This window comes from Amblyomma mixtum, chromosome 9, assembly GCF_055824585.1.
Source record: "Amblyomma mixtum isolate Tamu chromosome 9, ASM5582458v1, whole genome shotgun sequence".
Lineage (NCBI taxonomy): Eukaryota > Metazoa > Arthropoda > Arachnida > Ixodida > Ixodidae > Amblyomma > Amblyomma mixtum.
Genome location: NC_143020.1, coordinates 47,567,072 through 47,711,250, shown reverse-complemented (window position 1 = coordinate 47,711,250; position 144,179 = coordinate 47,567,072). Strand labels below are relative to the sequence as shown.

Here is a 144,179-nt window from a genome sequence, read left to right as displayed (position 1 = left end):
GGTGTTATGATTCTGTTTAGCTGTAGCTGCGACGCGATAGTGACGTCACACCTGAACTTACCCGACGAATAGGCGGTTCAAAACGTACACACATTGCTGCGGTATGATTGATGAGCAAGAGTTTTAGGCGATGGAAAGAAAAGCAAATCAACTGAAGCTCTTGATTCTGCATTCTGCACTTTGTGGAAATATGTAACATATACCGAAATGCTCACCAGAACACGACTTGTGCACTGTGCGGGCTTGTTTACACTGTTTTAAATGTTTACAGGCAAGTTTCACCCCGAGAAAGAATAGGGGGCAATTGATAAACAATGATTATTTGTAAGTTGCGTAACAAGGATGACAGATAATTTTTTCATAACATACACTTTAAGCTTTACCTGAGGTGTAATCCAGCTTAGTAGGTGCCCTCCCGATATACACCAAGTGGACATAAAGCTCCACACTCTGTGACTAAGTGTTATGAGATGCTGAATCGAGAATTAGTGCTTAGGTGAACTTGATTTTATTTTGCTGTTGTCGCTATCAGGTTACACTTGTTTTTTCTCGGTTCCGAACTGGAAAGAGCTACGTTTAGGTTGTTTTCTTTTTTTGTGGTTGTTGTGACGTTGCCGCGTAAGTAGGTTGTGTCAGTGGTGTTGCAGAGCTGTAACCTAGGGCTGTGGCGCTTTTGTCAACTTTGATTTACTGAAACACAGTTACAAAAAGTCAACTCAAGAAATTCACCTACCCACCAATAGCTATGAAAACTTGTTACCATTTCACCGGTACTACGTGAATTGTAGTTTAGGAGTCTGGGTCCTTCCTAGATATTAAGCAAAGCGCGGTTTTAATAAATAGGCACAATAGTTTAATTTTTACATTAATGCGAATAATTGTGTGTTGGACCCAAAACGTTCACCAACAGGAATGATTCAAACTTTCAAAGGGAATTACATACAAAGAGTAAATAATCAGTTGCTGCGTACATCTCATATGAATATGACCATGGCCTGGTGTCTGTCTCGTTCACTAGGGAATGCAAAAAAAGTGATCAAAATATTCCACTGTTAAGCACTCCGTTAAAATAGAAATTAGCAGTGTTTTAGAAAGAGTGCCAGCCCTGAAAGCTTCTTACGCTAACTGAATTTCAACTTACACTCCTGTTTTAGTTGACTGATTCCTATTAACTGAAATGCCTTCTTTAAAAAAAAATGTACGAGCCAAGAAAGGTTTAAAAAAATCGTTTTGTTCCTCCGAAAAGATCATTTGATAAAAAGCACGGGATCTGTAAACAACTTTTGAAGAGGGATATCCGCTGTATCTTGCTCCATTTTCGTACAACAAAATTCATCATCATCATCCGCATGACTATGCCCACTGCCCCGCAGAAACCTTTCCCACCCATATCTCTCCAATTAACGCTGTCCACCTCCAGCTGCTTCTAGCTTACCTCCTCGAACTTCCTAATATCATCCACGCACCTAATTTTTCTGCAATTGCCTTCTGTGATTGCCTCCTGCTAGTATGGAAAACTTGGCGAGTTGGTACAGGTGCATATTGGGTGCAACTGTGCAAAAAGGCTGTTTTTGGTCCGTTTGCAGTGTTCTAACGAATATGCTCGCCTCCTCTTGGTATCCAGCCTGTTACACTTAAAAGGACACTGAGGAGAAATTGAAGTTGGCTTGTATCGACAGAATACCAGCTTCTGATTACAAAAACGCCCTCATAGTGACAACAAAGCTCTTGTAATGTAGAAAAGAGCAATAACCAAAATACAGGTATCACCGCCACAGGCCAAACTCGCAAGTACAAGCGTGATTACGTCATAGGACAAAAGAGTGTTGCTAGAACCAATGGCTCTAGAAACACTGGGACACGAGGAGCCACGAATCACTGAGGCACAGCCAGTGCATGCGCAAATTTCCTTGACGTCGCCAGATGGCGCCACGTACCCAGCAGCTACGCGCCATTCAGCGCCTGCTGACCGGCGGTTGGCGGGCTCCCGGTATTCCACTAACGGTAACAAGGTACACGGTATGATAAAGGTGTCTATTTGCGAACGACTTCGAGAACGGGATCCATCGTGACGCTGGCAAAACGCCGGTGCAAACGTAAACGAAGCTACGGTAGCGACGGCCGCAATAGCAGATAGATGCCTTCGACGTGCGGCCGGCGGTAGCTTTCTTTTCGGCGGCTGCTAGGCCGCACTGCTGGCCGCCAGAAATCACGGAGTCTGCGGTACGTCATGTGCACGTCATGTTTCACGTCACTTAGTCCTGTGTCTTCATAAGAGAATGCCAAATTTGAATCAGAGCGTCGGGAAAAACTTTTTCAACTTGGAATCGAAATTTCTTGGAAATAAATTCATCTTTCGCTGCCGGCCAAGTGGCAACAAAGCCAAGAAAAGCCGAACTATCAGATTTTTCTTTTTAAAAATATATTAATAGACCTCTCCTCACTGTCCCTTTAACCACCATTCGTTATCTTGCCATCGCATTACATGCCCTGTGCATGAACATTTCCTTTTTTTATTTTCGACTAGGATATCATCAACTGCCTTTTGTTCCCTCACCCGCTCTGCTCTTTTCCTGTCGGTAAACGTTACACCTAGCAATGCGCTTTTTCAGTTGTTAGTGGAGTGTTGTGTTTGTCGCCATTTTCCTTTTCCCCCGTTTCTTTGCGCTCGCTTTCTCTGCACAACGTGATTATTTATGATTTGAACACACGCAGGGTCGTTAAACCTGGTAAATTATGCGAACAATGGCTCCTAGATAAAGAGAAAAATGCACGACAAAATAAAAGTTTTGGAATTTCTTGTGAGATTCTTGACATTCTTTGGTGATGCCACAACATCATAAGATCAAGCAATCCGCGTGCGCTTGTGCACAAGACTGTTGTAGTAACCAGTGAAACAAAGAAATAGAAAGCCAGATGCTGTCTCTGAGCACATGACAATAGCAGCTGCGGCTGTAAAACATCCCATCTGCCTAAGACAGCATGTGCACAAAAAAACTGGTGATCTATTATCCTCGACACTTGCAGAGTGCGGTCAAATGCTGAGAAGTATTGCAAAAATATATTTATTTTTTAACTGAGGTCATGTGAGTGAAAAGAGATGCTGTTCAATTGTATGCAGATCAACGACATTTCGCGGCAGTGAGTGAACTGTGCTCCCCCGCAAAATCCTCTTGGCGCGCTCGGGCACTGTATGCGTAAAAGAGCAATGAGGTGCAAAATGTTCGGTGCGCTTCGCAGCAAAGCACACGGGGCTATCTAGTGAAGAGTGGCAATTCGGGCTAGTCGACTTTTTAAGCAGGACTAAAGCAGCGCAAAGATACATTTACGGATGAAGCAAAACAGCGAAAGGATACGGACGCGCTGACTTAGCCCGTCAGCGCGTGGGTTTGTCTTTCTTCAGTCTTCCGTGTTCTTTGCGCTGTTTGCTTCTTCCAAACGTGGGTAACTCCATTGCTCCAGCAGACAACAATAAGCAAGCCATCCATATCCCCGTCCGCCTACCCAGCTTTGCTTCCATGCGTGGCAGCGGTGGAAGCGCTGATGCTGCGCAAACCACGAACACGCTGCGCTGTGCTTACACTAAAAGTGTTTAAACGTGTACGTAGTTAGGCTGCAGTCACGACGAATCAATCTGTGGGCTCGGATTTTGCGGTTGCCATTGGTCAATAAATGAGAAGGACCTTTAAGACGGGACAGTGAGGAGCAAGTTTATTCCTGCGTACTGTTACGCAATACTGAAGAAGAGCTCCTGTACGCTGTTGAATATTCGAGGTTCATGCATATACGTTCCCTAACTATAAGGATACACATCAGCCGAGACCCGATCCACTTTGCCGACAGAGGGTTGTTTGGACATGTTCCAAACAAGGGGGCATTTTGCACTTTGCTTCTTAAGCCACGCTATTATGTGTTCGCATCGATTCCCTACAGATCTCACTTAGTGTTAATGCAATCGCTGCCATAGCAAGCAGCTGGAGGGAAGAATGCTGAATTTAAAATAACAATTTGCCCTTTTTGAACTTTCATGCATTTGTTTAAGCATGCTCTTTTTCAAAAAAGGTGACATTAATTCGCTCATACTCGCTTCAAGATACAAGATAACGGAGGGCACATAGACTACATACATGCTGTGGATTCGAAAGCTGCACGCGTGGTGTTCGGCTGTCGCAATGGCATGTTACTCTAATGCACTATATCCAGAAAAGCTCATCTGTTCGTGCTGCCCGAATGGAACTTGATGAAGACGACTATACCCAAACCCAGCGCGAGAGACTGGCAGTTGCGAAACTCTGGCCGACCCCAACAACCTCGCCCCCCCCCCCCCCCCCAACCCCCCCTATGGGTATATGCCATTGCTTCAGAGGCCACAACTACCACGACTATAACAGTTTAGCTTGCGGTGTGTTGTGCTGCGGTTATCGCGTACCATTCTAACGCAGTGGCTAGCGAAATTGATGGATACGCGCCGCCCGAACAGAAGTTGATGAAGGCGACGATGCCCAAACACAGCGCGATAGACTAGCAGTTTAGCGTTGTGGTGCGATGGCGAAGTGCTGCATAGCCTCTTTTCTCGTGCTTGGTAGCTTAGCTGTGTCGTGTTATGCAGCGGGTTGATTTTCCACCGTTTTTTTTAAGTTTGTATATAGTTCATGAACAGCAAAATCGCATAAATGTAATCTGTTCGCGCCGGCTGGGTTCGAAGCCGCCTTTCAGAAAAATTTTATTTTGTTTCTTTCCTGATGATTTAGGCACTGCTGAGGATATGAGAAGGTAGTCTGTGTTTGCGGACCGTCTGGTGGGGACAACTATGAAAACGCCAAATTTTCCGCCTACGGACCCATGTATAATGCTTGGTCATTAATAAAAAAAATTGACGGTGATTACGCTTGTTCTTGATGCTATTACAGAAAACAAACAATTGTTGTGGTACTGGAACCGTAGGCGACCGGAACACACAGTACCGAACGTAGGCTGTCTGGGTATCAGCTTTGGCAGCGCGCACAGCATTCAGCGCCGATCCAGCGCGTTTTCAGCGCGGGATATTTTGGCGCCATCTCTGGTGAGCGACGCATACCTTACCGATGACGTTATGGGCGGGCAGACGAAGGCACGCTACTTATACTCTGGTGCCGCGGGTCGCCGTCACGCTACTGCCGTACCCTCCTTCACTGCTTTCCTCGTCGCGCTCTTTCACTATCGCTGTCTTTAAAACGCTCTGCGGTTAGTTACGTCGACAGTGAGGCACGCCGCTTCACCCAGGTACAGGCACTTGAGAGCTTCTCTCTAAAACAGACCCTTCAGAGAAAGATCAAGAAGCTTACATTCTTCCAAGGATGACTCTGCTCTCGCTGACTTTAACAACTTCGTGCAGAATAAGACCTTCATTTGATCGGCGGGCGCCGGGCAACGGAGCAATGGTCCGGTCGGGATTGAGCAAGCCCCGCTGCAAAAAAAAAAAAAAATAATAATTTCAGGGGAAATTTCTGCGGCACAGGAATGTCGTCTCTCTCAAAGCTGCGTTGTTCCATCAGCTAACAAAGTGTTGATTCATCACTACTTTCCAATGTGTACAGTCAGCATTCTAAAAAAAAACACATTTTGCAAAACTGGCAGCTTTTCCTAAATGCTTTCGAAGAATTAGTGGAAAGTATGACAGGTCTGTTACCGCTGACGTAGTTTTCATGTAATGAAAAGTGTCAAGTGCAATTATTCAAATTTGCCCACGAAATGTGAATACAGTTCATAAAAATAATAGTCAGCATGAATAGGTCATAGCAAAACCACTGATCTTAATGTTCGCGCTAACTCATATTTTGCTCACACATTCTTTTTAACAGCCTTTGATGTTATTTCTTTATCATTTTTTTGGAAGCATTACTCCACGGAGCAAATACTCACGACTTCCAAGCCATCCTGTAGTCTGCTAACAACCAAAGAAGACTGATGCTCTCTGTCCTGGTACAAGTTCTCTTCTAGTTCCCGTCCATATAGCTGTTAATGAAAATGCACACAAGATGTTTCAGTTACTGGTAATGAAGCAATATTTATGCTTGAGCTAAGTTACATGCTACAATTTGCACGAAAGTGCGCTAAAAGTATTAGGTGGCCACTAACATCTATGTCAGTAGAAAGTTGGCCGATATTCAGTGTTTTTGCATTTCCATCAAGTTCTCCAAAAGAAGGAAAATGCTCTTTCTTAGGAACGAATGTGTCAGAATAACATCAACAAGTGCCATTTGAATAGGACCTATAGGAAATCGGCAGGTATTCGGTCATTCTAACAATCACTTCATTATGAAGAAGAAAAACGAAATGCCTGTTTTCCGGTACAAATGTATACGTAGCATCCGGGCAGTGCTCGCTGAATAGCACCTACGGAAAATTCACGCGAATTTAAAAAAAAAATCGTTGTGTGTTTGTGGTGCCAGAGTGAGTCATTCGAATTGCGGCGAAAGTGATGAAGGATTTTAAGATAGTAAAAGCTAACAAAAATGCATCGTGCTTCTTATTCCTTAGCATATCTTAAATGGGATTCCTAATTGCGTAACACTTGAATCTAATTCCAAAAGGTCTTGACAAACAGTGTTACAGTGTATGCGTTCAGCAAAAAGTATATTATTGTCACACTGTGCTTACGGCTACGAGTCAGGCACAAGAACAGAAACTTTAGGAGACAATTACTTTGGGGTAAACATACGACAAATAAAAAAGGTAACACCACTGATCTCCAACAGGTGGCTGGATGCCGCATTCCCGCTTTCCGAGACGAGTGCGAGTAAAGCCACCGGAAGTTGGACGGCTTGTCCCGGAAGTCGGGTGTCTGCTGTGTATTTCAATCAAAAAGTCGTATCTTTCGCCCTTTAGTTCTCATTTTTTGCGCTGTTCTCGTGTAATGTCTGCTGTTATATGAAAGGAACAAGCAAGCTGAACGCGAGAAATGTGAGCATTTTGTGCAGAACCCTGCAATTTCAGAGAAACCAAAGAAAACAGGCATGCAGGTCTCACCCTGCCGCGGTAAAGGAGTACTTGCATTAAACACGATGTTCTTGTCTGGTTCTTGCCTTCCGAGCGCAGAGGAGAAGTAGTCAAATGACGACTAGGCTAGATAATCTTAAAACCGAATTTTCGTGCAGCAATGAAAAGGCACAGCGCGAGAGGAACGGCTGATAAGAAAGACGAATGCTGCAGTGCGCGTGAGAAGCGCTGTGCACCAAGCACCAAGCCCATTCAGGCTTAACTTGCTACAATACGAAACGGTACATGACACGCTCCATCGAAAAAGCAGTACCACACCTTTTGGAGGCGCTAATGCGAACCAACCGAACACCGTCGACACCTCACCAGATAACCGCCTAGCCGTCGCTCCGGTTTTGTCTAAACATAATTCGGTAAAATGGTCACTGCAAAGTCAGCTGCCTGGTCAAGGTTTCCATCTATTCTTTCTTCAAAAGCGTGAATGACACTAAAGAGCCATGTTGGCGACGGCAGCGATGGGACGACACAGAGCTGAGCAGACGAAGTTCCATACTTGCTGTGTGTAGCGACGTCCTATCGTCTGCTAGTGTCGCCTCATTGCGATGCAATGGGCCCTTATTATTGAAACGTCTGTCCCGAAGACTTCGCTGGTCTACTCGCTCAGCTGAAGGCGCAACAGGTAGGCATTGTCATAGAAAAAGACGAGAACGGCGAAAAGACAAAATGCCAAGTGGGAAAACAAAACTGGAACTGAAAAACCGTGCTGAGGTCCGATTTCGTGCACTGCCAAAGGCTGACTTCCGGGACAAGGCCACTCACTTCCGGTGGCTTCACTTTCGGACGCTCAATGCGCCATCCAGCCCCCTAGTGGAGATCAGTGGGTAACACTGATATGTGCTCTGCTCACAGAGCAGTCGCGCACAGCAGAGGGTCACAGGGAGAGGTCGAGATCAGGAGGGCTGCAATACATTGCCGCTCTGAAATTAGGAAAGGATGCCGAAAAATCAGGAGAGCGAGGGTGATTTCGCAAGAACAACCTTCAGTGATGCGAATAACTGGGGTGAAACTGCCGCCGCAAACGAAAGCTATGTGGCTGAAAAACCCATTAGTTTCAAGCTGATCGGTGTTCACAAAAAAATACTGGCATTTAAGGGCATTGAGAAGCACTGGAAACGTTCCTCTTGTCCAAGTTTTTTCATCAATACCTTGGTTAATTGCTATTAAAAACAATCAACACGGCCACTGCTGAGTAGACACCAAACGCTGTATTGTTTTCTTCCCTGAGCAGAAGGCGCGTTTACCGCATAGCAGTTCCTGGCAACATAAGTGCAATGTTTCTCGAAGCTACTCAACTGATTTCGGCATTTTTAAAAGTGCAGTCACTGGGTGGCGCTGCGCTCGGTGCAAACGCTAGTAGTATCATCTGTTCAAAAAGTTTACTATTAAACTTTGACGCTGCTCGGCTCACAGCGCAGCGCAACTGACATTTTTTTTCTTCAATGCCTGGTCGTTTACCATTCGCGCAAGGGAGCCAAAGACACTGCAAAGCCAGGAAGGAAGGCAACAGTTGTTCCATTAGAAATGGAGCAAGCATCATGCACATTTGGAAAAATCCAACGCGAAAGAAGAACGGGAAGGAAGCATGGTAAAATGGACGAGCTGTACATTTCCGATCAATAAAATCTGTTGTGATACAACGCTTGCCCGTGTTCCTTTGCTTCCGTCCCATTCTTTCGCGCTGGTTTCTTTCCAAAAATTCATCCTGTCTAACTTGCCCAGTTCGGTATCCTTGAGCAAGCATCATCTGTTACTGTCCTAGACTGTGCTCCTGTGATCCGACAAAATGGTTTGCGCGTGTAACAACAATTGGCAAAGAATTTGTGTGAAAACTCTTATTCGAGTTCTTTTCAATACACTGCACAGAAGCTTGTCAGGTATAGTGAATTAATAAGTTGGTTGGTTTATGGGGTTTAACGTCCCAAAGCAACTAAGGCTATGAGAGACGCCTTAATAAGTAGAAATAATAAGAAGAAATAAGAAGAAATTAATAAATAGAAATAAATATTGAAGAACGCGTTCTGGACTTCTTGAAGGATGCTGAAGTAAGCGAAGCCTTACAACTGCTGACTGAGAGTTGATGCCTGTTGACGTGACGACGAAGTCCTGTGCAAGTATGGACGCTTTTTCTAGACTTAGCGTTAGCCCTTTGTGAATATGCAAGAGTAAAGTTCCATCGTCAGCTGTGCCTTCCAGAATCTTCGGGTACACCAGAAAACCTGCATGAGAAATGCATGACGGATGCTTTTAACATGCAGTGTGAGAAAACGGTGCTGCGGAAGAATGGTGGAGTCAGTAAGTAATATTTTCAGCGCTTAAAGGTCGCGAATTGTTATTGGCAATTGCTTTACACATTCAACTCCTTAATATAAACGGTATTATGCCATTTCTGTTAAAAAATAATACTAGTACACAGCATTGTCTTTTAAAAAATAGCCCTAGCATATTCAAGAATAGTGCTCCCTAGTATGGTGTCCCACTGCTACAGCCTGTGTCCAATATCTTGCCTGTGTCCAATAAAGTGGAGAGGGTTCTGCCAAATACAGGTGTCACCGTGAAAGGAAGTTTACGTATCCAGTGAGCGCTGAAGAATGGAAGCAGTTAAATTAATTCGTTTAATACTTTACCATTATTACTCTCAAATCGGATAAATCTGTGTCCGCCCGTTCATGCGCCTCAAGCCTAGATTGGCAGGTATAAATGTGAAAAGAAGAAAATCCTAATCTCCTCTTTCAAAGGAGGGGAGAGAGAGGAAATGTGGCAGCGAGAAGAAGAGAGGGTGGGAGGCGAAGATTGCCAGGTGACAAAATGGGGATAGCAAAATTCTCCTCTCAATGGCATAGTGTATTTGGGAGAGGTACGAAGAAGAGACGGTTCGATGCGGCGGGCGGCGATGAGCACAAAAGGGATACTGCGAGTCACACTGTAATGGTTGGATTAAATAAGAATAGTGGAGTGGGGGTAAAGCCTCTCGCATGGTTATTGACAGATTCGGTTATTGACATTGGCAGCGGTTGCTTCGTCCCAGGGAACACTAATGCTCCCGCTTACTCGCCTGCTTTCAATGCATTCATCGTTTATAACTGTATTTCGCTCCCCTGCTGTCAACGTTTGAAATAGAATGAAGCTTCATGCAAAAAACATAAAAATATGACCGCTGCCTGTCACTTTGAAAAAGAAAACGTGCATTTGAAAAAAAGTACAAAATTAAAGAATATTTTGTCAGTGTTTTCTTGCGCTTTCTTTAACTGGGCTGGGTGTCCAATAGCGCGCGATGACACCGGCCACTTTAATTACGTGTTCCAGTTTCGATAACAGAAAATTGAAACGAGCCTCTACGAAAGCAGTGATGATGATGATGTCCTCAGGCAGTGCCTCGACGAATGTGCCGCCACTTTTCCTTCTCTTCCCACAGCCCGCTGTCGTCCGGAGAGCTGCAAATTATTGGCGGTCATGTGCATCGTTGTAGCTAAGGCTGCGTTTCGTGTCCCATGTTGCGTGAACGATGCAGTGAGGGACCAGGCGGCCGGTGACGCACTAGAGAGAGCCGGAGAGCCCTGAATTCGAGACTGTACAGATTTATTATACATATTTGCAGTTCTCAAAGAAGCCTCATTGTTGTAGCCATGTGGCTGGTTTTAAACCCTCCTATTTGCTTATCTACCCAACTAGGTAATCTCGGAACTGGTTGAGTGTGGAACCGGATCCATCGAGCAGGCTTGGGTGGCCGCCCACCATGCAGCATGCCCCCCGCAGTGGTTCCGTGATGATGACGATAAAGTTGTCACCATGACACCTAATTTAGAAACGTTTAATAAGAGTTTTCGCAGCCCTCCCTAAAACTTAAAGAGCACTGTCTTGTGCGTGATCAGCCTCTACCATTTGTACATTTGCTGTTTGCACTGACTTGTAAGTACTGCGACGCAATATTAAAAAATCCAGAATTTTTTCGTTCCTCTTATTACACCTGATGCTTTGGAGCTGCTGACACAGGTGTGGCCAATACCAGTTTTTTAAAGAAAAACACAAGAAGAGACTTAATGTTCTGCAGCATCTTCTGCAGTTCTGCAGTTTCTAAGAGCGTGTGCTTATTCATGGCAATGATATTCTCTCTTCATGCTTCGTGTTAAGGGCACAAAACTGCGGTGAACTGCTTTGCGATCTGCCTGGTAGGTTTTTCACGGCTTGTGCTCGTTTGAGTATCGGAGTACATATGCTTCATGCATTGTAGCTTTGAATGCTCTTTATAAATAGCGGTTAGGAGAATAAATGTTATAACATTCTCTTGTTGGGGTCCCATGTGAGGAGCAGTGAATATGCATTTTATGGGAGTACCATTCTGTACAGCTCATAGTGAATCAACGCTGATATGTGGCAGAAGGGATACCCTACAAAAGTAAATCTCGGTTCTAGGTAGTGAGTGCGGTGGAATAGTTCTCCAGATGATAATGGTCTTTATACAATGTTTTAGAAAACCGTTTGGAATTGGTCATGTGCATTTACCGACACGATGAACCTGAGAGGCGTAGGTTCGATCCTGGCCGCGGGGGTTGCATTTTGATGGAAGCGAACGCGAAAAGCAAGATGGCAGTGCACGTTAAAGAACCCCAAATGGTTGGATTATCCCCAGCCCTGCACTATAGCGTCCCTTACAGCCTGAGTCGTCTTGGGCGTTAAACCTCAGAAAACTAAATCAAAACGATGCAAAATACCTTTCTAATACAGGGTAACAAAATATGCCTTGGACTGTAAAGCACTTTTGCAGAGGTGGTGATATTTTTAGTTATCCTTGTATTAATTTCTTACTTTGCGCTCTACAGGTAAACAGTTCCTTATGTTTGACAGCAGGCCGCCAGAACGCATCTGAGGAAGCCTATACTGGATCGTTGTTTTCGACTTTTAATTATGTAGCGTGGTGCATTTCTTATCGTGCATGTAACGCATATGCGCAGCAGGTAGAGCTCGGAAATCAAATAATTCGCAAGCATATTCATCGCCACGTAATTTATAAAAGTTGCCTGGTGACCTTTTTCAACCCTTGTAGACTGTTTATAGAGCAGAAGATTTAGTAGAGCGAGGTCTATAGAGGGTCGATAGACAAAGATCTATTCAATTACTGGGTCAAAAGTCCATGTAAAGGCCATAGACTCTTTATAGACAAAGGTCTATAAAATTACCACGTCATAAATCTATGTAATGTCTACATAGAATCTATAGACCTGTGTCTACTGGACCAGTAGGCTTTGATTTTTAGGCTGTCTATAGACAGAAATCTGCAGGATCTACATGCCCATAAATCTAAAGACTGTGTGTAGACTGCGCATATATTTGTGTCTATTAGACTTTCAACAGACTTTTGTTTATAGACTGTGTATACACAAAAGTGTACGAAAAGTTTCTGGTTACACATCTATAGGTCATCTATAGATTAATCCATAGGATTTTGTATAGAAAGCTTATGGAATGAATTCAGAAGCCCATGGACAGTGCTTAGAAAGTCTAAAGGATATTTTTAAGAGAAAAATCATGAAATAAGTTTCTACGAAAAATCTGTGAGCAGAACATTTAGACGGTTAGTTTAGGCTCACTTATTGAAAAGCGTAAAGTCGGATCACGTTAGATTGAGGTCGTCTATAGAACTTCCTTCATGAGGCTAAAAGAACTCAATTTTAAGTTAATTTTTGAGATCCAAGTGAATATTTTTATACAAATATAAGCTATGCAATCAGAGACAATTCCCGAACGTAGTCTTGGTCAATAGTCTTAAGGCCAAAGGCTTTACGCTTCAGCCCCATAATAGAGCAATTACGGCACAATTAAAGACCGAAGGACCTTGAAATGAAAGCAAAAGGTTTCTTCTGGCAGCAGAGAAGCTTCCAGCTCGACTTGTGCTTGGAATTATCCGCTACACCGAGGATTCTAGGAACATTAATTTCGCTTCAGGTGAACGCTGTGGCCCTAGGACTTTTGACCAAGACTGTACTTCATAATAATCTGCCGATTTAAAATGTTGCTTCGTTGCTCACAGTGACGAAGGCACTGTCACACGCCGTACATGCCTGACGCATAGCACGAACAGAGTTTAGTCCACATGATGAACCGTGAAACCTTTTCGGAGAAGGCTGACGACACACTCCAGCTGATAAGATCTGAGCGCCATACAACAATATGTTGCTACGATCTCCTATCGACAATAGGCATTTCATGTAGCTGGAAATCTGGCCTTCCTTGCACGAAAGATCTCATATTTTGTATATTATATTTGCAGAAAGGTGAAATGTCACGCACAATGTCAAACGCGCGTTTACAGTAGGACAGATGGCGCCTCCTAGTGCAAAGACGATGAGGAAAGACTTTCAACTCTGCTTCTTGCAAGCGTTAGCCATAATGCTACACGGCCATCAGCTATGTTTACGGAAACAGGCCTTTCCGGAAAACATTGAATTGTACATTTCTCTATGTATTAGACATCAGATATTTGTTTGCTATTCAGTTGCACGTTATGTGCCTCACGTCCATTTTTATTACTTCATACTTTCGATTAAAGAACGCCGTAATTATATGTTCGTTTTTCTGATTCGCACCATACGGCACTGAGGTGAATGATACAAGTAGCAGATTGTGTTAGGATATCGTGAAAAATATATTTTGCGGAAAACTTTCTATTTGTGGAGTAAGTAGTCACAAGCTTGTTTGAGAAAATAAAAAAATTTACACTAATCAGCTATTCGAAAGACTAAACGATACGTGACCAACGAGTGTTGCGACGATCAAAGAAAAGTATTTGTATATAGTAAAGCGTGATATTGTGTCACACTCTCAACCCGATACTGTTTACGGCTTGAGTCCATGCAAGCGGGTGGCGGCACCCAGTCCGACAGTCACATGTGGGCCGTACACCAGCGCCACTCTTCCGATTCTATCCCCCAGGTTCAGTGTGATACGCCGTGCCACATCTCCACTCTCAGCCATTCATCGCCTCTCACCCTCTCTACATTTCCCCCGTCCTCTCATTCTCCTCTGAGAGTACCAAAGAGATTTCATGTCTCCCCAATTTGCCGCCTGCCAACCGAGGCTTCAGACGGACGGATCGACGTACAGACTTTTGCAACAGCGGGGGTACTGATGCTAAAGAATTGAAATCAGCACAAGAAGACCTTTTCAATGATGTATTTTTCAATACAACTCTACCATCAGTCAAAGAGCGAAAACGCGGCCAGAAGCAGCGAGGTTCAAGTGTAGGCCGGGCAGGAGGCCTCAGTCCGCTTACTGTAAACCGCCATGAAGAGACACGCGAGGCTCTTCGCCGGATCGCGTGCGTCTGCGATTTGTTGCAACGGACGTGGACTAGATCAATAGGATCAATAAAACGGAGAGTTGAGCTAGTTGGTACATCTTTCTTGAAAAAAAAAACAGCGCTAAGACGAAGGACAACGAAAAAGAGTACAACAGGACCGGCGCTGAGCGGGGTTAACAAAAGGAATAGGGCTCAATGTACAAGAAATAAACTTCAATAAAACGGAGAGCTGTGCTCGTTGGTACATGTTTCTTGTAAAAAAACAGCGCTAAGACGAAGGACAATGAAAAAGAGTACAACAGGACAGCGGCGGTCCTGTTGTACTCTTTTTCGTTGTCCTTCGTCTTACGCTGTTTTTTTCCAAGGATCAATAGGATCGGCGAGTACGAAACAAACTTCATGAAGTTATCTAGGGGATTCCGCAGACTGTAGAAGAAACTAGTGATAGTACTCACAGACGCATACATTGGTGATAGCGAGGCATATGCGCGGCCTTCAGTGCGTTGTGTGACGTTGAGAAGCGTAGACGTAATGTCTCAGTGATCCTCAAAACCATGCGTGAAGCCGATTCACTCTAAAGCATTTCTGGTTTGGTTTATCGGGGTTTGATCTCCCAATGCGACTCAGGCTAAGAGCGTGGATAAGGGCTCCGAAAATTTCGACCACCCGGGGTTCTTTAACGTGCACTGACATCGCACTGCACACGGGACTCCAAAATTTCGCCTCCATCAAAATTCGACCGCTGCGCCCACGATTGAACTCGCGTCTTTCGCCTAAGCAGCCGAGCGCCGTAACCGCTCAGGCACCGCGGCTACTAAAGCATTTATTTCGGCATTACATGTGAGTTATAAATTGATATCGCATTGCTCACTAAACGGCACGTCATGCTGTCGACTACAGGGTGTTATTTGCACCCTAGGTTGACTCTGCTGTGGTCGTTGCAAATTACACTTTCGCGAATTGTTTCCTATGGGTTCTAAGCGGGAAAAGATCAGGGTACGTTCCGCCTTACTCCAGTCTATTGTCTATAGCTGTCAGCAGAGAAAGCAAGCATAATCTCGTAGAACACACATAATCTGTTTGAATTGTCACATACGCGTGCATTTCGTTTATGCAGATTTTGCTGCATGTCGTATCAATATACTAGAGCTTCGCCTTAGATAAAGTGGACTCGAATTAAAGGCGCTGAAATCCGACCTACCGCGTCAGCTGCTCACGGACTGGATGCACGGTGACTGACACTGATTAAGATTTTTTTTTTAGCGCTGTAAATGAGATGTGATGCGCCATGCGGTGGCACTTCTTGGAGGAATGACAAAATACGGGAAGGCTAAATTACGGTAAACCTACAGCGAAATCACTACCAGCAACTAAACTCAAGGAGGTCAATTTGATTACATTTTACTTCAAAGGGGAACAAACAAAAACCTTTCGAACTTTAAAATTAACTTAATTTGCTTCATTGCCTTCACGACATATGATATAGCATTCTTCAGTCGCGGGCGTTGAGCGGAAAGCAATTGAACACTTTTTTAATGTCGTTCGAGGAACCGATAGAGATTTGCATCCAAATCGAGTGAAGTCAGATTGGACTTTGCCTCTTTATTTTAAGGTCTCCAAACCTAGCGGTTGTTGACAGCAACAACACGTGCTTGCCGATGGCGCCGGCATGATCACGAATATGGTAGTCAGGTTAACCGGTCGATTGTGACGTCAGAGTGCACTGCGGCGCTTGCGCTCAGCGAGTACGAATCTTCTGGCACAAACAGAAGTTACATTTGTAATTATTTGTCAGGAATAGCGTGACTAATTTAAAATTTATTAAATACTTGTTAACACTGCACGGTGATATTTCCAGCTGATTTTGGCAATCACTAGGTCCGAGGCCTGCTGTTTCAAGCAAAAATAAAGCTAATCTCTTTGCCTGCACCCCCCTTAAAACGTAGGTTCCGCTGCCAGGACTGTCCTTGGTAGGCGTTCGGGTGGAGTGCAAGACACAACAAATAAACGCTGTTGACGACGAGAGAAGCACACCTCATTCATAGGTTTGTTCTGCATCATGAATTGCCCCTTTAAATCCTTCTTTCACAGCATAGTCCAAAGCCCGCTTGTGCGAAGATAGTTAGAAACTCTATTTCTCAGCCTAGCTAAGGCGCAAGCTAAATGTGACAATCTAAGGCTTTTCATTGCAACCTTCCCTGAATTACTTCCGGTGTGGCCCTCCAAGAGACAGGGGACGGAGCCTCCATTGCCTGATGTACCTCATAGCATCAGGAGTTGGTGTTCATAAAAATTGGTGTATTGGGATTCATAAAAATTTCACGGCCTCCCTGGTAGACCTGAATCTCAACACGGCCTCTCCTACCTAATGGTGGTGATCCTCCTGCTGCTTGAGCAGCATCCCCAATTTTACATTCTGCATATTTACTGCCCACCGAAACTACCTAACATATCATTTGCTGACAACTGGCTGGCCCACACCGCAGGGGCTGGTACACCGCAGCCGTCGTCCAGCAAGGCAAACTTATTCAGGGCTACAAGCATTACTTACGTGGAGGAAATCGCCAACGCGTTGGCTGCCACGGATACAAAATCTCTAGACATCAATACCGACTATCGGAGCGCCTGCCGGAACTTTGGAGAAAACCGCATCCCATACAGGGCCTTCAAATTCTAAAAACTTGTGAGTATCAGTGTCTTCCAACCCGCTGCACAATTGTATGAGCCCCAGCGCATGTAGGCATTGAGGGAAATGCAGCAGCTGATTATGCCACCCGCGCACTCGCTCACCGGGCGTCGCCTCACCTACCAGCAGCGTAGGACTAGGAACTCACACCTGCTATTACTTTCCGTAACATTTCCCTCCTCGACCAAATTTTGCACAGCCACTACCCCACCCCTTGTGAATGCCTCACAAGGCATTCACATTCAATAGAGAGAAGCGCTGGCTTCTGCGTCTACTATACACCAGTGTGGTATTGCGCCCAGCAGTATTTAACATTTCAATACCCCATTCTCAGGGGATTGCCCATATTGTCGGAAGGTGTTTGCGGACACCTATCACATGGTGCCGGCTTGCCCCTCAAATCCTTCCTTTCCACCCCACTACTCCTTACCCTAGAGGACTGGGAGGCTGCCCTGCTGGGTTGCTCCAGCCTCCAGGCCGAACGAGCCCGGGCCACTGCGGAAGCCATGTCCAACCCTCCCCATGAAATTTAAGGGCCAGACCCTTATGGTCTCTCCCCAAGCACTCAATCTACATTGTTTACAAAAACTTTACCACCACCACCACCTAGTTCGCAGTTTGGAGCTCGGTGCTAGATGTGGTCTAGAGTCCGGTCTATACCCTCCACGCGTTGAATGTGAGCTAAGACATGCAACTGGATGAATTTTCCGGTGGACAACGGAATCGCGCCGTCAGAAAAAAAAGAACGCTAACTAGAAGCAACCTTCTAGTTGAGTCAGTACTGTGAATAAGTCTAGAGTGGGAACTAGACTTCTCATCTAATGGCGGTGTATAGAGACTCCCCAGGGCGGGCCGAGTACAAAGAACGTGCTTGCAAGTGCTGCAGCTACCAGCCACAATCCCAACAAACGACACCGTTCCACAGTTGTGTAAGCATTACCAACAAATGCAGGCATTATCCCGGGAGTGTCCGACATTAATTTCCGCCATACTGGGTGGAGGATTAGATATTTATTCAGCTGTCAAGTACCGTAAGACTACACCACCGAGCTAGGCCTAACCCCTCTGCACCGCGACCGCAGCGCCACCGGCCAACCATCCGTACTCCTGAAAGGCCTAGGCCTGTTACCCAGTGCAATGCACAAGCGATTATTGAACCGGACAGGCAGTAGTCCAACTCGGACCATATACCACCGCAAACTGACGAAGATGTATGTCAAGACTGATTCTCATTCCTACCGGAGGGCGAAAGATTATGACCCTAGCTCGTAATTATTTAAGAAAGATGGTGGAGGTGGTGCGTGAAGAATAAGTGCACCAAGCTCGCCCAATACACAGAGCGTCATGGAAAGCATTCACTCCCCGCCTTTCGCCCCTCCCTGGGAGTACTGCAAGATTATCATTTGACCGAGAGACTGCCTGCAACTAGACCAGGTTCTGCCCTCGACATGGCAGCAACCATCCAGCCAGCCGTCGAGCACCTCTTACACAAGGCTACCATCGTATCCAAGACTAAATAAAACATATAAATTATCTGCACTTACGATGGAACGCATGCTGCAGCGCGCTGCTGCGTGCAAAACTATCACCAACAAAGGTGAAATAAAAATTGGGAGCAGACGTGCGACAGCATGTGTTTATTCTTCGCCTCTTGTTTCCGGAATATGCATGTGCACGGAACGGTGTTCCTCGCTCTTTATAATCCCGCCCTTTCGTTACACTCCGCGGGAGCGGCCGCGACGCTCTCCTCCCATTGGTCAAAGCTTGCGCGCGTTCTCCTCTGAACATTCACGAGCTTCCTCCCATTGTCCACCGCTTGCGCGAAGCTCCTCTGAACTAACCCAAGCTTACCCGTGTACTCCTAGGTTCCACGCTAGACAAGATTCTTGCTCGTGGTTGGTACGTCTGGAGTACTACTTTCGCGCTGAAAGGCCTCCTACGCCGCAAACCCCGGATTTCTCCTGCAAGGGGTCGTAACTGGCCTCCACCACACCGTCACCAACAGAGCTCATGGAGAACATCTGGACCAACGGGCCAGCCCTTTTTCAAACCCGCATGCTCGGCAAGTGAAGCGCCACTCTACTGCAGTTTGATAAATACGGCCCCCATTTTGTGCGTACTGCCCTCGCGTCCCTCGTGGCCCCCGTTAACACGTGTACACCACCTGCCTGTACCAGGCCATGAAGCCGACGTTTGGTTGTGACCACTCTTCAGTAGATGTACAGACTGCGCCCTCCACAACCCCTCTGCCAACCACCCATGTGAGCCAGCATGCCAGCAATGCGGAGCGGATAACGACTGACCCGAGTTGTCCAATGCAACGAAACGAACATTACAACAGAAGCTGCACTCTGTTATCACCGTAAGAGCAAACCCCACCCCCGGGGCCAAGCGACTCATAAGTCAACACCTCTAACCCCCATGACCCCGCTTCTGCCACTACTGAAGACTTGAGACCGCAGCCATATCCTCTCCAATTGCTCCCAGTGCCACACAACCAAGGACAGCAAACGCCAGTTTGAAAACAGCAGGAGGCCCCTGACTTCCCATCTGCATCTGCGTACTACTTATGTTAGCCAGACGAGAAGTATTCCAACAGCCCAGCCCTCCCCTCTTTTCCCCCTATTGTGAAACTGATTTCACACCGCACTAGAAAAACTCATCATCATGAAATCTCATGTTCGAAATGAGAAGCAACAAGACCCGACCAAAGACAGAAATTTTGCGGAAAACTTGATGCCCAGTTTGGAGAATCAAGAAAATCGATCCTGAACGAAGTAACATAACTAGTTGGACAATACATTAGCGCAGGACAGCAGATAGTCAAAGAAAAAGAACAGCAGGAACTCCAACAGCACAGGCAGGAAATGCAACTATATTTAGTTCGCAGCTTGTGGTAGCAAACTCTATGTGTCGTTCATTCTCATGACGAGAAGAAAAATATTGTGCTTACTCCTAAAACGGTTGCAATTTTTCGCTCGTTGCAGTGAAAGGAATTCCACTGAGGTGCGTGTAAAGAATACTTTCTTTTACGAGTGCGCCAGATACTAGCGCATCGAAATTCATCAGTTCCGAAAAAATCGTGTGTTGTGAAGTTACGATTATCTTGGACTGTTACGCACTTTACTAACGCGTACTCCACTCCAGCGTTATTTCTAAATTTCCGTGCTCTGGGAGACTTTTTTCATGTGATTTTCTTTGATGCTTTCATTCCTCGGGAATGTCAGTAGAGCTGATCGCTGCCGTTCCAGTTCTACCCGATGTGTTTACTCTAGTCATTGGAAGTCTCCTGCTTGTCTATGTGCTCAGTGACAATCTGTGGTGTAACAACTTTATCCACGCCTTCCTACAAGAAATACAAATCCCAACCGTGGAGTTGTAACGCGGCCTAATGGCCGCTGTCGTCACCGAAGAAGGTTATAGCTTCTTTCAGACACTAAAAATTTGCCCCTGCCATCATCCTGAGAGGCAAAAAGCCGCACTTAGAGAAAGGAGGAATTGCACAGTTCACAGACAAATACTAAGCGAAAAAAAATGCCAATCAATTGTATTATCTCACATATGTGAATGCGAAAGGGCACCAGCTACACTCATGTACACGAACTAAAAGCAGAACCGAACGTCGCTTAGGGTACATAGGGACACATATGTTCCAAGCCACTTTTTCTGCTACTAAAGTCTGATTAGCACTGGAGCAAACACCGCTTTCTTTTTCTGGTAAAGAAAAATTGTTATGAATCTATTTCTGCAGCCGTGTATCTAATCACACAGAACAGATATAACAAAACACACTTACATTATTCGGCGAAAGCCTCTGCTCTAGGGGAAAAAAACTGGCTCCTTTTAAGGGGGCCGGCGCCAGTTCTACCGACCGAGACCTAATATTTCGTGCAGTCAGCATAGAAGAGTCAAATGCGCAAGCTTTATACTCATGCACGCGGTAGTCCTTCAGTTGCACCATTTTGAAATCCGGGAACGTATGCGTCCCGTGTACGTTAAAGGGTTAATCAAATTGAAGACGCAAATAAACACAACACCAAACGTATACAAGCTGCAGCTAAAGCCGCTCGAATCGACGCTTATCTCCTGCACTTGTTGCAAGCCAGGAAGTGTTTAATCAAACGATGGAAGCATAAATGACAAATTAGAAAGCTCTGAAAGCGCATAGAATAATCAAAACTAAAGCCCCCGTATACAGAGTGGGATCTGCGGCGCAGTACTGAACACTTTAGCAACCCAACCAAGATGAAAGCTCTCGCAGGCCGTTCTCGAGCGCAAAGCTATCAAACGTGAAACGGCTGACCGCACGCACAGTGTAACAGACAATGCTACCGAGCAAGGAACGGACATAAGACAATACTTGCTACGCAAACACGTAGCACCTTCCCTCCCATCAATTTCAACATCGGCCTTCCGATCACCAACCCGCCCACACTTTGACGAAGATATCACCATAGCCGAGCTAAGGACAGCTCTGGCCCACAATGCCTGCAGCAGAACCCCCTCCCCCCTATGAGAGCAAACCACGTATGAACTTATGCACAATTTAGATAACAAATCTCTGGGAAAGTTCCCGATCTACTACAAGCAACGTTTGATGGGAGGCGCCTTACCACAATGGTCCAAACGCATCAACATCTTTATTATACTGAAACAGGAAACACGATGTCACAAAGCAACCTCCGTTCTCTGTAACTGATTATCTGAGAATGTAAATTATTCGAACTTATTTTGCTACGAAGGAAACCCCTTCCGGAAAGCATCGTCTTTGCTCAGACATAGTTCGGTTTTTGACTCACCCTTTCGACACATGACATAGTAGTCGACCTCCAAGAAACCTTACTGAACAATGAGACACAAACACGCCACCCAAGCCGTACTGGCGCCGGACGTACGCAAAGCCTTCGACATTGCAGCCGCTACCACATTCTATCCGCACAGCATCTGTCATGTCTACATGAAAAGAAATACAAGCATTTCTGTCCCAGCGCGCCATGACTCGGACGTCAGCAGCCCTTACTCACTCACCATCCCTCTACTCAAACGCAACACTCCACACAGATCAGTTCAATCACTCTTTATATTCACGATCACCATGACTCCGCTAGCTATGCTACTTGAAAATATTTCAAACCTCCACAGCGCAATATATGCCCATGATATCGCGCTCTGGGACACCCCTGGAGTACAAGGTTATTTACAGGATACTTTACAAACAGAGAGCTAGAAGATAAAAAAACATGATCTTTGATCTCAGCTGCGCTCCCGCTAATTCGAAATTACTTATTATTGAACCACCCACTCACACCACTGCCATTAAAATCAGACTTTGCGATGCACCTATAACACAGTAAAAAACTCTGACTTCTAAGCCGCAGCAAGACTACAAGGCGATGGTCATCAAACCTTTCCTACAGACTCAGATTGACGAAATTATTCACCAATTATACGCCAAATTATGCACCAAACGCAAAAAAAAACAAAAAATTACACCGAACAGCTATCAAGGCAGCGTTACACGTAATATCAGAAGCGCTTAACCACAATGCGACCGCGGAAATTATGTTCAGCACAGTTTTGTGGAGTGTAAAAAGATTTGGCTCGGTTTATTGGGATTTAACGTCCCAAAGCGAATCGGCGCTATGAGGGACGCCGTAGTAAAGGGCTCCAGAAATTTCGACCACCTGTGGTTCTTTAACTTGCACTGACATCTCACAATACACAAGCCTCTAGAATTACCCCTCCATCGAAATTCGGCCCTCGCAGCCGGGACCGAACGCGCGTCGTTCAGGTCAGCAGCCGAGCGCCGTAACCACTGAGCGACAGCAGCGGAGGATTGTAAAAATGATGGTATTGATGTAGTTTTTTTAAGCATTGCGTTTTTAGTGGCATAGACCTTATACCAAATTATTTTCTGGTCTCCGCAAGAGAGAAAGCTTATCAGACGTGCGTCAACGTAGTCTTATTATTCTGTAAGGTGCCCAATCCTGGATACCGTTTCTCTAACATTAAGGACAGTACATGGCGATCAAAGCTACTATCTCAAATGGCCCTAGAAATTTTTTAAATGCACAACTTAGTCGATAATGAATGCACTTTTTACCTAAGTAAGATTTTGCGAAAATGAGGGCCGGAAAAGGTTCATTGCGTGGTGTTGAATAATAAAAAAATGTAGGTGTAAATACTTCATCATGTACGATTCGTCCCGCTGAAAAATAAATTAAACGCACACTTCATGACGGGTTCTGTGCTCGGAAGAGAATTCTACCGATTTTATCGATAACCCGCATATAAAATTCGCGTAGTGGCTCATAATGTTGTACTAAGCGAGCGTAGCTAAAATTTCCTGGAGTAAACAAATCGCATATGGCGCGATAGTGTACCGCAAGAATCTCTTGCCCCCCTTGACATGGCAGACTGAGCAAAGGAATCCCTTTGTTACCACCGCCGTTGGTTTCGGATTCCTGGCGGGGCATTCTTAATCGCTCTAGTCTCGCAGGCTGAAGTGCAATAGACACGACATTCGTCATGTTATTTTTTATAGCATTGCCTTTATGTTCCCGGGTTCTGAACAGCGTGCCTGCTAGCAATAAATCTTTGTAGGGGGCTAGTTGGTCGTGCGTACTAAGACTGGTGAGCGCTAGGTTCTAGAAAAACAAAACACAAAGAAACAGCATGTGACACCAGCGCTCGTCTCACGTGTTGTTCGCTTGTGTGTCACGTGTTCTTCTTTTGTGTGTGTTGCTCCCTTGTCTAGAACCTAGCTCTCCCCAGTCTCACTATGCCTGCTAGCATTGATTATCATCATCAGTACCGCGTGGCGCCAGAACGAATAAGTTCTTTTTACAAACGATAAAAAAAATCTACAATTTCACGGCCTCAGTATAGGGTGAGTTTATTCTGTGATCGCGTTCGGTACAGGAGGAAATACGGACCACCACGTACAGGTATATTTTCATTATGGCAGGAAGTTTGGTAGGTTTTCTGGGTATACGAAACCGAGTATTCTGGGTGACATTTAGGCTTTCCTTCGGCCACAGAAAAAGTTTCGAGCGCTACGATAACATGTCTGTCTTCTTTCAGGACTTGCTCTCCTTTCCTGTCACAACCACTCGTGTGTGTGTGTGTGTGTGTAGCTTCCATGAAGGATTGCCCTGAACACTCATAGAAACGCCTATAAGAGAGTTCACTGCACAAGACATTCCACTCTGCTGTACCGGGTTTTCTATTTGACTTCACATTTCAATGTCACGTCAAGGGCTGTTTTGCCTTTAAGACACGGCTCGATTTCAATTATAAAAGTGATGTATGACATTCTTGTTGGAAGCTAACAATAGTTTTTAGGCATCCTTTATTCGCAGCTCTAATATGAACCAAAGTTTGCAATGTATAAATCACATTCAGGAAATGCGCCGGAGGCGACAGTGTGCAAATTCAAGAACAAGCATAATGACAAGTGCCTTTTTGTTCGTTGCCTTGTTTGTTTCTCTAGCGGCGGAGTCCGATACCGGTGAGATTCTTTTTTTTAGATCCAAAATTTACTTCTGCTCGCATGCACAACACTGTGAAATGCTCTTAGAATCAGGTAATCTGTTCATATTTCGTTAGCACCGTTGCGTTCGGAGGCGTTTAAAAAAGCGCGTTGTGTCTGTATGTGCTCACGTTTATTTCGCTACACCTAAGAAAATCTAGACTCTCCGTGGTAAGAACGCATTTTTTTGACTACTTCTGTATCTCGTGTCATCTTTGTCCGAACTCTTGTTTCTTCATTTGCTAATGGATAAATCATTTTTTTCTGTTTGTATTGAGAATTTTGATGTAGCTCATATGTGTTGCTTATCGTTTGATGTTGAATATTCTAGGACACTAAACTCGTTGTCTTGCGTATTGATCGATTGTTGAACTGTTCTTTCACATGCGCCCACTGCCATCATCATATGTGTAATTTTATGCCGGCTGATCTTATAAATATGCTGAGAAGACAAGAGTTCTAAGGCGTCAATTTCAATATCGAAGTATTGTAAGGTACTGTAGAGTACTGTTGTGGTAATATTAAAGCTAATGGTCTCTGGTTCCAAAGCTTAGCAAAACCGTTTTTTTAAGTTTCGTCCATCTCTCGCATCGAGTAGTTAATACTGCAATAGAAAACCAATGAGGAGCGTTTTTGACGATAGCAATTAAACAACGTTAGCGACGAAACAATCAAGCTTGCCAAAGAGTGATCCGTGGATATTCATTGTTATACTGAATTCTTACGAAATATTTAAACATAGCGTTCATAAACTATTTCGCAGTGAAAAATGCCACTGTCCTGAATTTTCTGGTTATGGTAAAAAAAAAATCTGGCTAAACTAGGCTACGGCTTATTTAAAACATTCGACAAGAGGAAATTTCACGCGACGGCAGCTGAAGCTTCGTGGCCACGGTGCCACGACCGCGCTCTCTGCATCCCTCGTTACATAAGCCTCTACCAATACTGTGGTTCGATGCCTATCCTCTTCGCGTCGTCGACACGCGGCGCTCTAGATGCTGCGCGACCTTCCTCCTACGCAATGCCTCGGCGACGGCTGCGCGGCATTTTTCTCGAGCCTCCTTTTTCTCTCGCTTTCTCTTAAGCGCGATATACTTTTAGCACTTGTTCTCGGTGAGCCGGAAAGATACCTTAAAGCTAGAATGGAGAGATAGCATGACGCGGAACTGGAGAATGAACACAAAGCCTGACCAAACGCGAATTGAAACATGAACTTTAAACGAACTTTCCAAACTATTTCACCTACCATGTAGCAGCATGTCGTCGTAGTAACGTTGTCGGAGAAGCAAGCGCCATCATCGCGCTATGAGCACGTCAGTGCAGGCGCATTCTTCCAGATTGTTCAGGGTGTCGATAATGAAGTCGTTCGGAGCGTTACCCCCCGCCGCTCGAGAGACAGTGCGGATGGTAAGGCAGGGGCGAAGCATAGAAACCAAGGCATCAAGTTCAGTCGTGTCCGGTAAGCTATCAGAACCATGCCGTTTTACTTGTGGGCGCGAGTTATTTGCGTCATTCGGCATTTTGTAGGTTTATATTGAGTGCTTTGTCGCAGAATGACGAGCGCACACTCCTCTTGATCGTCCTGCACATCAACGAAGTTGGCGGCAGCATTACTACGTCGTTTGTCGAGATCTAAAGGAATCCGCTTTGAAGAATGCAGCTAGCGCTACCTATAATCGATCTTATGCTAATTCTACGACGTTACTACGATGTACGAGGTCTGTTAGAAAAGTATCCGACCTTTGGCCGTAGAAAAAAAACTTCATAACTGGAGCGTCCCAAACCTAGTCACCTTCAAAGTAGTCTACTTGGGACTCCACACACTTCTCCCAGCGGTGCTGCCATTTTGGGAAGTATTCCGAAAAGGCCCCTTTCGGAATGGAGTTTAGCTCAGCTGTCGTTGCAGCCATAATGTTCTTCCTTGTCTGGAATTGCGCTCTTTTCAATGGCCTTTGGATTTTGGGAACCAGCCAGAAATCGCAGGGGCCATATCAGGAGAGTAAGGAGTCTGTTGAACTACAGGAGTCTGGTTTTTCGCCAAAAAAGTCTTAATCAAGTGCGAGGCATGTGCAGGAGCATTGTCGTGATGGATGCGCCACTTTCCTGTTGACCTCAACTCCGGTCTCTTGCGCCGCACAACATCACGTAGGCAACAAAGGACATCCCTGTAGCACTCTGGTCATTGTTTGACCCTGTGGAGTGCGTACTCGTAGTGTGCCACACAGAGGGAGTCAAAAAAAGCAGTCAGCATCACTATCACATTGCTGCGCACTTGGCGGGACTTCTGAAGTCTTGGTGACGTGGAATGCTTCCACTGTGACGACTGGGATCTGGTTTCCGGGTCGTACCTGTACACCCAAGACTCGTCACCAGTTATTATGATGTTGATGAAGTCGGGGTCACTGTTTGCGGAATTCAGCATGTCCTGTGAGACTTCAACACGAAGCTGCTTTTGCTCCACCATGAGCAGCTTCGGCACGAATTTCGCCGCAACTCTCTCCATGGCCAAATCTTCGGTGATAATGGAAAGTGCGGAAAAATTGCTCATGTCCACCTCTTCCTCAATTTCTCGGATAGTCACGCGACGGTCCCGCATCACTACAGCGTTGAGTTCGGCAATGACCTGGTCATTTCGGCATGTTGATGGCCGATTGGAGCGTGGCTCGCTCTCCACCGATGTGCGGCCATCTTTAAATCAATTGTACCACTGCTTAATCTGTGTGCTGCTCATAGCATCGTCACCGAAAGCCGTCTGAATATTCCGATTGGTTTCCACTTGGCTGTCGCCCAGTTTATGGCAAAATTTGATGCAGTAGCGCTGCTCCTGTCACTCCGCCATTTTCCTTGCAATAAAAAACCGACGAGAACACTGCGCACCGCCTCACTCAAACGCTGCGTCCCAGCGACTGACGCTATCGGCAGGCGGGAAAAAATTCGTGCATGCGCACGAAGGTTCAAGGTCACGTGATGCAAGCGCGCTTGTTTCATATCCATCAGGTGTTCGCAAAAAAAAATAAAGTCGGATACTTTTATAACAGACCTCGTATTTCATGCTTGCATGTCCTATCGATATGCTTGCATGTCCTATAATATCAAGCTTGACATTAAGCTCTCTTTTTTCCCTCTTCTTGCCGTTGTTTCCTTCCTCCTCGACACAGCGGCGTTGTTATGTTGTGCGGCACCTGGCACCCGTAGATCTTCAGCACCCCCCCCCCCCTCCCTGGGCGTAACCGCTGCAATTTCTTTTCGTTGGTTATTTGTAACTTAAAAGGATGCGACTACTTCGAAAGTGAGTATGTCTAAAATTTTGAAGCAGGGAGAAGGGGATTTTTGAGTGTCAGGCAAACGGCTTTTTGGTTTGGTGAATGCTCTCCTGCTGCTAACGCGATATCGTTAAAGGCCCCGTTAGACAGTAAATATGACGTCGGCGTTGTGAGCGAAAAATTATGGGCCAGTGAGCAACCTAAGGTTTTGGTTTGGTTTATGGGGTTTAACGTCCCATAGCGACTAAGGCAATGAGAGACGCCGTAGTGGAGGGCTCCGGAAATTTCGACCACCTGGGGTTCTTTAACGTGCACTGACATCGCACAGTACACGGGCCTCTAGAATTTCTCCTCCAAAGAAATTCAACCACCGCGGCCGAAGAGAGAGGTGAACCACCTAGGCCGTGTGACCTTGCGGCGTCATGACAACCTGCACTCCGGATAGCGATCAAATTGCCCCTGTGGCAGGTGACAGTTAAATTAATGCCTGGTTGCGTCTCGTGAAGGGCAACCTGGGCCACACAAGCCCGCCGCGTGAAGCACCTGCCACAGCAGGTCATTGGCGCATCGCCTAATCGCTGCACCACATAATGGTGTCAGTACTTTGGAAAAGGGTTATTTTGTTCTCACCTACTGAGGGACGTCAAGGGCAAGGTGACGCCAAGCTCTGGCAGTAGGTCTACGTTAATGGCTGGAGGACATTATTAAGGCGGAAGCCTTTAATACCTCATCGTTGTAAGCAGAAGTTGTCGACAGAAATGTCGCGCTTTTCAATTGGTCTGAGCGGTCGTGACGTCACAGTGCGCAAATTTCAAACGGGGTTAATTGTACTTCGGCTACTAACCATGCAACCAATTAAAGGGATCGCATAGTGATGCTCCAAGTTAGTGGGACTTACTTAACCAATTAGCCTAATTAACCTTTCTAGTAAGATCAGATAAACAAATGAAACCGAGCAGGAAATTGGCCCAGCTCGGGAATCGAACCCCGGTCTTCGGAGTGCGAGATGAGCACGCTACCACTCCGCCATGCCAGGTCGATGGTTTGGAATGAACAAAGGCGCGTCTAGTGAATACAGTGTCTTCGTTCACTCCCATCTTCCTCCCTTCCCGCTACGGCGAGGTTTAGGTGTCCACCGAGATATGAGAGACAGATACTTTTCTTTTCCTCAAAAACCAATTTACCGACGAGCAAGGCGTAGAACCTTTCCTCAAAAAGCGTTGCATTCAAAGGGCACCGCATCGCGCTGAACGGGTGGTGGCGTTCCGTGGACTGCCTGGTAGCGCTGTCGCTGTCGCGTTCGCGTTCCACTCCTGTCGCGTTCCACTCCTAAAGGCAAAGATTAAGCGTCATTAATTGCCAGTTGATTAATGCACCAACAGAATGTGAAGTGAACAATCGCGTTGCAGAATGCAGCACTCAGGCATTCGCCTTTCACCACTTTAGCCGCTAAAGTTCCTCGTAATTTTTTCAGGGGCATATGGTGATTGGTTCTCGAGTCGCATGCGAAAGAAGTAAAATAAATAAATGTAGTCCACGATAATAATTTCGTGACGTTATTTGCGCTCCTTCTACTCATTTTTGTGTTAAGTATTAAAATTCGGCACGGGGCTGGGCTAGAATTTGGTTAAGGCGAAGATTTCTTTTGCATTTCTCTCACAGATTTTTTTGTGTATCCAAGAGTCCTGGAAAGCAGCAAAGAGGACAATTCTCTACTCCTGCATATTCACGACGGCCTCATCCTGCATCTGCAAAAGTCTTCCATTTTGGCAGGAGACTTCCTCATCACTTCATCAACTGGCACCGGCTCTGACTCAACACTTGTGAGAGCATTTTAACACTGCTACTGCATTCATGTGCGTTTCCGAAATGAAAATGCTACATAGAGTCATGATTTTGTTCATAAGAATTGTAAGAGTTGCGTAAAGTGCTATAGTTAATACATATTTGGGGCAGAAAATTTTTTCCAGAATTTATGAGTATTAGCATTTATTTATTTGACACTTTAGAGAGCGAATAATTTATATATAAAATTATTTTAAAGAAAGCTCCTGAAGTTTTACGCATTTGTATATTTAAGTGAAACATTTAAATACATATTCAAAAGAGAAGTAACCGTTAAGTACTTCCTGAAGCTGAAATTTTCCTTAATGGTTCTATACGAAAACCTGTGTTGGCATGACTTCTGACGCGCATTTCCAATTTGAGAAAAATGACAACCAGTATTTTTGTCTTAGTGCATTTATTGAGGAAATATATGAATGCGGCGAAATAGTTTAGGAATGTTTCTCAGCGCTCAATCTTCAACCGTGCTGAAAAAGATCAACACTTCCGTTGATAACAATGCAAGCAAAAAAAATTGCTTTCTAGTTGCTTCTGCTGATGTCGCAGCCGAACCTTCAAGGCGTAAGCAAAATATTGAACGAATCCCGCAATTGCGTCTTACAAAAAAGAGTGACGTAAAATATTTGACAATGTATTAAATCCTCTTCAGTTCCGAAGCATCAGGTAGTGAACAACACACCAGATGTTTGACTCTGCCTTGTAATTGCATCAAGGCAGGATAAATTTGTTAAGACTGTAATAATGTTATGGTGTGAAGCAAAGGTGAGCTTGGGAATCGCACACAAAGAATAGTTTTTACATTAAAGAGGAAAAAAAGTTGTCCTCCTTTGCAAGCAGGAGAAGGAGCCAAAGTTTATTGCGGAAAATTGCTTGAGGTGTGCATTTCAATTTGCAATCTATGGAGCAGTCGGCATTGAAGATCTCTTTGATTACCGTGGTGGAGAGCTTACTGAAATTCCTTTAGAAGCATTTATTACAAGGTCCACCATCAAATTTATTGTCATTTTTATTGTTCTCGAAACAGTTTTTCGCTCACCCTATATTGGTATATACTTTTGCAGGTGAATGGAGCACAACTAGAAGAAAACTTGTTTCACGACAGGGAGCAGAAGGCATCTATTCATATAAATCAACTGCAAGACGGCTTGGAAATCGTATGTTCCAATTATTGTTCCCATACACGACAGATCTAGAACGTCACTGCGACATCGTGCGGGAACTAAGGCAAAAACTAGCTTTGTTCTAGAGAGTTATTCAGGTACAAAAAGTTTTTTCATACAGAATTCATCTAAAGAAGGAGCAAGGACAATTATAAGGAACAGAATTTTGTTTGCAATTCGAACATTTACTGCCATTTGATATGAGGCTCTTGCGAAACATAAAGCAAAAATACGAAATGTGTACTGTGTGAGCCAAACACTTAAGCCCCAGGCTGTTAAGGAGTTTAAAGAACGAAGTGAACTGGAGAACGGTGAACAGTGTGTTGCTATACATACAAAAGAAGAGAAAACAACGTCATTTCATTATAAACTGATCACACTTGGCATGAAAAGGACGGCATTCCCACAGGTACACTATGAATGTGGCCTTGGTCGCGGCCCACGTGCCGCAGGGTGGGAGCAGTGAAAGACCGAAGGCTATATATAGCAGTTCCTCTGTAGTTCCCGCCACACCTCATGTGTCCTTAATCTAATTTGCGCACCAAGGCGGGAGTACGTGGCTGATCTGGCCAAGCAGTCCGTGCGCCGACTTCCGGGCACACGGTTTCTCCTCTCTTCCTCTCTGGCGCTTTTGCATTTCATCATCATCATCATCATTTTATTCCAACATCAACATTACAGATGCTGAGGAGCGTGAACAAAAAGCCTCTAACACAGTGGCTCTCCTCTATTACCCTTCGCTTCCTCCTCTCAGCGTTTTTATAGTGCTTCTTGGCTTCGTTCAGGAAGTTGTAGGGCCAGTGCTTTCCTCCCTGCCTTCATCTTTGGGCTGTACTGCTCTTCTCCGTTTTTTATCTTTCCTTCCTGTTCTCCTACGGTGAGGCTTCGATCAGGTGGGCCGCATGGTCCGTCGGGTCTCCAACAAACGCGGATGTCTACGAAGCACACATGCGTTGCGACTCGCACATGCTTTCGTTACGAGTCGAATACTCTATTCGACTCCCTACCTTCACTTACGCAAGCAGGACGAAGTTGTCTTGGAGGTTACCCTCCGTAAGATCATCAAAAGGGCGCTCGACCTTCCGATCTCCACCTTCCAACGCGTGGCTCCTCGCGCTGGGAGGGGTGAACACCTATCGAGAGCTGCAAGAAGCGCACCTCACCAACCAATACACGCTTCTTGCCCAGACCGTGTCCGGTCGTCGCCTTTTGGACCGACTACACATTCAACACAACCATCACACAGAGGAAAGGGTACGAGTGCCCGAAATGTGGAGATGCGCCATCCACGTTCGACCACTTCCTACGAAAATGTCCAAAGAAGAACATAATGGCCGGTGGCAGGCGCGGGCGGATGCCCTCCACCGCCATTATGGCAACAAATACGGTGTATTTTATACGGACGTGGCCGGCCCGCACCGCTCTAGGCGGGGATGATACACGGCCGCGGTCATACACCAACAAATACAGGTGGATGGGCTCACTTTCAAAGCTCCCAGCGCAACTCACGCTGAGGAGGTAGCCATCGCCCTGGCGGCCTCTCACCCTCAGGCGCAATATATCCTTTCAGACTCGCAAGGAGCTTGTCGAAATTACGAGCTGGGTTGGGTCTCCGTCGCAGCTTATCGAATACTTTGGAACGCGGCACGGGACCGAGATCCTACGCTCCGCTACTTAGTCTGGACTCCGGGTCCCCAAGGCCTACCAGGTAACGAGGCTGCAGACGCAGCCGCCCGCGCACTCATTTCCCGGGCCCCTGGCGATGACCTTACTGATTCGGATCTGGACAACGAACCCCTTTTAAAATTTAAAGATATAGTCAATCACTATCAAGACTCTCACCGCAAGTACCCGACCCCCCTCAAAGGGCTGGGAAAAGCAGGTGAGCGACTTCTGATAAGACTTTTTACAAATACATTGCTGTGCCAGGCAGTCATGAAACACTTCGACCCCTCCTTTTCTGGCCTCTGCCCATACTGTACGGAGGTGGCTGACATCTACCATATGGTGTGGGCATGCCAGAAAAATCCTTCCCTCACACCCCACCCCAACCCAACCCGAGAGGACTGGGAGGCGGCCCTGCTCGGCTGCCACGACCTTCCGGCCCAACAGGCCGTGGTCAGGCGTACCCGAGTGGCGGTAGAGTCAAATGGGGCCCCGGAATAGGGACCCCACCTAGTATTGTGAGGGGGGTGGCGCACTAGGGGCCACCTCCCAAACTACCTCTCTGTATAACCTTTAATAAATTCTTTTCACCACCACCACCGACCTCTGCTGCTGGCTTCACCGTTAAAGCGATCGCGATTCCTTAAGCGGCACTGTACTGTTTCAGCACCTCAGTAGATGCCCATCGCTACCGAAGCCTGAATGGAGGAGATCAGAGCTACAGCGCGAGTCTTTAGTAAAGTACGCCTTCACTTACAGCTTGCCTAAAACCCCTAGGAACCCCCCCCCCCCTCTTTCTCTCCACTGAAATTCGAGGCACTATATATGCAATTGTTTTCGGTCTTAGGAAGTAAAAAAAATGATTTTTAGGCTCTTTTCGACTTTGCTGATAATTCGACGGCAATAACTAACCCATTGATTCCTGATGAAAAGCGCATTTATATTGAGCACCCGTTTCCCCGCAGTCAGTTCAGCATTTAACGTTGATAGAAGAAAGGACGCGGTTATCTGCCTTTGAAAGATTCACAAGAAGATAAAGCGCTGGCTTCATCACTGTTTAGCTGTGAAAACGGCTGGTGGCAGCGATCACTGGTTTTTTCTTATAGGTCATTTCTAGCTTATGAAAATCGTATTTTGAGAGAAAGCATTTTTTTATATTAGGACGTGGTCTTCTCTAGGTACTCATCGACTACACTTGCTCACTTGTTCATCAGCGCCGCTCTAGGCAGCGCTCAATAAAACTGGTTTCTTAAAAGAGAGCTGCTATGAATATATGCAGAAGCTCGAACAATCATAAAAGCATCCAAAGTACGCATGCATCTAGAATTTTCAGAAAACAAAAAATAAGCCGCACAAAGTGGTCTGGTAGACAACGTTGAAAATAGGCATGTTGGCTCAACCACTCTGCAGAATGTTACTCCCATGATATTTTACACCTGTTTGCAGTGCCAAAACGACTGCGCTGATAATCTGAGCAGAAACAAACTGCCTCGAAAATCATTCGGTATTGACACTGCCTCGTCGTATTCCTGCAGCTCAGTATGCGAACGAATCTCAATAGTCGCTTCTGTTTTCAGCGAGGCTTACTTAGCCACGACATGAGGATTGCTCCGGTTGTTGGTGCTCCTATCTCCGACGATGGCGTTATTCAGCACGAGGTTGTTAAACTCCGCGAAAGACGGCAACCTCCCTTGGAAGAAGGTGGGTTCTGATTCTTCTTCAAAGTATTCTATGCTTGAGCGCAAAAATTAGTTTGTATTGCGAAAATGTCATTCTTGTTTAGGATCTGCGGTGCTCATTTGCTGAGAAAGCTAGTGCGCAGGGATGACTTTCTATGGTGTTTGGCTGCTGAGCTCAAACATGATCAGTCCTTTCACCAATAGTCGTGGTTCGGTGTAGAGGCATTAATTTGTCGTGTTTCTGTGCCAAAAGCAGATATTACCACATAATAGAGAGTGTTAGCATACTATGCATTGTTTACCATTTCCGGGTACCGCGCTCGCCAGGCACCAGAGGGCATGGAGATATCGGACGAAGGTGCGAAGCGCACTCAGAGCTGTCTTCCCCATCGTGCTTCATCTCCGCGTGCTAGTTTGCGGTTAGCAAAGCTGCGGTTAGCACACTTTGCGGTTAGCACACTCACGCTAAAACTAAACGGTTATATAATATCTTACAATGACTATCATCAGGTCTCGCGACCGTCCCCCACCACCAGTGCGCATTCGCAAATCACGCCGACTGTCCAGGTTCAAGCCAGCTGCATGTGCACCTGGCATCTGAGGCCTCACAGCGCATGCGCCCTGGAGCTTCAGGCCGTTGGGGGCACTGACTATAGAAAGTATACACTAGGCTAAGCTTATACCTAGTAGCCCAAGACAACAAAGACAACAGACTAGAACACGGGACGAGAGCTGTGTATGCATGATCAACTAGCCCAACTTTTCGTTATTTTATGCTCAGCTTTCATACGTTGCAAAGGTTCACTGGAGAAAAGTGTGTTGTACACGATTCTAGCAGCAATGCTTCGATCGCACTTGACCAAGGTAAATTCATTCTGATGAAGGTATTCTGCTTTTGTTTATTCGTGTTACCGACAATTGGCTGTCTTTTGCATACGTCCGCTTGCAAAAAGCAGCCATTGCCAATATAGCCGAGAGCTTCTCTGCTACGGTTTTAAACCCACCTTTCAACGTGAATATCTTCACACGCCCGAGCAAGCGGTAGAGCACCAGAGTCGTCTAGAACGTGGGCGCTAAATGTTACACTACCACACGTAAAGGATGGTAGAGTACCCACTACCTGGTCATTTTTTCAGCTTCCGCTTGCTGCTTGTGTCTTCTCCTGACATCACGCTAATCTCATGCCAGATGAAATGAAAAATGAATAATGGATAATGGCTTCTTAATAAAATGCCGCCCGTCGCAGGCTCAGTGAAATATCTATCCCTCCTATAGGGAGGTACATGTTCCGTCGACGATTTCGAAAGTTCCAATATGAAGTAATCGCTGACTGCGCGAGAACATCCCAGTGAGGTTGGACGTGCCTAGAAGTGTTGGATGTTGTGGAGGGGAACTCCCCTGCGAGTACTAACGGCTGCTAACGTTTCAATTTCAGTGTTCACTTCGGGTAATTTTCCTTTCATTTCAAGCATAGGCGGGAGGCTTGTTTCGAAGTATGCTGGCGCCTCGAAGGTTTCTAATGCTTCGTCGTGCTACAAAACAGGAGCACACGCATCAATCAATTTGCTTATGACGCAAGAACCTATCAGTTTCCTTTGGCGAGATTGAAGCTGCGATCGACAGACGCTGCGACATTCAAGGCTAGCTTTGTACTCAGCTTTTAACTGAACACAGTCGAGAGGCTACGATCCTATTCTTCGACACTCAGCAACAGCGTTTTTCACCGCCGCCGAGTTCTTTCTCTATGCAAGCTCAATATAACCCAAAAACCTGTGTTCGATTTAGACGCTGCTCAGCCATTCTGCTATATACGCTGCCGTCACCAGTATGTGACATTTTTGCCAAAAAGGAGGGAACGACGAAGCGGGCAGTGACACGCGACGTGTTGTTTGCACTTGGCCTAATGCCCATTAAAGGACACCTCATCCTGGCATCACTTTGTCCTTTTCTTCCGCTTGATCTCACGTGAGAACATTTAATGCACGCTTCACTCAGTTTCCTTATAATGTCCTTGTGAAACTTCTGCGAAGTAAATACATTTTAGCAATAAGAAGTATCAAAAATAACGTATTCATTCATTTTTTCCGGGTTAGTTGGAGATATATGGGAGAGGCCTTTGCACTACAGTGAGCTTTGCAGGACTGATGACGATACGAATTTATTTTTTTCAACACAGAGAGTCAGCAGAATGGAGGTTCTGTAAGAGCAGTTTTACCGAGCAAGTGTGTTTATTTGATCCGTAAAAAATTCTGTGTAAAATGACTGACTTTCATAAAGTGGAGATGGTTGGTTTGGTTTATGAGGTTTAACGTCCAAAAGCGACTAAGGCTATGAGAGACGCCGTAGTGGAGGGCTCCGGAAATTTCGACCACCTGGGGTTCTTTAACGTGCACGGACATCGCACAGTACACGGGCCTCTAGAATTTCTCCTCCAAAGAAATTCCAGCCGCCGCGGCCGGGATCGAACCCGCGTCTTTCGGGTCAGCAGCCGAGCACCATAACCACTGAGCCACCGCGGCGACCATAAAGTGGAGATGGTTCAGCTCAAAAGCAGAATTTCTTGAATATACACTGCCGTTGATATTGGTATTGGCAAGTACTCATATTCACTTACGTTTAGCGGTACACAGTAATAAGTAAAATATCTTTGTTTCTGACAGGTTTAGGTCCAGAAATAGATTACGGCCATCTAGCAAACGAAGAGAACGCTTTTGGCGCCTCAGGTAAGGATTTGGAAATCGTATTTTGTTGTGTGTATATTTTTATGTTCATGATAATTTAAAGGAGTCATAATAAAAAGATTATAACCTTAATAAATACTACAAAAACATTTATATTTTTTTTGCAGCTAGCTTCTAGAAATATCAGCCATGATAACGACGTGTTCTACAATGTGGCGAGTTGGCTACTTGTTATAGATTACACTATTGTTTTCTCCAGAAATAGTTGTAGCCGTAGTAGTAGACAGCACGCAGATAAGTACACTGAGTGATTTGAGTCGTCTGGTACAGCAACTACCCTCCCAAGTTGAAGTGACAAGATGTCTTGTAGGAGTTCTCACGTAATCGTCTTTGTACCAGTTCCTTCTCAAAATAATAAACGAAATACCGCCTTCAGCCTGTAGGAACCCGGAATGGTTTCTATGAATGTAGAGTAAGCTGAAGCAATATTGCCTTTGTTGATAAAAGTGGGTAATCGCGCCTAAATATCAATATGCTTACAACATTGAATAGAACGGCACGTGAACTCCTGGAGGACTTTCAAATAATGAAAAGAGCAGATTGTTGCATTAGCGATGCTTCCCTTTCTTTGTACGCTTCGGAATTCCACCTTTTTGCTGAAATATGATAAGATGTATCTGATGTTCCTTGGCACGTGGTTGTTACGGTTTTCTTTCGGTAGTGCGCAGATGCGTGAGGCTTTTTAAGCTCAAAATCTTTTCGCAGTAAACCCGTTGTGAGTGCAGCGTTCGTCCGTGTTTTTTGCGTGTTCCTTCTCTTGGTGTTTGTGTTTCTTCGCTGCAATATGAATCAAGAATGTAACCAACTTGCCCAAAAACGTGTTTTACTCAAATAGATTGAATGTTTTTCCGGCTGCAGAACACCCACCTGAAGTTGAGGAAAGGAGTTCTAGCAAGTGGTCACTTGGAGACCAGACAAATTCAACTACTTGTGAGCATTCCCCACGATTTAATATTTTCCTACTGGCCACATTTAGAGAGGATCGGAGAGCCACGTATGATGCTTAGCAGCTTCTATGCGTTTGTTGTCTAAATTATAATTTCAACCTTTCTGGGCAGGCAAGTGGTTAATGAGACTCATAGGGACCCATTTGACTCTAAAGCATGCAAAATTTTCAGTGGGCAAGAAAAATTGCGTACTGTATAATTTGAGAGCTCTGTATGCTTTACGTGAATCACTGGCATAATTTTTTAGCGACAGACCTGTATATGAAGCATTGTGCTGAGCGAGCACGTGTAGGGCTCATCACGCTATTTCACCCGGTCAACACCAGGGGCACGCATCAAGTCACGGGTGACGGCACACCTGATCCGAACTTGACGTGGACACCGATAGGCACTGGCGACGTCAACTGTTCACTTCAACGGGGTTCACGTTTGGCTGGCGTGCAGTTTTTAAGAGTGTGGCGGCTGGCATGTAGCCCTAGGAGCAACCCCCAGAGGAAAAGGTGGCCACTGTGTCTCACTCGCCGATGAGCTCAACTGGCGACGAGCCGCACGCTGCCACCTCTGGTACCACAATTAAAGAAGCCCCGATTTGCAATGTCAAGCAAAGCCACCTGTGCATAAAAGCATGAAATGCGTGATATTCCGGTAACGCGTTTTCGGTGTGTGGCACACTATGGTTCGAGTGAGTTATAGCGTCCCTGCAAACATTGATTTAAGCGCGTGCGTAGGTATTCCCGACGACGGTTATGAACGTTTTCGAACACAGTGCACTGCCAGAAGCTTTGCAATAAGGGAGTAATTACTCATTGGCATCCACCCAAGCGCAGCCATACGGCTGCAAAGGAAAGCTATACAGCTTTCTCAGAAACTTCGTAGTTAAAGAAAAATTCGTCCTGGTCCGGGGTTCGAACCCGGGACCACCGCTTCACCGGAGCAGTCGCTCTACCAACTGAGCTAACCGGGACAGCAAGCTTATGGTAGGGCGAGAGCGAATTGATCAATAACTCGAAGTGGGAACAGTGTTCGTCAAATCCTTTGTAATCCTTGTTGGTCCTTTGTAGCCGTATGGCTGCACTTGGGTGGATGCCAATGAGTAATTACTCCCTTATTACAAATTTACTCCACCTTGGGGGATTCCCCTAAAACATTTGCCAGAAGCTTTATGCAGAAAGTAAAGAGGGCGCACCTTTAAGCATCGATCGCTGCTGCATCTGTAAACGCTGAATATATTTATCCCAGCACTATATTTGCCAGTCTTGCTGACCTCAGCACACCAGGCAGCCATGCGCAGCCTATGCGTAAATAATTTTTGCTGCATAAAGTACCTGATTTCTAGCATCCGATATCAACAGTAAAAGAAATATATCAATTCAGGAAGATGTATTATCGTTCCTCCTGGCATAGAATTCATGGTCGCCTAGAGCAAGTGGGTTCTTTCGGACCACTCTTATTTAGGGTTATGACGATATTATGATATACTTTAACAACCTGTGAATTAAATAATCGGGTGAAATAGAGCGAGCGTATCGAGTTTGCCATTTACTTAAAACACTCAGTGGGCCGTTTATTGTCTTTAAGTATAGTTAACCCCTGCGTTCATTTCGGTGAGTCGTAGAGAAGTATGTCTTTGAAGATCCTCATGCGTCTGCGAGTGCTAGTTAGGCCGCATTCCTCTCAAAACGTATGTATCCCTTTGCACTGTTAAAAGTAAGATTGACCAATCGTGGCAGGTGGTAGCTGCTTGGCAGGGTTAGCAGGCGTTAATTCATTTGAATGTTAATAAATAATGTAATTTAGTATCAATGGAAATCAAATCCGTAAAAAAAGTTGGACAAAATATTTCCCTAAGGAATTAAGGTCTTGCGGCAGACGCTGTATATTCCACCGTTTTATGCAGGGCCATTTGGTTAAACCAATGCCATTACGGCTTACGCTGTAAAAAAGAATTCCACGTTTGAATTTGGGCCGAATAACCCCCAATTTTCCAGGTTTCCGAAATAAGACCCGAAAGGAACGCCCAAATAGGTTCATCGTCGAAATGTGCATGGTTACAAGCACGGAGTACTCGAATCAATTTAACTCAACGGAAGACCTTATTCAATACATTGTCCTCATGTTGAATTCGGTGCGTATCTTTCATTGTATACTTGTAAACAACACTAGGAGCTCAAAATATCAGTAGAACGTGCGCATAGAGCATTCTTATCGAGGTCCAAATGCTTAAATTTGCTTGTTGTTATTCAATGCAGATGGTTACTACAATCTATTACGCGTTTTTTGGTATTAAGATAGAAGAATACTGAATTTTTTTTACTGCAGTAAATTAAAGGTAAAAGTAAAGGCACATATTTTTTAAATGCATGTAGTGTTTAAATGCTAGAGTACTACAAGGAGTAATAGTCTTATTATTTTATTATCTGCACGTTTTTTTATGATCTACTAGTATAAGCACTTTTTTCAACGTACAGCTGCTCAGAAAGCAAGTGCGGACTTTCAGGTGTAAAATAAAAATTTCGTGCACAATATATATATTACAATGCCCACTATCGAAACTCCCGAACGGGCTCATTCACGAAAGAAAACGGCGATATATATATATATCCCTTTACTGCACGATTTTTTATTTTATGATAAGATTATTTCAGGACATGCAGGCAGTCATAAAAATCACTATATGCACATGGAAATTTGATTCGCTGGTTATCAACATTTTTTATTGGCTGAAAAATGGTATGTTGCATATTTGCAACAATGTGCACAATGAAAACACCTTGCAAAGCTGAACACCGTTGTTGGTGAGAATGAAATACAAATAATGACCACTGAATCAACCACAGTAAAACGGTCATTTCATTGTGTGATACACGTAGAAGCAATTGCTCTTGTTTGTAGAGCAGAGATGAATGCCACACTTAGAACAGTAGCTCATGCAGATTCCGGTGCACTTGGGAAACTTGCAGCGCTGCCTCTTTTGGCTCCAAAGAACCCAGTGGCCAACCTGAAAGAATATATGTGATTATAACCTTTGAAACAACTCATGATTGTTTAGAAATTATACCTCATCTAGCCGAACATCCTGTGTAGGAGTGGGTGCAGTTGGGCCCCTCTTCTTCTTCACCTCAATGGCTTGTTCAATAGATTCGCTGCTTGGTCTGCCCCTTTTCTTCAGCTGCTTTTTTCCCGCCTTGCAGAGTGATGTAGCCTGTTCTGTCAAGAAAAACAACCAAGGTGCACATTGTTGCATATGTGCAACATACCAACTTTAACGCGCCAGAAACAAAATATTGCATTATAAGAACGTTTTCTGCCTTACACACATTAACAATGATGCGTAGTAAAGACTAAACAATTTCACTGCACATTATCCAGTTCAGAAAGGCATAAAAAACGGCAAAACTTACCGTTGTTACAGCACGTGAGCGCGCGAAGCATCCACCATGTTTGTTATGGCTGTGATTCCACTGAAGCAGGACAGATGGCAGCACACACGATGGCGCGCTTTTCAAACCTATGTTGCAGAAATGCAACAACGAGCACAGGAAGCTCCAACTCAGATTTCCTTTTGTTTTTGGAGCCATTTATGCTAATGTTGCATATATGCAACAACGTGCAGTAAAGGGTTAAATATATATATATATATATCTTTAAACGATAACATATTCAGTAATATTCTAAATTGATCAACACGACAAAATAAATAACTTAAAAAAAATCCCCTGTGCCCCTTGGTTTCTGTGGCTGTTGGCTTCTCTCATATTTATAACGAGGCCCTCATCCCCTTCCCTTGTTTGCTTAATTGCTTTGCGAGGGCCTCGATTCTGGCAGCCTTGACGCCTTAGGAAGCATAAGAGGGTTCTCACGCAGCTTCCACCCTCTCCGTTCGATGACGTTCTACGTCACACCTGCGGTAACTCAGGACGTTCTACGTCCACCGCTTGTGAACGTGGGTGGCGCTGATGAACACTCTCAAGGTTAGGTTACTTGTAAACATAAATACCCCCGAAAGCAGAAGAATTGACAGCCGTCGCCGTAGCTCAGAGGCAGAGCACCCGACGCGTAATTCGGAGGTCGTGGGTTCGGATCCCACCGGCGGCAGGTGTTTGTTGTTTCTTCTGCTTTTCTAATCAGTTATCTTTAAACGATAACATATTCAGTAATATTCTAAATTGATCAACACGACAAAATAAATAACTTTAAAAAAATCTCCTGTGCCCCTTGGATTCTGTGGCTGTTGGCTTCTCTCATATATATATATATATATATATATATATATATGTATATATATATATATATATATATATATATATATATATATATATATATATATATATATATATATATATATATATATATATACATATATATATATATATATATATATATATATACACATATATATATATGTATATATATATATATATATATATATATATATATATATATATATATAATCGCCGTTTTCCGACAGCAGTACCTGGCTTAAGTCGCTGCGACACCGGTGGCCGTTTCATTCTTGCTGCGCTCAGGCTCGACTGTCGCCGCGTAGTTTCTTGAAGCGTCCTGCTGTTTCAACTAAGCGGAGCTTTTAGAACGATTTCTCTGGTACGAAGCTCGGGTGCTACTGAGTTTTTCCATTACTTTAAGCGCGACCCCTTACCGCGGTATGAGTGCATTTCCTTTTTTGTTTAATACTGTGTTCCGCACGCAATAAACGGTGCTTTTTGCTGCTTGTGGTGCGTCATTGGTCAGGGGTTACTGTGGCTCACGGATCACCCTGAAGGGGAAGGCTTCCTCACTGGGGGGCGGGAGGTATTTTTATGACCCTTGGTTTGTACCGCGAGTACTGTCACTTGTGCGGCACATCGAAAGCATCCCGCCTTGCCGTATATGCTAGTGCCGCAAGCCTACTTCGCTTACTCGTGTCGCTATTTTTGCCGTGGCTGGAACCGGCGACATCCTTCAAGCGATACTTTCAATGAATCAGGCGTTCGTCATAGCTCTGCACCTTTGACGAGGAAGAATTTTTACAAACTTGAGAGAAGGAGGTGTCTAAGGCTAAGGGCCGCACAAATATTTGGCCTAGTTATTGATATAAACTCCGAATAAGGTCGGAATATCTCACGTCATAACCTGCACAAAATAAACTGCCAGCGCCAACGTACGAGGGACACACCCATCGCAGATTTGTGGGGTTTTTGCAGGACACTGGAAGACTATACTAGCGTGTGATTGATCTCTAACCACGATCTCCTAAAAAAGATGTTGCCGGTCATTCTGACAGGGTCCACGGTGGTGTGGCGGTGCCGTCTGTCTTTACTGATAGAGTCGATTTTGAACGCTGTTTGCGAAGGGAGTTTCTGCCGCCTTTTTATGCAGCCTAAATGAAGGACGAACTGAGAACAAGAACTCAGGCACATGATGAAATATTGCTTGGATACACTCCATCATTTCAGGAACTCCGTGAGCGTGAATACCGGACTGCATCCAATGATGAAAAGGTGCCTCGAGCTGTGCAGCAGTGCGACCCTGTTTCCAGGCCTATTCCCGCGGCCGTACCTTCACGGTTTGGATGACCTCAGCGGAGAAGCAGCTGCCATCCAGGCGGCCATCATGGCAGAGCTGAGCTACCAGCGAATTCCTCCATCCTTGACATGCCTGGATTCTTTCTTGTGCGTGGTCAGCGGTCCTGTGCAGGCCCAAGACACAACCTTTCCTATATCTCAAGCCACAGCAGACCCAGAAGCCTAAATTTCTCGCAGGGCACAGCCGTTCAAGCATACGTATTAAGCTCGCTTCCTGTCCACATCAACACAACAGGGAAGAGCTCCAGGTCTGGTTGACGTGCGCCAGGGCGAGCCGAATCAGTGGGCACCGGAGCTCAATACTCCCGCTCCCACGAGAGCCAGCAGCCGAATACCAGCCCGAGAGACTGGAAGCGGGCACACGATCCTTCTGCTTGAACTGTGGAGGCACAGATCTCAAAAAAAGCTGTTGCCCGAAACCTCCAGTACAGAGACTCTCTAGCTCAATGCTTCGGACCCTGCACAAGCCGAGAGAACATGTAGAAGCACCTGGGTGCTTCTCCTCCGAGGAACCGTCCCTACACCAGCCGCCGCAATGTTCAATGTTCTACAGTGGCCCGCGATGTGCAAACCCTCCGTCCGATGCCACGGGATCCGACAGCGGTCCTCGAGGCGCAGCCCCTTCACCCGCCCCTGCGACGTTTGACAGCGGCCTGCAGGCGCTTCTCCTCTGCCCACTGCCGTGGAATTCGACAACGGCCTGTGAGACTCGGCCCTTGCACCCACCACTTAGGGATTCTACAGCGCCCTGTAAGACGTGGCTTTTGGCCCTCGGGGTTCGACAGCGCCCCGCGAGTAGCGCCCCCTTTGGCCGCCTACGCTGTAGAGTTCATTGGAGACCCCCCACGCGCAGCTCCTACACATGCCGCCCAGTGGCTCGTCAGGGGCCTGCAGAATCGCCCTCGAAAGTGACGGCGCTACAGAAAACGGCCATCGTTGGGACCAGCGTCGGATGATCTGGCAACTAGTGACTGCTTTCGTTCACAGCGCGAAGTGTCTCCTGATTTCCACGCAGGACTCAACCGGGGACGATGGAATTGTTCTGGCGGCCATCTGGACCGACGTCGAGGCTTTGACTTCAGACCTCGTTTTTTCAGGCTGCAGGATAGCATTGCCTGCCACCGGTGTGTACGGTCTGAGGCGGAGTGGGGGAGGGGTGCACGACGCCCCTATGGTTCGGCCGGCTCAACAAGCTGTGCAGGGCAGTTTGGGCACATGTCATCCGGCGTCTGTCGGAGTGCGAACGGGTGCATCCGAGGACAACAGCACATCCCATGTCCGAAAAGTTTTTTGCCGCCAGCACAGTGAAAACGCTTGCGAAAGGCCGTGCGAGCAGAACACAGGGCAGGTTAGTGCGGGATCGCTGCCCGCTCTTTTCGTTCTCGCGACGCGAGCCAGCCGCCGGCGAGACATTCACGGTTCCTGTTCGGCGGGAGCGGCGCCCTTCGCGGCTCCTTCATCGCGGGCTACCGACAGCTTGAGAGCAGTATCTGGCGAGAATGGCCGCGAAACCATCGGCCTTGTCATTTGTGTAGCATTCAGGCTCAACTGCTGGTAGCTTTTAGAAATGTACCTCGGTTGCGGAGCTCTGCATGTTCCATGGTGTGGTTTTCTGGCATAATAGTGTGTTCTGTCAGCCCGCAGTAAACGGTGTTGTGTGCTGCTTGGGGTGTGACTCGTCGGGCGATACTCCAGGGCGACACCCCAGTTAAGGGGGAGGCTCCCTAATGCTAGAACGTTTATCGATGACACGCAGCGCTCCTAAAAATGAGTAATGTACTTTGTTTTCTTCTTGCATAAGGTTGCGCTCAGGTTCATTGACTTGAAGAATCCCAAAATACGTTTCCAACTCAACGAAGTCTTTACAAATATGGTAAGTGTGCACTACAAAAGAAATAAAATATTCGTTCACTTCCGCCACAAATTTAAATCTTTTGTACGGAACTTTATCTATCAGTTATTTTTTCATATCTGCTTAACCTTCTTTGAGAATTACATCAAGAATTAGGTTTAACAAAAAGTTTTACACAAAAGTTGGATAAATATTTGTAGATTGTGTATTTCACAGCAGCTTGTTGAAGCTGACAAACCTTAATGAACTCAGTTTTTGTCTGTGCAGTTTTGTTAGATTTAAATATAGACTCATATTTGACATTACGGTTTTGTGCTGAAAAAGCAAAGGGCCACATTATTTAATTGCTTTGGTTCATGTTTTGTCATTTCACTTGCATATTGCCCACCTTATATATTGTAAAAAAAAAGTGCCTGCAAAACACGGCTTTGGCAGAACTCACGTATCAGTGATTCTTTCAGTAAAACATTGTTCTTGCTTTCCTGTCACGTTTATATTGAATCATTGATTGATTTTCACTTTTTCTCAGAGCGATGAAATAGTCAACAGTACCGAATCTCAACCGGACATATTGGCGACGTTAGGAAATATGAAAAACCTTTCATATCAAGGAGCTTTCAATCGTTGTGACATTGCTTTCTTTTTAACAAGGTAAGAAAAAGAACGGAGTATGAGACAGTTGACATTAGGACTTTCTTCGAGATAGTTGCCCATTCTTTCGCTCTACTCACAAGCTGCCAATTAAGTATTCCTTGTTAAAGCAGTGATGGATAATTTTGCTCCTGTAAAATAGTTTTCAGTCCGAGTACGCCAAAATATATTAATTAGGCAGAGGTTTTCTAGCCAAGTTGCTTTGGTAGGTACTGTTCATAAGAGCATATTTCTTCATGTCCTTTTCTTCAGTAGTTGGTGGCGTGAAATCGTTGTCAAACTTTATCAGGCTTGCAACGGACTAGATACTTGTTGCCAAAATTGCTTCGGAAAACCGGCGCCGACGTATTGAATTATAGCATGTTGCTCTATAGGCAAAACACATCACACCAAAGGGACATGAAAGAAAAACATTTTTACTAGACATGGAGAAAATATGAATGCCAAAGAAACGGCAAGAATTTTCCCTCTTGGTTCTTATTCGGGAAATAGTACTGGGGAGAATTAGAAAAAAATTCAGATACCTGATTTTTTATCAGGCTCTTCTTCTGTGGGCAAAGTAGCATCTTTGAGAAAAATTGAGCTTTTCCTTAGTGTCCCACAAGACACATCAGTAGCTTTTGCTTCATGGCGCTAATAAGTCTTCTCTAAGCATGTCGAAGTTAAGCTTTAATCCTACTTTCTGTCCAAAATTGCTGAAATCTGTAAGCTATACCTGCTCAGGACAGCCTGTGAAAAGAAATTGTGTGAAATATGCAAAGAGGAATCAAAGATACAAAGTGCGTCGGTACATACGAATTTGTCTGTTCTTAAACCATCTGTTTTTGGGGTGAATAATGGAAAAAGAATGGCGAAAGGGATAATAATAGGTAACCTAAAGTTTTTTCGCGTTTCATACTTTTTTGCAATATTGTTTATTTGTATTCTCTTCACTTCGAAATCTTGTGTAATGATGCTGCTAAATACGCGCGTTAGCTATTGTTTTAAATAACCCGTTGTGTATATATTCTGTACGTATTTGTAAACCGCTCACTGCCTTCTCTAATGCCCTCCAAGGGCCATGAAGGAACCTGAAATAAATAAATAAATAAATAAATAAATAGTCAATTCTGAACGCCCTCAGCTTATGGGTGGCACCTGGCAGTACACCTAAGTGGTAACTGTGTAAGAGCTGCAGCCTGCTAGTACCCGCTGATGGCGCCAAAACTGAGACGGCTGAAGAAAACGTTTCAAATACAACTGACGGGAGCGCTCTTCTTCATGTACAGTAACTTGATAGACGAAGTTACGAAACAGCCAGAGCAGTGATGAGTAGAAAACGGTCATGATAACTGCGCCATTACTGAAGTCAACACACAGAAATCTGTTTCAGTGAGATAAATTCCTGGCGCAACATGTAGCCGATGGTCTCTAAGTCAGTAAGAGGAGATTATAAGCTAAGAAAGGGCATCTAGGGGGGATTGAGGGTAAAGTAGGAAGATATGAGTACGAAATCTGCATGGAGTCGGTGGCCCCAGCTTGCAGGGAGATGGGTCACTGTGGACTTAGGGCTTGCCTAGATGTCTACTGTGCCAGGTGCTGATGAGGACAACCTTAGCATTGTCATGCTTCGCCTGATTGCATCATCGATAAAGCGGCCTCAACAAAGCCGGCCACATATACATTTGATACGGTTTCTTCTTCGCTGCTTTTCTCTGATTTCCTTCAAACTGAGAAGGGAACACTTGTTAAAAACGACAGCATCAGACGCGCTGCGCGGGGGAGTAGCCTTTTTTTTCGGACTATAGTCCGTGGAATATACGTGTTTAATACCTGAAATGTCGCGTGGTGCAGACTATCTATATATGGGTGCGCAGTATACAGGATTGATTTTTATAAGACCCTTTGTATTACGCGCGGACGCCTAGCATGACAATAGAAATAAGCAGAAAACGCGATCCGCCTGCAGCTTCGACATTTTGCAGTGCTAAGTCACACTGCCAATTCCGGCTTGATATGCAAGCATATTCTGTTGGTGGTAGTTAGAGTTGTCGCTTTTCAGTGTTTGGATAGGTGAGCCTTGCGAGAAATCTCGATAAATAATGCCAGAGGCAGCGGAGTCCTTCTTGAAGAGCGGTTGCGACAGCTACGAATATAAGATGAGCTTTTCCGGCAGCATATGTGCCATTAAACCTGTAGACATCATCAACATCATCGCCATAATTTCCGCTCAGTGAAATGGAGCATGCGCAAGCGGTCGAGTTGAGCCGAGCTGGAGAGTTACAGCTTTCATTGACATCAATGAAAGAAATTCACAGATGTAGGCTGCTTCTTTCGAACATCTATGGATAGCCTAAAAAACTTTTCTTCAACAGGAATTGTCCCCACGGCCTATACAATGGGTGCGGGGTATCTAAGCAAAAACATGCAGTTTTACGCCAAAATCTGCTCCTGCGCACCATACAAGGAATGTGGACAATATTCCGTAAAATGAGGCAACTGGGGAGTAAGGTTTCGGCCCCTTTGGTATTTTGTCATAATTCACTAGTTACTGGTCTGCCAATCGAACTGGGCGTGTTGATTGACCTTTTTCATGGGCATTTAACAATGCGCCGTTAACCATAGATACTTTTGGAGGATTATTCTTATATAAGGTGCTACCATCACTCCAACCGCATTCGCAACAGAGCGAGATAGTTTTTATACTTTGCGGGGAACGAGCTTCGAGCGGAGTACGAGTTATTGCGCTGTTAAGGGGAGGACTTTCACTTGACAGGTCGCAAGTTTCTCTGGCTCAGGTGTTTTGAGCCCGATAGCATAGGTAGGTTCACTTTATGAAAAAAAAACTGTGCTATTAATGATTTCTCTGGTATATGTATGTAAAGCTTTAAGGTCTCTGAATGTTTTTGCTGACTTTCATCACCTGTTTATTTATGCTACCAACAATGTCGACCCTGTCAAATTCAAATGTACGACATATACAACATGCGCTAGATAGCGCAAAAAAGAAAGAAACAAAAACATAAAATAAACCTTTGGTATTCGAAACAAAGTTAACATTCATCGAACCGCAAGGCACAAACAGTGTTTAAAAAATCAAGTCAGGAACACATGAGAAACGCATTGTTACACGAAACTGAGTACATCAATATATATGAGGTGCTATCTGAACCATACGCCGTCACGCAAATAAATGAGTAAGGCAGAACAAGCGATTTAATTGCTTGATGTAGCGCAATTGAAATTTAATTATTCTGTTGTTACGTATATGCGGTTGAAGTTGCAATGAATATAGCATACTTGCCGTTAAGTTCAAGCACGTGTTTGTTGCCAGAGGCACAATAGATGTAATCGTGTACCCATGGTTATGAAGTTAACACAGAAGTGCAGCAAAACGACGAATTTCGAGCGGCCGAATATTTTTATTGTGTTTATGCTAAGATACTCTTGTTTAGCTATAACTGCTTAAATGAACCGGGCAGCTTAATTTTTGACTAATTTAAGCATTGCGGTAAGGTACTTTTGATGAGACCATATCGATGTGACGAAATCCAACTGCGGACCAGGAAATGTTAATTACACTAATCTGATTGTAAATAAGCTTGACTAATGAGAATTTTAGTGTATGATATAATTTTCTACCTGTTCACTACTGGTCGTTGGTGCATGCCGCGTAGAAAATTCTCGGTGAAAGCGGTTTGTGAAGAAAGTGCCAAATTGGTCCCTAAGCAGGGGGTCTTATTCATATTTAGGCAGGGAGGAAAAAAAAATGTCAAAGTTGGAGATGGGATAAAAAAACATTGCTTGAGTTGCGTACCGTCTTCCACTTTGCCCTGTTTTGTTTGCGCGCTTAAATATGAATGCACAACAACTCACCCGGTACTCCGGTACCGGTAACGGTAACACGGTACACGGTATGCTAACGGTGTCTATCGAAACGCAGCGGTGATAAACGCCGTCTGTAAAATTGGTGAAGTGCCTGCATGGTGCCGACTACAATTTTGAGTAAGTCAACTTAATAAAAACCCCAAACATTCTTGTCATTGATCACAGTTGCACCATGAGTTGAAGCGTTTGCACATCTCTTTGTAAGCCTGTTCTGCTGAGTGTTTCATATCGAGTTTTGTATTGAAGAATATCTTGATCACCAACAACGCCTATTACCTTCTTGAAATGTTGTGTGTAAGAAACAATTATTTCAGCAATAGACTTTCTTGGAGCTTTTATGCCGACCTATGGCACACCCCGGTCTCGAGATTTTTGACAAGGTTTCAAACAACACTTAAGACATTCATTGAAGGTTGAAATAATATGTTTGTTTTGACGTATTTTTCTCCTTTTCTTAAGCCAAGATTTCGTGGTGAAACGAAATGGCAAGTTGGATGTACGCGTCTATGGTAAGTTCGAATATTTAATTTGTATCTTAGGGGTCACAAGGTACACATCAGCATGCTGGCTTTAATCATTTTTTTCAATCACTCGCGGCGACAACTAACATTAAGCACCTCGAGAAGACATAAAAAAATCCAATTACATCATGACACATCCACCGAAATAAAATGTTAATTGCTAAAAGCCTTCTTTGCAAATCCTGGCAAGCATAAATTTGTTGAACACACTTAATTTGGCACGAAGATTCTCAGTGCTCATTTCATACATCCTGGCGTACATCCTGGCGTACATTCACTGTACATTTTAGAGAATCAAAGGAGGACTGAAAAAAAAATGTTACTCTGAGTTCTGTGAATAAAACGCTGGAAGGAATCTTGAATGCCATCATCGATCGATCGTCGTCCTCGAAGCCCTTCATGATGTGGGGAATTATGTCTCCTTCAGACATCGACCCGTTGAGACGGTGGAAAAGGTTCACAACGTCCTTGATCTAGCGAGTGAATGTCTCGCTGGTTTCCTGGACGCAACCACGCAGCCTTTGTTCGGCGCGAAGCGTGCGATCGGCAGGCCGGCCGAATGCATCAGCAAAAAGGTAGCGGGAAGTTTGGAAGATGTCTGGCTGGGTTAGTCAGTCATAGCCCACGCCGGCGGCAAGGTTCTGCGGCGAAGTTCCAAAATGGGGATCCGGTCTCACATTCAGCAAATGTAAGGGTGGTAGGGAGTTCTAGCCAAATACTAGAAGGCAGAGACAAGGCAGTGATCAAGGCAGCGTCAGTGCGACGTCAAGTTCAATCTAAAAGGCGGTTCAGTAAGCAGGTCTCGCCCATTGGCCACAACCGGCTTTTTCCTCTTGGGCTGTCACAATACCCACAAAACACCTGATCCCGAAAATCAACTCGAGTACACTCCTTGAGTCCCTAGAAGCAAGCTACCTGAAAATGAACGTCCAACATTACATCTCAAATCCGCGTATAAGCTTTAAATGGTAAAAGTACGGTCATGGGTCGCAAAGCTTTCGTGGTTACGAAACTTGCGCTAACTGAGCCTCAAAAAACATGCTTCCGAAAATTGTGAAGGACCAGCACTTCGATGCGCAAACTGAGGTTATCACTTCACCTATTGAAAGTCACGTCCCTCATGGAAGAACGAGAAAGATAATATAACTATCAATATGAAACAAAATATCACTTTTAAGGAAGACCGACTACTCTTGTACGCAAATAACAGTTTCAACTTCTCAAAAAGAAACGTCGCTAACGTGGTGCGCAGGGGTGGTGCTCCACACAGCACTCGGCACTTGCTTAGACAACTTCCACTGAGGCTATGGCAGGGCCATTAATGCTCCAGGCAGGGACAGCAAAAGCTCCTATGGCATCTCCAAAGTAGGGAAGGCCCGCTTATGGGTCGGCACCCCGCAAGACTTCCCCACCGAGGAAGGCCTATCCAGTGCATTAACTGAAACCTATCATGCTTAAAGCACAGGAGGGTGCATGCATAGCTTCTATGGGGTAAAAAAGAAACAAAAACCTCCTGCGCAAAAAATTGATAGTTAATTTTAGGAAGCATACACACATTTCATATTGTCACCGACAAACGCAGCAGAAAAGCGGGAAGCACAGCGTTTCCTAGGACGAAGCCCGCCGAACCGCCGAGCTCATGCAGAACGAAGACGACGCGCGGCCACGCGCCTGGAGCCAAGGTTCGGCCACCAGGTGGCGCCGGCAGAGTGCCAGCAGTGTGGCATTGCCCCCCCTCTTTCAAGAGGCATCGACCCGATGCCGCACGGGCGGAAAAAAAAAGTAATGAAGGGAAGGCGGAAAGTGAACGGCACGAGTGTCTGCGTGAAAAGGGGCTAACGGGAGTAATACGGCTTCAGTCGCGCCACGTGGACTACTTCGGGCGTCGGTTGTCGTGAGGACCGGACAGTTCCTTGTGGGAGCACCTCGTAGGTCACCGCGCTGGGGCGGCGTAACACCTGGTAGGGACCGAAGTAACGGCGAAGAAGCTTCTCAGAGCGCCCCCGCAAGCGGATCGGGCTCCACACCCAGACTTGGTCACCGGGTGTGTAAATCACTTCCCTGCGGCGGAGGTTGTAACGCTCGGCGTCGCGTTGTTGTTGGTGCCGGATTCGCTGTCGAGCAACATGGCGAGCGGCTTCGGCGTCACGAGTAAATTGGTTCGCTACGAAAGAAGAGGGAGCAGGATCCGGAAGAAGCATGGCGTCCAGCATGGTCAAGGCTTCGCGACCGTGCACAAAATGGAACGGAGTGAAGCGTGTCGTTTCGTGTAGAGCAGTGTTGTAAGCGAACGTGATGTAAGGCAGTATCCGGTCCCAGTTCCCATGGTCATCGTCTACATACATCGAAATCATGTCGGCAATTGTTTTGTTAAGCCGCTCAGTCAGGCCGTTCGTTTGCGGATGGTAAGCTGTTGTCCTTCGATGGCTGGTGCCACTGAGTCGAAGTACCTCGCTCGTAAGTGCCGACGTGAAGGCGGTACCCCGGTCAGTTAATACGACTGTAGGGGCTCCGTGACGAAGTACAATGTTGTGAATGAAGAAATGTGCAACTTCGGCTGCGGTACCACGGGGAAGGGCCTTGGTCTCACAGTAGCGGCTAAGATAGTCAGTGGCAACAGCAATATACCGGTTACCCATGGAAGACGCCGGAAATGGGCCGAGTAAGTCCATGCCGACCTGTTGAAATGGGAGGCGTGGGGGATCGATCGGCTGCAGGAGCCCGGCTGGTTTAGTCGGCGGCGTCTTCCGGCGCTGGCACTCACGGCAGGTTCGGACGTAGCGGTGGACAACCGCAGCAAGCCTGGGCCAGTAGTACTTGTGACGTATGCGCGCCAACGTGCGGGAAAATCCGATGTGGCCCGAAGGAAGGTCGTCGTGGCACGCACGCAGAACTTCGTCACGAAGCGCTGTAGGTACGGCAAGCAGATAGGCAGTGTCCGTTGGGCCGTAATTCTTTTTATAGAGGACACCATCGCGCAAGCAAAACGATGACAGCCCGCGCTTGAAGACTCGAGGAGGAGATGGAGCGGTTCCTTCGAGATACTCGATGAGAGGAAGCAGTTCGGCGTCGGCCCTCTGTTGGCGGGCAAGGGTGGACGCGGTGACAGCACCGAGAAAAGCTGAATCGTCGTCGGACTCGCCCGTGGGGCAGGGAATAGGAGCGCGGGATAGACAGTCAGCATCGCTGTGTTTGTGGCCGGACTTGTGCACGATGGTGACATCAAATTCTTGTAGCCGAAGGCTCCAGCGAGCAAGCCGCCCAGAGGGATCTTTCAGATTCGCCAGCCAACATAGGGAATGATGATCGCTCACAACCCGAAATGGGCGGCCATACAGGTACGGACGAAATTTCGTAACGGCCCACAGCACAGCCAGACATTCCTTCTCCGTGGTGGAATAGTTGACTTCGGAACGAGACAAAGTGCGACTGGCGTAAGCAATCACGCGTTCTAGACCATCCTGCCACTGAACAAGGATCGCACCGAGGCCAACGTTACTGGCATCAGAATGTAGTTCCGTGTCGGCGTCCTCGTCGAAGTGGCCAAGCACAGGCGTACATTGGAGACGGGACTTGAGTTCCGTGAAGGCTCTTTCCTGGTCCTGCCCCCACAAGAAGGGTTCAGCGTCTTTCGTCAGGCGGCTCAGAGGCTCAGCTAGCTTGGAGAAATTATGAACGAACCGGCGATAGTACGCGCAGAGGCCCAAGAAACGGCGCAGGCTCCGTTTGTCTGTGGGCTTGGGGAAGGCAGCTACGGCGGCCGTCTTTTCGGGGTCTGGACTAACGCCTCGAGCGCTGACAATGTGACCAAGAAACTTCAGCTGATGAAACGCGAAGTGACATTTCTCTGGCTTGAGAGAGAGACCAGCGGAACGTATGGCCTCGAAAACAGCACGCAAACGTTTCAGGTGCTCATCGAACGTGTCGGAGAAGATCACGACATCGTCGAGATATACGAGGCACGACTGCCACTTCAGTCCAGATAGCACGGTGTCCATCATTCGTTGGAATGTGGCAGGGGCCGAGCACAAGCCAAAAGGGAGCACCTTAAACTCGTATAAACCGTCAGGGGTAATAAAGGCGGTCTTCTGTCGGTCGCGTTCGTCGACCTCTATTTGCCAATACCCACTGCGGAGGTCAAGAGACGAAAAATAGGTGGCATGGCGCAGGCGGTCTAGAGAGTCATCAATGCGTGGCAGAGGGTACACATCCTTTTTCGTGACGTTATTGAGGCGCCTGTAATCCACGCAGAACCTGAGGGTGCCATCTTTCTTCGTGACGAGGACAACAGGTGATGCCCAGGGGCTCGTGGACGGTTGTATGACGTCGTCCTGGAGCATTTGTGTAACTTGGCGGCGGATGGCGTCACGTTCTTTTGAAGATACCCGATAAGGGCGCTGACATATTGGTCTTTGGTCGTCAGCAACGACAATTCGGTGCTTTGTAAGCGGCGTCTGTCGCACCTTGGAAGTTGATGCAAAACAATCGCGGAAGGAATCGATGAGGTTTTCTACGCAGCGTTTCTGACTGGCCAAGAGGTGCGGGTTGACGTCGGTCGGGATGGCTGTAGCTGTCGCCTCGTCGGGGTCTGACGTCGTGGACAAAGAGCACTGCCTGGTACACTCTCCGAGCTCGTCAAAATAAGCGACGGCCTCTGTTTTCGTGAGATGTTGCGGTTCACGGGTAAAGTTCGTAACTAAGATGTCGGTGCGACCGTTGGTAAGATCTACTAGGCCTCGAGCTACACAAACTTGCCGAGCGAGTAGCAGCGACATGTTCGCTTCAGCGATGCCAAGGTTGCCGGTGCTGCCATTACACTCGACTGTGACGAACTTGCTGGCTCGCAGAGGGATCGTTACATGGTCGTCACATAGGCGCAAGATTACTCTGCAGGGCTCGCTGTTGGTGTCAACGGCTCGCTGGGCGGAAAAAGATACCATGATTTCCCGAAGGTCGATGACTGCACCATACTCTTGAAGAAAATCCATGCCCAGAATGAGGTCTTTAGAACAGTCACGTAAGACGGCAAAGGAGCCAGTGAAAGTAAGACCCCGGATCTGGATGCGGCAGGTGCAGGCGCCGATCGGCGTCACTACGTGGCCACTGGCGGTGCGAATCACGGGTCCACACCAAGGCGTCAGAACCTTACGGAGAGTCGTGGCGAGTTGACTGCTCATCACAGAAAAATCAGCGCCGGTATCGATGAGTGCGGTCACTTGATAACTGTCGGCGGTTACAAAAATTTCAGATGAAACTAATCGTTCGCAGCACGTCGGTGAGGTCGTCGGAGAGGTCGTCGGAGAGGTCGTCGGAGAGGTCGTCGGAGTGGTCGTCGGAGAGGTCGTCGGAGAGGTCGTCTGATCGGGTCGCCACCCCCCGGGCAGGGACGTCGAATCGTCGGGTGGAGGCTGTTGACTCTGTACAGTGGCGGCGGCCCTACCCCCGGAGGACGCCGTCTTCAGTTTTCCCGGCGAGGGGACGTGCGTCTGAACTGACCAGATGTTGAGGGCCGACCGGGCGAAGCAAAGCGCCTCGGGGATGGCGATCGCGATTGGCGCTGCTGCGAGGCCGGGGGCAGCACGTGAGCGGCGAGGTACTCGTCGATGTCCTGCGGTCTTTCGCCATAGCGAGGTCGAGGCGCGTCGGGCGGGAATCCTCTCAAACCCATACGCCGGTACGGGCAATGCCGCAGAATATGGCCAGGCTCCCCGCAGTGGTAGCAGAGCGGGCGGTCGTTGGGCGTGCGCCACACGTGCGCTTTGCTGATAGGAGGGCGCAGGTTCTGCTGCTGCTCGACGGGGCGCACGTAACGGTGGGATGTTCGAGGTCCGGGAACTGGGCGAAACTCTTGCGGCATGGGAGCAGGTCGGCGCAGGGCATCGCTGTAGGACATTACTTGTGGCTCCGGTAGTGGTGCTGGTGGTGGCTGCACCACGCGCTGGATTTCGTCACGGATGACGTCCCCTGTAGAAGGTATGCTTGCCGACGGAGCATCCATGCGGAGGTATCGCAGTTCTTCGCGGACAATGCTCCGTACAATCTCTCGCAGCGCCTCATCCCCGGAGCCTGGTAGGGGCGCGAAGTATTGAGTGGCCGCTACATTTGCCTGACGGCCGTATTGGGCGCTGCGTTCCAGCAACGAACGCTCCATGGAGGTAGCTTCCTTGGCGAAGGCGGCGACGGTTAGCGGAGGGTCGCGCATGAGGCCAGCAAACAGCTGCTCCTTCACCCCCCGCATATGGTGCCGCACCTTTGTAGCTTCTGGCATGGTAGGGTCGGCCCGATTGAAGAGGCGTGTCATGTCCTCTATAAACATGGCCACGCTCTCGTTGGACTGCTGTGACCTGGAGCGAAGGGCAATTTCAGCGTTCTCCTTCCGTTGGCTCGAGCTGAATGTGGCGAGGAACTCACGGCGAAAAGCTGCCCAGTTGGAAAAGGACGCCTCGTGGTTCTCAAACCACGTTTTCGCCGAGTCGAGCAGCGCGAAATATACATTCAGCAGCTTCCGCTCGTCGTCCCACCGGTTAAATGCGGCCACACGGTCAAAATTGGCCAACCAGTCTTCTACATCCTCAAACCGGTCGCCGTGGAAGGATGGTGGCGACCGAGGTGCCAGAAGGACGCACGGCGGGGCACTGCCGGAGGAGTGACCTGTCTGGCTGCCAGTGGTGGATGTCATCGCTCTGACAGGCCTTGTTAGTGGCTCGAACTCGGGTTGCAGGCCTCGCAGGCGACGGCTCGTTTTGTGGACGGGTGTGGCGTCCGCGGGTCGGGGAGAAGCGTCACGGCTGTCGTCGGGGTCAGCGTACATGGGATGGTACCCAGCACGGCTCCACCAAATGTCACCGACAAACGCAGCAGAAAAGCGGGAAGCACAGCGTTTCCTAGGACGAAGCCCGCCGAACCGCCGAGTTGTTGTTGTTGTTGTTGTCCTCTAGAAAATGGCGCATACCCACTGCGGGGGATTGGCCAAGACACAGGCGGCAACTGATAGGTGTACAAAATGTTAAACAAGAAAATAATGGTGGGGAAAAATAAAATAATCACCGCCGAGCTCATGCAGAACGAAGACGACGCGCGGCCACGCGCCTGGAGCCAAGGTTCGGCCACCAGGTGGCGCCGGCAGAGTGCCAGCAGCGATTGGAGGATTGGTGGTTGAAAAGCAGAGATGTGGCATAAGGTTAGAATAGTAGGAAACCGTAGGCAAAGTTGATGGAGAATCTTAATGAGAATTGCCAACACAGTAAACAAAAAAATAATAAATAAAGAAAAGCTGAGCATGGTGGCAATTGCCACCACCCCGTTTCAAAGGGGGCGCTCCTATCCATCCATCCATCCAGTGTGGCAATATTGAGTAAGGCACCTCTCCATATGAAACTGCAGTAGACAATGAGCTCGCTAGGTTACAGATACTCGCCGAGGAAATAGAACTAACCTAATATAAGCTCTCGTACAGTTGACATGGAAAGCTCAAGAATTCGTTGGTCAAATTAGTAAGGCTGCATTTTTCGAATGAATACAACTTTCGTCACGTTTTCCGCGGTTGCGGGGGGTTAGGGTGGGGGTCGTTTTCTTTTGGTGCTGAGTCAAACTTGCTAAGGTGAAATCACGGGTCTGGCCATTCTGTTTTGATGGGGGCGAAATGCAAAAACAGCCATGTGCTGTGGATGTCATTGCGTGATCGAATGTATCCCCGGATAGCCATAGGTATCCTCACAAGGCCAAGTACATGTACGAGATGTCCAACCTCAAATGCAATACCAAGTTGCCCCGCATTTGTGGTAACGCTTAGACTTCTAGAAATTCTTCGGTCTGAGTCGTGAGAGCAGCATTACTTCTAGACGCTGCAGCCATCAGTTTACCGAATGAGATCGAGCATGCGGCGTAGGGGACGACTGGCAGCGAGGTCGGCCACGCGATGAAGAGCCCCGGCGGTGGGGTGACGATGAGTGGTTGGTGAGAGGGGTCTGGACGTCGGGGTTCAAGAAGTGCAGTTCAGATGGCGACGAAGTGCGGCGGAGATAGACGGAGTCCGGAAAGCGGTGATAGGTCGACGTTGGGGGGCTGCGGCAGTGTCGAGAGATTTGGCCCTATCGAGAGCAGTTAAAGCAGAAGGTCCTGTTATCAGATGCTCTCCATTCACCTCAGTTGCGGCAGCGGCGAGTATTGTATGGAGCCCGACGATTCAGGACCGGGAAAACGCGGCTGGCATCTTTGTAACTGATAGAGCACTCTGGTTTCAGACCCATATTTGCGAATTCTTGCTGGACGACCACTTGAATTAGGGAGACTGAAAGAGTCTGGTCGAATGCCAGTCATGGAAAAGCAGCAGGTGGCATTGCCTCCAGTTCTCGACGTACAATCTACGTCAGGCTCTTGGATATTGACGTGGGGCATGGTCGGGAGGGGTCAACGCACAATGACGTTGCAGCTGTACTCGGCAGCCGCGTGAACTTGTGGGTAATGCGGCAGCTCTTGCATGTTCGTAGCGGCGACATTCCCGAATGATCCCATCAACCATCGCACCGTTCTTAAAAACGAGGAGGTTGAAGGCGTAATCCACTGTGCCTTGAAGGACGTGACCCACTTCTTCACTCTCGGACATCGTACCGTCGACTTTCAAGCGCAGCGCTAACACGTCTTGTGTGTACGATACGCAAGACTCCGTCGACGTCTGTGCGCGGCAGACGAGCGCCTTGTTGGCGAGAACCTGTCGGCCGTTTAGCTTACCGAGCAGGTCCCGGAGCTTCTGCTTGCAGGTCCCCCAACTGGCGTGCTCATCCTCATGTGACTCGAACCACACCCGTGCAGTGCCTTTCAGATGTAGGCGATCACGTTGGCCAGTTTAAGGGCGGGATCCCACTGGTTGTGTGTGCTGACGCGCTCGTAAGTCGCGAGCCAGTCCACCACGTCATAACCGTCTGTTCCGCAGAAGGTCTCGGGGTCACGTGGGTGCGCAGCGACCACTGTGCAGGTGGCTGGCGCCGGTGCATCATCGCCTTCGAGTGGCATGGTAGAAGAACTTGGAAGAAGGTCTCCGCTGCGGAGTTCCGTCTTGGCTGTTGCGGCACCCTCACCTCCATCAATAATGCAGCGGGAGGAAATATATATTTACAGAAAGGGGATTGAAGGTATATACAGCAAAAGACGACCATGGAATCAAACAAGGACCACCGCCCAAAATCACTTCATCCTCCTCGTCCACCACACACAACCTCCATACTTTTTTTTATTCGACCTGTTTGCCATTAGGCATAATGAAAAAGGAAAGAAAGTTATAAAAAGGAATGTAAACAAGCATCGCTTAAAAAGTGGCAAAAGTTCGCGATAAAGCGATTATCATGAGTCCACTTGCGAAAGTCGCCTGCAACGTCCCATCGCAGGCCTACATTTCTTAGGAAGCGTCGTCTCACGGAAGCTGTAGCTGGGCAAGCCCAGACCCAGTGTTTTTCGTCACACTGGTCGGGCGCAGCACCACAATGGGGACACTTGATAGTCACTTCGAAACGTTTGTCACGCCACCGATGACGCACTGGAGGAGTCAGAGCCGCTCTTGCACGAATCCGGCGCACAGATACCTCCTCCTCCCGAGTTAGACTCCGGGGGAGAGGGTACGAACACGGAGGAATTAGAGCGCGTGTTCGCTGACGCAAAGCCTGTTTCTCGAAAACATGGGACAGGAACGGATCTGAGCCCAAGCCCATGGTCGTAATATTATCACTCAAGTAAATATGAAACACCCTATGGGTGCTAGCCAGCTTTGATTACGAGCACAAACATTCGGCCTTAGGTGCACAAGTGCACGCTTTTTTTCAAATTTTAAATTCGTTAGAGAGGGTAGCAATTACAAACAAAAATAGCTGTCCTAAGTGTGCGCGAGCAGGGAAGACATTGTCTTGCCACTTCTGGGTTATTTCTGCCTCTAAATGCCGATTTGGTTCTTTGTTTTTTTTAAATGGAGCTGTGGATGCCCAATTAGATTTTTAAATTTTTAAATGAGCGGTGGTATTTTGAAACAATTTTCTGGGATTTTGTGTTTTTTAAATTCCTGGGCTTGCCAGCGTAATGCCTATAATCTGAGAGCTCTCAACCTAATATTTCAGATAAATATTGTATGCATTGTATTTTGTTCGTTTCGACGTAATTATGCGACACAAGGGCGGGAATGAAAGTAATGGCGGAGTTCCTTGGATTAATATTCACTGCCCGGGTTCTCTAACATGCAGTGACATCGCACAGCAGACATGCGTTTTAGTATTGCGTCTCTCTCAGGAAACGGTCGCCGTGGCCAGGAGAGATCGCTCTATTTTATGCCCACCAGCGAACCCCGAAGCGACTGAAACACCTTTATTCCATGTATTGCGTGGTGGCTATTTGCTGCCAGTATGTTGAAGACGACCCAACCAAAGACGTCTCCAGATGAAACTCCAATTTCTCCCAGCCGCTGGTAACCTTTGCCCTCCAAATGTGAAGAATGACCCATTGCTCAATGTTCATATTACCGATAGGACAGTTCGGGCGACTTTTAAATGGTACATTGTACTATGTGAATAGAAGTCGATGCAACCAGAAGTACGAAGTAAAGCATATTTAAATTGTCACAGTGGTAGCAAATCTGTTATTGATTTATATCTGCCGTCAAAATAGATTTTTAGGAATTCCTCCCACAGCTAAGTTCTGGCTTATTTTCGCAATACACAGCAAATGTAACTGATGGTGCCTTTGTCCTTCAAATAAGTTTAACAAATGAGAGAATAAAAACAAGCTGCTCACTGCACAGTGAGTAAATGTCGCGTATGGCTCATATAACTACCATGAACGAGTCACTTTCCAGGTGTTTCTGTTCTTGGTGGTGTCTGCGGTCGAGCAAGAGTCGGAGTCGGTGAAGACAAGCCTCACACCTTCGAGGGAGTACACATGCTTGCTCACGAGGTGGCACATTTGTAAGTATAGAATGACGGGCGACTTTAACTGAAACTCACTTTTTTGGCAGAACTTAACTAATCTCAACCCCAAAAGTTAAAATTTGTTTTGAATACTCCAAAATCTAAGTTGTTCTACAAGGCCACATAGCTTCTTTAAAGCACCTCAGAAATTAAACGTAACTTAAGGAAAAAAATTAATGCAGATTTGCACTGCATATGAAAACATTGTAGAGACTGGCAAATAAATGCATGAGGAATATGCTGTACTATTGTACCTTGCAGCTCCCCTCTATATATAGAGCGTTGGTTCTGGATTTGCAGAAACTAGTTCTTCACGCTAGGCATTAACGTCAGGTAGTTAGCTGAATAAAGTTGCATATAAGAAAAGCAAGGAATTGTTGCTGGGAACGAATAAAGAGGAGTAGAGGTCAGCGGCTGCCGCTGTTACTATGCACCTAATATATTCAGTCGAGTGCTCACGGTTCTCTGAGAAGTCTATGAATATGACACAGTGCATTATAATTAACATGCTCTTCTCGCCTGTCGTTGCAAACACTTTTAATTACTAGTTTCAGTGGATTGTCATTCCCACCACATGAACGAAATGCGCTCGTCTCGCGATCTTTAGGTCACTAGTCAGATGGTGTAAATCAGTGGACACGTTCGTGCTACGAGCTGTAAGGGTATCATAAAGTTACGCTATTAGAAATGTATCAAAAACTCCTCGAAAACATATGGAACCAGCCTTGCGAATTTCTTATACAACCTGAAAAGGATTAAGAAACAGTGATGTAGGTATAATGTCGGCAGTTATGGTTGGAAGAAAAAAAGAGCACCAAGAAGGAAGTCAATATTTCCTCGAGCACTAGTTAAACTATTGAAAGTTATAAATTTTACTTCCGTTTAAAACTTGTTTACCCTTTTTAATAAAAACATCAATTTAAGAAGCCGAAAAACTTGCCTGCAAGCTTAATGTGTAATAATGTACAGAACAGGCTATTGCGTGTTGAATGCACTTGGACGATGAGCACAGCCCAGAATTTGCGCGCAAAATATGCGAAATATGTTTTCGCTCATTTTATAAACGTACTCATTTCTTTCGGCGTGCAGCCTGCTATTGATGTAAGTGAATGCTAGCTGGCATCCTTTTCTCTCTGCAGAGTGCTGTGCAGTAATATAAAAGCGATTCTACCGAATGCCAGGACTACAGTGCTTCAATCTGCCCTCTAAACATAAATTTCCCTAGGTGCAAGTAAAATAAGAGTACATTCTCCTCTACCACACTCCATTTTAGGGCAGGGCATACTCACGAGGTCCAGTGGTGGATTTCATTTTTCGTTTTATTTTAATACCTTAAAGACCAACTGGGGGTATTGCATAAGAGGGGGTACAAAAATTGAAGTTGAACAAGAGTTAAGAAGTGGTCGGGAAAAGCCTGGGCGAATGCGGATGGGCACGTGATGGTAGCGGTGTCGTTGGAGGGGCCGTTCCAGTCTAGAGAAATACGGTGAAAAAAAAGAAACGGCCCAGGTAACACCACTAGCACCTGGGTGAAAGAAGATGTAGAGAATGCTTACTGCTGGCAACGAAGGCATATTCCCGCCTGAAAGCATATAGCTTGATGCAGTCAGCAAACAAAGGAGACATTTAAAGGCGGCACCAAAGAACTGAGATTATTTTTTAGAGGAAGTTGACACATCGGTTAAAATCTTAGTAACTGCGTGAACTTCGCGCGTTTTGAAGATTGTTTCGTTTACCTTCCGTAACATTGCAATATGTTCAGTGACAAAACTCTACCCTGAGAGCTCAGGGAACATACCTTGCCGCTGTTAGACAGCGCACAAGAGGACCGCTTAGTCTATTTTTACTTACTTACAGGAACTCGTGTTTAGTTCACGGGACGAAAATTCATTATGATTGTTACATTAGGAATCAGAAAGAAATGGAAACTACGCCTGGTCGCCCTTAAATCTGTGATGACAGTGATTGCTGCAACTTGCTGTACTTCGTCTTCGCTCTTAATGCTGGCAGTTGCGCCATAGTGAACACTACACTGCAAAAAAATTCCGTGAATGTTACGTACAAACTCTCCATAACAGAGCAAACGCTTGCTCTGTTGCATCTAAAATGGAGGGTCCATCCGTAACACATTCGTGAAGGTGGCTGGCCGTATTATGCATTTTCTGAAACGTATTACTCGCCGTAACTGTTGGCCCCCGGACTAGGCACCACATGACGTCCCATTTCTGATCTGTGTAGCTTACTCTTGTTCAACAATGTCCACAAACTAGCATGGCAAAATGAGATTAACCCCATGTGCAAAGGTGAAGATCCGAGGGGGGGGGGGTGATAATCAAATTAGACCCAAGTGACGCATAATGTTGCTTCAACTTTGAGGGATTGCTACAAATTGTGAGAAACATTAAATAACAAAGGACTTACTTTGCTATAACTTTAAAAGAAGAACGTTGACTTCATAAAAAAATATTTTCACCATGTTCCTAACCCCATGACAGGGTAACAATTAACAAATGCATTTAATAAATAATTTAGAAATGCAGCGTAATGAGGTCAAGAGTTAAAAAACATTTAGACACAGACAATGGTTAGACAACTTCTCTAAATTGAAACTGAACACCAGCTGAAAATACATTACAAACATGATGAAGGTGCACAAGGTGAAAGCCGAATTTCCGTCTGCCGTTTGATAAGGAAACGAACCACTGAGAAAGCCAAAAGCATGGGCAAACAAATTTGTGAATGCAGTGCAATGTAGCAGTCACATCTTTGCTACACAACCATCAATCAAAAACGCTAACTCCTTCAGGGATAACAAAAGCACAGGCATAACAAAATATTGCTCATTGCAATGTTCAATTTATTAGGTACCTATAGCCGGCCACTCATGCCTGGTCTTCCTACGGATAAATGAAACGCTGCAAAAAAGCAGTGAGCAGCCATAATTGCTGTAGTGACAAGGAGGATGTGCACCGTCGGTGCTGCTCCCTCATCCTGACTAGGAAATAATAGCTGTTTTTTCTGGAATGTACTCTGGAAGCATGAATTTCCTATCCACCTTTATTTAGCTTGCACTGACACGAGCCATCATGAACTCTGCAGCTTTGACAAACATGCGGGCCAGTCGGCAGCCACAGAAGACTGTAGAACTGTGCTAACTTGCAAAAAACCAGTGCTCAGAAAGAAAAATTATAAGAAAAATGTGGAGTTCCTTATACGCACTATGTTTTATATGGTACTAAGAATGCGGCTAAGACATGGCATGAATATTGTTTTTTTCTGCTCAGTTACAAACTTTCTCGCCTGTGCTAACATATTACTGCAATGTAAATAATGAAACATGCCAGCATTGCACAACATGCTGTAAGACTTACAAAATACACCCCCTGCAAGGCTACCACATGCCTCTTACATGTGGTAATGTTTATATCTACCAAACTATCTAGACTAAAATGAGACACCAAGCCTCTGGCATCTGGAGATGTGTACCTCCCATGCAATTAGAGTGATTGGAGATGCTCCTCCTTGATGGCATTTCAGTTGCTAGGTGTGGAAGGACTGGATATGAAGGTGGACAACTAGACACCCACTTTTTAAGCAACGTCACAATGAGCAATGTGCCTTGGCTTTTCTTCCATCCAAAAAGTTTTATGTTCCATGTTTACGTAACTGCTTGCATGTGCTCATTTTGGCTTGCTGAGAGGTTCTTTTCTTTGTTAAACTAGCTTTAACTCTGGCCTCAGTCTTCTGCACCTTCGTAATTTTTTGCTAGTGTTCACCTTAAGTCATGTGTAAGCTCACACAGATCTCTACTTTTCTACGTTTCCAACTGTCACATCTTCTCTGCCTTCGTCATGTCCATCACTGCACCCGACGCCTTCAAGTATGCTGTGTATAATCACCTTAACTAATTTGCCTATTACAAATGTATTTTTGTTAGCCACCCACTCCTCTATCTGGCGCCGATAGGCCCTGAAAGTAAATAAATGAATTGTAGTCTAAGCTAAGTCTCAGCAAGCATGCATTACGTTCAGTTTATTTTACCATGTTGACCAGTAAAGAGTGGACGGAAAAAAGCTGCTAAGTGGAGCTTGACATGCCTCTCGCCGCTACACTGGAAAGCAGCAGGCAAGGCATACGTAACCACTAACGACAACGGAACATGCTAAGTGTGAAGTAAATCAGTAATGTTCCTTGCATTTATCACAAGGCATACTCTCTGCTCAGTAATTTATTACCCCCTTAGACATTCTGCAAGGAGTGCATACAATGGTGTGTCACCACAATACAATGAGAATCATTAACCCTGTGCCAATACAACAGCAAAGAAATTTATGCCCAATAAATGCATTGCTTACATGCAACCAAGAGGCAAGAATGGGCCAACCTGGCACATATGTGGAAAATAAGCTCACAATAATAAAGAATGACATTTGAGCAGCCGCTCATTCCCCCACCCCCTCCCACAAAAAAATATGAAAAAGGCACGTTTGAAAGATGCGGCTGTAATATTTGCGAAAGTTCAACTACGTGTGAAATTCAGATATAAATAACGCCAACGCATGCGGTTGGAAGCGAGGCGCCAGGGCGCGGGCAAACAGTAATCGTCTTCAGGTATCGACTGGTTCCACCTCCTGAGGGCCGCTGCTCGACGAATACCACTCAAGGTCACGTTCACATCCAACAAGCTTGTAATAAACTTTAGACAGGTGTTTATCATGACGCAGCAGCAGCTCATCAGTGCTATTGGCCAGTGCTGAATTTTTTAGCTTGATAAACGCAATCATCCACCGAAACGCGTGTCGACTGTTCCTCGGCAGATTCTTGCAGTCCCACGAGGGTGAGCAGCTTTTCCGCCGGCTTCAAGTCTCCTCTTTCGTGCAGGGCCACTGGCATTGTAACGCACATTCTGCACGGTCGTTTTACTATGCATCGATGCCGCATGGGACAGCAAGCGGTTGTACACTCCAGTGCGGCGTACGGGCCGCACACATACACACACCGTAACGACAATACAGCGCGCAGGACGCACGCAGCGAACACGGAAGAACAAAAACCGTTTTAAAGCACCTGTTCACTCAACACCACACATACTCCGCGCATGGTTCCGACTGCGGGCTTGGCTAGCGCTTCGACTCGTCACGGCCAAGCTGCATGCACTGCGCTCTTGTGGTAACAACGCTCATGAAACGAAAAGAAAATTTTAATATGTAAAACCATTCAAGTTGTCAGCTAAAAAAGCTACGGTAAAATTAAATACATCTGATATGTTTTCAAGGTGGTGCGCTTTTGCGGCGTCAGCGAAGTAAGCATGGACGCGAATACGAGAATGACGCTATGAATTTCCCGTGCAGCTCTGCTAGCGACCATAGCTCTGCAAATGGCATCGTGCTCGGCGTTTTGCGCGGCTGACTTGCCCGCATAAATTTTACTTCCTCCGTGCACACATGCTTGGTGAGGTGAACGGTGGTCGGTGCGAAAAGTTTGAAGTTTAATCGACTGAAAATTGCTCAAGGAAAGTCAGCGGAATTGCATTTTTATTGTTTCTGTGCATCGCGAGTGACTGGCGGCAGCCACACGGCATCGTCTCCGGTTTGGTGAACTTGTGAGAAGGTAAGCAATTTGTTCTCAGATTTTGAAAGCCATTTTTGTTTCTATTGTAACCCTGTGTCTCGTCGCATGTTATGTTCACGGTAACATCAGCACAACGTGCATGCGCTTTCTGTCTCTGTTTGAATTAACATTGGTCGATCAGCGTAAACTTTTGGATTCAATTAAGCACAGGCTGTCCATGTTGGTAGTGCGTGTCGAATGTGCTTTGAGATCATTCTGCGCTCGAGATGGTCTTCTGATAATTTATTTATTACCAGGTATAGTCTAGAGATTTGGAACCGTTCATCCCACTGCAACAGTGCTGAAAAGCTGTTTTGTGTTCATGCATCTGCTGTCCTTAAACTTTTCGGTAATCATTCGCGTGGTTCCTTTGGATCTGGACAACCGGCTACTGTTGCTAGGGGCGCCTCGCAGCACAGCCCTTGGGGACGCCCAGTGGGTCAGCTGTTTGTCCAGGTGCCAAGTTACCTAAGATACCATTCCAGGCTTTTTTTTTTCTGTCCATCAACCTCATATTCCTTGCAAAAATTACAGTATGTAATTAGGCACTAAAAAAATTGGTAACTTATACACATTTCAGGACAGTTGAGAGAAATGAAATTAAAATTGGTTTTTGAGGAAAGGAAATGGGGCAGTAACTGTCTCTCGGTGGACTCCTGAACCTAAGGGAAGGAATAAACGAGGGAGTCTAGAGAGAAATGCACATGCAGCATCAGTATTCTCTCTGTAGACTTTTCGAGACCTGGATTCATTCCTTCTAGGACAGTGCCAAGCAGTAGGTGAACTGCACACAAATTTATTTTCCTCTGGTGCAAAGTAAAGAGTGAAAATGTTATAAGACAAGTCTCTAGTCTGTTTCATTCTCACTGCATTTGCTCAAAGCATAGTATGAAATGCTGTATTTCTTATACCCTGGTTTCCTTTACTTTTAGCAGTAGGTATTGACAGTGAACATCAAGACAACTCCACTCTCATTGCTTTTGCTGCTTTTAGGTTTCCTCCATGATTTTCTGTTTGCTCAGTCCTGGCCTTTACATATTTTCTTCTGCTGCTTAGCTTCGAACTATTGGCTAGGTTACAGGGTTCTGCTACTTCTATGTTCACTGTGAGGTTTGAGAGCTTGTTGCTTTGTTCTTTTTTTATAAGCATCTTTGTCTTCTCGAGGCTGATTGGCAGTCCCGGAACAGAGACCACATGCTTTATGTTAAGATGATGACATGATAGCCTAACGCATCGTATCGTTGCCATTCGAGCCCCCTGTGTACTTGCTTTGTTGCACTGGGAGCAAAAAAGTTTAGTGGAAGTCGCAATGAGGTGCACTTTTGTTTAGACTAGTGGCAAAGGTTTACTGTTGCTTCGCAGTAAAGTGCTCCCACCTGTTGCGCACGAGCATTTAGATGGCTGTTAAATACTACTATCAAGGATTTAGCCATTGTAATGTCGCAGGTCTGTTGTGTAGGATTTCAGATCATTGTCTTGCACTGTCCCCGAAGCCTGTTGTGTGTCAGTTACGCCACTATGCTGTTGTATTTCTGTCCAGTGTAAAAAATATTTTCTGTGATTATGCTACACGCACAGGTTCATGGGGAAGTAAATATTTTGTGTCGCTTCAACCGGGTAATGCTTCAGAATGAACACATGCAAAAACACATGCTGTTAAAAGCCTTGGCTTGTGTAACCCAAGTGTGAGGAGAATACTACTATGGCAGGGATTCTTGCATTGCAACCTTTTAAATTTCTTTTTTTGTAAAAAGAATGACGTGAGGTTCCATGAGTTATAGCTGTCTTTCATTGCTTGCTCAGAGAAAGCGTTTATTGTAAGTAAGCAGTAGTCGCTTTTTTCTATTGTTCAAGCAGCAGCATCAGCATGCCTCATCATTTTTGTCTTGAATGACTGAAGGTGCTTCCAGAGCATTGCCTTCTTTTTTTCTTGTTGTTTATTCGACATGCAATATTGTGTCTATAGATTGCTCTTTAGCATTATTTTGCGTTCTCCCAAGCAAATTTTAGGCGACCAAATTCAGACGCACCTTGTATTGGCCTTACATGCTCGCTATTAATGCAGAAGTAATTATATGCCACACTAAACACCAAATCTACATCCTTCAGAGTGGGTCTAGAAGCTTGTCTCCAGACTCTTGCCTTCAAGGAGTTTTTACAGGTTTCATGTATCTGCTTGGTGTTGGAAGTTACAGCCTTGACTGATAATGATGAGCATTAGACACACATTATGCATTTACAGTTAGGCCGGAACGAAATGCGAACATACATGTGCAGTACTTTTCTACTTTGTAGCGAGGTATACATTTAGAAAGGGTTCATATATGTGTATTAGGTAGATCTCTTATCCTGAAACAGGAATCAGGCTAGCTGCATACTCAAGCTGAAATCACACAGGTGAAATATTTTGTCTTGTTCATAGGCGCTGTTTGCATTTCATTCCAGCCTGATTGTGCACTACTGCCATAGCAGGTACCCTATCTAAACGAGATACTCTCTTGTGGCAAATCATGCGCATATGTTTTAGACACGTGTGTGAAGAAATGTGCAGCTACAAACATTGCATACTTGGTTATTCATAATGCTTTTTTTTCTGATGTCCATAGAACAATGTTCAGCTACATTGCTTGCTTTGTTGTTACTACTTCTATTTTTTCACTAATATTAAACTACATATTGATCTCAGAGACCCGATGTTCAACTGAATGATCCTTCTGTGTCCCACTAGGAAGGCAAAAGCATCACGCCTAGGGCTCATTCACCGCCCTTCATCCCTGTTTTGGTTTCAGTCGGTCAGTTATGCTATTAATGAATGTAATCAGTTTATAGCACAAGTATATATGAAAATATATTTTGGGCTAAATGAGGTTAACAAGTTATCCACTGTGCATAATGGTATGGTTGGTCTTGTACATCTTTTCTTGAGTGTTAATGTTTCTTTTGTGGTTACTGTCTAAATAACTTTGCCTGCCTATTGTATCCAAAGATCTTTTATGCCTGTCTTCCTTCCTACTGGCTCTCTCCCTTTTCAGTCATTCCTTTTTCCTTTAAACTGGTGATTGGTCACAAGCCTGCTGTGGGAATGGCAGCTAGCACTAGGCCCCTTTTTTTTCATTGAACCTGCACTGCTAATATTAACACTAATAGTACTGTATCAGTATTTATGTGATACTGCATTTTTCATTATGCATAAATAGCTGGCTAAGCCAATGGTAGCAGTGTTGAATATCACAATATATCATGCATATATCTTGCATGCAATATCAGTATCACTTCATTCACTTTGGGTGAAGGTTATACAAACAGGGTGATAAAAGCATCTGGGCCCTTAGCAAGCTGCTAGTTCAGGCCCATGCAATAAGTGCACAATATAGTGTACCCAGGCGTCAGCATAAGAAAAAAAAGTGTACATTTTATATGAACAGAAGATGTTACACAAAACTATATCAGTATATTCACTATTACACTACCCTCTATTTCTTTCAGCTCGGCCGTTTGGCTGTAGATATTTTGTGCTTCTTTCCTAGTTTAGTCCACTCAAACTAGAACTTTGCGTTCTGTGTTGCAGGTAGAATCTACAATGAATGCCGCACTGTGTCTTGTAAGCAGGAGGCGGTGTTAATGGAGCCATGAACGTTTCTTGCGGATGACTGGTGTTGGCCTTATTATGCACTGAACCTCAAGTGTGAAGAGGAAAATGTCGTGTTGGATTTCTGAAGAGGTGAGACATCATGGTGAATCTACCAGTGCGAAATACGAGACAAGAGACAAGACAGTCGCTGAGTCGCGGCCATAGTTTATTGAAGTGAATAGGGAATACATGAAGAAGCCAAGCAACGCCACAAACCACACAATTACAGATAAGCATACATGACAACATGAGTCAATGCCCCTGAACATTCCCCTGATCGAGATAGTCCAACTCATTGCGTGTTAGTGCGATAGACAACACACTTGCACATTAGTCACCGAGTCGTAAGGTGTGTCTAGCCTCAATAATCTACCATTTAATCTTCTCTGAATTTACTGCCAAAATGTGTGCTGCCAAAAGGAAAGGGTAGCAGCCTTCACATCCCTTGCAATATACAGAAAAGTTAGAACCCCTACCCTCATGTGCTCCTGTAATCTTACATTGATACACCTTCCAGTTTGACCTATATCGACCCGACCACAAGATATAGTGTCTGATACCATGTTCATTTTACAAGGTACATATACATTTCACTCCACATGTCTACTTTTCTCTAGCCACATTCACAGAATTATTCTTAACAATTTTACATATTTTAAACAACTTATTAGGGGCCAAAAAAATCGCTTTTCCATCATACCTTCTGGCCGCATTTTTCAATTTGTGCAACAATCTATGGACGTACGGTAACACAACCTGTCTTTTGGCATCTCGCTTGCTGGCTCCGGCCTGATTGCGCCGGTCGCCGTGAAAAGCTTTCGGCTTCTTTAACAATTTATTGTCTGCTCTTGTAATAACATGGTTAGAAAATCCTGCGTTCATTAACCTAAAATGTGCTCTTGGAAACTTGTCGTCATGCTGTGAAAGCATGACTTCATCAATTCTGAGCCCAGGCTGGACAGTCCAATGCTATCTTTCACTAGCTTGGAATAGCCAACCTGTGTCCAAGTAGCAGCTGAACACTCCTGGGTGAATATCACTAGCGCACATGGTGTGTGCAGATCATCAAGGTAAGGTCCAGAAACCGCAGCTCTTTTTGTGGCGACATTTGCTCCAAGGTAAACCTAAGACAAAGGCCCTGCTCCTTAAACAGCTTGAGAATATGTTCACATCCCAAATTATCAGAACCTCTGTAAAAGACCAGAAAATCATCAACATAGCAAAAGATTTTTTCCCCCACTCCATCCAAGTCCTTGACAACCATTCTATCCACCCTACTTAAAATATCTCTTAGCACAAGGCGCATCTTCGAACCACTACATATACCAGATTTTTGAACACATACCACACTACAATACTCTACAGCCATGCTCTTAAAATAAATGCTATTCACTAGCATGCTCTTCAGATAAATTTCAGAAAAGGGTTCTTGCAAAATTTTGTCTGGTTATTTGCAAAAGCATTTGTCTACTTCGCATCTTGAAGATCCGTTTCTGGTACTCAATTCGCAGCGTGGTTGAGTATCTGAAGAATGGCAATTCAACAGATTGTCTGGCGGTTAGTGTCGATGTAGAACTATTGTATTCCATCCCGTATGAGAACCTTATGAAAAGCTTGTGAATGTGTATATCAAAGCACAATGATGAGCTTGTGTTTAGGAGCAGGTGCGTAATAGTGTTTTTTTTTTTGGACTTACCTCCGTTTATTTGAAGAGCATGTTTCTGGAGTATGGCTGTGCGGCATATGTTCAAAAGTCTAGTATATGTATCGATTGAATGCCTCTGTGCTAAGTAATATTCTCTTAAGCAGGGTGGATGGAGTGATTGCCAAGAACTTGCATGGGCTGGGGGAAAATCTTTCACTGCGTCTGATTTTCTGGTCTTTTACAAAAGGTTGCGATAGTGTGGGACCTGTGCATATTGTCAAGTTGTTTAAGGAGCAAGGCCTTTCATTAAATTAGGTAGGTTTTCCTTAGAGGAAATGTCCCATCAAAAAGAGCTGCGGTTTCTGGGCTTCACCTTGATGTTCTGCACATGCCATGTATGCTGCCGATATTCACCCAGGAGTGTCAAGCAGCTACTTGACTATTGGCCGAACCACTCTAAGCTAGTGAAAGATAGCATTGCGTCTTCTAGGCTAGGCTCGGTATTGATGAAGTGATGCTTTCACAACATGACAAGTGGTCTCCAAGAGCAGATTTTAAGGCTTACGAAAGCATTATTCCCCAACCATGCTATTGCAGGAGTGTGTGATAAATTGTTAAAGCTGAGCGTATAAGATTGATCAAGTTGGTCAGACATGCTAAAGGTAAGAATGGCATAGCATCTTTAACGAGGACAGCAGGAGAGCACACGCATTAGTGCCAACCTTGGAGCAGATACAGAATCCAAGAGCGTGTGCTTGACATTCAGCGTTGACAGTCAAGGATCGGGCTCATTCAATCTTGAATGTTCAAATCAGTGTTTTCTCATTTCCTTGACTGTCAGTGCTGATTGTCAAGCACGTGCTCTTGGATTCTGTATCCGCTCCAAGGTTGGCACTTGTGCGTGTGCTTGTTGTCCTGCTGTCCTTATTACTTGATGCTGCGCCATTCTTCCCTTTAGCATGTTAAAGCTAAAACCCCTTCACAGCGATTGGCAGGATACGGCCAGGGCCAGCCATCGAGATGCCAAAAGATCGACTGTGTTACTGTACATACGAAGATTGTCGACAATTTGAAAAATGTGGTCAGAAGGTATGACGCAGAAATGGTGCTCTTGGCCCCTAATAAGTTGTCTACAAACTGTAAAATTGTTAAGAATAATTTTGTGAATTTGGTCCGGAAAAAGCATATGTGCCTTGTAAAATGTATGTGGTGTATCGGATACTGTTATCTTGGGGTTGGGTTTATGTTGGTCAAACTCGAAGGTATTTGAATGTAAGACTACGGGAGAACAAGAGATATTTGGATATTGGTAGGGGTTCTAACTTATCTGTACATCGCAAGGAATGTGAAGGCTGCTAGCCATTCCTTTTGACAACACTCATTTTGGCGATACATTCGGAGCAGATTAACCGGAAAATTATCAAGGCTAGACACATCCTATGACTCGGTGACAAATCTGTGAGTGTGCTGTCCATCGTGTAAATATGCAACGAGTTGGACTATCTAGATGAGAGGAAAGTTAAGGGCGATCTTTTACTCATGTTGTGGTATACCTTATCTGTAACTGTGTGGTTCGTGGTGTTGTTTGGCTTTCCTATGTACTCCCTGTTTACTTCAATAAACTTCAGTTGCGAGTCAGCGCCTGCTTTGTCTCCTTTCTTGTCATTGTCTCGTGCTTGTAGGTTCACATACTTGTAGAGTAGATTCACTGAATTGTATACTTGCAGAGGCTTGTGAAGAAAAACCAGAGGAATTTCCTTTCCTTTGTCTGGAATGGAAGTTAAAAATTTTTTTCGCATAGCTAGATGTTTGCAGCATGAAATTCCATTCTGGAAGGGTAAACCCACTAAATTGTATATTTTGTGTGCAAGGGTACTGATGCTTGCATGAAACTGAAAACATTCGTCCAGGCTATCGGCTAGCTTCCTTCTTCCTTGTGCCCAGATTTTTTTAAACAATACTTTGTCAGATTTATTTTGACCAGAATTTCTAACATGGTATTACACCACATTTTGTGATCATATAGTACAACAAAATTCAAAACATGATGATCACTGGTGTATGGTTTAGTCTGGGGTAGAATGATGAGAAGTACCTAGTATATAGTAAAATTTAATATTACTAGTCTAACATGAACAAAATTGCTCTTTTTTTTAGTGGAAAATTTTGCTACCAGAGAGTCGGAGCGGCATGGCATGATGAAGACTTGGACAGTGTGCATTCCAAAGTACCTGTATTCATGTCGGCCCGAGAACTTGCGCATAGTGATTCAAACAGTTGGTGAGTACCTTGGTGCAGTGCTTCTGCTTAAAAAGATAGGTAGATATTTTATTTTAAATGTGCCTGAACAGCCAATTGGCCTAAACAAGTGCACACTAAGTCAATACAAACACCATGACGTGAACAGACATAATACAGAAAAATGGTCACAAATACAATGATAATAGTAGTAAAGAAAAACAAGCATAATGAAATAAACAATGAAAACAGCAAATTAGGCAAATATTTCTGTGTCATAAAAAGTTGAATTGTATTATTTGCAAACGAGTCATTGGTGAAATGGCATGCATGTCAGGATAAAATCTATCATAGCCTTTGGCGGTTTTTCCCTGAGGCACATGAAATCGCAGTGACATCAATAACTGCTCACAGTCAATAGAGCCGAGCACAATTTTATGTAGAAAATGCATGTCATGCGTGAGTCACCTGTCATAAAGAGTAGACATACCAAGTCCTGCTAGAAGAAAGTCGTAGTCTTAGAAACGACGGCGCTGAATATATCTATCACAAAGGATGCATACAATCTTCTGCTGAACATTTTCGATTTCATTGCCAGAGGTAACAGAGGCACTATTCCAAGCTACTGATGCAAACTCAAGACGTGGCATCACGAGAGCACAGTAGCCAAATTATGTTTTTAATCTGAATAAGAGTGTATCTGAAAATTTGAGCAAAAATTGAGTAGCATTTAGATACTCTTGCACGAAATACCACTGTTAAAATTGGTTATAAATGATATGTCTCACATGTACACTTATGTGCTGAATATAGTAAGCATGGCTTGCGACCTGAGTCCCTCCGATGTATGAAAAAAATGGCCAGGTTACTGCATGACGCGTGGAGCAACCCAGTGTAGCACATTCAGGCTTCATGGAGTGGAGAATGAAGGCAGTAATAACTTTAAGAACAGAAAACACAGGACCAGGAAGCTGACAGAACACACTGACACTCGGTGCATGAAGGGCATTATGGAGTTGCCTGTCGTGTCGTGCAAGATGGAGGTCGCACAGACAGATGTTAAACATGAGTCGATGCAGATACCTTCTGTCATTACGTAGTACTCACTGCAGAACTCAACAAGCAAGAAGCAAAGAAAGGTAACAGCTGAGCATGGCCAGACTCTTGTGCTTTCCTCCGCAAGCAATCTGGAAGCGCAACTCTTCGAAGTCTTTTATGCTTTCGCTCGACATATACATCATCACTGCATGTGTCGAGGAAAAGTACATACCCTTAATGTCAAGTGACAGAGCACTCACAGGACCCAGTAACAGCTCACTTAGGTGTTCTGATGCATCTACAGGGCACCTCATGAGAGATTCTTAGGCTTCAGAGCACTCAATCTACAGGGCGCCTCATGAGAAATTCTTAGGCTTCAGAACACTCAGCCCTTGCAGAAATTGTTTCAAAGTTTGTTGCTACATGGACCTCTTCGTAATAATGACCCTAAAAGCGCGAGCCTTCCTTTAGTGTCACAAAAAAAGGCCTAGGACATGGGTCTTTTTTGCTCCTTCATTGAACCAAAATTTTTGCGAGCGAGATCTTTCACAGACATGGAATGATTTCACGAAATGTCAAAGAGAAGACTGAAGCTGTGCGAAGCAATGCCAGCAACAGCCCTGCCGCGGTGGCTCAGTGGTTACGGCGCTTGGCTGCTGACCCGAAAGACGCGGGTTCGATCCCGGCTGCGGCGGCCAAGTTTCGATGGAGGAGAAATTCTAGAGGCCCGTGTGCTGTGCGATGTCAGTGCACGTTAAAAAACCCCAGGTGGTCAAAATTTCCGGAGCCCTTCTACACGGCATCCCTCATAGCCTGAGTTGCTTTGGGACGTTAAACTCTAATAACCAAACCAAACCAAGCAATACCAGTTACAAACACATCACAGCTGTTGAAGAAGCTGAAAAATTCACGCCTTCATCCTTTTTCTACATCAGACACATGACTACACTTTGTCTTTCTGGGCCATCATTTTGAAAAGGTTAACATGGCAGCGGCCTTCGGTTAAATTTCTGCAAAGAGCCCTTTGTGGAAACTTAAGCATCTGTTCCTCGTGAGGCGCACTGCAGAGATATTTGAATACCTTAGTGAGCTGCAACCAGCACCTGTGGCTGCATTTTCACTGACATCAGAGATTAATACATTTTCTTGCCGATGCTGAGATAATGGAAACTATGACTGAAAGCATAAGGTTTCGGGGAAGTATGCTCCCTGATTGATTGTGGGCAAGTGCTGGGTAACCACCAATCCAATGGGTACAAGCTTTCTCCTCACCTGGTGCTCGTCTTCTTTAGGGTGAAATGCCAGCCAAATGGTTCATTGCCCCACCTTGAGATGAAGAAAATACCTTGTGCCATGGTGCTCTTTGTCCTCAGATTCCCTCGCGCCATCAAAAATCACAATCATCATCATGCTTGTGGGCAAGTGTCTGGCCTTTTTCAGATGTTACCAATGTTCCTTGCTCACTAAGTTGTGCATTGAGTACTATGTAATGAAAGGCATCTGCATTGAATTGTATTTGGCACCCATCCTTAGCTACTTTATATTTGCACAAAATTGTAGACAACCGTAAAGACTTTCATGCACACAGTGGTGTCCGAGTAAGCGCATTTTGTCTGTTTCTTCCTGGCCCTGTGGTTTTTGCTGTTTACTGTTATGAGAAATGAATTTTAGGCAATGAATCATGTTGGTTTGGTTCTCAGTAAATGGCTTTTACAAGCTTCTACGAAAGCCGATTGTTCAATAGCGGATGGTTCAAATGTATTTGTGAAATTTATAATAGGTGTTGTGTGGCTACTAAATGAGGATTTTTTTATCTTTTCAGATGGATCCGACAGCAATGTTTAGAGGTACAATGCGTGCAATTTGTCATGAAAATAAAACGTATGTACTTGTACTCAACCAAACACTTGCCACTCTTTCATTCTAAGTTGCATTCTTTTTATGTGTGCAGTACATAATATGCATGAAAGTCTTGTACATAATACTTATTTCCTCGACCTCTGGACTACTATATCTGCAGTGAACATTCTGGGCAGAAGCTATACACAGATGCATGTGCATGTGCTACTGAAAGTATTATCGAGAGCATAAATAACAGACCCCTGCCAGCGCGTGCTGATCTGTGCCAAACTGCATTTAAGCGCCGCTTGACGAAGCACTCCAGATGCTGAGACGAGCGCAGTGGCACGCAATGCGTAGCGCTCCTCGAGATGGGCGCACGCCACTGCGCTGGTCTCGGCACTAGGAGCGCTTCGTCAGGTGGTGCTCGCATGCAGTTTGGCACAGATCGGCACGCGCTGGCAGGGGTCTGTTATTTTTGCTCTCGATAGTACATAATTACAATGCAGATTATTTCCGTTCTAGATCAGATGACTTCCAAGTGAACGGAGGAAGTATGCATACACATTACGGGACCTTTAATAAGAACACAACAGAGAAGCATTCGTTGCAAAGAAACGATTTCATTCTCGTGCATAGCATAGCGTAACTTTCCGTTACCAAGAATGTGACGACCGTCGGACGGAGTCGCTGTATTCATGTTGCGGAAAACCCTCCGGCAACGCATTACCAGCGGGTTTCTCTGTACTGTGGAGCATTTTTTTTTACAGTGTAGTTGTACTCTCTCTGGTCAGAATTATATGTAGCTCCCCGAGCTGCACCCGTGGGTTTATGATAAAAGTTGTTGACTAAGATATGGAACGCGGAAAGCGTGTTGAAGAGGGGGTTTTGATTGGTTAGTGCAGTCATATCGGCTCACGTTGTATCTATTTCGTGTGACTATTTCTTGTCTGACTTTCAGCGCCTGAAAATTTTCCAAACACGGCACCGCATATAATGAATGCATTAATGAATGAATGAAAAAAGTGAAGTGGACTATGCAAGTAATTGCGGCATAGACAACGCACACGTAATATTTTTAAACACTAGGATAGCAACGGAACGAAACTACCGATAAAAACTACATCGCAAAAGCTACTGATTAAAACATGTAGTCCCCCAAAAAAGTTCTCCTCTATGCGCCATTCTCGATGTTGAAATTTTAAAGCACCTTATTATTCGTTATCACAAATTTAGCAGGCGGCGACTCTTTCGATGGTCCGTAAACTATGCGGCTAAGAACAGCCAGCGCCACAACAATTAGGTCACAACCGCGGAGGCGATGAGAGGCGCTTTGCTCGCGGATGCTTGTTGGCGGACTTTCTGCGGCGTGAAACTGAGGACAGAGTCAAGAAGAGGTACATATATAAAGTATTCACATCTTAGGAGATCTATGTAACATAACGTAATCCGAAAGCGCGACCTTGAATCAGTAGGCGATAAAAGTTGTGTCCACTGTATCGGGAAAGCAGCGCCTCAGGTCATCCACAAAGTTTGGCATGGCTGTAACTCAGCGTCCTGCCAGAATAGGATAGACGGGGCTCACGCATGCCACTGTAGTAATGTTTCGAAGTTGTCTGCTTTTAAAACAGTCATGCCTCAAGCAGCGAGAACGATGTTGAATCATCTCTGTGTAATCGCGCTGCAAATATTACTTTCAAGATGTGCTGCAGTGCTATCCAACTGTGGAGTCGACCGAAAAAGAGAAAATCGCTGTTAAGACATTGAATCGACCACTCTTAAACATTGCTGCATTGAGTCGCCGTCCTCGTTGGATATTTTTAACACAACAGTATTTTATTTATTTCGATTCGCGTTTATATCTGTATTTAATGAACTGCAAACAAGCTCGCGTTTACAAATATTGATTTAAGGCGGCGGGAAATGCCAACCGACAATTGGATATGCGAGAGTTTCCGGGAGTTATGCTTCGGAGGCTCTGGGCAGATTCTGAGGTGCCTCCATGAACCGCATTCTCCTTACTCCTAGTGCCGTAGTAAGTGCAAGTGTGGAAATAAAACTATATCATAAAGAGTCGAATGGGAGGAAAACTTTCCAGGCTCTGAAGCACGACGTATTTAGGAAGTTCACCAAAATGCCAAGAAATGTGAATGCTGTTTCATGCATAACATTTATGCATTAGGTACCTTTTCGAGTCCGAGTAGTACTGCCAGTTTCGGCGTGAAGAGTGATCGCTCTTCAAAGTTGTGGTAGTGCATTCTGTAATAAGTGATTTTCTTACCATATTATGTGACAGTCATTATGTGACCCTGTTATGTGACATTCTGATCATTTCTTCTAGATTGGGAGCGGACCATGACAATACGACCGGTAGGCTTAATATCACGGGCTACCCAGGAGCAGAGACCTGTGCTTGGACCGATGGATTCTTAATGAGCTACTATGACCATCCCTACAACAGATACAGGCTATCAAACTGCTCCAAGAAACAAATACAATTTATATACAAGTAGGAAATATTTCTTTACTTACTTCTGATTCTTCATAATTTTTTATTTTTCTTTAAAGATTGTTCAAAGTATCGGCATTTTATTTTATGCCTTGTGCCAGTTTGAGACTGCAGTGTACAGTTCACGTTTCAATTACTTTCTCTGTGAAAGCTGCAGCCAAATTTTGTGTTGGACTTAGCAATCAGAAAGTTTAACGTTCTTGTTTAGATTATCAGATACCCTCATGTTTGTGGAAATGCTATGAGTTGGTCGCAGCAAGTCAGTTTTGGTGCACTCTAGTGGTCTTACATTTGTCGACACTAACATCATTCGAATACTTCCCCAGCTGTATAAAGACAGTAGTGTGCGAATATGCACTGGCTCCACAGCCACAGCATTCTCCTGACTTCTGCAGATGAACTGGAAATGCTTGAATTACCAAGGTATTAAAGTTCAATACTCTAAATGCAGCTGCCACGAATTACGACGTGGCTGACGACATGAACCGACATTTTCTAAATATTATTGCTTTTTTTTGTTTCAAGAGAAAGAAATTAAGAGAGATTTTAAGAGCGGAAAAGGTGACCGCAACTGTTTCTCAAATAGTTAAAATGCATGTCACTCTATGCAAAAAGAGTTCGCGGAACCGAAGGGAAAACTGAAATGTTTTGAAGCAATTAATGGTGTCACAGGTGTCAAGCTGCTACTCTTGGAAGCATTCACTACATATTTGATATCTTTGATATGCACATCTTTGATATGCACATCATCTCTGATATGCACAGACTTCAATAATCTCAGACTACTTGTGTTTGCGCTGTGTCCAGAGGCACTAACACAAGCAGATGGTGGAAATTGGCATGCAACCATTATTTTACGCGCAACCTACTAAACAAATGTGCCCCGCGTTGCACTAGCATTGGATTTAAGTCCTTCCTTTAGCAAGAAGGTTTTCCACTTTGCACTCACTATCACACAGTTTCTCTACGTGGCGTCAGTACGGGGTAAGGAGGTCGGGAGGTGGCAGGGTTTTTCTTAATATAGAATAGTGTGCTGTTATGTTGCTGTAAGTGTAAAGAGCAGCGTTACTGTCATCTTTCGTTTTGGTGGTAGGTGTCATGAGGACGAGGTTGCCTTCAAGGGCGTTGTTTGATCAACAAGTTAAAGAGGGCCAGTCCAGAGTAATCATCCCTATGACAGTGCACGGAAGGTTGCTGCTCAGGCAAGCGCGCGAGTGCTCTCGTTGACAGTGAGGGAGGTGCGGCCGGGAGTGTAGATAATATGAACGAAAGGAACGATTCCGGGTAATGTTCAGAGGACGCGCGAGTTACCGGTGCAGATTTTGCGCAAGTCGCTAAAATTTTCCACGCTTTTTACAAGTCGGTGAAAGTCGTGTAGTTTGGGGTGACTGCCGGGTGCTTGTGAGGGGCGGTTTCCCGACTTTCGTGGATGATATGTAAGTGCAGGTGGTGGATGCGTTTGCACACTGTGGTGGTCCGTCGCACCGCCGTTGCAATGTATATTAGCTCGTCTGTTAGAAAGAGGCGTGATGTATTCCTTGCTTGTGCATACTGTCGGGGGCTGTGCGTGGAGGACGCCCGGGGCGGACATAACAGGCTGTCGTATGACCGCGTTGTGATGGTCCATTGAGTGAGAAGGGGACGACGGTTCGAATCTATCATGCTTCTAGATAAACCGTGCAAAGTATTGTTGCAGTAGCATTTAAAATGGTGACATATTCGTCGATTAAAACCGCGAGGATGCTTAGGCTTCTCCTCACTACGCTGAAGGATTGCGAGGAAACTCGGCAGTGACGTCATTGTTGCCGAAATTTCAGATGCCCGCTGCTTACGCCTGTATGCTGCTGTGCGTCGTCAGATGGCGCCAAACAATGCATTGTGAGCTTCACCTTCGATTGCGTCGGTTTTCTTCCACGGAATAACCATTTCTTCAGTGGAAACGTATTGCCGCCATACGTGACGTCGTTATCGCGGACTGTCGCTGTGCACGTCAGAGAAGCCTGAACGCCGACAACGACCTTATTCGGCGATTACGCCACCATTTAAAATGCTAGAGCAAAACGATTTCGCAGGCTTCACCAGCACATTTCGCACATTTGGCAGCCTTAAACTCATGGAATTCTAAAACCGCTTCAGTTGCCCTTTAAGACCTCTTGAACGATGCACATCCTGTCGCGCTGTTTGAGACCGCCGCGCTTAATGGCCAATCCAGGTATGATGCGCGTGACTTGCTCGAATTGCCTTTATAGTGGCTGTAGTGCAGCCAACCAGTTATAGTCCATTAAGAACCGGCTTTGGCGGTGACGTCAAGCCGGAGTTCGATGTTTGTCGTAAGAACACTTCCCTTTGATCATCGTGCGTGTGTCGTCTCTACTTATGTGTTGGCCTCTCATGGGAGACTGGACAGGATGTCATACGATTGGACCAATTCTACTGAATCATGGAGTATGTCTTGCGTATGTCCTTGGTCTCCGTTCGCCGTCGACTTGGTGACTTTGCACGCATAGAGAGCCTGATGTCTGTCGTGACGACGCGCCACCAAATGGGGCAGTGCGGCCATTACCGCATTGAAAAGCTTGGCGGACCACAGCAATCCCTCTCAGTCTCCTTCTCGCTGAGGTAGAATGTGTCAGATGTGGTTTTTAGGGGCTTAGGGCGGCCGTTGGGTCTAAGAGCAAGGCCCTCATGCAGATTTCCTTAATAGCTTCGCACTATGACAAGGCGAATCCCTGAACAATTCCTTCGTGGGGCACCTCACCAAAGGGCCCGTCCAAATTGAGGGCCAGCACTGCGCGTGCTTGTGGTGCTCTGTCATGATTGAGGATGTCTTCCTTGACTTGTATGAGGACGTCTTTGGTTGAAAGACGCGAATTCAATCTGATCATAACTTCGCAAATATGTTGACATCTCGGTAAGAGTGGACAGCTGTTAGTTACGGTGCGCTCGAAATATTTCCAATAGACGACGTGAAGAATATCGATCGGACGCAGATTTGTTATGGAGAGCGTTTTGCCTGGCTTGAAGATGGGTGTTATGCGGCGTGGCATCAATCCTGAGGGAATCGTTCCGCTCTCTAAGCTTCTTTGTAGTAGACGATGAGATGGATGTGCGATTAAGTGCTGGTCAAAGTATTTAAGCATCTTGTGCCTGGTGATCTCCGCACGAGAGGTAGTGCTTCCTGTGAGGTTCGTAAGAACCGTGTGGACTTCCGCCTCCTAGCTGCATTCTGCGACTGCTAAGGGGTAATCCCGCTGACGTTGTCGTGAGCCCGTCCAATGTAGACCATTTTAGGCTGTGTAATAGGAAGGCGAGTTAAGTGCCTTTTCGGGGTCTAGATTGATGACCGTTTTGGATATTCTGGCTCTGGGTGTTTTCGGGTCGGGGAGGCTCCCTAGTAGTACCCTTCCGAGGTGTCCCTAGTTGTACCCTTGAATTCGAATCTAAAGTTTGGGCCAGATAACGTTCGTGAGAACGCGTGTAAAACGTATAACGTATAACACACAAACTGAGGGGGGCTATGCTCCCAGACTATCATGATTTATACCTGGGAACTATAGTAAGGGATAATTATTTGCGCGTGGTAGCCAGCTAGGTACTAAAGAGAAACGAACGATCTCACTAAAGAAAACAGTTATTGCAGAGTACATGCCAATGTCTTCTCCTCTGGTGCGTCGCGAGTGCAAGAGGCTGCGTGAAGTTTTGTTTGGTTCAACTATGGCAAAGCCCATGCTGACTATCGCTAGGGAAGCAGCCACCATTCTCGCATATATTATCAAGATGCGCCTCCATGCAAAATACGATAGCTGACATTAACCGCCGCAGTGTTCATTTAGTTAGTTTCATGAAATATAGAAATCACTTAATATAAACGTGACGACATGCTCTTTCGATGTAAGTTCGTCTTCCTAAATTTACATTTTTCTCCGTAAAAGACACACACATTTGCTTAAAGGCGTGAAACACACAAAGATTCAAGGAGGTCAGACTGACGGGTGTGCCTGTGTGTATCGCGCCTTTAACCAAAGATGAGCCATTACTAACTAGCCCAACAGGGCGTTTTTTAAGGAGTCTTAATGAAGAAAATGTACACCGGCTACTCGGTCGCTTAACACAAACAGCGTAGCTAAAAGCTCTCCACGCAGTGACTTTCCCGCGCTGGTTCGACGCCTGCATGACGGCCGCGGCTTTCAAGAGGCGGTCGGGACCCGCTGCGTTCTTCCCACAGAAGAACATCGAAAAGGAGTGACGAATGATAGTGACCGCTACTAATTTCTATGCTCGAACGCACAATCAGGAGTATTTATTACACCGAGGTAGAGCGGTTGCAGCGCTACAAAGCTATTGTTAGATCTAGCACAGTGTTGATATGGTAACCATGTGTGTAGCGCAGTCAGCCTCTATTTTCAGCCTCATTCCATACTCACCCAGGCGACAGGTTGTTGGAACGCACTCTCTGAAACCGGCTAGCAGTGACGTCGCAAAACGACCTGAAATGAGGTAAAGTAGCAGCTGTAGGGCAACGGGCGTTGTTTCCTGCTTCTCGTCGGACCTTCCTTCTCCATCCGAATTTGAACTTTTCGGGGTGCTGGCTGGGGGAGTAACGGGTGGTGCTTCAAAACGGAGTCACGAAAATATTGGATCCTCCCGTGGTGGGGAGGGAGAGAAGCGCGGGGTCGTGGGGGATTACGTGAAACAAAGATACGAAGACGCGCTGGCCTGGCCATCACCACAACTGCGTCTAATTTAAGGCAAACGTCTCTGTCCGGTTCTCGGTTCCAGCGAAGTCTCTCTTTCGCAGTGCATCTCTTCTTCGCACTTGGCAGTTGGGCGTCTAAGACGCGCGTAGCGTCGGGGCGATCGCGTCTTGGCGTATACCGAACTGCTGGTGGGGCTGAGCTCCCTAAAACAGCTTCTCGCAGTAAAAGGCATTCCATCGTGGCAGCGTGGTTGTGGCACAGACGTTGGGGCAGGGCACCTCATTATTTTTTTTTCTGAGCACGCTACCTGCGAAATGAGAAGAAATCAGCTCATATATTTTGGGGAAAGGTATGTAGCAGCTCAATTTCGGCATAAGCGTTCAGTCGTTGTCAAAGTGAACAGCGCCCCGCCACCGTAACTGGATCTGCTCAGCTGTTACCGGTGGCACTAGCTCCTCCTAGACTGCGCCAGGTGAGCAGGCAAGTCCCGCTGGCTCCCTCGACACAGCTAAGCAAGAGCAGGAGTGTAGAGGGGCATGTTGAGTTTTCTGGTGCATTCTTGGTACTTGCAAACAGTGCAACTATCCGCCACCCGGCAGAATCTCATTCGTTCTTGTCACAGTCACGGTAGCCTTCAAAATTGTTACAAGGGAAATTCCGGTTGTATGTGGGTGAAAAAGCACCGAGTGACGCGTGCATTCCAGTCGTTTTCTTTTAACTAGTTAACGTTAAAAGTCCTGTTGAGAAAAGAACCCGGCGTTGTAGTTGGCACTGACGTGTAACGAAAATCCGGACTTGTAACGTCACACATGGAGGTGCCTAATAGAAAAGTTAATAAAGGTAACGAAATCAGAATGAATGAGCAATTAAGAATAAGGTTAATAATGTAACCATATAAGGTAGATAACAGCGTTGAATGAAAAACGGGGGCATTTAGATGAGATTGGAACCTTCCACCTTTGGGTCACGAGTCGGGCAGGCTACTCTTTGGCTATACAGCCAGGTTTTTTAAGCCTGGCTAATGTGAGACCTTGTGTGCTTTGTACGGCAGGGTCCGTGTCTGCGATGTCATTGCAAACAGGACCCCAGGCCGAAGAAGATAGCTACTAATGTTACCGCGTCATATTCTTAAGACTGAGCTTAAGTGCGCCTTAAATTTTTAAAGTTATGCGAAATATAGGGAAGCCTTGTTTGCTGAGGTAAATGGCGCCGTGATTTTATACATACTGGAGTGAATAAGTCTTTTTAGAGCGCAGCTGTTAGGCGCTTTCTTCGTTTCGCGTGGTCGCCGCCGCCGTGGTCCGTTGTAACCAGCAGTGGACACACTTTAAAGTGCGAAAGCAATCAAGCGGGAGCTTGGAAAGGAGATAGCCTCCGTCTCTCTTTGGCAACTGGCCCGCCAGTGGGGGGCGCAGCTGTGCACAGCAACCGTGACACCACACAGTAGCGGAAGAAAGAGCGCGCGCGTGTCGGCGGTGGCAGCTTCACTGTCGCTCATTCGCCAGACGTCTCGTTGCAGTCGAGTGAGTGAGACGCATGGCTCCGAAGCGACCCAGTGATTCCGCTCTAAGCGGTTCGGGGAAGCGGCAGTTGGTTGACCAAAAGGCTTTCGCCAAGCACAGTTTAGAATTTCCAAAGTGTCCTCATATAGTTTTGAGGAAAGGAAATGCGCAGTATCTGTCTGACACATATCGGTGGACACCTGAACCAGAGGAAAGGCGCATAACTGTCGTCTTGGAACAGTGGACGCCTCAATCGTGCTTTAAGCTAGGTAGTGGCGGTAGTGACAGATGTGCGCTGCATGCTTTGGCATTGGCAACGTTGTGCCAGAAACGCTGCCATCTGCAAGGGTGACAAGGTCGGTGGGGACTTTAATGTAGATATAAAGACAAGCGGGAACTTCTTACCACTTATGCGGGAGAACATCCCGTTCCTATCGCTCGTAACGGCTCGCACAGCTGTGACAACCTCGCGAAATACTTGCGCAGGCCTCGTGTTCGAGAACCAGGCATTGGCGCAGCAAGAAAAGCATATATCTATTTATTTATCCGTCCACAAAGCTTCCTTCTTGACAGTCAAGAACTGTTAGTGGAGTGTTTTTGAAGAACAAGTATGTGAAAAAATAACACGTTGTCTGTAAGTTCACTACATGTCTTGCTCGAATTCTTTGCCCCAATCTATCGAAAAGCTGGAACAGCTGATGAGCTGCGCTCAAATTTCGCATTAGGAAGCAACGTATTTGTTTGCAATTTTCTCTTCTGAGCATGGCATATCCTTTGCCACAGCTTATTACGCTCTGTGCACTTTTTTTCTGCCTCTTACATTGAATCTTAGAGCCACTGGCACAAACACTGCTTGCAGTTATTACAGTAATTGTTTGACATTTCTTCCTTTCCAGAACTATACCAAGGTCTTGCATTGAAGTTAAAAAGAAAGTAAACTACAGGAACGACATATACCCTGGCCAGAATATGACGCGTAAAAGATTTTGTGAAATTGCCCACAGAGGAATCACCGGCGTAAAGCCAGAATTCGTACGTTTTCGACGAAACCTTCCTGTGCCTAACAGCATGTTTTTGTCGGGTGCAGCTGCAATAACACCGAAGCTTTAAAGAGTTCTTAAGTTCTGTAATATTTTAGTGAACGCTTCGTTCAAGGTGCGGATGTCTTGGACCCTTTCAAATATATTGACTGTGAGAAGAAACGTGAAAAAAGAGCAATGAGCGAATTTTTAGTTGTTATGTTGTTTCCTTTGTTCAATAAATTCTTTTGAGGCACAAGATGATTTAAGGTTGTCAGCTGTGACATCCTTCACAAAAAAAGATATGAATCTTATGCAAAGTGTCTAAGCTAAAAGATAATCGAAATTTAAGACTAGGCAGTAGAAACAAGTACGAAACTCTCTGTAACCGCGTCTGCAATAGCCCTTGTAAGATTTGCGAAATTTTCCGCCATATGAAGTCAGCCATGCGTTAAAAAGAATATATGTTTTGTGTGCCCAGAGCGTTGCTAGCTGTCGTGCTACTTTGTTTACGTTACTTGATTGATTCAAACCACGTTTATTCTACATTAGAAAGCGCCGAAGGTGCTACGGTGGAAGGGGAGGGGGTATTGTAAAAGAGAAGGGGTAAGGCAGCCTCCGTTTTATTAAAACTTCCTGGAGGCAGTTAAGTGGAGGCTGCGTGCCTCTTGGGAGCACTGCGGAGCCGATCGCCGGCCAGCGGCGCCTCCGACTCCTGGATGAGCACGAGTGCCTGCCAGAGCTCGATGGCACGATCTCGAGACGAGGTATCAGGGCAGGTCCAGGTCCAGATAGAAGAAGGCAGTGGTCCCCGTTTAACGATGACCAGGGCTTGAAGAAGAGGTGGTGTGTAGAGAGTGCATTCCCAGAACAGGTGGTTCAGATCCGCACGGCAGTTGCACCTAGAGCAGAAACAGATACAGGGGGCGTCGTGCCACCCCGATGAAAGCGGTTCAACAAGAAAGGAGTAAGAATGGTGCCTGTTTGAATCCGCCGCTGCAGGACAGTTTCTCGTCGCGTGAATACCATAGGGGGAAGCGCAGGTATAGAGAGGGGTGGCCCACTGCCGTGAGGTAGGCGATGCTGTGTAGTTCAATCACAAGCTTCTCCGCGATCGGATCTGCAACCTCAAGTGTGGTAGCGGCGGAAGGAGGATTAGTATTGGAAGCTCTGGCTAGCACGGTAGAGAGATGAGCGCGTACTAGTCTGAGAGCCTTCTCGTTTCCAGGGATACCGCAGTGCGCGGGGACCCAATGGATTCTGACGTGCTCGCCGCCTTTGCGAAGCAGGCTAGCGTTACGCCTTATCTTCTGCATTAAAGGGTCTGCATAGAGAATGCTGGCGCATGCCTGGGAGGCTGCTTGAGAGTCCGTGTACACACGACGGTGAATAGGGTCAGTTTCAGAAGAAACTGCGAGAACCGATTACAAGTAGTCTAAGATGGCCATTCGCTCGGCTCGGGTGCTGAATGGCCCTTTTGCCGATGTATGGTGTCATCGGCCCTGACTCTCGGTTGTCTGGTCGTACCACGCATTGGCGTAATGAGTGTGGCTGCTGCCGTCGGCGGGCAGTGCAGCGTAAGTGTACAGAACACTCTCAGTTGAGGAGAATGAGCTCGTAGCCTTAGCATGCCTCTTGGCATAATAAGCCCAGCGCCACATTTGGTGATGCGCATCCATATGTAGTAGAAGTGGCTTACCTTCGGTGAGTGGCGTGGTTTCCCATGGCGGCGTCTTGCTGGGCAAAGTCGGCAATGGGTGTACATCGTGCCCGAGGAGCAAGAGTGTGTGCGCGCCCGGCGTTTGTGCCGCGAAGTCTTGTCCGCTGCGTGTGACTGTGCATGTCGAGGAGCTCTGATAGGCTATTGAGCTTGCTGCAGCTCTTGAGCGCATCAAGGCGTGCGTACATCGGAAGTGTGTGAAGATGCGTCTGGCCTCGTTGAGAAAGCGCTCAAGCGCGATCAAGTGCGTACGGTTAACAGAATGATACGGCAGCCCGTACATGATGCGGGTGACGAGAAAAGCTTCCACAAATTGCCGCATTTCACATTCGTTTACTCCGCGGCTGCGGTTGCTGATTCTTTGTAAAATGAGCAGAATTTTCTTTTGTTAGTCTTTGTGACACGTTGGACCCAACTGTTCGCCGTGTAGTTCTCCTCCAAGTGCATGCCAAGTATTCGGATAGTGTGCTTTCGTGCGATGGGCTGGTTGCCGATAAAAAGTTTAAAAGACCGCTTCTCCTCTTGTTTCGTTTGGTGATCCGGCCACCGTGAATGACGAAAAACTCTGTTTTATCTAGGGCTGTCTGTAAACGAGTTTCAGTGACGTAGTCGTGAATGATGTCAAGGGCTGTTTGTAAGGCATCCTCCTGCTCTCCGTTGGACCCCTGATTTGTCCACAGGGTGACGTCGTCAGCATAAACCGCATCCTTCAAGCCCGGTACGTCCGCAAGACGCCTCGGTAGCTGCTGGTGCATAGCTATATTAAACAGTGTTGGGGAGATAACCGAACCCTGAGGGACGCCTACTAAGTTGGGGTGGATAGAACTGGTGCCCTCAACAACTTGGACCTGGTAGCTACGCCCCTGTAGGAAACCAGCTATGAAGTAGCATATTTTCCCTCTCAGTCCGAGGTCACGAGCTTTTGTAATGATTGTGCTATGTGGGATGCCGTCAAAGGCCTCGCGTATGTCCACTCCGACAGCAGCCCGTGGGTGCAGCGAGTTAGGGTATAGGACGTCCTTTCTGAGGCGGAGCAGTACATCTTGTGTAGATAGTTCAGGGCGGAATCCATATAGTGTGGTTTCCAAAAGGTCCTGATCTTCAAGGTACCACATTAATCGTGTGTTGGTCATGCTGTCCATTACTTCACAAATGCCAGAGGTTGAAGAGATAGGTTGGAGGTTGGATAAGGTATGTGGTGGCCTGCCAGGCTTCGGAAAATGAGTTTGACCACCCAGGACTTCCAAGGGGAGAGCAATACCCCGGCATCGCCGAATCGGTTAAACTCTTCTAGGAGAGCTTGCTTGTACTCGGGGGGAGGGGGGAGGGTAAATTACGTAGATGGGCCATGCCCACCTGATTGGCTCCCGGAGTACTGCGTGCATTAGCATTTATTTTTTAAAAGCGCGAAAGGACGACGACGTTTACACACACAACAACACGAGCGCTGACTTTCAACTGGAAATTTATTAACACAAAAGACATTTATACATAATCCCGCCAAACAAACACAAAAACCCTACTTAACTTATCTTAAACATCCGGCAACGACTTCTCAAGAAGGGAAAATTCACGATTCATCAATGACAATGACGGGTTAGTGACACACGCAGAACCCCCCTTATCAATGTGATAGGCCTCTACTAATTCTCTTACCGTCTGATCTTTGTGTTGGAAAACTACAGACGTGTCTTGAAGCAGAGGGGTACAGGTGTGTTCACGTTGCCTGCAATGCAGAGCTAAATTTGATCCGCCGGCTTTGTCCAATGAATTAAAATGTTCCCTCAGGCGGTCGTTTAAACAGCGTCCTGTCTGCCCTACATACCATGCGCCGCAAGACAGGGGAATTCTGTATACTACCCCTTTCACGCAATCGACCCTACTTTCAGCATGATTAGTGGTGCATTCACTTTCTCTGCTTCAAGACACGTCTGTAGTTTTCCAACACAAAGATCAGACGGTAAGAGAATTAGTAGAGGCCTATCACATTGATAAAGGGGGTTTTGCGTCTGTCGCTAAACCGTCATTGTCATTGATGAATCGTGAATTTGCCCTTCTTGAGAAGTCGTTGCCGGATGTTTAAGAAGTTAAGTAAGTTTTTTGTGTGTTTGTTTGGCGGGATTATGTATAAATGTCTTTTGTGTTAATAAATTTTCAGTTGAACGTCAGCACTCGTGTTGTTGTGTGTGTAAACGTCGTCGTCCTTTCGCGCTGTTAAAAAATGGATAACAACCAACGCGCCCAGCTTTCTGTTCTTCTCATTAGCATGCTTCAGGGCATGTTCCAGCTCGGGCATGGTGAAGGGCTTGTTAAGGGGGTCGCTCTCCTCAGAAGGCTCATCCTTCTCGTACGTGGTGTTTGAGGGGCAAGACGTCTGCGGGAAGAACACTTGAGGGGCATGTTCAGCGAGTTCCTTAGCGCTGATTCCTTCTGGGAGGGCAACGCGCGCCGCCACCTCGTTAGTCTTGCGCTGGCCGAGGAGGGAACGTAGGATGGCCCATTCTTTAGACGTGTGAGTTTGCCCGCTGATGGAATCACAAATTTCCATCGAGCGGTCTGATGCGAGCCTATTAGTATAATTTTCTATCGAGCGTTGTTTGTTGCGTAAACTCCTTTTGTGGTACTCAGCAAAGCCAGACCGCCCGTATTGGCAGAGAATCCGGCGCCACCTATTCCATAAGGTGAGCAAATGCCGATCAGGCACGGTTCGGTCAGAAGAAACCCGCAGGCTCTTGGTGGCTCTCCGCTTGGCTTCGCATAGCTGTGATACCAGCTGGTTAATCTGCCTGGCTGGAGGCTGCTGCCCCAGTACTTCACGGTATTTATCTCATTGTGTGATATGGCTTTGCCTCGTAGTGGCATCTGGCTTCAGCTTCGTGTGGACGTGGCCTGCGCGAAAACGTATAAGTATTGGGAAATGGCCACTTCCCGAGCAGTCGTCAAACACTTCCCATCGAAGCAGTTGTGTACGGGCGCTCCAGGTAAGATCAGGTGACGTGTCTGCTTGGTGACATATGTGCCCTAGGTGAGTGTGTGTTTGAGGTGTGTTGAGAAGTGTCAGCCCGCACTCCGAGGCTTCCTGAATGACACGTCTGCCTCACCGGCTGCATGTGTTTTATCTCCATGCGATGTGCTTAGAGTTGATGTCCCCGCACAAGAGTATAACATCTTGCGGATAAATCCTTTTAAAATAGGAGATGAAGCTGTGGTCAACAGGTGCATGATTAGCCTTATTCCCCGCATTTTCGGGAATGATGTAAACGGAGAAGACAAGCATTGCGCGCTGTGGCGAGACTTGTATCCGGCAAGCAACGACGCTTAGGGATGCATTGCACCACGGTTGCGTGTCTAGCTGCACATGTACTGCTCCCCTCCGCACCTACAGTGCTGTTTTCGCGGGTGCAGCAAGATCTTCAGAGGGAACGTATCCGTCACAGCCCATTATTCGCAGCACTCGACCGTTGGCCTCCTGAAAAGCGATAACTAATGGACTTTTATTGTCTTGCTTGCTGAGGAATAAGGCGACCATGTCCGCCCTTTTGCTGGGAAGCGAACGATAATTCCACTGTAGAACGGTTGCCTACGGCAATGGTCCTGAAGAGCTAGTCATAGTGAGGCTGTGTGGCGTTAGAGGCAGTTAAGTTTTTGCTGCCCGAGGAGTAGGTAGAGCGGGTTCTGCCGCGATTGTCGGATGAGTAGTGCCAAAAGGGGACGTGCCCGAAAGCATAAGACGCTCCATGATGGCATGGACGCATGTTTCTAAGGCGCGACTTATAAGTTCTCGGGCTCTTCGAAGGATCGACTACTCTAATTGCGGCATTCGTTGTCATGACGCCCTCGAATCTAAATATTGTGGTGTCATTGGAGCGGGAAGATATGTATCATAGCGGGGCTGCGAGAACGCTGTCCCTATCTGAGGTTCTCCCTTAGGAGACGACTTTGCCGCTCCTTCAGAAGCAGAATGCTTGGCGAGCCCACGAAGCGAACTTGAAACTGATAAGGAATGTTCATGACTGGTATGTGTCCGTTCGCCTGTTTAGCATCTTGTGCGTAGGTGCTCTGGCTGCTTTGTAAGTGTGCAAAGGCTACCTTTGGGACGGTGTAGAAACTGCGCCAGGTTGTCTTGGCTACCAGTTTGGACGAGTTTTCTTCTTTTCTGTTCTCGAGTTGGCTGAGCTGACGTCCCTGTGCCTACGCGGTTTATGCCCTTGCTTTTGAGCAATGCGTATGTTGACTTGTCGCCATTTTGGACAATTTCCGGCCATGACCAAATGAGAACCACCAGAGTTCCGGCATTTCGGTTATGCGTTTGGAAATGGCGTGCCCTCTTCGTGTTGCCGCAAACTGCAGGTGGAGAATTTTGTCGCCCCACGTTCGGGCATTGTTCCTTGCGGTCTCCAATCTTGTGACATTTTTGTTTTTATTATCAATACCTCAAATGATCCAGAAATGGGGTAATACATGAGGCATGGGCTGAATGTTCCACTAATGAGAGATTGGATGGCAGCCTTGAAGTAGAGTGGATCGGAGTGGTGCACGGAGTCGATTGGAAGGCGATATCACAAACCGCAACTCGCGGACGGTACGGAAAAACGCGGACCGTATATCACCACAGCCCGACTTTGAAAGGTAGGCTGTTCCTTCCAAACTTATCACGGCAGTGCCTTTGTCCCCAATTAGGAGCGCTTGCAGGATTTTGCACTTGCGGCAATGCAAATAGATGAGTAGTTCCTCAGAAGTCAAATCTCCAGCGTTTCTAATGATCCCTTTGATTTGGTTATGACCAGTGGTTTTGTATGCTTGAAACGGTACGTCCTTTCCATTGATTGTCAGGGACTCTATAGCAAGAAGTGAATTTCGCACCTCGGGTTGCACCGCGTCAACAGCGAGCCGGTTTCTCTTGCCTAAGTAGCGGATCGAAAACTCCGGTAATGCATCTTCCTCAGAGAGACTGAGATGAGCCGCAATATGGCGTGTTATGAGTCTGTCTATCCGTATAAAGTGCTCTTCTATGGTTCTGCACGGCTTCTTAAGACGAAGAATGATGGTGCGCTGGCATTCGCGTGGGGCCCTGTCGATCGGCGTCGCCGTGTCTCTCGTACAGGTATTTCTTTCCCGTTGATACCTGCTTTCCAGACGCTCGCTTCGCCCTCAGAACTAACGGGAATAGACAGCATTTAACTTGCGCCTTTCGCCTGCGGACATTCCTTGAACATATTGCGAGTAGTGTACTGCCGGTCTGCCCTCAGCGGGAACGAGGCTCGCGCTCGTTTCTGTCCATTTGGCGCGGTAGAAATGAAGCGAGCTCTATGAAAAAAATTTTCTCGCTTGCCTTCAGTGCCGTTATGGTGCGCGAGATTCGCGAGTGGAGGGAAGGGGTAGGTGCACGGCAGGAGCAGCATCCTTTGAGGCATGCCAACGGCGGCCTCATTGCCCGTTGGCATCCCCGGCGTTGACGGGGCGGCCGAGTTTCCTGGTGCCTGCAGGTCCATTCCCTCGGGAACATTGTTGATTCGGTGTAGTCCGGCGACGCCATGCCAGAAGAAAACCGTAAAACTCGGACGGTATAAGTCCTAGCAGCGGTGGCCGCCGGCAGCAGGCCGGACGGCGGGGGCGGTGACGGGCTCAGATAGCAGTGTCCCAGATAGCAGTCACTGCAAGAGGGAGACAACAGTAAGGTTTGGCAGAAGCGCGCTCGCAAACGCGTCCGTCGCTCTGTGTGGCTGGAAGTCGAATCTTACGTCACTTGTGCCGTTCTAAATTCCTGTCCTTTGCTAATCAAGTAACCTGTGACATATTACCACGTACTTATCGGCAGATGTGTTTGAAAACCTGAAGGAAGACGGGAGAAAGGGTAATGGCGGCTGATACACAAAGCGCTAGCGCTACAACATCGTATTCCATGCCTGCTTTGTGCCACCTGGCACTACAGGCGGCTATATTGCGCTTGGACAAGAAAGAGAGAACTGAAAAGCTGTGCGTTGCCTTAAAGACCAGTCTTCTTGGGTGTTTCCAACAAGATTCCCATGAAGCACTTTTTCTCAAAATGAATTGCAGTCTGAGATGCGGAATGGTCCTCCTGTTCTCAGGCAGAGCGCCTAAGTCCGGCGCAAGCGCCTAAGCTACGTGCTGATCCGTACACTGCCCACCGACGACACAACTCTGAAAATTGTTTCTTTTTTTAAAACAACGATTGTTTCATGCAACTCCAAGAGTTTAAAGGGACACTCAGGAGAAATTGAAGTTGCTTGTATCGACAGAATACCAGCTCCTTATTGCAAAAACGCCACTCATACTCACAACAGAGCTCTTGTAACGTAAAAAAGAGCAAGAACCAAAATATAGGTATCGCCGCCACAGGGCAAACTCCCAAGTACAAGCGTGATGCTGTCATAGGACAAAACAGCAACACTAGGACACTAGAAGCCACGAATCACTGAGGCACAGCCAATGCATGCGCAAATCTCTTTGACATCGTCAGATGGCGCCACGTGCCCGGCAGCTACGCGCGCGCCTGCAGCATCGGGACCAATCAGCGCCTGCTCACCGGCGGTAGGCGGGCTCCCGGTATTCCGCTAACTGGAACAAGGTACACGGTATGCTAAAGTGTCTTTTTGTGAGAACTTCGTTGAAAACTTCGAGAGCGGGGTCCATCGTAACGCTGGCAAAACGCCGGTGCAAACGTAAACGAATCGACGGCCGCAATAGCCGATAGATGCCTTCAACGTGCGGCTGGCGGTAGCTTTCTTTTCGGGTGCTGCTAGGCCGCACTGCTGGCCCCCCAGAAATCACGCAGTCTGCGTTACGTTATGTGCACGTCATGTTTCACGTCACTTAGTCCTGTGTCGTCATAAGAGAATCCCAAGTTTGAATCAGAGCGGCGGGAAAAACTTTTTCAACTTCGAATCCAAATTTCTTAGAAATTAATGCATCTTTCGCTGCCGGCCAAGTGGCAACAAAGCCATGAAATGCCGATCTATCGGACTTTGCTTTTAAAAAAATATTAATAGAGCTCTCCTCACTGTCCCTTTAAAGACTAAGTGTACTGGACTACGGAATGAATCACGCCTTATATTTACATGGGACGCCACTTGTACATTCGGTAGCTTTACATGCTGAGCAGTTCTGTTTTTCTTGTGTTTTTTTTTCCTGAAAAACGTGCCATAACTTCGACAGCAAAATTTATTTTCTTCCTGTGTTGTACGACCACTCAGAAATGGGCGAGGTTCAATTCAATGCCTGCGAAGATATCATGTGTCTCTAAAAAAATGCCAAATAGTAACATTCATTAAAAACCTTTCAATGAACCACAAACCAAATTTCCAACGTTCTTTATAGAGCACTGCGGTGGAACGTGAATATATGTAGTGAAAATAAACTATATCTATGCACAAAGCTCTTCTTTTTTAGAATACTTTTGTAATGCCTACTTTCTCACAAGGTATAAAATTTTGAGTGCTTTTAAAATGATTGAGCTTTTTTTGCGCAAAAAATGCGTGAGTGCTATTCCCTTTAGTTTCATACAGTTTGTTTTTTTTTTAAATCTAAATCTCAGATGGTCGAGGAAGGCGCCTGAGACGTTTGGGATGGAATGACGAATGGCTGTAAAAATATGCGTGATCGTTACTTCTCTGCAAGCACTCAGTGTGGAAGCCTATTAAGCGTACATCGCTCCACTGTGCTGTGTCATCTGTGAACCTGAATCTTCCTCATAATTGTTCTTTCCAACCCTGCAGAAGCATCACCCCCGTCATAAGAGGTGCCAAGTGAACTGCTGCTGGAAATACTTTTACGAATACTTCGGCGAGTATTGGGAAGATTGCCAGATGCGCTACATGGCAGAAGGACTACGATGTGACCGCGGAAAGGTGAGCATAAGTATATTGTTCTGATATGTTTTTCTGGGACAGTCACCGGTCACCACAGTATTGAGAAAAGCAATTATTGGTGTTTTCTATTTTCTTAATAAACAGGCACAGAGTGCAAGCCATGCACAGGCAAAAAGTTTTTTTTTTATGTTGATGCGCACGTGGTGACATCAAATGGCAACTTTTCATAATTGAAAAAGTTCCTTTGTTTAGGCGTACTGTTTTCATATTAGGCATGTTTCACCATATTTTGGAGTTTTTTCTCTACAGTTTTAGAGGAGCACAATGTGAAATTCTGTACATTGAAACCAGAGCTTTCAAGCTCAGGATATCATAGTCAGCGGCCTACATTGTCCGTCTAGGTTAGCACGCTTGTGAATGCTCGTGACAGCAGGAATGTTACTACAGCTCTACAAAAGGATGTACGGGATGTTACGAAGAGTATATTCCGATAAATAGTGTCAGTACTGTCCTCCTTAGGGAGAATCACGGCTGGAAATCAAGAAGACGTGAGACTGAATGTCAAGCGGAAAATGTCAATGAATTGGTTCCGATATCTACTTTCGCTTTGCGAGCAGAGGGAACTCAGAGAGTCTTAAAAGGTAGATACCCACAGCCTGTTTTTAGGAATTTATGGCGCGGTGCTTTCAAACAGAGGTGCGCACTTAACTGAAAACCATTCCGGGCGAAGGCATACAATAATGGCTTTGCATTATATGCCGGAATATAAATTTACCTCGAGCTTCAGCACCACCTAGAGCCGTGGGTTCAAGGCAGAAGGGCATCACTAGGGTTACTTCGTTTGCCGGTGTTAAAATCAGCGTCAATTTTCAGCGCTTGATTACATCGCCAGCGAAGAACACTGATAATTTGCAGCATCGGATCCTCCTACTGCACCTGCATTAGTTAGTCTCTATCAATTACCTGTTCAAAGAACAAGGTTATGAAATTTTTTAAAAGTCCTTTTTGACGCAAGCCAGAGCAGAACACTGATAATGAAAAATTCCACATTTTTCCGTGTGATGTTAGTTTAGGAGTTAAATATCCGTCCGAATAGTTTATCACATAGCTGTCTGCGACTGCTTACTGACATTTCCGGTTGTCTTGGTTACTGGAGGTAGCGGAGCGTCACGTACACAAAAGGTCGTGGTGATAAATTGGTAAATTGGTTTTTGAGGAAAGGAAAATGTCCTGGTGAACTAAATTTTTGTGGGCAAGCAAAGGTGCTTTATGCTCTCAGTGGTGTTCTCCGCTGGAGTAGCAGATTCCGTAGACATCAGAAGGTGGTTTCATGTTGCTCGACTGTTCGAAGGCGCGCTTGAAATGCCCCAAGCAGCTGATTACCAGACGAGCTCGCTCCAGTTGGAATATATCCCACTGGCTTCACGCAATGAAATCTGGCGGTCCAACTGGCCCGAACATCGAATGTTAGCAGCCTATGCTGACGCCCGTAGGGAAACGCCTAAAGTGTACTATACACTCTACAACGGTTGAGAAACGTCCTTTTGCCCAGCGGAAAAATCAGTAAAACGAATGCAGTAGAACAAATATATAGATGCAGTAGTCCGACAGGTAATTGGAATTCGAAAGCGAGTAGAAAACAACCGGATGTTTGAAGAATAATGAAAATTGGCTTCGTCTATCACTGATTATTTCCGCATGGCACTGCCATCGACTAACCGCCGGTAGCGAGACAACTTTGAACCTTAAAGTGCAATCCTCAAAGAGCACTTATTGGCCGAAGAAAATGCTAGATACGTCACCGTACGAGCTCTGCAGACCAGTTTAATTTAAGATTAAATGGGAAAAAACTTTTGACAGTTGTAAAGCGGGAGGTGTATTGTCCGATACAAGGGCTGGGAGCTTCAGGACGAAGTGTTACCTCCAAGAACTTCAGGCCACGTGTGTTGTTTTCTGTTGCTGCATCCAAGACAGGGAAACGATAGAATATATTCTCATCCAGTGTAAGACCTTCGAACTCTCAGTGCGCAATGCCACCGCATCAATCAGCGAAGCACTAGGATTTAGGAACTGCTAGGACGCCCGCCTGCCCGCTTGACCGGCCCGCCCACCTCCCCGCTCGCCCTACGTGCACCAGGCCATATCAATAAAGAGGGGGCCACCTAACTTCCTTGTGACCAGCAAAGGAGATTGGAATGATCGCTGAATCGAGTCAAACAACTTTCATTTTGTTGTCCTTGAGGCCATTGCTGTCGACAGGAGGACTCCGCCTGCGTTTAAACATTTGTTCCAATGCTAGAATACAAATCTGTGTTTTCTATGGCACCGATGGTAAGATTAGGCAATTTTAACGGTGCTTTATTTTCTTACTAGAAGTTGAATGAACTGTTGAAACAATAAGTTAGAACATTGTAGTTGCTTGTATTAACCCTTTATATCCCACAAGTGTCTCACGAGGTGAACATTGTTGAAATTGATATTTTTCAGCATATGTGGTTCATAGGAAGATCAGTGAAAAAAGTTAGAATGATCCCTTTTCATTTTGTAGAAAATTTTATTGTGCCACAAACGTTGCAGCTAGGATTGCGGGATAGAAATTCCCCGAAAGTTTAGGAGCCATGAAATTTCTGAAAGCAGCTTTGTAGCCCCATTTGTTAGGCTTACTCTTCATATAAACCTTCAGAGAATGTCTGCCCTTGTAAGGGATGATCATCTCATCTACAGCAATGCATTTGTCAAGTGTGGCAGCTTGAGAAATGTGTTCTTTAGGTTCGTAAGCACATGTAGTACCTTAAATTCGTCAAACCTGTTCCTTGTCATGCAAACGCTGACATCCACGCTGACATCCGGTGTTCGCTCACCAGTAGATCCTTCTAAACGGATGGTTAGCAACAGACATCTAAAGGACAATGCCAATAAACTTGCGCATCTTGAGAAATGACACTGGATGGATTCGGATGCGATTTTCTCGGGTTGTGAATCTTTTAGTCTCGAAAGTGGGGAACTCTATTCGGTTAGAGTCAACGAGTTTCAGGAACATGCTCAATGGGCTCATCACTCTTTCTAAACCATCTGTTGGCTTCTGAATACTTTGTTCCTCGCCCCGATATATATTGATATCCGTTTTCACCTTGTGACAAATCTTTGTTTGCTTCTTTTTTGTTGTGTTGACGTCACCTGTACTCCTTCGTCACTGTCTGTAGAGCTTTCGCTGTTATTGTACCTTGTTATTGTATTCTTCATCGCAATCCGAACCGTCCAAGTTTTTATCCTCGCTCCCGGTAGGGCATTCTATAAGAATTTCTTTCTCTGTCCGGCACTGCCTGCATATAATAAACGCTCTTGAAAATTACGACGTCAACAAAAGTCGCTGCTAGACAACACGTAAGAAGGTTCAATAGACAGAAAGAAATTAGGTGCGGCAAATACTCAGACATAGGCGCTAAATGAAGTCATACTCTTTCATGCATTTCTCTGGGAGTATGCTGGCCAGATTCCTGGCTGCCACAAACGTGTATGTGAGCTGAACGAGGTGATATGCTCTCCAAGGAGCAGTCGTAGAAACATGAAACTCAGTACGTATATTCGCTAGGCTTTTTGAAAACATCTCTAAATCTTTTCAGCAATGAAGCGCTAGTTTTGAGGTCACCAGAAAACCAAAACTAAGCTCACTCACCGCCTTAGCCTGCTGCATGTGGAATCCATGTTTTCGACGCTCAGAAAAACGTTCCGCGGTACCTGTGGCGCCATCTACTGACAACAAGTGCAAGCACCAGCTGCCACGTTGTGGCAGCTGGGATACAAAGGGTTAAAGCTTCCGAAATTTATGTACGTTCATTTCTTCTCCACAGACATGCAGGCGTGGTGTTTGCGCCAAACATGAATGGAACACAACAGCCCGGCGACTAAAGAAGCTTCGGAGGTTACACAGTCTTTCATAGCACTGCCCTAAAATCAGCACTGTGCCTTCGAACAAAAATAAATAAAAGCTTTATATATCCCGTTGTATCCATCGGTAGTGCTACGCGAAAACCTGCTGACTGTGTGCAGATGACATGAAGGAGTGGAGTTAGTGTCAATAGTCGAGGTATGGTGTACCATACATGCTCGGTTACTATCGGAACGCAATAAAGATTTTTAAATTAACGAAGTCGCTTATATATAAAGCTCAAAATTTTGAGCTTTGAAATAATTCAAGCTTGGACTGGAACACTTCAGGAGCTGGTGAAGACGCTTGTAACTTTAAAAAAAATTCAGAGATAATTAATTTAGTTTCTATAGAAAGGCGGTCAGTGCCTACTCGAATAAAATTAATGAAAATTTTCAGCAAGACTAAACTGTCCCTTTATTATCAACGAAGACGAAATAGCCATCCAAGTTTCTGTGTCCCCTTGTAAAGCACAACAAAAGCCCACGAGAGTAGCTTTTACTGAGAGCGCTACATACAATGCCAGCTCAGTGCTCATCATTTGTGGGATGCACGATTATAATTGGAGACTAAACAAGCCTTCTATCACCGGATGGAAAGAAAACCCGGTACTGCGGAGAATTTCCCTTTCCTTTTCGGTTCAATGGTTCCGATTTTTGCCCACAGAAGTAGCATTTGTCTCAAAATGCAGAAATCTCGCCAAATCGACGTTATAGCACTAAAGCAGTGCTGAAAAAACAACTCAGCAGTGCTCACCAGTCTTTTCCACTCTTGGTTCTGTCTACTCTCCGGCCGAATTCTGTAATATTTTTATTGGCGGACAAGTTCACAACTCGAGCATTGTACGGGAAACTGCCAGTCTAGCGCCAATTGTGATTGCTGAAAAAGAGCTGTCATGTGCGTATATTACCTAGCGGGGAATACTGCTTGAGGTCACTAGTTCAGGAATAGGCAACAAAGCACTTTGCATGTGCAGTGATTGTTTGCAATGTTAAAGAACGGTGTGCGTATTTTGTCCAGCTGTCACGCGTCATCAGCAAGACGACCATAAATGTTTATCTGAGCGAAAATTTATCGGCGGTTCAACAGCTTGAACTTACACTGTACAATGGCTTGGCCACTATTCATTGGGTTCCAAATTTCGTACAGATGTAGTTGATCATGTTGAGAAAAATTTTAAAACAAGAACAGAAAATATTGCCGGTGCTTCTAAAGAGGTTGGTTTCGTTAACCTCGAGTCAAAATGGTTCTTATGCTTATTCAAGAATTGAAATTGATGGATAGTTCTTGATAATGTTATCAGAAAATAATGTTACTGGCTCTATTAGTTGTGCGCTTGAGAGCGCGTGCCAGCTGAATTTTCGTTAGTTACATGGCCGACAACCAAGGTCTGCCACGACGAAGCTACCGTCCGTCGCTGCACGCACCAGCCTGGTGGTAGTGCTGAAAACATTTATTGGGCTATAAAGTGACAGGAGGTGTGCTTGGATCAGGCCATAAGGAACCGGTCCTTACAAGCACTAGGTGGAGGTCCCTAGTTTGTAACCCCAGTGGCAGCGGCCGCCTCCCGGGCGCGCCCGACTAAGGCTTCTGGGGCCTGTAAGTCGTGGCAACTGAGCAAGATCGCCGCTCAGTCCTCCAGGGTTGAATTGGGGATGGGCAGAGCAGCCGGGTGGGAGAGGCCGGCGCCCAAAATATGAAAGGTGTCCGAAGACTCCTCTCTACAGTGCAGGCCGCTAATGCTAATGGAGGGCTCGAAATGTTTTAGGGCTGCCGGGCATAGCAATGAATTGGTGAGAAGGCGGAGAAGGAGCCGCTCATCCGCCTTCTTCAGGCCTTTACATAGGCGAGGGTAAATGCGATGGCTATACTGGTAGTATTTTGGACTATCTTTGAAGGTATAGACTGGATTAAAATCGGTTTCTTGATCGGGTGGATAGGAGAAAGCAGGCCATACAAGAGTGAAAGTCCTCGTCACCGCCTTGTACAAAACATAGTGCTGATTAAGTACGCATTTTAGCGAGAACAAGACCGTTCATGTGTGACCTGAAAAGCAATATTGAAAGCCTGATGTGACTACCCGGTTAGACATCTTACAGGCTCTTTTTACGTCTATACATTGACGTGGATACACGGCCTTCTACAACCTGCGGTCTTAGAGAGATCACGCTTCCGGCACACTTCACGGACGCCGGGGCCCTCTTGCATGAAAGAAATTGTCTGGTTTCCAATGTTTTGTTCTTCGCAGTCTAAACTGTGCGCTGACTTTCAGGAAAGAAAAGACGCATAGCTGGCTGACTGCACCAGTGAATACCTCAATCACGCTTTGAGGTGGTGGTGACGCCCACCTACAAAATGTGGGAAGTTATGCGTGTTTACTTTTCTGAAACTAACGAAGTCTATAACCTGCGTTCAAAATTAAGACGCATAACTGGCTCCTGAGTCAGTGGACACCTCAGCTGCGCTTATAGGTACGTGGAGATACTGTCCACCTAGTGCGTTACCGGGCTGGTGTTGTAGCCTCTAAATTGCGTTTACAAAATGATTCGAGCAAAGCTTAGAGATTTCGCTGTAAAAGTTGCAGAATTAAACTGCGACTGCTTGTAATGTTCATTTGAGTATGCTCGTAGCCGCTGGCACGCAGTTTTACCAATTTATTTGCCACGCGAGATTCCAGCAGTTTTTCCCCGAGTGATAGCACACATACGAAATAGGTTATAAGTTCTTCGGCACTGTTCTTACTTTGCACATCGTATCTGAAAAGCTCTTTGGCAGCTTAAAATTGACCACCACCGAGTGTAGCGGAAATTCTGCTCGATGTCCGTCAAGCACGCGCATTGTTTCCGGCACCATGGATTTCAGTTTTTTGTGGGTGCAAGTCAGTAAAATAACACGTCGCTTTAGTGACGCCCGTCTTCTAGTCTGTCGTTCGCTGCTTTCTCAATACAGTGTGACAATACAGCCTATCTTTCTTTACGTACTTACCACATCAAAGCATGCATGTTTTTACTGTAGCTGTGCTACGAATTCTGATGAAACAACAAAAGCAGCAGAGTGCAGCGCGCACTAAAGCGGCTCTCGCGGGAAATTGATGCGCTAAGCCAAGAAGCATACCAATGCCTGCATTTTAAGGCCTAAGCATTTAATGCCTCATCGTTGTAAGCAGGAGTTGTCGACAGAAATGTCACGCTTTTCAATTGGTCGAAAGGGTAATGACGTCACAGTGCGCGGATTTCAAACGGGCCAATTGCATTGTGGCTAGTAATCATGCAACCAATTAAACGGATGGTATAGTCATGCTCCGAGTAAGTGGGACTGAGTTTAGTGAATTAAATAATTAACCAATTAGCCTAATTCACATTTCTAGTCAGACTAGATAAATAAATAAAACCGGGTGAGGTAATTTGTCGAGTTGGGGAATCGAACCAGGGCTCCGGAGTGCGAGATGAGCACGGTAGCCACTCCGCCATGCCAGCTCAATGGTTTGGAATAAACAAAGACGCGTCTAGTAAATACGGTGTCTTCGTTCACTTCCATCTTCCCCCCTTCCCGTTACGGAGAGGTCGAGGTGTCCACCGAGATATGCGAGACAGATACATTTCCTCTCTTCAAAAACCAATTTACCGATGAGCAAGGCGTAGAGCCGAACGGGCGATGGCGTTGTGTGGACTCCCTGGCATCGTTGCAAGACGCTGTCGCGTTTCACTCTTAGAGGTGAAGCTTAACATCTTAACCACACATCAGTGACACAAGCAACAACACCGCGCTTAAGGCTTCCGCTTCACCGCACTTTAGGTCAACAAAGTGCCCACTTGAATTTTTTTAGTGCGTGCTCATGCAGACACTTGCACGCATGCATGTCATGAACCTGTGAAGCCCAAGGGCTGCTCGTTCCCTTACATGTTATGTTCACTGTGGAAAGGCCGATACGCATAGAGACGCGGTGAAGAATATCCGGCTTTGGTCTTAAGAAACGCTTTGCAGAGGCAGCTGCATAGCTTAGTAGCCGGAAAACCCAGGTTCGAACGCGACTGCGGCGGCCGCGTTTCGATGGAGGCGAAATGGAAAAGGCGCCTATGCGCTGCACGACGTCAGTGCACGGTAAACACCCCCACTCTGTAAAAAAGTATTTGTCGAATTAGAGGCATTTAACAGAAAATTTCGGTTGGCACTCAGAAGATATCTGTTAACGACTCAAGACGAAAACCTGTTCACGAATAAAACAGACATTTTCTTATCTTACAGCAGCTGCACCCGACGTACCAGTCACGTGGCCCTTCAGATTTAGAAAAATGTGCTTCAAAAAGCATCCACGTCCTTATAATTCAGTTTGTATATTTGTACGCTAAAACAGCGAGCACAGGCAATTTTCCGCATGGATTAATGTGTGTTCTGTATTGTGCGGTCCTTTGTTTTGCTGCGGCCCTGATCGCTTCAAGATGGCCGCCGTCGTATAGACGCACAGAACGTGCGTTTTCTGCATGGTTTTGCAGACCTGTCTGTTTCCGAAAGAAAGTAAGCATTGTCAATTCCCCCTGTTTGGTATGGATAATGTGCTATACGCTATTTATGAATGTCTTGTAGCCAGATGGTACTATGATTGTGCAGACACTGCGCGATCGTACCCTATTGAATATGTTGCCGCGGGACACCAAACAGCACTTAGTACACACGTGCACGCTAATCATTGTGGTCGTTCAATTTATAAAATATTTCTTGCAGTGTGCACGCGTACACCCGATGACGACGCTGTTTACAAAGGCCCCAGCCTGTGTGAGGCTACCGTAAGGCCGATAAAGTTATACTCGCCCTTGTAATTGGAGAACAGATGCATGCAGTGTGAAAGGTAACAAAAGTGCATAGCACTGCTAGGCGTCCACGTGCCTTGTGCCGCTCTAAGGACGGAAGCAAGTGCCGTCGCTTTGTCTGCTGTACAATGCAGTGTGGCAACGCACGCCAAAGGCGTCGATCGAAGTACATCGTTGTTTGTAAAATGGGAACCAGTTTTTGAAATTTGAAGGAACCTCGTCGTGCTTATGACCAGCTTACGGCCGAGTGGCAGTGCCACGCTTTCGCGAGTAGGCTTGTATATTCATAGTTGTCGCCTGCTGACGAGTGCACAACATAGCACTAACACTTAATATGAGGCGTTCTAGTTAGCGAGATGGGCCTTAATAGTTGGCTGTTATATCTAAATCTATAAACGTCTCCGTTTGGTAACTAATCTTGGTACCTCAGAGAGTGCTTACAAACGACTAAGGGGTCAGATTCATGCATTATTAATAGAACCGCCTACAATTCAAGCGTGACTTTGCGCCTGTGGACCGCTTTGTGTCGTTATTGTAGAATTATATTTGCAATGAATTTTTATCTGACCTAAAGGATCTAGATAGATTTAGCGTGCTAATCTTAAGCCTCTTCTTTCCTTCCAGGAGAGCCATCAATGTTACAGATTTTGGGCAGCGGAACAAAAGAGAAGGCTGCAAGGATCAGCATGGCAGGGCTACAGGAGCTCCTGCTCTAATAATCACACTTCAAAGCTTCATGTTTTCAAAATTCTCTGAACTGTTTTCTTCAGATAAACGTGGTTTTGCACAGGCCGCCTGGTGTCATAATGCACGTTTAACAGGGAAGAACAAAATACGAGGAAAAAAGAGCGAGACAGAAAACATAAGAAAGCCAAAAAAGAATGTCTAGAAATACTGAATAAAAGAGAAAACAGACTGTTCACAAATATTTTCTGTAAGTCGAAAAACATAAAACGTATGTTAAAAAACACAAAAAAGCTCAAAACACAAAACAGAACGCTAAAGACATTTTCTGGCAGCGCAGCTGCCACAAAATGTCTGCATTTTTGAAGAAAAATTTTTTACAGTGCAGTTTGTCCAAATTATTCCGCAGCCCTCCTCTCGGTGCAGCTGGCATTTTGTTACACGACCGCCTGGCGTGTTCTTGCTCTCGCGGTAGTGGAGTTCAGTTCTTTGTATACGCGCGAGTCAGACCAATAAATATGCCATTTTAGTGACGTCTGTCTGGCCGTCTTTTCGCTATTTTGTCACAAGACATAACGATGCAATTGCCTTTTTTCTATGTACTTACCACATCCTAGTACGGCCGTTTACACTGCAGCTGTTCTGCGAAAATTGAGCAAAAAGAAAGCGGCAGAGCAGAGTTCACCAAAAGCCCCCTGTCACCGGAAATTTATGCGCTAAGGAAAGAAGGCTAGGAATGCCTGCCTTTAAAATGCGTGCGCATGCAGACACGTGTAAGCGTGCAACTTGTGAACGCGTGAAGCTTGAATACAGCGCATGATGTTGCTTGTTCTCTGCGCAGTGGAAAAGATCATATGCATTGAGATAGGTTGAAAAATACTCGGCTGGGGTGTTAATAAACGTTTTTGGTTGGTTTATGGGGTTTAACGTCCCAAAGCGACTAAGGCTATGAGAGACGCCGTAGTGGAGGGCTCCGGAAATTTCGACCACCTGGGGTTCTTTAACGTGCACTGACATCGCACAGTACACGGGCCTCTAGAATTTCTCCTCCAAAGAAATTCTAGCCGCCGCGGCCGGGATCGAACCCGCGTCTTTTGGGTCAGCAGCCGAGCACCATAACCGCTGAGCCACCGCGGCGGCAATAAACGTTTTTGGTTCGGATATATGGGGTTTAACATGCTAAAGCGACGCAGGCTATGACGGTTGCCATAGGAGAAGGCTGGCGATAATTTTGACCCCCCGGTGATCTTTAATGTACACTTCCAACGCACAGCTTTAGTGCCTCTCGCCTTTTGCCTCCATCGAATTGCGACAATCGCGGCCGGGATCGAGTGCGCTGGACGCACTAGAAAAAAAACTTCAGAGAATTTTTACTACATTTGAATCGAAGCGAAAGCACGGATCTGTGCTACATAGAAGACGACGGTGAGCAGGCAGCGCCGCGGTACGGAGAAGATGGAAGTTGATGCAACGACGCTTTCTAATGCACCGCGCGAGAGTGTCGTGTGCAGTTTAACACGAGGCGTGTTGTCTGCGGAGATAGCCTAGTGGTCTCGCTGAGCGGCCGTTAAACGAGATCTGTTCGCGTCATGAATATTGATTCAATTTCTTCTTTTCTTTTTCATGGTTTGACTTCTACCTCAGCTGTTGGTCAATTTTACACGTTCCGCGATTAAAGCTCGAGGTCCTGTAGGGAAGCTTTGGCTTCAATACTTTTCTTTTTTTTCGCCGCAACAGCCGTTGGTCGTAGAGAGTTCGGTCATTCCAAACGCTGATTCGTATAAACTTTATTACTTGCTCAAGCAAGCTTTTGACCATATCCCCCAAAGAGAGAGGATTTTCCGTAACATTGTTTTCAATAAAAAAATTTACAGTCTGTGCCTTGCTTAATTGACACCACCGCTGCAAGTTACTGTGCACAAAAGGCAAATGCAGGTGATTAAAGCGTTCTTTATTCATACAACACGAACTAATAGAAATAAACGGAACGCATATAACTTTTGACAATAAAGCAACCAAATATCTGATGTCTAATACTTAAGGGGATGTCCCATTTATTGTTCCCCAGAAATTCCTCTTTTCAAAAGCGTAGCCGACGGCCCTGTAACACTAAGGCTAGCGCTTTCAAGCAGAGTTGGAAGCATTCTTTCCGCGTTGTGTCTGCTCTAGGAGACGCCATCTGCTCTCCCAAGGCGCGGAGTTTGATGTCGTACTTGACATTTAACCATGCTGCAAATATCAAAAATAAAATATCGAATTTTCAGCAAAAGGAATGCTAGATTTTCTTCTACAAAAAGTACGAACTGTTGCTTAGAGGTCTTAAGACCGTTAATCTATTATTGTTAGAAGCTGGCATGTTATATGGAGAAGAGTGTCGTCAGCCTTCTGAAAAAGGTTTCAATTTCCATCACGTGGACAAAACTTCGTGTAAGTTATGCGTCAGATATGAAGCGTATGTCTCAGTGCCGCCGTTACTGTGAGCAACCATGCAATATCTTAAACCGTCGGGTTATTCTGGTGTACGTTCCTTGATTATTTGCCACGTATTTGCATAAGGAATATTCACTTACCTCGAAAATAGACCGCGAATGGGGTTCCATTAGATATCTGCAAGAATTTCAGAGAACGGGATCAAGATAGCTTGATTGCTATAAGAGCAAAGAGGGTTAGGGTTTGTTTAGCGGACTCCACGGTTTCCTCTAGGTGAGGTTGAGGTAAGTCTCTAAATATTTCGCTACGATGTTCTCCGTAGAAGCTAATAAAACAATGCGCAGTCCCCCCCCCCCCCCCCCCCCCCCCGTCCTTGCTACCTTTCATCGTTCATATGTCGAAAAGTTCAGCTAGCTATGCTTTTCTATCAGTGCACAGTCTTGTTTTGCTCACCGGTCGACTTTACGAAAACCGTGGCATGGAAAGATCCCGAAGGACACTCTACACACTTGCACAATACTCACTTAGAATACAGTATGTTCCCCGTTTCCTCCAAAGCATTTATCGCAGACGCTTACTCCGTTGGATTCGTAGACAGGAATTTTTTACGAGAGCAACGAATTTTGCCTTCAGTCCGAAAATTCATTAATGAGCAGAGAACCTATTTGGGTTGTATCAAATACGATTATATTGAATGAAATGGGCGCGCATTGAGGCCAAAACTGCCACCACCTTAACGAAAGCCATGATTCAAGCACTTCGACTAATACATTCTGTGCTGTAAAACGCCTTGAGCGAAAGTAAAACATCTACAGAGACTAGCTTGCACAATTATATCAGTTCTCAATAAGTCGTGTGCGTTAAAAGGTCATCATCAGCCTGACTACACCCACTGCAGGGCAAAGGCCTCTCCCATGTCTCTCCAATTAACCCTGTCCTTTGTCAGTTGCCACCACTGTATCCCCGCAAACTTCTTAATCTCATCCGCCCACCTAACTTTCTGCCGTCCCCTGCTACGTTTGCTTTCTCTTGGAATCCACTCCGTTACCCTTAAGGACCAGCGGTTATCTTGCCTTCGCATTACATGCCCTGCCCAAGCCCATTTCTTCCTCTTGATTTCAACTAAGATGTCATTAACCCGCGTCTGTTCCCTCACCCACTCCGCCCGCTTTCGATCTCTTAACGTTACACCTATCATTTTCCTTTCCATTGCTCGCTGCGTTGTTCTTAACTTAAGCTGAACCCTCTTTGTTAGCCTCCACGTTTCTGCCCCATAGGTGAGTACCGGTAGGATACAGCTGTTGTATATTTTTCTCTTCAGGGATATTGGTAAGCTACCATTCATGATCTGAGAGAACCTGCCATATGCGCCCCACCCCATTCTTATTCTTCTAGTTATTTCCCTCTCATGATCCGGATCTGCGGTCACTACCTGCCCTAAGTAGACATATTCTCTTACTACTTCCAGTACCTCGCTACCAATGGCGAACTGCTGTTCCCTTGCTAGGCTGTTGAACATTACTTTGGTTTTCTGCATGTTAATTCTTAGCCCCACCGTTCTGCTCTGCCTGTCTAACTGATTGATCATGCTTTGCAGTTCTTGTCCTGAGTGGCTTAGCAAGGCAATGTCATCAGCGAATCGTAAATTACTCAGGTATTCTCCATTAACTCTTATCCCCAACTGTTCCCATTCCAGTCCCCGGAATACCTCCTGTAAGCAGGCAGTGAAGAGCATTGGCGAGATCGTGTCTCCCTGCCTGACACCTTTCCGTATTGGAATTTTATTGCTGACTTTATTTTAGGGTAGGGTATTTTTAAATTATGTATGGCAGCTGTGAACAAGGATCTGCCTACCTTTAGTGTGCGCAAGTGGAACACGGGTGTGCGGATTGTGCAATGTTCATTTATACATTTGTAGATACTGGAGGACCAGTAAGAACGTATACGCTTCTGGCTAAATATATTTCACGAAATACAGCTTAGGCTTTGCAGGATCAGTTTTTTATAGAAATCTTTCTCAAAGGAGCAGCAAAAGTTCACCACTACTGTGAAAGTTTGCGAAAATGGTTGTTGAAGACTTGCAAGCACGCATAATTATTTTTGAATATTGTCGTGTCCGGTCGCTGTGTTGAATGCAGCGAAAGACGCACACGGTACTTTTAGACTTCGTTTATTTAAAGCCGATGAGGGTGCGACCAGCGTCGACCGAGGCAGGAGCCGAACTGACCGCCCGAAGAAAGGAGGGAGCTGAGAAGCGTCCACGGGAGGGAGTGGCTTCCCAGAACAGGAGGAGGGTGCGGGGGCGCACCGTGGGGGGGGGCATCTGGTGACAGCGTGCGACGAGGGGCAAGTGTCGTTAGGAGGAGGATTGAGTGGTCGTTAGGAGGAGGATGCGAGTGGTCGTTAGGAGGGGGCGCACACACACAAAAGCAATAAGGGGACACAACACTTCCTTCCCCCTTAGAAAGTTGCCTGGTATCGTGCAGGGGGTCGGCGCTCACGCGTGGAGGCGCGCTGGCTTTGTGCGCTCGGGGGAGAAACACTTGTAGGCTGGCTGTTGTTCGCTGTGTCTCCTAGGTCTGTCCTGGGCGAAGTCTCTTCTTCCGGGAAGATGTGCCAGGCTATGTGGGAAAATGGTGCACGTGTTCTCTCCGCTGGCGGACAGCTCTCAGACGGCGTCGTAAATCTACGCAGCTGGTTGAGATGTCGGCGTGCTACTGTGCCATGTATGTTGACGAGACAAGAGCGCAGGCCTATGCGTCTGACAATTGTAGCTTCCTCCCAGCGTGGCTTTTTCAGAAACTGTCGGGCGAGGACGCGCTGCCCCTCATTAAGCGTGCCGCAGCGCGGAATTGCTTTTTCTTCCCGGAACGTCTCTGCCTTTGGCTCGGGGAGGATGGCTGTGAGCTGGGTTCGCATTTCACGCTCGAACATCATTTTCGAGGGGGTCTCGCCTGTTGTGCTCTGAACCGTCGTGTGCTGCTTGAAGAGAAAGCGCGCAAGGCGGCGCTGCAGCGAGCCTGTCTGATCTCTTTCAAGGGCGCGTTTTAGCTCGGCTACGTAGCTCTCGGCTTGTCCGTTTGTCGCTGGGTGGTAGGGGGCCGATGTAACTGATGAGATCCCGTTGTCGCGATAAAACTTGAGGATCTCCGCAGACACAAACGGTGTTCCGTTGTCCGACACTACCTTGCGCGGCAGGCCGAACGTTGCAAATAGTGATCGGAGGTTGTCAATGACTGCTGCCGAAGTCGTCTGTCCCATTTGCCTTATCTCAAGCCACTTTGTGTAGGCATCTACGACCACAAGGAAAGTGCAGCCCTCAATTGGTCCTGCAAAATCAATGTGCAGTGTGTGCCATGGTGTGTCTGGCTTTTCCCATTCTGGGACAGGAGCTTTCGGCGGGGCGCTCCGGCTGCTCTGGCAAGGCTTGCATTCTCGCACCACTGTTTCGATGTCGTTGTCAATGCCAGGCCACCACATGTAGCTTCTGGCACACTTTTTCATTGCAACGATGCCCCGATGTCCGGCGTGGATGAGAGACATAGCTTGTGCGCGTAGTTCTCTCGGCATCACAACTCGGGACCCAAATATGATGCAGCCGCGATGGGTGCTCAACTCTGTAGCTCGCCTGCGGTAAGCGTCGAAGTTGTCCCCTTTGAGTTTATGCACGTTGCCTTGTTGAACAGCTGTGTAAACTAGCCGGAGAGCTGCGCACTTCTGCGTAGATGCTGCAACTGTGCCTGCTGTAAGCGGAGGTTCTGGCAGTGCTTCGAACATCAGAACGTCTCCTGGTGGAAATGGTTCGTCAACAGTTGCGTCTAGTGGCAGACGGCTTAGCGCATCGGCGTCTTGATGTTTACTCCCATTGCGGTAGACCAGAGCGTAGTCGTACGCTGAGAGTTTGATGGAATGCTGCGTCGGCTCGATGACACCTTGCTGCTCCAGTTTGTCCAACTCTTTTTCAACTGAATCTCGGAGAGCAAACGGCACCGGCCTGGCCTTCAGAAATTTGGGTTGCGCGTTGTCCAACAACTCCAGTGTGACCGGGGGCCCTTCGTTTCCTGGAATCTCTTCCGAGAATACTCTTTCGTATTTCTCTTGCAGTTGCTCAACCATGTTCTGGCTCGGCGTCTGGTGTATGCCGCATATCATCACGCCTAGTGGAGAAAACCAGTTTCTCCCTAGAAGGCTTGATCCTGTGCCCTTCACAACAAGCAGAGGTAGCGTATGGGTCTGGCCGTTGTAGTTAACCTGCACGTTGGCAGAGCCCAATAGTGGCAGATTCTGTCCTGACCACGTTCGCAGGTGCGTGTCGTCTTGTTGCAGGGCGGGTGCGTCAGATGGCCATGAAGTTCGGAACGTGTCCTCACTGATCAGAGTACAGGCTGCGCCGGAGTCCACCTCGAACTTAATCAGCTGGTGATGTACGCTTACTTCTGTAAAAATCTTCGGTCGCGTGCCGAGATTCATGGTGTTCAGGTCGTACAACACAGATGGTGTTGCTGATGTTGTTCCATGGAGATCAGATAGCGGCGTATTCTCTGAGGCGTTGACGCTGTGATTAGGCTGGGAAGGTGACTTTATCTTGGCAAGTCTCCGTTTCGTAATGCATGCTCTTTCGATATGCCCTCGCTTGTGGCAAAAATTACACGTGGCTGACTGGAATCGACATCCCTGGGGGTTGTGTTGCTCGTCACACCGCCAGCAGCGTTGTGCCTTTTTGACCGATTTTACAACAACAGAAGGCTTGCGCACCTGGTTGCTTGTCTGGTGTACCGGCTCGGTGTTCCGGCGAATCCCTCTCTGCTGGTGACCGGCGCTCTCCGCTCGAACGGCGATGTCGTAAGCTTTGCTGAATGTGAGGTCCTTCTCAGCGAACAGGCGCTGTTGCAGTGACTCGTCACTCAGTCCGCACACAAATCTGTCGCGTAACATCACGTCCAAGGGAAGCATGGTGGTGTTAGCAGAAGAAGCTGCGTCTCCCTCCTGCCCGGTAGCTGTTGTCGACAGCGTTCCAAAATTGCAGACGGCAGCGAGCTTCTTGAGCGCGGCTACGTAGGCGCTCACAGTTTCTCCTTCCAGTTGATCTCGTCGTTGGAAGCGAGCCCGGCTGTAGACCTCGGATGGCCTTGGGTCGTAGTGCTTTTGCAGCGCTTTTACGATGTCGTCGTAAGACACTGCCGCTGGTGTGCTTGGCTGAATAAGGGCGCAGACAGTATCGTAGGTCTGCTCCCCGCACAGCGTCAGCAGGTTGGCCCTCTTCAAGGCTGGGTCTGTGATGTTGTTAGCTTCAAAGTAGAACTGAAGGCGTCCAACCCACGATGACCACGATGAGCCGTTGAACTCTGGTATCTGATTGGGAAACCCTCGCGTAGCCATGGCTTGTCAATAGCGTTGCGTAGCGCGGGTCGAATCCACTTTCTCGTCGCCACTGTCGTGTCCGGTCGCTGTGTTGAATGCAGCGAAAGACGCACACGGTACTTTTAGACTTCGTTTATTTAAAGCCGATGAGGGTGCGACCAGCGTCGACCGAGGCAGGAGCCGAACTGACCGCCCGAAGAAAGGAGGGAGCTGAGAAGCGTCCACGGGAGGGAGTGGCTTCCCAGAACAGGAGGAGGGTGCGGGGGCGCACCGTGGGGGGGGCATCTGGTGACAGCGTGCGACGAGGGGCAAGTGTCGTTAGGAGGAGGATTGAGTGGTCGTTAGGAGGAGGATGCGAGTGGTCGTTAGGAGGGGGCGCACACACACAAAAGCAATAAGGGGACACAACAAATATGCACCGCGTTTTTCTGTTTTCGAAGACAATTCTAAGGCGAAAAACGGTTTCTAAATCTAGTTACTAAGCTGCTACTAAATAAGCTCAATAAAAATGTTCTGTGAAGTGTTTGCGATGTGACAGCGAGAAAGAATCTCAAGTACTTGGTTTTCCGGAGGAGATCCCACTGTGTAACCTGCTTGAGACCCCCGTACCTCTGCCAGAAGGTTAAATCTAACGCCTCCGTTCGGCTTGTTCGGTTCAACGAGTCTTTGTCCTGTTGAACGTCAGCAGTGGGAGTTGCGGTTGCGAATACCCAGGAAGGTTTTAGTGCCCACTCCGCAGCAATGCGAGCATGGCGCAGCCAAGGTAGCCTGCTTCCCGTGTGTGGGTGCAGGTGTGGAAGGGTCTGGACCGGGCACGAGGAACCCGACTCATAAGGGCCGAAAAAAAAAATCAGAATCTTCGCATAGGCGCGAAGAGCGTACAGACACGGACGCGTTGATTTCCGTTTGCGTAGATGTCGGTGCCTCAGCTTGGGCATGCGCTTTGGTGAACCAGACCTAAGTTTTCGGGAAGTCGCCCTTAAGCAGAAGCAGTGCAGAAGAAACGTAGTGTATTGCTCATTTGTTAAGCCAGTAAGTCTGGAAACTCGGGCAAGTCCGGCAATTAACGCCAGGTAAAGTCTATCCCTTACAAAAATGGATATCAACTTTCTTTAGAATTTGTATTAACATTCTATTGACTCTAGTAACCTTGTAGTAACTTTTACATTCTATCAACAATTGTTCATACAACGTTGGTAGAAGTTACTTCTTTGTATGTACTCCTGTCAATAGAAAGTTACTAGAAACTAATTTTTACATTCTATGTACCTTTGTCAATACACAGTTGGTAGACTGTTACTTCTTTGTATTTACTCCTGTCAATAGAAAGTTACTAGAAAATCTGGGCGCAGTTTGACACGTTGAGAGAAGTAAATGAACAAACTGCATGGCGTTCGAGGTGATTAACACTATTTTGTTCGCATAATCGTGACGACATCTTACCTGATTACATGGTGGAATCTGTTGCAGCTAGTCAACAATTTCACTATATCGAAAAGCGACCAACGTTATTCGCAGCAAATGCGTTTGGAATGTAATCAGGATATGGGAAAACGTTTTAAAACAAAAGATATATTCCATTTTAATACTTTATGTTCTTTACGGACTGCTGTGAGCAGAAATACTCTAGAAAGTGACAAAACATTTTTGGTCATGCGAATAGATGCCTCAAATCATGTACTGTAGGCGAACACTTCAAAAGCTATTAAAACAACCTTGAACACGAAACAAACATTACTCACATTCCCTTAGCCGAGCATATTCTATTAACATTCGTTGATAGGAAGTTCATACAATTTCCTTACTGCTTTCTATGTACTGCTGTCAGTAGAAACATACTAGACACCGACAGAACGTTTTATAATGAGAATAAATGCCTAAATTAATTAAGTACTCTAGCCTAACATGTCAATGCAACTAAAGCAACCTTGAACACGAAACAAACATTTGCAGTCACATTTTCTTAGGGCATATTTTATCATTTGTTGATAGAAAGTTCATACAATTTTCTTACTGCTTATATACTGCTGTCAATAGAAATATACTACGAACCGAGAAAGCATTTTGGTGATGCGAATAAACAAATAAAAGCCTAAAATAATCAAGTACTGTAGCCGACAACTTCAAAGCGGCAACTTAACTAACCTTGAAGACGAAACAAAAATTTGCAATCACATTCCCATAGCCGAGCACGCTGTGGATTTTTAGAAATTTCAGTTCAATTTTCTCAATACTAGCTTTACTGCTTTCGCATTTTCGAGTGCGGGGAAAAGGGCAAAGTTCATAACAGAACATTTATCCCGAAATTCAGAAACGTGCCTTGAATTGAAGACATTTAGTGACAATTTTTGATTGTATGAAGTCTACGAAAAAAGTTACCAGCAAACGAAATAATTTTGGTACAAAGTGAATGAATTCATAGAATACTCAAGTATTATTGCCTCGCACTTCAAGGAAATTAAAAGAACTTTAAGAAAAAATAGGAGCTAGCGATTGTGTTACATAAGCGCAATGATGACTTCGTTACAGCGAATCAGTTTCGCTGATGGCTCATTCTACACGAAAACAATGCTTTCTGCTGCGTATTCGTCCTTAAATTCTGTACTCAGGCAGTCATTAAACAGATTTAACATTTCAGAACTAACAAAGAATTTCAGCAGAGCTGTACAACAACTCTGCCAATTCGAAACACGTTGGAGTTGCTATTGTTGTAATTCTTGATAGGTCATATTTTAACGTGCAGTTGAACAGTGATGTACCGTACGACGGTGCTAAAACACACTAGCATTAAGAGCGTTTCGCTCTGAGGTTTCAGAGGGATTATTGTTGCGAGCTACAAAAAAATTCAAGTTTAGCATTGCACCGATGTGTTTCCACACTCATTGAATGACACGTTCTCGCTAGCCCAAATGGCGCCCAAATTATATCACCAGCTTCCTGAACCTGCACCGCAAGCACACTTTCCCTGCACACTGCCCGCCATGCAAAAGTGCCCGGTACACTTTATGCCACTCCACGTGGGAGCGCCCAATTTAAACCCTCGCACTACCCTCCTCCTCGAGCGACCAGCAATGGCTGATCGCACGGGACTGAAAAACCCCGCGCGAAAAGGGCCGCACCGCTTCGCGCTCTGAGTAAATTCTGTGTAACGTGTGCAGGCTTACAGCTTCGAGAACTCAAGTTGCTTCGTTCCTCGGCGACTGTACATGCGAAATTTCAGGCAAGGCAATATTAATTTTTATTCATGTTCGGCGGCCGATACTATAAAGAGAAGTATAGAGAAACAAAACAGGTAACCGCGGCCCGCTGTACTCAACTGCGGTAACAAGGGCTTTGCATGAGGAAGGTGCACGGCAATTGGAGCACTATAAGCCCTCATTCTTGACTTGTTACATTTTTCGCTAGTACTGAGCCACAGAGGAGCTTCCAGTATGGAAAAAGATAGGGTGAGAGCAGCCCCCACTTTGAGCACCGCTAAAGCACAGGCGCAGTGCCTCTTCCGCATCTTCACTTGCATCTCCTTCAACGCAAACACGGTACGAAGCTGTGGCGAGGGAAAACGTGGTGATAGCTGTATTTTCTATCTTCCCGTAATGCAATGATTAAGGAATCCTGGAATAAAGTGTTGGGTTTTAACGTAGTCATACGGAGTAGACGCGCGAAAGCATGTGTTTATTCTTCGCCTTTTCTTACTGCCATCAGCGGGCGTGAGGCCGAGCCGATGACCGCGTAAGGCAGAGGCAAAAAGCAATCAAGGAAGCACACAAAAAGACTACGGTAGCGCGACTGTCGGCGGGGCTCGCTCGAGCAAAGAGCGTGCAAGGTGTCCAATGACGTGATATAAACACACACAAAACAGAGGCGATGCTGCAGCGCAGCCTTGAAAGTTTCGCGCGTCACGCTAGAGCGGCGTACACACACACACGTACACTAAATCGCATGAGCCAAGCTGTGTAGAGTACGCTAAGCCACACAATATGCGAAAATAAAAACCGAAACCAGTAGCGTTTGGCAACATCATCATCATTCCTTATTTTGCGACGCATTTACGGGGAGCTGAGTTATAGCCTTAGAACTAGGCAGACAGTGCAGCGGATGCGTCGCCTGTAGCTGCCCGGCATGCTGCCCGGTTTTCCAAGCTTTCGTTCGCAGCGCCGCCAGAAACAGATGGTTGTTAGTAGTCGCATTTTTTCACCTGAATCATTCCAATTTGCTGACTTTGTAATTGAAACAAAATATTTTGTCGTTTAATGCAACAAGTTTGTGGCAAAAAGGGCTTTATCAATTCTTTTTTTAACGCGTGTAAAGTTAGGCGACATTAGCGCCACCTTTCCGTTCGCTGGCGGCGGATTGCGAGTCTGATGTTGGCCGCGCGCTACACTATCTTGTTTAGGACGCTGAAACGACTCTTTGTTGACGGGGTGCGACGGTTGTGAAGTTCTGGGTGCGTTTCTTCAGTTTGTTTGTGTTAAATGTGCGGCCTCGTTAGTGTTGTGGTAGTGTGACTGAACTCGGAAGGTGACAGATGGCTCCAGTGCTGCGGAAGACGTTCTTACGCGCACGCAGTGCTCAAAAACAGCTCTGACGTACTGCACGCAACCACGCCGAGAGCGGCCGGCGCCCGATGCCCGATAGAAGAAACGGCTTGCCGTGAACGTTGACAAATGTAAGTACAGAACTGGAAAGTTACTTCTGCGATGTGTCGGGGGTATGATTGAGGGCTGCGAATGCATTTGGGTTGGTCTTCACGCCTTGTTCGCAGTGAGGTGCAAAATGCGGGCACCACGCGATCGTTTGCAGAGAGAAGGTGTTCTGACACGCTCGCTTGCCAACTATGCAACTTTTAACCCGCCGCCTCACGCTCTTTGCGTCAGCACCTCGGCGCACGAGTTATGTGATAGAATTTGGTTGCACGCCGAGAACTATGGGGTGCTGCTTGATTCGTTATTCCGAGTGAATAGGAGCAGCGCGTGAAAAGGAGACCGTAAGAACGAAAAGTGCTTGTAGCGGCGTGCGTCTTTTGATTCTGCTGGCTGAGTGTTTACTGGATAAGGAGCATTGCCCGTTCTACGTCGCAGTCACATCAAGTGCTGTGTTTCTTGATAGTTCTGGTCAACGAAACGACGATTAAAAATAGCAGAACCATTCCATTGCAGTGCAGCTGAGGTAATCGCACAATGGAAGGTTTGTTGTCATTTTATTTTTTTACGTTCACTACATTTATGTCATTCCCTCATTTTCAGTCTGAAGCGATAAAAGTATAACGTGATTCGCGAATAATAGCTTTAAGAAAAGTATGACAAGCTTTGTAAACCATTTTTTTGCTAACTATTGGAGGCATAGGTAATTAATCATTAGCCTCCACCCATGAACACATTGGACTGAACAGCTAGAGGTTGTAATGGGATGTGCCTTCTGTGATGTTTATGAAAGCATGGCTCTAATGCAGCCTTTCTTCAAATGCACCCGCAGTCAAGCCCTGTACAGCTGCTCCACCGGTATCATCACACTACTTTTGCACCAGCTTTCATCTGTCATCGAGCCAATGCTACCTCAACCAGAGGCAAATGACATCAAGACCTGCTGGTTCAGCCTATCAGCCATTGACACTGGATATCAAGCATGTGCCACTTGTAAAAGGATAGGTAGACAAGTGGGTATATTTTCCTTGTCTTTTTTAGCCTGCCAAAAATCTTCTGCTCCAGGCTCCCTCTCTCTTTCGTTTTTTTTTTCTTTTAAAAGAGGACCAAGAGAAAGGGAAAAGATATTGCGGGCATCATGAAAGCACTCCCCTAGTCAAGTGCATTGTGTTATAGTGTGAAATGCTTTTTATAGTTTTTTCCCTCATGCCTCTCGTGCTTGAAAATCTTGACCACAGTATAGACCAAATTAAAACAATTATCTGCTTCATGACCTTTATACAGCAGTCTAAAAGCAGCAAATAAATTTTATAGGTTTACTTCAGCAGTACCTACCTCTTACAAGGTATGGCATGTTCGAAGTGAACCAGTGATGTGATAGGCATGGCCTAACGGGCAATGCATAATTGAATATTGGCGTTCAAGTATAGCACTCTGCTTTACAAGCATATTTGTTGCTAGCATCAATAATTGATACCTTACCAGGTTATCTTTGCATTACATGAAACCCTGTAAAGCTTATATTTTAGCTGTACAGAAGAAAGGTGCTTATTCGATATGTCATGAGCATTGCTGAGGTTTTCTTTCACACTCCCTTTGTCACAACTGACTGCACTGTACAGTTGAAATGCATTTGGAATTGAGTAATGGTGCATTGTTATTTTTATTCATGCCGACGTTCAGTTACTGATTGCATTACACTAGCTGAGCCTAAGTCAACAAATATTGCTGTGACCTTAACAAGACCCCTGGCTTTACTTGAACCGATGCATTTGATGTTGCCTTTCTCCCGTGCCATCAAGGTTTTAATAAGCTGTGTAAATAACTTATTTTCTTTCTCGAGGTATTTATTGCTGCAATTAGTGACAGGTAATTTCCTAAACAACAACCTAAGTGCACATTTTTATCTTCTTTGGAACACTTGTTTGCTTGTTTCCCTTGTATTCTTAACTTAAACAGATATGAGCAGGCCTCAGCACTGGAGGGATGTGCTGCAGGACAAATAAAAAACTACCAGTCCAGCTGCTCCCTTCGGGGCACGTTTCTGAGGCTTTTATCGCTTGTAGTTCTATGCAGCTTTACTTACAAGTATTGTATCAGACGCAGTGTGTGCCTTAATATTTTGATTCATTTGCTTTAGAGTGTGCCACTCTTGCCCTGATGAACTTGCTCACCTTTGTACTCTTTGTTCATACATTTTCCCCTAACACCTGGTATAGCTCCAAATGATACATTATCTACAGCAACATGTGCATTATATTGCAATGTCTTTGTGCCATCACTTTTGAAAACAAAAGCTGCCTGAATTTTTGTGCAGACAAATCAAACACAAAATAATTTTCATATTTAATGGCCTGCATGTTATCTTCATATGACTGGAATGGCTAAATATCTCTTCGTGGTAGCCTAATTAGGTGTAACACGTTAATGTCAGTTCCTGTGAATATCATTCAGTCTTCGAATGTGGGGGCAGAATTGAACACAACAGCATGTTATAGCTTTTTCTTGTTCAAGGACGCATTACATTTAGTTCTAGTCTTGTGACTGCTGCTTATGCTATTACTCAGCAGCCTTATCAAACTCGCTTGGAGTGCTGCATTTTAGTGCACATTTAACTGATTGTTGCTTCTCCGTGTTTGATTCTATTAGAAGTTACTATAACTGTATACTTTGAATGTTTTCTTGTGCAGTTCTCTTGCTGCTGCATTCTGCCATGGAGGAGGCTACCTGTTCGTGCGCACGTCTCATCACTAGGACGCTACCTCTTCCGCTGGTGATGCAGACAAGTAACGACAGGGTTAATAGGAGAGGCATGGGAGAGGCCTTTGCCCTGCAGTGGGCATAGGCAGGCTGATGATGATGATGAACAACAAGCAGGCTGCCTGATATTGAGGACAAGTGTCAGGATAGTGCACCAACAAAGTCGCTTAAGCATTTCTGTGCTGATGCATTTTTATTAAAATCAGCTCATAGCTTAATATCTACATCCATGGGGACATTTAGCATATGTTTGGCATCTGTTTGACTTTTAATTCGCTAGTGTTTGCAGCCTTTAATGTTGGTCTTAAGACAGTGTAAGCATTGTTTCACTGTGTGTGATTTTTTAGCTGTTTTGGAGAGATGTGTGTGTATCCATGCAGTTTTTTTCCACGGGTTTGTTATGTGGCTCATGGAACTTTCATGTTACAGAAGAAGTTATTTCGTTTCTGTGTTGTACAGGAAAGTGAGCAGTATTTATATGCACCAGGTGTTTCAGGGAAGAATAAGTAGTTTTCAAAAATATGGCTTTTGCTGCATAATATTACCAGTGTTAGCAGACACCAGAAAGCCGGTGAGGTGTATTTAGTAAGCTGGTTAACTAATTTCTGATAATTAACTTTTTAACTAACACAGGTTTGCAACTGGTTGCAGTTAGAGACTTTTAGCCAGTTGTTCGTAGTAGCCATATCAGTTTCTGGAATGTACAAAACATGATTACTTTCGCCGCTGTGGCTCGACAAAATTTGGCTGTATCGTGCGAAAATACATGCGCTTTTGAAAGCACACAGGGAAAGAAACCCCTCCAGTGCATGTAACTGCTACAAATCTCTAATGGCAACTAGACGCCTAACTCTGATAGTGAAAGAATCATATTCTTAGTGGTAAGAAACAGACACAACACCAAGATACACACACACAGGACACCCGCTAGACTTCAACTATCTTTACTGGACACTTGTACGACATAAATATGTATCACTGAGCACACGCAGGTGCCTCGTCATCCGCAACAGGTCTAACTACGCCCTCCCCTCTCCTGCAAGGCATACGGTTGCGCCGATAAACAATCTCTTTTTCTGCCAACGCCAGGGAGGGAGTGCTTACACACGTCGCCCGCCTCTTGAATACGAAAGACTTCGATAATTTCTCTTTCTTTTTTCTCGGCTCCCAGGCCTTTCGTATTCAAGAGGCGGGTGACGTGTGTGTAAGCACTCCCTCCCTGGCATTGGCAGAAAAAGGGATTGTTTATCGGCGCAACCGTATGCCTTGGAGGAGGGGAGGGCGTAGTTAGAGCTGATGCCGATGACGAGGCACCTGCGTGTGCTCAGTGATACATATTTATGTCGTACAAGTGTCCAGTAAAGATAGTTGAAGTCTAGTGGGTGTCCTGTGTGTGTGTGTCTTGGTGTTGTGTGTGTTCTTACCGCTAAGAGTATGATTCCTTCAAGCCGTTACCAACTAGCCCAACTTAATGTTTTAACGAAGTTTCTGATAGTGAAAAGGTTCATTAATAAAAATTAGCTAACCAGCTTACTACGTAAGACTTCACAAGTTTTCTGGTGCCTGCCAACACTGGTAATACTATGCTGAAAAAGCCATACATTCATCTCAAAATACCTGTTTTTTGAAAATTACTTAGTCTTCCCTGAAACACCTCGTATATATGTAAGAAAAACCTAACGGGATTTAATTGACGACGTTTTGGTTGGAGGGCCAGCCGTTTTCAAGTGTACTACAGCATTTGAAGCACACAGCTTTTGTTTCGTATGCTATACTATACTCGAAAAAGGCTGGTCCTCCAGCCGAAACATCGTGAATTAAAACCTGTTATGTTTTTCAATTGCTGTGTGTCAGTCATTGTTACTCAGAGGGAACTGAGGGGAAGTGTGCCGAAGGCAATATTCTGTTCCTCTATTGTTCTCCATAAAATATTATGATGCATCATGCATGTGTTGTAGCGCGTATGTACACTTGTGCACAATAAATGTAATAATTTGCATTTTGCTTCTATTATTCTTTAAGCACTCCAGGATAGTGTTCACAAAATGATTTTGAAGTGATAAAGCTATGTTGGTAAAAGTGTTGTACTGTGTAGTTAACATACACTTTTCCAAAAGTTGATGTAGGAATTATACTTTCTTCGTACTTGAGTCTTTTGAATAACGGTGGCCAATTGTCGGAAGACCGTTTATAGGGTGTTGGTAGACATTGTCGGTAAGGGGTCAGTAGGAAGTGCATACAAACTCGATAAGGGGATGATAGGAAGTGTAAAGACTTTCTATGTACTTGAGTCTTTTGGATATCGGTGGCCAATTGTCGGAAGACCGTTAATAGGGTGTTGGTAGACATTGTCGGTAAGGGGTCAGTAGGAAGTGTATACAAACTCGATAAGGGGATGATAGGAAGTATAAAGACTTTCTATGTACTTGAGTCTTTTGGATATCGGTGGCCAATTGTCGGAAGACGGTTGATAGGTTGTTACTACAATGTACAAAGGCGTTTAAAAGACTTTCTATTCAATGTTGATAGGTTCTATTAACAATTGTCGAAAGACTTTCTAAAGAATGTTACTAAAAATTTTTGTAAGGGATTAGACCCGATAAATAAGAAGAATAACACCTAGATCTCAATACTATGGAGGGCGGGGCTCAAAACACCTTGTGGTTGTGTGAGGCGTGAGCCTTGAACTGCGCTTATCAAAAAAGATGTGGAGCCGTTGGAAAAATGAGGTAGGCGTCTCTTATACCGTGAAAGGGTTCCCGACCAAGCGACTGCCTAGAAGTGCTAACCAAAGAGTGAAACAGGTGATGCGAAAAGTCTTTTCTTTCAGTACAAGCGGAGCGTCCGTGCGCCGGAATCTTTCTTTTGGCATGTGATCTTCGCGGCTCCTCTTAGGTTAAGCTGTCTCGGAGGGTTGGAGACCCCGGCAAACGTTTCCTATGGTATGGAAGTGCGCTTTAAAGGGATACTCTATTAGCATTACTTTGAAAAACGCATAACCCGCCCAAGTCCTATAACCAACCCATGAGACAACATATACCCTTTGCACTTCCCTGCACATCTACCATTTATCTGGGCAGATCAAATGGCGGCTGCCCACGCCCGCACTCCGTCATGTGGTGCTGCTGCAACTCGTAGCATTTTCGCACATTCTTTTATTTTTTGCCTTTGAGTGCTAAACACTTCAGTTCTCTTTCCTTCCGCAGATTATTTTATGGTTCAATTGGTATAGGAATATATATATACATATACATATATATATATATATATATATATATATATAAAGATTTCACACGAAAAGGAGTCAGCTCGTCACCTTAAGCACTACTGCCTGTCCCGGGCCGAGGTTGAATTTGGCGGCCTCCTGTGATGCGTCTTTTGGCCACTATTATTTTTATTATTTTTAATGACATAGTGGGAGGACCCAACAGTGGCCTACACATAAAAGCTTATTTCCTGTTCTTCTTCGATAACCGGCTTGGGTAGCTGTAAAGCTCTGTTAGCAACGATCATAGCGCCTCTCATCGCTTGTACCCGCTGTGGAGTGCGTAAGATCAGTACTGATAGCGGTAGCATCATCGCTGCCTGTTATAGAAAATTCTCGTCTTTTCCAATCATAGAAGGTGTCCATCTTTTCAGGGGCTCCATACTTCTTGCGGGCGGCGGGGAACCGCTGTGCCAGGCAGCCTTCAGAATACAGCGATGAAACCTTTGTGAGGAAGAGAAGTTGTGAGCTCGATATTACTGAAAAAACTAAAAATGAAGCTCACGGCTCTATGCCTCTCTACTCATCATCATCAACAAGACTATGTCCACTGCATATCTCTCCCATTAACCCTGTGCTTTGCGAGCTGCAGCCCCCCTATTCCCGGAAATTTAATATCATCCGCCTACCTAACTTTTTGACGCCCCCTGCTTCGCTCTTACCCGGCATTTGCATCGCGTACATTTTTTTTCATTCATGAAATATTATGCGAAGCATATTAACGTAGGTTTCGGGCCTTCGCGCGACGCCCGGCGGTGGCCATCATTGACCCTGAAGTGGGGTCACGTGACATGACGTCACGTGATGACGTCACACCGGCTGCAGATGGTGCCTCATATCGCGCCGTCGGTCGCCTCCCGGCGGTGGCCACCATTGACCTTCAAGTGACCTTCAAGTAGGTCACGTGACATGACTTCGCGCCGTCGCGCGCGACGCGGCGGCGGCGCCACCATCGCTGCATCACGTGATATGTGACGTCACGCCAGGGAAGAACCGGCGCGCGCCCGCCGTCGCGTCAGTCTCTGTGCCCGCAACCGTACCAGCGTCTTTGCGCCGGGCGTGTATGCGGTCAAGATGCCTCCAAACGCTAAGGACGTGAGTCATACATTTACGGACCATAAGAGTGTGTTTGTCGGGCTGCAAAGAATAAAGTACGACGATTAACATAAAACCACGTCTCCGTTACTTAGCCCCATCCACACTGAGGCAGCTGCTTAACATGCTTCGCATCCACTGGGCTTAACCTTGATAAGCCTCCAATTTTTTTGATAAACGCAATGAAGGGCTAAGCTGTGGTTTCTTTTCAGACGGAGTGCACGCACAAAAGGTTTTAATTGTGTTCTTATTCATACCGAGAGTACACCACAACGCCAGCAAGTTGCGTTTTGTTCGCATCGATCATTACCATAAGTCAATATTTCTTGACGGCACAATTAACAATTACATTTAATTGATCCTCGGTAAATTAGAACTAGGAATTGCATTCGCTAATCTATCATCAGACAAACTGATCATGCTATGTTTAGGCCTGCTGTAGCAAAACTCCTCTCAGCATTTGCACGTGAAATTTGGGTAATGGTATTGTGTTTATTTTGTGCCCAGCTGGTTGTAGCGCGGGCGCACACGCACGCACACACACACACACACACACACTCAACACGCACGCACACCACACACAAACACACACCACACACACACACACGCACACACACGCACACACACACCACACACACGCACCACACACGCACACAAACACACACCACACGCACACACAAACACACACGCGCGCACACACACCACACACATACACACCACACGCATACACACACACACGCAAACACACACTACACACACACTCGCGCACACACGCACCACACGCACACACACACACGCACACATCGCACACGCCCGCGGGAGCGCACACACACACACACGCACGCACGCACACTACACGCACGCACACACGCACGCGCGCGCGCACACACACACACACAGCCGCCGCGGTGGCTCGGTGCTCGGCTGTTGACCCGAAAGACGCGGGTTCGATCCCTGCCGCGGCGGTTGAATTTCTTTGGAGGAGAAATTCTAGAGGTACGTGTACTGTGCGATGTCAGTCCACGTTAAAGAACCCCAGGTGGTCGAAATTTCCAGAACCCTTCACTACGGCGTCCCTCATAGCCTAAGTTTCTTCGGGACTAAACCCCAATAAGCCAAACACACACACGCGCGCGCGCGAGTGCGCTCGCACACGCACACACAAAATATTATTATTAATATGCTAAGATCCACACAATATAGCTCTGAGGCGTATACATCACTCGGCGCAAAACTCTTTAGCGCTACAGAACTATCGACATTGATATCGGAGCCTATGTGTGCCAAGTGCCTTCTTTACCTTAGATATAGACACATCCTAATTTGACTGCGCAGGTCGCAATGAAGAGTGTTTTCTGATCTATCATCAATTCTTGAAGTGATTTTAACTAGCGTGTGATGAAGAAGAAGTGCTCGCGCGGCAGCGGGACTGCTCTCGGCGAGCGCGCGCTTCCTGTTGGTGCCGTTGGAACCAGTGCCTGTCGGTGAACGCCGTTCCGCGCTTTGTGCTTTGTGTCGAGCTGTGCTTTGTGCGTTGTACCCGAAAAGCCCATTACAAGCGTAATGTCTACGCGTTCCCAAATAGTTTTAGAATGAAACACTTCTTACTCCTTAAGCATGGGTTGAAAACTACCTACTGAAGTTTACCGCGCCTCCTAAACCTATGTCTAGGATAGTGGTGAAGTAAGTATAGGGAATATTCAATAAAAACTTCACCAATTCTCCCACAAGGGTCTATTAGGGCCATATCAGTTTAATTCAGCCAGGCAGTATAGGAAAGCTATCGACGCCACCGGCTAGGATGATTTGGCGATCAGTACAAAGGCCTCTTTCCTAATCTGGACTTACCCTGCCTGATCGCTACGATAATGCCAGATTAATACATCATTTAAAGAACAGGCATTCTTGCCCTCTTCCCCCTGATGGGCGCATACCTTTGCTCACTCCATTTTGCTCTAGGCAAACACGTAAGCAACAGAGAATGTTTGCACTCCGCAAAGGAATCTTCTGCCCGCAGATGACAAGAAGTAACACGGCTACTCGAAGCATTAAAAGAAAAAAAACACAACTTCAGCATGCTGCGTGAAAGACTAAGCCTTTCCATCTCAGCGTGATAAGCGCGTGGAGCCTTTCTGTTGAAATAACATGCCGCACATGTGACGTGGTTTGCACGTGAGTGGGATATGATACGCGGACTGCGAGACAACAAGAACACGTAGTTTCAAAATGTTTAATTTTGGTTTTCGTTTTTTATTGTTTAGATTGAGAAGTTTCGCTTTCAGTGACATGGTATTCCTCCTGCACTCCGAAACCAAGGCATTCACGCATGATACCTCCAACTCACAGCTGTGTGATTGATGGGTTAGAATGAGCCATACAAAAATTGTAGAAATGACTCCATCACCCCACATTCCGCGCATACTTCGGGCATTTTTTTTTGTAGGGGAAGACAGCAATACAGAAATAACTAGAACCAAAAGTTATCAGCATTAAAACTGATGCACTCTTATACAAATTGTTCGCAGAACATTGCCTCTCTGCTTGCAGTACACGCAGAAACATTTGAATCATTGTTCATTCTCAGTTCCAAAAGAAAACAAGAACGGCCGATAACGACGATAACCCTAAGAGAGCTGCGAATGACAGTAACAGCTAGGTGGCGTTTGGCGTTTCAGGGATTTGCTGTTAAGAGAAGCCGCCGTTGAGATACACTTTTCATACGCGTAGATGGTTTTCAGCGCAAGATGTGATTAGAAAATGATTTATTGGACAAATTTTAACGCGTTACGTGTTTGTACTCGGTGATTACGTGGGCGGCCTTGTGATTCGCCGATGAGAACAAAGAGGGGAGGCGGGGCATGGCGTCTTTACAGTTCGCTCCTTCTGCTAAGTGCATCCCGCTCGCCATTGCCTTTCTTCCGGCCGCGTGCGAACTTTGCGTGCCATGATAGAGGCTAGCGGATTCTTCGTCGTCTTCTTGTGCTCCCTGCTGCTTTGCATGTCTTCAATAGACTCAGTAAACCTTCCTTGAGAGTACATCAACCTCTTTCGGTGAAAACGTGCGGCTCGTTGACGCGACTTCTTAATATGTAATTTGCTTGAATAACCGGAGTGAAAAAGCATCACAATTTGGGCGCTTCGCATAAGACTCCGACCTTACTTGTGAAGCTAGAAAGATTCGCCAAACGTTAGCGCGGTTTACTGGGCGACGCCCAGTATGCTACCATATAAGTGCCAAGGAGTGGTAGAAAGGGCAGAGAGAAGATGAAGGTCACAGTGGGCTATTACTAACAGGGTATAGAAGGTGCACACTGAAAGTTTAGAACAAAGAGCACAAACCTGAGTTCTTCAAGAACTTCAAGAACCGCCTCACAGCTGTTCTGTGAGATGAAAAATTAATTAGTCCAAGGACACAGAATCATGGCTTCTGAAAGGGGAAAAGGATCTTAGCTGTGGAGCGTTGCATACTGGGGGAAACGCTCAAGATCAAACCGAGGGAACTCACAAAGTAGGTGCTCATTTGTTTCATCGCACCCGCAACTCTCACGCGCAGGACAGTCTGTCTTTGCAATTAAGTGGCAGTAGCCATTTTTAAACACCCTTGTCCCGGCCACAGGCAACATAATAGTGTAGCATTGCAGCGGGAGAGACTGGACGGTGGATTGAGTTGAAGTAAAGGGTACAGGCGGTGCAAACGGCATGCTGTGTTCGCAGCCGTAGACCATGACGCTGAATTTTCGTTTCGCTCAAGCACTCGCGGATATCTTTCTGCGTTGGATCTTGCCAGTGGTACCCTGACAATGTTGACACTGCAGTGGGCCGATCGAGCTGCAGCGTTAGCAGCGTCGTTTCCGACCATGCTATTGTGTCCTGGTAAACACTGGAAGACGATGTCACGACACTCCTCCAGAGCCCGGCGGTTTAGGTTTCTTGTCTCCGCTACGAGTTGGTCGACGTCGTCGTCGTGGCCATGGCGCAAAAAAAGAGTTAAGCCAATTTAGGACAGCTTTTCAGACGCATTGCACAGCCCATTTATGGGGAGCTTGTGCACCAATCTACCGCGCGTCCGCACGAAGAGTGGTGAATTCTGACCGGGCGGAGGTTGTCTGATGCGAAATTAGTTGGTTAATACTAGCGTCTCTCTAAGCAATGGCCCCGGCGAAAGCTGAACATGAGAGCGAAGATGAATGCGTTCACTACACTCGGCGTGAAAATTGATTTTATTTTTAAGCGATGTTTATTTTCTTAGGGCACAAAAGGGTATGTAATGGTGGTTGACGAGTACTGAACACTCGTTATGCCGACTTGTAATGCCGGTTCACCCGTTCGTAGGCGGACAACCAATCCTCCACATCTTGGTCGGAGCTGCCACTAAAGATAGCAGGGTCGCGTTGACGTAAGGGGTCAGAACAGGTGACAGGTGGAAGCAGGGTCCGGGGCTGCTGGCTTGGTTCCTCCATGGGAACGGACACCGTGCGACTGTGGAGTTCCAGGACGACGTCGGGGGTTACGATCGTTTTACCCTCCACCAAGTGAACAGTGGATTTATTAGTCGGTCACGGCAACAAACGAACGCAGCAATCAGGTCGTAGCAGGACGGCAGAACCAGCCAAAGGAAGCAGCTTCAGCACGAGACTCGCACCCCTACCACCAGCGATGACGACGAAGTACACCACTGCGGAGTCGTCCTCTACGTCTCACATTATGCTTATTTGAATGACAAAGGTTCGCTGATGTCATGCAGTTAAGGAGTGAATGATGATGTAGCCCCAGTGACCAAGCGGTACATGAATCGGGACTGTTCGGCGAGAGACCCTCTGCCATCATGTGCGGAATTCTTGTCTACTTCAGCGCCGCGAAAACCCACGGCAGGTGATAAATACCTGCCTCAGTGTTTCTCTTCTTGCAGACTGGACACCCTGGGCGGGGATATAAACCCTGGGTCTGCGTCCACTTTCGTGTCACGGCCGGAAAAGGTGGGGATTTCTTGGCTATCCATGGTATTGCAAGGTGCACACAAAGCTCCCGCCGACACCTCAGCGCAGAGAAAGGTCATGCAACCGGGGTGAACTGCGAAGGGATTGACGACTGGCGGGCTGCTATTACCTTTTAACTCGCAGCGTGCGGTCTCTATACCGGCACTGACACAAGGTGATCCTGGGGAATCCTTGTTACACGACGTATGTGGATCCACAGTGTGTCAAGGGCTATACACATCGAACGCGGGTAGTCCTTTGGTGATTGCAGTGGCTGACACTGTTGATGCGCTGCGAGAGAGACCCGGGAATGTGCGCTTAGCCTGACCTTGAACAGTCTGGTGGGCACGAAAATTCATCGTACATGTGTTCGAAAGCACGGCTGCACTGTGCCGCAAAAATTCCAAGAGTAGTCTGTACAGATGCAGCATCGATTTAAGCGACGAGCCCTATGATTTTGCGCCGAAAAAACTGAGAGCGGTAGAGGTTAGCTTTTTGTTTAAAAAGGTGCAATGAGAGCTCCATGATTGAATTCGTCTGTCATAATCTATAGAATACTATAAGAAGTAAAGTAGGAAATGGTATCGCCGTTGACAGGTGATTGATATAGAGTCACACACTGCGCGTAAAAGCGGCAACGTGCACTTTTCAGGCTTTGCTCTCAGAGATGGGATCTTATAGTTGCTGCCCGCTGAAGTGTTGCTCGCACCTGGAAGCTCGTCAGGGAGGATGACCAAGTGCAGATCTCGGCATGCATAAATATACGGACAGTATAAGGTATGTTCTCTGGTAGGGCTATAATGAACAAAGCAAGACAAAACCGCCGCTTTGTTGCATGCTCCTATATGAGCAACCCGCTGGTGTCGGGCCATCTTCTAACATCAAGCAATGAGTTTTCCGTCAGATATCTTTTTATCCACCAAAGCATCCGACCACCGATTTCAAGAGCCTCCAGAGCATAAAGGACGGCTTCATGTGTTACGTTATCACAGGCACCTTTCACGTAAAGAAGCACCACCCACATGCTCTTTTGTTGTTTCTGTTGCTGGACTGTGGATAGAAGATGAATTGCATTTTCCATACAAGAGCGACCGCGCTAAACCCTCAACGGCATTAGGGTAAACTTCCCAGCGCTGCAGGTAGCACTCAAGGCGCGTCAGATTTATCATTTGCATGATCTTTCTCGCGCAACTGGCAATCTATTGGCCTGTATGATGTGAGCTCGAGTGAGCATTTTTCTTGTATAAATAATAGTATCAGTCAAATGGATTTCCATTGGAGATTATCATCACCATCGAGCCATGGATGGTTGTAAAGATTGTTGTAGCTCTCTTTGAGCTTGCTGGGCAAGGTAGCACAGCGCAGTATATGTGATCGCATGTGGGCATGTGGAAGACAAACGCTTACTTTCCGCAAGGGCAGCATCGAGTTCCTCACGAGAAAAGATGCATCACTGCGTCCCGTCAGGTATTCATTGAACTCACAGTTGTCCTGCAGAAGTCATTTGCTGCTTCTTGATATACGACTTGATATACAATCTTGATATACAGTCCTGATATAAACTAACACACAAAAAGGCGGCATTTCCTAAGGAACCATTCGAAGCTTCAGCAATATGGGCAAAGGAAAGCGCATGGGCTTTCGGGGATCCCGATACCGACAAAACGACTGCTGATAATAAAGGTAACTTATTGGCTGTCTCGATCCAAAATGGCGCCTTTAGACAGCGTTTCAACGCAGTTTTCTGTTGCTCTGGCTCCCGCCACGTGGAATATACCACTTTTGTCCCCGATAGTACATAAGTAAATATGGACGACCATGTACAGATGAAATTTCATTATGACAGATACTTGTGCACGTGATATGTGTGCGTGAAACCGAGTTTTCTAGGTAACCTCTCTGTGCTGCTTCGTCCACAATAAATTGTTTCCAGTTCGACGACAGCTTGCCTGTCCTCCAACAGTTGCTTTACTTTCTTGTCACATACACTAGCCGTGGGCAGTATGAAGAATTGCCCTTAGCAAGCAAAGAAACGCCTAAACGAGAGTTCATTCCACGAAACATTTCACCCTGCTCGACCAGCTTTTATCATTTTACTTTCGAACTTGTATTTCAATCCGCCGTCAGGAGCCGTTGACATACACTGTGAGAATTGACTCGTTTCAAGTGGAAAAATGAAGCATCACATACTCGACGACAGCAAAGAGTAGTTTTATTAATATTTTATTTTGGGCTGGAATATTAACGGACATCTGCTGTTTATAAAGAACGCTGAAGAGATGCGCTTGAAGGAAGAGTGTGCCAAGTTAAAAAGAGGCATAATGAGAAGAGCCCTTGTGTTTTTTGCAGTCTACGTTTGTCTAGCGGCGGAGTCAGAGGCTGGTGAGATTCTTTTTTATCTCAAAATTTACTCGTGCTCACATGAGTAAAAGTGTGGATTGCTCTCAAAATCAGGTACGTTGTTCATCTTCGGTTATCTCCGGTGCTTTCAGAGATCTTTAACAAAGCGCACTGCTGTTTCAGTGTGCTCATGTTTTATCATCTGTACGTAAGAACTCTGGACACATCGTAGTAAGGAAAGCAATTGTTTCAAAATTGGGCTATGTTCGGTCAACGTTGTCAGAAGCAATGCATTTTCGTTGAGAACGGATAGATTGTTTTTCTGGTTTTATTCAGATTCCTGATATAACTCACAATTTTTCGTTATAGCTTGATTTTGAATACACTGGGCTACTAAAAACGTTAGCTTTCTTATAGTTAGAATGTTGTACAGTTTTTTAACCGCATCCACTGCCATCGTCATGTGTCATTTTATGTGTCGGCTGCTGTTATTAATACGATGACAAGTCCAGGATTCTCGGAGAGAAATATTGAGCACTGGTATATATGAAAATGCTGTTACAGAAATATTGAATGCAATTGTCCATTCTTGCGGCACGTAGCAAGCTCTTTCATTAAAAGCTTCTAGAGAAAGAGAAAGAGTTCTAGAGTAAACCAATCAGTAACGTTTTCGGCGATAGAAAAAACATTAGTACAAAACAAATTGCACGCCTGCCTCGGGGAGATATGCTGATGTATTGATTGTTATGGCGAATTCTTACGAAATGCAAAAATGCAGCGTTCGTAAGCTATTTCTCAAATTCATGGGCATACAAAAAAACAGGCCAAACAAGGATGCGGGTCAGCTTAAACGACGGCAGCGAACAAATATCACGCGGCGGCTGCTTCGTGGCTGCCATAGAGTTTCTTACTATTACCTAGAGGGAAAGCTGGCGACCCTTCTGTGGGAGTTTGCATGGAGACCCCTCGAGACCGCTTCAGCCACCATGGGCGCTCAAAGCATCATGGGGCGGTGAGCTACCGACTGCAGAACTTCAACTTTTGGCCAAAAAAGAATCGAAAAATAAAGCTGTTAGGTAACTACGAATGTCCTCACATTCAATATCCTGCCTGTAAATTGCAACAAACGAGCAGAAAAGCATGGAAATGCAAAGTTTGCCCAAAATATGAGATGGCTAGCTTTCTTATTGGCCAAGTAATGAGCGCTACAAAAACTAATATTTCGTAATTAGCAGGCGCATTTTTAAAAGTAAATATGTTTTAAAAAAAATGTTGTTGCTTAGATACTTTATAAGGTTTTTTTTTTTAAAGGCATTTCGGAAAAGTGAAACCTTTCATTGGCGTCGTGTGTCGTTGCGTTTTCACTACTATGGCTTTTGCACACTGCGTTCGAGCGAAAGTCGTCTGCGCACACGCGATCAGTGTTTTCGGAATGAAACACCTTAGTAGTGACACTCTGTGTTCCCAAAAAAATACGACTGTCCCGCAACAAGTAGCTCACCGCCCCATGATGCTTTGAGCGTCCATGGTGGCTGAAGTGGAGCGCCGCCAGCTTTCCCTCTAGGTAATAGTAAGAAACTCTATGGTGGCTGCGGTCTTGTTCCGGGCAGCCGTCGTAACACGAACCTCGCCAAAGACGTCTGTTGAAAGTCTGCCCTCTTCACGCTGTCTTCGGCGCCTCTCTAGCTGCTGCGTGACCTTCCCCCTCCACTGTACTTTGAAGGTGATGGTGCAGGATTATCGCTTTTTCTTAAGCATGAGATGCTTCCTTTTGGAACCGGAAAAAGACATGTACGCCAGAAGAGGGGTGAGCATGACTCCAAGGCGAAGCATGAATATGGAGTTGAAAGGAACACGAATTTAAAGTCTAAGGCGAACATTCTAATCCCTTTGATTTACTCTGTAGCTGCGCACCGTCGTGGAAACGTTGTCAGAGAAATGAGTGCTATCATCACATATTCCGCACATCGGCGGCGACAGATACCTTCACAAGAAACCTCGAGCGCAGCAAAGGTGTCAACTATCTCCGCAGTGGCAAAGCTGCAACAAAAAGAGGACTAAAGGGTTGAAAAAACGAAGGTGTTCCAGGCGTTACCCACGGCCGCTCAAGAGGCGCTGCGAACGGTAGGGCGTGATGGAGGTTTTGAAACTAAGTGAACAGGTTGAAATTTGGCCTGATGACCTTTTAGGCCCGTGTCCGTTTACTCCTGAGCGCGAGTTCTCAGCGTTGTTCGGCATTTGTACGCTTTGGTGCAGTGTTTTGTCGCCGAACGGAGAGCGCGTACTGTTCGCGCTTGTCCCGCACTTCAGCGAGGCCAAATGGCGGCAGAAATCTTAAGTGATTTGTTGTAGTGCGTGATGACTGGAAAAACACATTTTAAGATTGCAGCTAATACCATCTGTAACAGATGCTAGAAGTGCTACGTCAATGCTGCAAAGTATTTCATGCTTACATCTACTATTGCTCACGAGAGAGACCTAAACTGTCTTTCCGAAGCTTTCCGAAGGCATTTGACTTTAGAAGCATCGTTCTATTGTGTTGGCTCCACCGCTATATGCTTAAATATATTGACTCCCAATTTCTGAGAAGTCTCCTCTAGCTGCTGAGTTCTTGCAGAAGTGCATGTCTTACAACAATTGATCGACTCGCCTCTTCGCAAAGTGAGGGCGCACGTCAGCGTGCATGCCTTTTTGTACATCGTATGACTATATCCTTAGTTGAACTTTCGACAATATTTTCTAGCTGCTGCTTTGATTCTTCAACCCAGTCACTCGTAGATGTACCAGGTTACAGGAAACATGCCTGTTTCCCCTCTTCCCATTATTCGTACGTGGATGTGATCGCACTTAACGCTCCGGTGTTGTTCGTGTGCTGTGGCAAAGAAAACCTCACGTATTTGTGAGTTGACCTAACAATGGCTTGACGAGTTCCTGCTCGCTTCGTTTTGCTTCTTTGTTAAGCGTCGCTGTGTCTCTAGGTTTGCAGTGTTATCCTATGAAACAAAGTTAAATCTATAATGTATGACTTTTTATGACAGTTATGCGGTAAACTTCTGAAAGAACTCGGCCAAAAAATTATAAGTATCTTAAAAGCTCAACGCTCGATGTTAGGCTCTCAAAAGCTAGTACTAGGCTACCTTTGATGTTATGCGAAGGCGACTTTACTTCTGCAGAGAAAACATGCTCAAAGCCGTAGCTACCGCTTTCACGCTACCTCTATCTGACAAGATATCTGCAGGTGCTATTTTAATTGCAAAAATGCAATGGCGTTGTAAATGAGGAATTATTAACAATTTTTTGCAAGGGCGCATTTAAAGCCGAACCTATAAGAACAGCCAAGATAACCTGCACTTCTTTCTTAACAACAGGCGCGCAAAAGCTGGCTTGATTTCTTCAGGTACGTTTCCGCGCGTTAAGGGCGTCGTGTGTCGAAGGTGGCTTTGAAATTTTTATACAAGGAATTAATAAAACTTTCCTCTACGGTAACATCTAAGTTCGTCCTGCAGGGCATGCCACGCAGCATAGTGTTCCGAAACCGTACAGTGCTCCGAAGTCTTAGAGTAGCGTTTTTGTCGTTCCTCTAGTTAATCAGCAATACAAATTGCAGAGCGTCGGCACTAGATACGAAGGCGTAGTACAGGTAAATCTGAACGTGCTTGTCTGGCTACATTAGTAAAAATACAATAGAACGCGAGACTAAATTATTTTTGAGAAAAATTGATACGGGACAAGCATGTGATCCTGGCCGGAGTTAGTAAAGTTTTTGGATATAAAGCTCTCTATGACCGATCAGCCAGTTCCAATAAGTTTAGCATATATTCGGTAGAATTAGAAGTAGTCCGTGTTAACGGCGCTTACAGTCTTCTGAATGTGAATCCAGAGCACTTCTTCCCTGACTGTCAGCGTTCCTTGACAGAGGGGGACCCAAGAACTCGCTGAGTCATGACCTGAGAACCTTCCGAAAACTCTGGCACGGGATCTTTAGAGAACATCGTCTCATACATTCTACTCTTATTAATGGACATGTATTATTGGCGAGATTGGCAATGCTCTGCTTATATCTCAGAAATGACGGAGAAATGAGAAAATTATACTTGTGTGGCCGGCTTTTGAAGTTGGTGGAGGGGAGCGATCGCTGTGCCTCCCATCTTCGAACACGGTGCTTGCTTCGAAGGTCACGACTCCATTCAAAATCTCTGCATTCTCTCGGGGACCATCCAGAGCAGCTACTTTGCTGATTTTTTTGTTTCTTGCCTTCTTAAAAGCGTCAGGATCGGTTTGGCACTTTTTTTTGGCGCATGCCATCGTTCTTCCTTGTACTTGCTATTAACCAAGAAATGCTTTTAGATGTCATTGTCGGCGCACCGCGTGCGACAGTGGCGACAGAACAAAGGAGAACACTCAGCCGAACCTGAACGGACACTGGCGAAAATGTTTTGCATGCCTCGATAGAGACGTTCCGCGTAGCAACTAAAGCAACGCAGGTGTCGTCTACAGCCTCTCCCTAATGCCATGGTCGGAAAAGCCAGCGTTCAGCGCGAAGAACCCCAAGATCTGTCCTGGAGACCGAAAGGCACACTAGCAGTCCTGGCACCACGTGATCAGCGAGGGGACAGCACCGCGAAGCGGCGGTCATTTCGTAGAGCACAGAACGCCGACAAAGGCGCCTGGAGCCTTGCATCGGCACAGACACTAACCAGCGTTGATTTGTACTTTTTCGACATGATAGTCGACAGAGTCGTGACGGCGTCCGGCCGGGAAGAAAGTACCAGCGTTTTGTGTAGCACGTACTAGCACCATGGAGACCATCCTCCATAGAGAAGTCCAGCTACGGCCGAGACTACGCCAAAGGTGAGCCTATCGGCCCTGTAACTCTTCCTACACCTCCTGCGCCGAAACAGGCGCACATGAAGACGGTACCCTTGTGATGGATATCCGCTTGCCTGGGAAAATTCCTCACGACAGTTCCCGTGAGTCCCCGGGACAGAACCGGGTTGCGGAAGGGAATTGTCTCATGTCGGCGGTAGCGGCAGGTAGCGCCCATGGGTTTTATCGTGGAGGCCGAGGTGTGCTAATTAATCCGTCGTCGAGCCGGCGAGGCTGTGTTTGTAAACAGCGCGCGGCGGCGCCGGCGTGTTCGTGCCTCTGAAAATAGCATTTCGACTTCCCCAGTGTTGAAGTGCGGGTTCAGAGGTTCTTTCCCACGCAGCGCTACGGCGCGAAGACACATTCGGTTAGACAGTGCACGGTACCGTAGCTTGATCAATGACTGCACCTCCACGATGCCTGTCATTGATTTTACGGGTTCAGCGTTAATGAAGGAATAGCGGAGAGATTGTTAGGGGACGTTTCCGATAGGCGATTCACGAAGCAAAGTTATTTAAGTTATTATTCAAGTACAACATTGGAATGCTAGAGATCTGGCGACAGGTAAAAGACGTTGAGTGTTGGGTTTCAGTGTCTTTTTTTATTGTAATCACGTGAAAAAATCGCTGCTAACTTTTATGTAAACGTAGACCCATCCCTGTCTCTGCAACAAGCATCCGATGTGCAGGAGCCGATCCTGCAGCCAGACGTGTGAATCGGAGCCTCGCTACCGAAGTAAGGTCCGCTGCCTGCGCTGAGTAAACGCAGCACCAGTTTCCCGTAACTGGCTTGCGTGTCCATCTCATACCGGGAGGACAAGCAATTACCCATTATTAAGGCGAAAGCCTTTAATGGCTCATACTCCCGTCCGTCCATCCGGCGTTTTATACAGTGCCTGGGGCGATTCATCGACGCGCACAGCTGCCAATCTTCGTCGACACGTGGAGCATTCGGAGCGCCGGCGTCGAGCGCTGCTCCGTCGGCAGTCGGTGTGTGGAGCTAATGGAGGAGGATGGCTCCCAAGCTGTGCAGCCGTAAAAAACAGGCAGCCATTAGCAGTCGAAGTAGCGCGACAAAAGCTTTCGATTAGCGCAGTCAAGGCTGCCAAAGTGCCCACATAGTTTTTTAACTATTCCCCTGCAACGCTGTGCGGAGCGCGAAAGATATCGCTGACCATTTAGTCGACATGCTGGCCGCTGTCCTCATAAAGCTATCGTTTGGCCTTTGGGCCGTATCTATTATTCTGATACTCAAGTTGCGCAGATTTGTTCTTAACTTTGCGCCCAGGGATAGCAGCAGAGCGCCTTGTAAGGACTAAAATATCAGCTTACTGGGTGCCATTTGCTAAGTAACTTCCAGAATAACCAACAAATTGAACTGCACACCGACGCCAGCCCTGTCAGCCTCGGGGTGGTTCTTCTAGAACGCAAACCAAATTGTCTTGAGTGCATCGTTCTACATGCAAGCCGAGAATTGGAAGCTTCGGAAAGTCATTACCTGTTGAACGAATTCGGATTTCTTGCGCTGTTGTGGAGCGTCGACAAATTTAACCACTACCTCGTCGACGGAAATTCATGGTCGTCGCGGATAATTCTGTCTTGCCCTGCAGATTGGCGATGCAGCGTATAAGGATGAAGTTCTCATTGTTCGGTTAATAGTATAGGAGAATGCACATAATGTCTGTTAAGGCGAGGTGTGAGGAGTTTGAGGCCCGTGTGTCTTCGGTTGAATCATCGAAGAAGTCTAGTAGCGTGCTGTCTTCAAATGAGACCCCTGAAACTGAAATCTAGCGGTTAAAAAGCGCAATCTCAAGCATTATTTCCAGAAAATGCCGTTTAGAAGACCGATCGCGTAGGAACAATGTCATCCTGCATGGTCATGCCAATGAACGTGTCGCGGATTACAGGCATATGTATCTGAGAATTACTAGGTAGTATGAGGATAACCTTCAGATCTGATGCTCGAGGATCAATCATGTTTCATAGACATGGCAGGAGCATTGGTGCTCAACCAACTAATATCGGTATGAAGCTCTTGCTTTTCCAGGATAATTTGGTAGTGCTTAACAATAACTTGAAAATCGAGATTTCCTGGTTACGAATACTTTTTCCTTTCAATTACGCAGCATTCGCAAGATTTTAGAGGTGTCAGCGTCTTAGAGAAATTACGGCTGCTCTGTCAGTGTTTTATTTAATTATGTTTTCAAAGACAAGCTTTGGTACTACTGGGACAGCACATCCAGGACCCAAAAGACGCGGATTCGATCTTGGCCGCGGCGGTCCAAATTCCATGGAGGTGGAATTCTGGAGACCCGGGTACTGTGCGATATCAGTGCACGTTAAAGAACCCCAGGAGGTCAAAATTTCCAGAGCCCTTCAGAGCGGGGTCCCTCATAGCCTGGTACGTTAAATCTCTATAAACCATAAAAAAAAACATCAATCACGCTCGTTAAATCATCTTCTGGCTCATCGGAGCCTGCTGATCCTTCGTCTCAGGTCCAATCCCGCTTGATGTCGCCGTTCCTGCAGCACTATTTCTCATTTGACCAATAAGGCAAGATGTCTTGTTAGCTAATTTTAAACCTTTCTTTCGCTAATCGCTTCTTAGTCTCCACATAATATCGGTGTTACACGGACAAAGCCACATATTGCTGTGCAAAGCTGTACCAATAGGTTGACGTCATTGGCTGGAGTGCCTTCCTTGAGGAGAATATGCTGATTGGTTTTTGTGTTGCATTCGAGGGAAAATAAAGGTAATAAATCCAGTCCGCGGTAGTAATTTTTTGAAGTTAATTGAGATTCATGCATTCCTTTTTTCTTAATAGTAAGCTCGGGAACGTGGTTCTGATGGAACTTGATTCGAGAATTTCGTTTCCGTTTTTCTCGCAGAGTTCTTGGTCTATCCGAGGATCCTGGAAAATAGCAGAGAGGACGATTCCCTACTCCTGCATATTCACGATGGTCTCACCCTGAATCTGGAAAAGAGTTCCATTCTGGCCGGAGACGTATTCATCACTTCATCTGTTGGCACCGGTTTGGATTCAGCTGTGGTGAGTGCATTTTAACACTGCTAATGCATTTATGTGCGGTTTCGAAATTATCTGCAATATAGAATCATTATATTTTGATCGTAACAACTGCAACACTTTATTAAAATGTTTGAGCCATAATAATTTAGACAAACAATTTTTTTTGATAAAATTGGCGCGTTTAGCATTTATTTGAAAGAAAGCTGTTCATACTTTACACATTTGTACATTTGTAGTCAAACCATAATATAGACACTGAAAAATAGGTACCCATTAATGCTGCAATATATTTCAACGCTCCCATATCACAACCTGAATTAGGACGACTTCCAGACTTAACGAGCATTTCGAATATAGAAAAAATTGACACCCCATGTTTACCGGATTAGTGTATTTCTTCAGGAAATTAGCACTGCAGTATAACTTTAGGAATTTTGATACGAACGCATTATTTCACCTTGCTCCAAAGGTCAACCTTCCCTTTTATACCAACACCAGGGAAAAAACTCCTTTTTAATTTTTCTGCTGAAGACGCAGCCGAAGCTGTCAATCAAACAAACTATAAAACGAATCCTGCAATAAGCGAAAAAGTCGCTAGCTTGTTTCATAGCGCTTCAAATATTCGCTCATGAATTAAATCATTACCACTTGCTTATTCAGCCTTTCAATCAATATGTACTGAATTACAGCAGGGTCAGTTAAGAGCTTGTTGGCCAACCCTGCTGAAAAAAGTTTTATGATGAAATAAACTCATACAGTTTGCCATAGAAATATCGTAGATTATCGTACAAATCATAGAAAATTATCAAACAAATGTCATACATTTCTGTAAAACCATGCAGTCATCATAGAGAGAGAGAGAGAGAAAAAACTTTATTTACAAAGGAATTCGGGGCACGCCCCAGGGTCCCCGCACGACCCCACTGCACTCAAGTGTTTATGTTTCTGAGGTCCATAACACTGGCAGCACGGCCGGTGGCGATGGTCTGCACGGCCGGGTCCTCCGAGTGCAGCAGGGTCTCCCAGTCCTCCCAGGTCTTGAGGTTCTCTAGGTCCCGCGGGGGAGGGTCCGCCGGGCAGAGGGAAAGGATGTGAAGGGAAGAAGCGAAGGGTTCTGGGCATAGGGCGCAAGCAGGAGTGGGGAAGGAGGGATGATAGTGGGTTAGGGTAAGGGGCGAGGGGAGAGTATGTGTTTGTAATCTGCGCCAGAGTGTTGCGTGTCTGTTATCTAGGGAGGGGTGGGGCGGGGGGTAGAGCTGGCGAGAGGCTCTGTATGCCTGGGTCAGCTCACTGAATGAGTGCATGCGATCATAGAGATGTCATAGAGTATCACAGAATTCTATGATATATCATACAGAAGGTATGATATTCTATGTTGTAGCCTCTATGAGGTTACTGCATCACAGAACTTTTTTTCAGCAGAGAAAGTGTCTGTTTTGAGTGGCATAGCCGGACAAATACGAAACCTCCGATGCTTAAAATCTGTGTAGTGGGCAAAAGAAGTATCATTATAACTTCTCAGAGCCTGGAGAGCTTCAAAGACATCTTAAGCGGCAGGATACACCGCTGAAATGCAGGCCTTGTGCCCCGAGAACTTTTAGCCAGCGGTGTGCTTTTGGAGTTCTCGAAGTTTCTTGGAATCTACGACAACGGCAGGCAATGATATCGTTCAGAAGAACTGAGCACTTTGGCTATGGCAAATTTGGTGTACTGCGAGTTCGCAAGGAACGCACTTATGGAAACAGTCAGCTTGGCACATTATATGACATGTTTTGCTCAACGATTTTTTTGCCAGCAATAATATTAGTATGGTTCTGCCTTCTTCAATCATGCGCGTGCTCGAGAGAAAAATGGGATCTGCTGAAGAAACAAGAACTTATTTTTTAGCTGTAAGGGCTTTAGTTAGACTCGTCTGGGGTCGATATACCAAGGTGTGCTTGCAAAGGCATAGAAGTAGGTCCGTGCACGGAAGTACTGAGTGTGTGCCCATCAGGAACCGCTTTTCTGTATGGAGTAAACATTCACACTCTTTTTATTATTGAATGTCAGCATTACTTTCCTTGCAGTTATATGCGAAGATTCGATTTTATTAATAGGCCGCTGTCTATTACGTATTATAAGGTCACTGATTTGATATTTGCGCAAAATTGGAACAGAAAACTTGAAATTCAATTGTCTTGTTTAGTAGAATTTGAAAATAAAGGGGTGATTTGAAATATACAGCTGAAAAGCAGACCCTCGTGAATGCTGTCATAAGGCCAGTGAGTGCAATTCAATTAAAAATCTAGGCGCCGGGAAAAACTTCAAACTATGACTTTATCAGTGACTAGAATGTATTTTGTTACTGCTTTTTTGGCGCATTTCAATTTAAAGAACAGTATATAATTGGAAAGAAGAAATTACCTAGAGTGAGCTATGTTTTCCTAACAATGTTGCTGGCGCACTAACCCGACAAGTCAGATAGTGAAGCATTTTGCCAGAAATTTGACTCTGCCTTGTGAATATTTGATAAGACAAAACGGCCTAAACTGTAATAATGCTAAGGTATTAGGTGTCGGTAATCTTAGAAATTGTGCTCGAACAAGGTAATCTAAAAAAGGAAACAAGCATTATCTTTTTATATGCTCAGCCGAGGGAGGGGAACTTTATTTGGAAAAAATAGCATTTTGTACCTTGTAATTTGTTGCGAAGTCATCGTTGTAGGAACTCTTTAATTACGGTGATGCATAGCTTATTACATATATTTTAGAACTATTTATTGCAAGCGCACTTCATAACCTGACTCACTTTGGGACGTTAAATTCCCATAAACCAAACCATTTACTGCATGGTCCGTCTAAAAATTTATTGCATCTAAAATTGTCCTCTAAACAGTTTTTCACTTGTGTTATTGTGGTATGCACTTTAACAGGTCAGTGGAGAAGAACTAGAAGCAAACTTGTTCTACGACAGCGAGCAGAAGGCATCTCTTCATATAAAGCAAATGGAAGATGGCTTAGAAATCGTATGTTTCAATTATTCATCAAATATATGGCATATATAAAACGTCAGTATGTCATCGCGTTGGAATAAAGTGTGAAAAGTGGCTTTGTTTCAGAGGAGTTATTAAGGTAGAATAATATTTTCATCCACAGTTTTTCTAAGGAAGTATCGGGGAAAATTAACTCGTCTATTTTCTTGCAAATCATGAATTGTTGCCGTTTTTTACGCTGTTTGTGCAAAATATAGAGTGAAAACACAATATGCGCATTCTGTGAGCAAACAAATTGGAGCGCTGGGCCTGTGGAGCATTTTAATGTGTGTAAGTGTCCTAGAGATACGTGAACACATTAACACGGCGCACGCAAAGACTCTCCAGTGATATTTCTAGTGCTTCGCTCATTGCATGAAGAAATTTATGTACTCAAAACCTGCTTGCTCTTTCAAGCAGTTGCTTGTGCCAATTAAGATTTC

The 144,179-nt window shown here is 45.9% G+C and overlaps 2 protein-coding genes, 2 long non-coding RNA genes and 1 pseudogene across 4 annotated transcripts; 3 read left to right on the top strand and 2 right to left on the bottom strand.

Moving 5' to 3' along the window:
* The first annotated feature begins 39,887 nt into the window (after positions 1-39,887).
* Positions 39,888-100,486, top strand: LOC149328911 (venom metalloproteinase antarease-like TserMP_B). The gene is made up of 9 exons (XM_089559137.1): positions 39,888-39,974; positions 45,233-45,304; positions 45,813-45,934; positions 50,261-50,310; positions 61,157-61,265; positions 79,611-79,778; positions 86,874-87,009; positions 96,453-96,584; positions 100,397-100,486. The coding sequence occupies exons 1-9, from the start codon at positions 39,888-39,890 to the stop codon at positions 100,484-100,486; spliced, it is 966 nt and encodes a 321-aa protein (XP_089415263.1).
* LOC149328914 (uncharacterized) lies at positions 40,677-41,468 on the bottom strand. Its single transcript, XM_089561994.1, has 3 exons — positions 41,251-41,468; positions 40,908-41,056; positions 40,677-40,847 (listed from the first exon to the last, which is right to left on the bottom strand). Exons 1-3 carry the CDS (start codon positions 41,279-41,281, stop codon positions 40,695-40,697), a joined length of 333 nt encoding a protein of 110 aa, XP_089418120.1. The 5' UTR covers positions 41,282-41,468; the 3' UTR covers positions 40,677-40,694.
* On the top strand, positions 66,387-74,385 carry LOC149328913 (uncharacterized). Its single transcript, XR_016285807.1, has 3 exons — positions 66,387-66,878; positions 70,447-70,599; positions 74,312-74,385. It is a non-coding gene; the product is annotated as an uncharacterized LOC149328913 (long non-coding RNA).
* Positions 87,643-89,849, bottom strand: LOC149328912 (uncharacterized; annotated as a pseudogene).
* Positions 100,487-118,166: 17,680 nt separating the features above from the next.
* Positions 118,167-122,391, top strand: LOC149328910 (uncharacterized). Its single transcript, XR_016285806.1, has 3 exons — positions 118,167-118,422; positions 119,229-119,409; positions 121,087-122,391. It is a non-coding gene; the product is annotated as an uncharacterized LOC149328910 (long non-coding RNA).
* Positions 122,392-144,179: the final 21,788 nt, after the last annotated feature.

Bases quoted from the DNA above. Each gene is read 5' to 3' on its own strand.
- LOC149328911 (XM_089559137.1), top strand. From the start codon at position 39,888: ATGTGCATGGTTACAAGCACGGAGTACTCGAATCAATTTAACTCAACG. The intron at 50,311-61,156 runs GTAAGTTCGAAT...GTCACTTTCCAG, and splicing joins GTTGGATGTACGCGTCTATG to GTGTTTCTGTTCTTGGTGGT. The intron at 87,010-96,452 runs GTACGTTTTCGA...CCAACCCTGCAG, and splicing joins CCGGCGTAAAGCCAGAATTC to AAGCATCACCCCCGTCATAA.
- LOC149328914 (XM_089561994.1), bottom strand. From the start codon at position 41,281: ATGCTTCGCGCGCTCACGTGCTGTAACAACG. The intron at 41,057-41,250 runs GTAAGTTTTGCC...TTTTCTTGACAG, and splicing joins GCTCACGTGCTGTAACAACG to AACAGGCTACATCACTCTGC. The intron at 40,848-40,907 runs GTATAATTTCTA...ATATTCTTTCAG, and splicing joins AGGATGTTCGGCTAGATGAG to GTTGGCCACTGGGTTCTTTG.